Here is a 133,119-nt window from a genome sequence, read left to right as displayed (position 1 = left end):
TTTAGTTGTGCCACGTATTCGTTATATTGTTAATTCCTATTTGTATTTATAATGATCATATGTATCAATATTAAGTCTTAATTAAACCGGATAAATTGAAATAATAGTAAAAGTAAAAGTTTTTCTTTTGAAACATGTATGAACTTTCGCATTAGTAGGAAGTAGGATTGTTATAAAAATAAAAGTTATATTTGTTGGCGTAAACTATTTTATTGTAATTTTGGGAAATAAATAATGTCAAAATTGATTACCTACAATAAAACGCAGTTTTATTTTATTACCTACATTACACTATTGTTTTTTTTTTATCAAAACATGTATTTGAAGTAGCAAATATGATATTATGCTGATCCAAGCATTTTCACTCAAAACTAATATCACTAATGATTTGTAAAAGTAAATTATTTCAAAATACATTTCATAACCAACAAGTAAGAATAATTATTCATACAACAACAAATCAAAAACACTATTTACTATGGAAAAAAAACCAGGAAGGTGAAAAACATATTTACGATTTCGATGCACTCGACTTTTAGTAAAATAATAGGTAAAAATATTATTATGGTTTTGATCACAGACATATCTGTGGTTTTGATTTTAGCTACTAGTATCAGAAAGCTGCGTGTTCAATGCACGTCGGGGTCCCACAACTGTGGAGGAATGAAGGTAGAATACCTCCATCGAATAAGTGAAATTTCTCGACATACTCGATTTGCCGGCCGGCCTCAATGAAGATTGTCCGAAAGTTGTATATGTGCTCTGTAACGAAAAAATTTCGCTAGCGCGATTCAGAGTGAGGTGTCGTACAATATACCTAATGAAGTTTTTCATCTTTTTATTTTACTACAAATACAAAATAAAAATTAAACAATGGTAATGTAAATTCTAAACAAACTACTACCAAAATACAATTAGAACAAAAATCATTTGACTTGTTTATTTCACCCAGAGGCCAGAGGCGGCTCGTGACAAAATTGTATAGGTGTTCACTTGAAATAAAACAACGAAAATACAATAGCGTTCGGGATGATTTATTACAAAAAAATGAGCACCACATTTTATAAATGTCTATAACACTAAAAATTACAAAGTACAGGCTATTTCAAAACGAATTCAATGACTAGGTATCAATAATTAGTAAATCACCGAATTTGCATTCGCGAGCGTAGGTATCCATAGTGTTTGTCACTGACGGTCACTGACCTCTATAACTTATAGTTATAGAGGTCAGTGGTGTTTGTTGTGTAAACATGTATGTATTTGAGTAGTTAGTAGCATATTATATTCTGAATTTCTGATCCATGCCTATTCACTCAAAACTAATAACACTAATGATTTGTAACAGTAAATTATTTCAATAGGTAGGTATTTGAACATTTCCCAACAAGACGTAAGAATAATTATTCGTAGGTATACAAGATACAATAACAAATCTAATACACTATTTATTATTTTATTATTTACTAGCGGTCCGCCCCGGCTTCGCCCGTGGTACATGTTTACGTTTTCTCTCCATAAGAAGTAATAGCTAGAGAGCTAGCGCAAAGCTACCTGTATGTATTTGACCAGACCTGGATTTTTGTGTGTTGATTCCCCTATACCTACTATACATGAGATGAGGAGTCACTAAGCCCAGAGTGGTGGACGGGGCGCGCGCTTAGGTAAGACAGGTGGAAATTTTTGGCGAACTTTGAAACCATTTGACCACGTCTGCCATTTTGATATTTGAAAATAGATTATTATTACTATCGGAAAATAACAATGGCAGACCATTATCACGCGGATAACATTCTGGCAGACACTTATGAAAGTGCTGAAAAAAATACAATTTTGAAAGTATTTGACCAGATCTGCCATTCATATATTTTATTTATTAGGGTCTTAAAAACTTATTTTCGAAACGGCAGACATTTTCATTGCGTACAGACTTCAGCAGACAACAAAACTTTACAGACTTGACGCATGCATTTATGTTGAAATGTTCATTCATCATCACTATCGTATGGCGTTGTGTGACTCGTCTTCATAATCCATTGAATCGGATTCTGTAAAAGTAAAACGTAAATTATATAATAAAAGAAATGAGTCATTATAAACTTACCTAGTAAGGCAATGCCTTTGATGTCGCACGATGCCGCCGCGCCGCCAGTGTAGGTACTTCTGCTGCTACATGAAAATATGCTAGGGTTGCAACAAATGGGAAATAAAACAATTGTGATTATTACTATTATGATGTAATCATTTATTCATATTATGTACATTCAAAACAATTGCTATTATTAAATCTGATGTAATTATTTTTTCATAAATATATAATTATTATTAATTACATAATATATTGCACTGTGAAATATTTACGTATCACTTTATTTTTGATGTTCTTAATTGTCTTTTATAAAATTTAAGTGACGCATTCGCATTGGGATCAACAATCCGATAAGAAAAGAATGGAGACAACATATACATAGCTTTGATTTCAATTCTACAGATACAAAATATACAATCTATCTAAAATGATACAACGGATGTTTCCTGCGTTTTCTCGTCAAAATACCGAAACAACGTAATTATTGTATAGTAGTTGGGCGTGAAAGTAAAAAAACAAATGAAAAGTGTTTTCCATATGATTATTTATTAAATTTACGCGATTAAGAATAATTTCAACGATACAATTTAGTAACCGAGAATTCAGAGGATTAAAGAAAATACCTGCCTGATCATTTTATCAAACTCTAAAAGAATTATGGTTATTTCGCATCACTCGGTTTATTAGTTTGGTAATAATTATTAAAGGTAGTTACAACCCTAGCCATTGAGTCGAACGGTAGGCAACACAATATCGACTTTGTGCGGGTACATATGGTACATTTCTTCTTGCTGTGAAGCGTAATTATTATTATTAAGATTTTTTAGGCTATTTTGAATCAGCTGTTCTAATTTAATTCTAGAAATTTATTAAAACGTGATTTTTTTAAAAGTATATTATGAGTTTATAAATACCTCAACCAATAGTTATTGTGTCCTATCCTCATTTCTTTATATCTTGGTAGTTAACTAAAGTGTTAAATTTACATAACCTCAACAACAACATTTACACTGCCACTGCACTAAAACTAAACTAACTAGCTCTCTAGCTATAAGAACCATCCTCGTACTTCAAGGGATATAATAAAAAAAGAATTATCGAAATCGGTTCAGCCGTTCTCGAGTTATGCGCTTACCAACACATTTTGCGATTCATTTTTATATTAGACTAGCGCAGCGGTCCGCCCCGGCTTCGCCCGTGGTACATGTTTACGTTTTCTCTACATAAGAACCATCCTCGTACTTCAAGGAATATAATAAAAAAAGAATTATCGAAATCGGTTCAGCCGTTCTCGAGTTATGCGCTTACCAACACTGCACATTTTGCGATTCATTTATATATATATACTAGCGGTCCGCCCCGGCTTCGCCCGTGGTACATAATATTTACGTTTTCTCTACATAAAAACCATCCTCGTACTTCAAGGAATATAATAAAAAAAGAATGATCGAAATCGGTTCAGCCGTTCTCGAGTTATGCGCTTACCAACACATTTTGCGATTCATTTTTATATATAAGATAAGATTATGTGAAAATAACCAGGAAGGTGAAAAACATATTTACGAAAACATAGTAACATAATATGGCTGTCGCTACAATAATTATATTTCAATTTTATCTTTTTATACCTAGTAGAACTGGCCGACGAATAAAAAAAATCGTATTAGAATAAATACAATAAATTACGGAACAAAAAAAGGATTGTAACTGAATTAGGTATGTTTGTTTCTGGGCGCACCGTTTTCGACGACGCGACGCGCGACGTAAGCGTATAGGTATAGGTACCTACTTTGCTAAAACAAACTAATAAAATTGTGTGTCTGTCTGAAAATTCGGAAAAGCATATTTTGCAAGTTTGTAATTACTTTGATAGTTTACCGATTTATAATAATTGTAATTGTAATTGTATAATATATAATTTGCAATGTGGTGAAATTTCATAAAAATCACGGGCCAATTTTTTGTTTTGAATCCCACCGAAAATATAATTGCGTTATTAGAATAATTAATTACTATACCTACCCACGATCAATTATTACAATATAGTCTCAAATGCATACTAGAGAAATATTGCAATTTGATTCAATTAAAATGCATAGCATACAAAAATAAATTCACAACACAAGAAATTCCGCGCGCAAATCATAGCGCGTGTCAATGAAATCAAGAATGTTTTATATCAAGCCGACGCGGACGACGACGCGACGCCGAACAAAAGTACCTACGACGGACGACCACGCTTCGAGTTGCCAAACAACATGAGTAATAAATTGTTTACAAAAAAAACAAGTTTTCCATTTTTCTGTATGAGTAGACAGAACTTCAAAACGCCACCTGCTACGGTTTATATTATGAACGATTGTTATAAAAATAAAAGTTATATTTGTTGGTGTAAACTATTTTATTGATCAATAATTTTGGAATTTAAAATTGTCAACATTGATTACAATAAAACGCAGTTTTATTTTATTACACTATTGTTTTTTTTATCAAAACATGTATTTGAAGTACCATATAATATTATGCTGATCCAAGCATTTTCACTCAAAACTTATATCACTAATGATTTGTAAAAGTAAATTATTTCAATATACATTTCATAACCAACATGTAAGAATAATTATTATTATTCCTACCTACAACAACAAACCTAAAACACTATTTACTATGGGAAAATAACCAGGAAGGTGAAAAACATATTATTATTTACGATTTCGACGCACTCGACTTTTAGTAAAATATAGTAGGGAAACATAATATTATGGTTTTGATTTTTGCTACTAGTATAAGAAAACTGCGTGTTCAAACTACTTGTTTGTCTGTCTGAAAATTCGGAAGTACTTTGGTAGTTTACCGATTTATAATAATATTGTATATATCGTTGTTTAAAAAATATTCAAACACAATAAAATATGATATATGTACTGATTTATCACTGGTTTCAGTGATGAACTGATGAGTCAATTATAGCCACTATACTTTCGTCATACGTGTGTATGATTGATGTGATTTGCAACGTGGTGATATTTCAGAAAAATCACGGGTCAAATTGTCCCACCGAAAATATAACTGCGTTATAAGAATAACTATACCTACGATAAATTATACATAATACAATATAGTCTCAAATGCATACTAGTGAAATATTTTATTTGAATCAATAAAATAAAAAAATAAATAAAAAATAATAATAATACAAAAATAAATTCACAACACAAGAAAATCCGCGCGCAAATCATAGCGCGTGACAATGAAATCAAGAACTTTCGAGCCGACGCGGACGACGAAGGAGCCTAACAAAAGTACCTACAATCATAGGCGGCTCGTGACAAAATTGTATGGCCGTGTTCACTTGAAATAAAACAACGAAAATAGGTACCTACAATAGCGTTAGCAGTACAAAAAAAATGAGCACCACTTTATAAATGTCTATTTATACACTAAAAATTATAGAGTATTTCAAAACGAATTCAATTATTATTTAGCAATAATTAGAAAATCCCCGAATTTGCATTCGTGATCGTATTCATAGTGTTTGTCTACACTAATATTATAAAGACGAAAACTTTGTTTGTTTGTTTGATTGTAATGAATAGGCTCATAAACTACTGGACATTTTACCAATGTTTGCAAGTTTGTGATTACTTTGATAGTTTACCGATTTATAATAATTGTATACTTATATCATTGTTTAAAAATATTCAAACACAATATGATATAGGTACTGATTTATCACTGGTTTCAGTGATGAACTGATGAGTCAATGTTAGCCACAATACTAATCACTTTCGTCATACATGTGTATGAACTATGATTGATGTGATTTGCAATGTGGTGAAATTTCATAAAAATCACGGGCCAATTTTTTGTTTTGAATCCCACCGAAAATACATATATTACTAATTGCGTTATTAGAATAATTAATTACTATACCCACGATCAATTATTACAATTTACAATATAGTCTCAAATGCATACTAGAGAAACATTGCAATTTGAATCAATTAAAATGCATAGCATACAAAAATAAATTCACAACACAAGAAATTCCGCGCGCAAATCATAGCGCGTGTCAATGAAATCAAGAATGTAATTTTATATCAAGCCGACGAGCGACGACGCCGAACTAAAGTACCTACAGTACCATTTACCTTCAGTGTACAATACAGTTTACAGACCTACGACGGACGAACAATAATGAGTAATAAATAAAAAAAAACATAGTTTCTAAGGTCATTAGTTTTATTTTATTTTATTGTTATTTTCTTTGAACGATTGGAAATGAAATTACTCAATTTTTACACAGAACTTTGATTTATTAGAATTATGCTCATTATGCATAAGATAACGAACGCGAATGCACGACATCTAGCGCGTCAATGTCTAAACATCGCCTTTCGTTTAGACATTGACGCGCTAGATCTGTAATAAGTATATAGTCTATGCGCTAGATGTCGTGCTTTATGTCGTGTTTCGCTTGGCAAAAGTCACGCACACTACTGTAGAAGTGTCAAATTTTTCCGGTATTTTACTGTTGTTTTTCTAAGTAAATATTGTAAATTATTGATTAAAAAGGTCGAACGCGCACACATTTCATTATAGAGAAGTGATAAAATGATTAGTTTTAAAGAAATAGTGTCTGTGTTAAGTGTTTAGAGGTAATCAAAAATGTATGGAGGGACGGTCGGAACATCAACCTTAATCTTGATTTTTTACTATATTAAGTCTATCAAACCTGATATATTTGTGTGTTGGTGGCGGTTTATGTGAGGTTTGTTCTAATTTCTAATAGATAATAGATATTATTTAAGTCATGGAGGTATCACCTCCTGATCCACCTGATCCCCCTCCCCCTCCTGAGACTATGAGTGATAATGTGCCCCGTCCAAGGCCAAAACGTCATCTTGACCAGGATGTTGGTGAGGATATTAGAGGTAAAACAAAGAAATCTTCACTAATCGATTGTCCTAACTCTATTTCCATAGATACCGTATATAAGCATCCGCTTCTAGAAGGCCCTATTCGACAGTATTCTGCAACTGACTCGGGACCATTCATTGTTCACTGCAGTAAGATGGAAAATGACCCTGCATCAGGCACCTCGATCCGTGCCATCAAAATCGGTCAACTACTTGTTAGTAACGGCATCAAAAATATTTGCAGAGATGGCATTAAGAAAATCGGCCGCAATAGGGTGGCTATTGAATTCTCAAGCGGTGAAGATGCCAATGTATTTATTGGTCATCCGATATTGGCTCAGCACAACCTTAGCGCAATTATCCCCTTATACAATTATTCTCGAATGGGCATTGTGAGAGGAGTGCCCACTGACATTTCTATGCAGGAATTTGCTGCCAATTTGGAAATCCCTGCGGGCTTTGGGTATATCTTAAAAGCACGTAGGTTAAATAGGAAAAATCGTACGACAGAGAGCACTGAATGGATCCCCACAAACTCCCTAGTTCTAACATTCCAAGGGCAGAAGCTTCCTGACAGGGTCTTCCTGTACAAATCATCCTTAACAGTAGAGCTTTATAGACTGCCAACAATCCAGTGCCTGAAATGCTGTAGGTTTGGCCACATTAAAAACCAATGTAGGTCAAAGCCACGATGTTTTAAATGCTCAAAAGACCATCCCGGTGATGAATGTGAGGTGAGGGAACCAGATGCACATTGCATTAATTGCTCAGGCTCACACTTTGCATCTTACAACTCATGCCCTGAACAAATCCGGCAGAAGAATATTAAATCTGTTATGTCTGAGGAAAGTATATCCTATCAGGAAGCTTCACTCCGATTCTCGACTTCCAAAAAGTCCTATGCTGATGCTTCCCGGTCCGTTCCGTCCTTCAGAGACCAAGCCCCTGAAACATCCTTCCCAAGTATGACACCAAATACCATTTCCTATAAAAAAACTGTCTTCCGTGCTCCCCGCCCTCGCCCTCTTCTGGGTAAAACATACGACAAAGCGGCTCACTCTGAGATAACGCAGGCTCCTCAATCCGTGTTCGGCAATGGATGTGCTTTATCTGGGGCTATCCCCTCCTCCCATTCTTCTATCTCTCCTCTCCCCTCTCCCTCCTCTTATCCTTCATCTAACAACGACTCCAATGTGGTTGTATCTTGCCTTTCATTTGTTTATGACATCTTGAGAATGTACAATGATACTGAATTACCGTCCAACGTGAGATCTGTGCTATGCAAAATTTTTGAAACGGTTCAAGTAAACAATGGCTCCACTGAATTTAATACAATGGAATGCCAGGAGCTTGCGGCCGAAAAAGCATGAACTAATTCGATTAATTAATGATTATGAACCTTTAATTATTGCTATATCGGAGACCTGGTTTATTCCAGAGTCTCGTTTTCATATTTCCACCTACTCTTGTTTACGCGACGACAGAAGTGATGGATACGCTGGATCTGCACTTTTTGTCAAAAGAAATATCCCCTTCTCTAGAATCCCTATCCCATCCCATCATGAAGACATTAATGCTGTAGCAGCAAAAGTCTTAGACTTCACTGTTATATCCCTCTATATCTCAAATCCTAACTCTTCCCTAATCCCAGATTTGTATTATATCTTCTCCTCTCTTCCTGCCCCAATACTTATTTTAGGAGACTTCAACGCCCACCATTCGTGCTGGGGCTCAAACAAAACAGATGCTTTCTCCTTGTCCTTACTAGAATTAATTGATGACCTTAACCTCTGTATTCTTAATACCGGCTCTCCCACTCATCGTGTTACTCCCTCTCAAAACCCTAATAGTGCTGTAGACCTTTCCCTCTGCTCCCCCTCTATATCTTTACTTAGTTCATGGTCTGTTCTCCCTGACTCACGCGGCAGCGATCACTATCCTATTCTTCTGTCCATTAATAAACATTTTTCCAGCTCAAATCCTCCTCCCTTACTTAGGTTTAGATTATCCAAGGCCAAATGGAGCGAATTTTCTCAATCATTGGTTTTGAAAATGAGTTCCGCTCCTTTTATTAATGACATGGACAATGCTCTGAATACCTACTCCTGGTTAGTTGATTCCCTTATCTCTAGTGCCGAACAACATATCCCCTTAAAACCTTTGCATAATTACAAACCCTCAACACCTTGGTGGGATGCAGATTGTTCAGAAATAATCCGTAAAAGAGCCGATGCTGAAAAATTATATACAGCCAACATGTCAAATGAAAATTATATTAACTTTAAAAAAATTTCTGCAGAAGCAAGAAGGCTACTCAGTTCAAAAAAGAGAACAGGTTGGTCAAGGTTCTGCCAATCTCTCTCACCAAGAACTCCCTTATCTCTCATTTGGAAACAAGTCAAAATATTTAGAAATTCACTGAATCCCAACAATATATCATCATCTGATACATCCCAGTGGCTAAATTCTTTCATGAACAAACTTGCTCCCCCAATGGCTCCCAGTTTCGATTCTCTGCCCACAAATCCTTCTTTTATCCCCTCCAGTAACTGCTTTGATGCTCCTTTCTCCATGGACGAGCTATACTGCGCTTTATCTGGGCTTGTTGATTCAACTCCAGGTATTGATGGTATTCCCTACTCCTTCCTTAAGAATTCGCCCCCAGAAATCCTATCTTTATACCTTAACCTAATTAACTCCTTTTTTGCCTACGGATTAATCCCTGAACCCTGGCGAGTCCAAATAATTATACCCATCCTCAAACCTGCAAAGGATCCTTCAGATTTCAACTCTTACAGGCCTATAGCACTGTCATCCTGCTTATTGAAGGTTATGGAGATTTTAATAAAAAACCGATTAGAATGGTTCGTCGAAAATCAAAATTTACTCCCCAAAACCCAATTTGGCTTCAGAAAAGGGGTGAGCACACTAGATAGTGTTGCTATTTTAACAACAGATATCCAGATAGCTCTCCAAAAGGGACAGTTCCTTGTGGGGGCCTTTCTCGACATTCACTCAGCATACGATAACGTCTTACTTCCTGTGCTCAGGCAGAAAATGCAAAATCTGAGTATTCCAGCGAGGATAACACGCTACGTTTGCAACCTCTTTATGTCCAGGTCAATTTGCGTACGTCAAGGGGACTCTCTATCTGCTCCCAGGTATGTATGGAAAGGTCTGCCACAGGGATCTGTCCTTAGCCCTCTTCTGTTTAGTTTGTATACCCACGATTTAGAATGTTCTGTTCAAAATTTTTGTGAAATCTTGCAATACGCGGATGATATTGCTTTATATGTTAGTTGCCCAAACATCAACGAGGCTGAAGTGAGATTAAACACTGCTTTGTTCTATCTCCACCAATGGTTGGATGAACATGGCCTCTCTCTTTCAGTCACCAAAAGCTCTTCGGTCATATTTTCTCGTAAGAGGAACATTCCTCCTCTGCTCCTAAAATATAAATCAGAAACGTTTCCCACTAGTAGTTCCATTAAATTTTTAGGCATACATTTAGATTCTAAATTATCAGGCAAATCTCACTCGAAGTACGTTATGGATAAGTGTGAAAAAGGCATTAATGTAATGCGTGCTCTATCAGGGGTAAGTTGGGGTTCTCATCCTTTCTGTCAAAAAATTTTGTATAACGCCATAGTCCGGAGTCATTTTGACTACGGTTCTTTCCTGTTAGAACCATGCAATAAATCTTGCAATACGAGTTGGGATAAGGTCCAGGCTAAGTGTTTACGCATTATCATAGGTGCGATGAAGTCCACCGCGATTAATGCGCTACAGGTAGAATGTGGAGAGCCCCCGCTCAAACTAAGAAAACAATATCTTTGTGATAGATTCCTATGTAAAGTCCTGCAAATCTCTGACCATCCTCTTATCTCCAAACTCCATACACTATACAGCCTGGTTGGAAACAACAGCTCCTATCCTCTATTAAACTCACTCTGCTATTTCTTAAACCTCCCTTCTCCCTCTTATCAAATTACCTGCAATCCCCTATTCACTATCCCGTTTCAGGCAATTGTTTTTCGCCCTAATATCCATTGCTTCAGTATTAAGAAAGGACCTGGTGCTAATGAGAACTTCAACCGAATCATAGCTGAGGAGTTCCATGGTTGGACAACTGTTTTTACGGATGCCTCAAAGCTATCGAATACTGACAATGTAGGAATCGCCGTCTGGATCCCAAAATTCTCCATAATGCTATGTCGCAAATGCCCACCGCTGACATCCTCTTACACGGGAGAGGCATTGGCTATCCTGGAAGCCGTCTCATATATTCTCTCTCATGACATGGATCAATCTATCATCTGCTCCGACTCCCAAAGCTGCTTAAATTCTTTATGTTCTAACCTATTCCGAGCCAAAATTAAACATCCTATTATCCTCAAAATAAAAGAACTCCTATTTGAATGTCATGAGAGAAATATTCGTGTGACATTGACCTGGATCCCCAGTCATTGTGGTATCCTCGGCAATGAGTCAGCAGACTGGTGTGCCAAGACTGCCTCCAGGATGGCATCTGAGTCCCACAATCTAGTATATTCCCAAGATCTTTTATCGCTTGCTCAACTGCGCCTCACTGAATCATGGAAAGCCTCTTGGAAATCATCCCAATTAATGAAAGGTAAGTTTTATGCCTCAATCCAGGGTGATATTCCATCCAGACCTTGGTTCTCAAAATTCAAAAAGGTAAGTAAGCCAGTTACTTCTGTGATCTGTCGAATAAGGCTTGGTCATTCATGTACCCCTGTCCATTTGGCTAAGATTCGGGTAAGGGATAGCTCACTATGTGAATGTGGCATAGACGAGGGCACATTAGACCATATCTTCCTCAACTGTCCTAATCACTCCCCTTCCCTGTATGATTTCCTTCCTCCAGATATCCCTAGACCCACTAACATGAACACTCTTTTAGCAATGTTAAACTCACCTATAATTGAAATTCTTTCCAACTTTATCACAACTAATAAACTAAAATTATAATTTACACCTAGATTAATTTACTATAAATATATAATATATATTAACAATATTGAGTAGCCCTATTTCGTTTGTTTTTAACTAACTCTCATATCATTTATTATCTGTCTGAATTAACAGTACTAATTTTTATGTTGTGTATCTATATATTGTGTTTGTCTCTTTTTGTTTTAGGTATATCTGTGTTTTGATTGACATCGGTATAATAATGTTAGCTCAAGCGTGTATTATCTTCCCAACGTGACATTGGCAGAATTGTACTCAAACAAAATTGCCACCCTTCGAAAAAATTGAATTGATTGAACTTTTTGACAATTTGACGTCTCATTGTTAAATGTTGCCATTTCTATGGAGGTTAAACGTGAGTCAAATGATAACATATCACACCAAGTGATATAGGTCTACCAGAATCTGATGGCATATTTATATTTAAAAAATAAAAGATTTTCATGTGGCAACTTTATTTGACAACTATCAAATTGGTTGTCAAATTATTTGTATTGATGATTAATTTTTAGGATTTTGTCTTCAAAATCTTCGAAATGTCGATAAAACCGCTGCGATCACAAGCAAAAGGTGTTGTTTACAATGTGTATAGAAAAATATTCGATGAAGAAGGGTCAAACACATCACAATTTTCAATTTTAAAGCGCATGAAAGATTTTATTGCTAAATTGGACTTACCCGTTTTGATACTTTAAATTAAAAATGTTATAAATAGGTAACTATGTTTGTTGATTAAAATATAATTTTATGAAAACTTATTACAGGAGTTTCCAATTCGGATATTTGTCAAGTCCAAGGTGTACAAGTCAATAGGCATGACGACAGTATCCATAAATGATCGAATTAGTGTTTTTAAGGGAAAATGCATAATAAATAAATTAAAAATAGTGACTTAGAAATATTAAAAACATTAAGATTAATGAGATTATCAATAAAATAAAACATTGAAATTCTGCAGTCGGCCATATTGACTGAAACACGCGTGACGTCACGTCTTTGTAAACAACTTCGCGTCAGGTGTATTTTGTTGTTATGAATATGTTAAGAATACGCATTTTTATATATTTTATATTTTTTCACGTATGCTTTATCGACTCAGAACAGAAATATAATTGCGAATTCACGAATATGTGGTTCGGGTTTCTCTGCGTCAAATTTATACAATCATTATTCCTTTCATATTATTTTCTCGCTTTAAACAATTACTAACACTTTTTTTGGGTATTATTTTTATGTAGATTCACATTGCAATACTGCACACCACTTATAAACTTTGAAATTAGATTCTATAACACTTAATAATTAAATACTATTACGTATTTACGTAAGAGTGACGTCACGCCTACGCCATGACACCTGTGAGCTGTTTTGGCACAGTTAATAAATATTTATTGAAAAATGGCTTTTATCTTCGTTAAATTTAAGTATATTAGCAAAATATAGGGTTTTTCTTGTTTAATAAACGTATACACACATTATGGAAGAGGTTTTGAAAATCTTTCGTCATGCCATATAATGTGTTAATACTTACGAAAATAAACATGATTTTATTTTATTATTGTTTTATTTTTTAAAAATTATAATCAATCGTTAAAAATTGTAAAAAGTTTTGATCTGCATTATCATTACATCCATATTTTCACATGCCATAATGATATATATTCAAATATAGGTATGTGTAAATACTTAATATTATGTATTACCTTTAGAAAAGTAATATGTATATTATACATGTAATAAGTACCTACATAATATTACGTGGATATCTCATTATTAAATAGAGTATTATCCACTTGTGTAATGTGACTAATGATATTGAGGACAAAATAAAAAATACGCAGTATCAAGATCGTTCAGTCCATTTTCCCTAGGGTTGCACACTCAAAATTTTGATTTCCCTAATTGCCATCAGATTCTGGTTTACCTATAGCTTCGATACACAGCTTCGATAGCTTCATTAATTGTATTTCAATTATTTTAATTTAATTTTCATGCAAACTACAGAGCTCTACATCATCAATTAAATTCAAGTATTAACCATTTTATCAAGTAATATTACTAGTATGTATACCTTAAAAACCAATATTATACTTTGATATAAATACTGTAAATAAAAGTGATATATATTCATAAACATCTTTATTAGTATAGGAATACACATATGTGTAGGTGAATATTTAATACTATGAGAAAATTAACAATTGACCCTAAATACTTTTGACTTAACCATATTTTACCTAAACATAGTTATAGATAATTAGACGGTATAAATTACGAAAAGGATATAAACATATTGTTATATTATGTTTATGACAACAAAGACCATCATACTTTATGTATGAATATTGCACGTTCAATTATAACATATTTTATTAAATAGTTTCTAGACAAAATTCATATAATCTATTCAATATTATTTTCCTCTTCTTCCATAGGTTCAATTTTAACGCTTACAAAATCAGTTGGCTCTAACTCATATTCATTATTTTCAACCTCTTGTTTACAAACGACCTCTGTGAACTTTGGATGTATATCACTCTGAGATTCAGATTGTTCCGTTGAATTATCTTGCGTTTCATCATCAGAATGTTCATCATTATCATCCGATTCTCCAGTACTTTCATTATTTTTATCCAATTGTAGTTTATTTGCCAATGTTACAAAGTCTCCTATAAGCAAATCTGTGACTTTTTTCTTGGGCGGTCCGAAAATGTTTGTCATGGTTTGCTCGTCTAAGTTCAAATTGCATTCTCTTGGTTCTAATCGCGAATAATAGTCCTTTATGTTGATTGCTGCTCCGTTGAGATCGTGGCGTTTCCGTAGATGCTTTATTATTGTTCGCTTGACTGCGTATGATTTTGGGCAGCATTTGCACTGAAACAATAAAGAAAATATTTAAAAAAAAAGTATGAAACGTGTTATCATGACTGATGTAGTCAAATTTGCAAAATAATAAGGATTGGAAAGTAAGTTATCCTTATCTTCATATTGTCTTAAGATTTTTGTAGTATGTATGTTAGACTTTATCACAAGACACACACTTTTTACTATATTATACTGATTTATTTTTTATTATAATATTTTTTTTTTTAAATCCACTTAATACTAATTACTTAATCTGAAATTTCTTATAGGGAGAAATTTTTATTAATTAACTTAATAAATATTTTTTCTCTTCCTAAAATCTACATCTACACATTAAAAAAAATACTCACTCTAAATATATTCATAGTGCTATGCGTCATGACATGATGCCGCAACCCGGAACTGCTTGTGACCGTCTTCTGACATATTGGACACGTGAACTGTGTGTTCGTGTGCGACGTGCGCAAGTGACGCAACATGTAACGCTCGTCTTGGTACTTTTTATCTGAAAAAAAAAAATATTTTTTCGCTTTTTTTACACAATATTAAGTATATTTCCAAGTACTTAAAAAAAAAAATTTCGCTTCAAAATTTTACACAATATTGAGTATAGTCAGTAAGTATATTGATACATTTGAGAATATTACTACTTTTCAAGTTATAAAATTGCTTAAAAATGTTGGATAGATTATTTTTGAAATGAGTTTTGCTGATGGTCGTTATTAATAAAATAGGGCAAAGATAATAAATATTTTTAATTGTGGCTTTTAAACCAAATTACAAATCGATGCAGCACTTATAAGAGTTTTAGAAAACAAGATTTATTTTTGCAACATAAATAAATGAATTCTAATATTATGCTATACATTATTAAAATGTATAGCATAATATTAGAATTAATTAATTTTTTAATTAATTTATTCATGTTATTAAAATCAAAGGAACTTCATAACGTGAAAATACCTCAACAATTATTATAAAACATACATACCGCAAAGTGGACATTTAACATTCTCCGATTTGGCTATGTGCGTTTTCATATGTTCCCGCAGTGAACAGGCGCTTGTGAATAACTTACTGCATATTGTACACGTTTCCAAATCTAGGAAAAATATTTAAAAAAAATCAATTTTTTTACCCATGTATCAGATTATGGACTTTTTAATATATCTTAAATTATAATGAAATCATTTTTTTTTAAGTTTACTTTTTAATAATTTATTCAATAACAAAACAACTCACTTTCTCCTGTATGTCTTCTTATATGGTACGTAAGTTTGGATTTCTGCACGAAAGTCTGTCCACAGTAAAGGCAAGCGTACGACGTGTCCTTAGAATGCGTCCTGTAAAAAAATTATATTTTTAAGAGCAGAAAGATGTACATATTAATAAATTAATAGTCTACATTAACATTTTTTATTGCGTTAATCTCTGACGTCATCCCTTCTGTGTTACGTGTACAGCGAAGGTGCGGTTTCAATGCGGACCAAATAGAGCATGTTCTTAGCGCAGAGTGAGGCAGCAGTACCATGGATGCGGCCTTCAAATGTAGCTGAACGAAAGATACACAAAGGGGGCGGGGCTTAAAATATACACAGCTCTGACGTCACATATCACGTGACGCAGCACATTGGTTACACGAACCGCACGCGCCACAGTTATAGTTCGATTCAAACTTAATGGCGGCTCGGAAGTTAGGTGCAAATACGAGTGTGGGTGCGCACAGGTCCCTTAACGTCCCGCCAATACTTAAAATTGTTTTCTGTCCATCGGATCGTAACATTAGAAATTTAGGTTAACATAAAATTACTTATTAGTCTTGTAGGCTAGATTGTAATTTATATAAAGTGCTATTTTAAATTAGTTATAAAAAAAAATTGGTTATCTGTAAAGTCGGTTTACTGACGATAGTTGAACGTGACAACGTCCGATTGTGCTTCTTTGTCGCTCGTTCCACGCTCTCGCTTGCACTTCAAGCCTTACATGGAACGCCTCAGAGCGAGGTAACGGCGCATGAGTCATGTTTTTTCGTGCGTGCAGCCGGCTCTATCGAATTATAAGACGTCACGTCAAAAATCGGAAAGTACGTTGTTCCGAGCCGCCATTAAGTTCCGTACGTAAGAACCGTACCTAGTGTGCGACGTGCACGCGCCCTTGTCGGCGAAGGTGCGGTCGCAGTGCGGGCAGGCGTAGGGCCGCTCGCCCGTGTGGCGCCGCTCGTGCCGCAGCATGTTGGAGCGCTGCACGAACCGTACTGTACCTAGTGTGCGACGTGCACGCGCCCTTGTCGGCGAAGGTGCGGTCGCAGTGCGGGCAGGCGTAGGGCCGCTCGCCCGTGTGGCGCCGCTCGTGCCGCAGCATGTTGGAGCGCTGCACGAACCGTACTGTACCTAGTGTGCGACGTGCACGCGCCCTTGTCGGCGAAGGTGCGGTCGCAGTGCGGGCAGGCGTAGGGCCGCTCGCCCGTGTGGCGCCGCTCGTGCCGCAGCATGTTGGAGCGCTGCACGAACCGTACTGTACCTAGTGTGCGACGTGCACGCGCCCTTGTCGGCGAAGGTGCGGTCGCAGTGCGGGCAGGCGTAGGGCCGCTCGCCCGTGTGGCGCCGCTCGTGCCGCAGCATGTTGGAGCGCTGCACGAACCGTACTGTACCTAGTGTGCGACGTGCACGCGCCCTTGTCGGCGAAGGTGCGGTCGCAGTGCGGGCAGGCGTAGGGCCGCTCGCCCGTGTGGCGCCGCTCGTGCCGCAGCATGTTGGAGCGCTGCACGAACCGTACTGTACCTAGTGTGCGACGTGCACGCGCCCTTGTCGGCGAAGGTGCGGTCGCAGTGCGGGCAGGCGTAGGGCCGCTCGCCCGTGTGGCGCCGCTCGTGCCGCAGCATGTTGGAGCGCTGCACGAACCGCATGGGGCAGTACGAGCACGCGTGCCGCGGGCCCTCGTGGATCTGCACGTGCTCGCGGTACGAGTCCTTCTTCTGCAATAGAAATAATAAGCACATGAGTAACGCGTGAAGAACATTTTCACTAAGGGCCGATTTTTCAATCCTTGGTTAAAATTTATCCGTCCAATAAAATATTACACAAACATATTTTTAAAATGTCACATGTAAACTGTCATATACGGACAATTAGAATACATTTTTGAAATGGTTGTTTAATACGTTATTCGATGAATAAGTTTTAACCAAGGATAGAAAAATCAGCCCTAAGAAAAATAACGGTTTAAAATCTGGCTTGATTTCAAATTAACATTTTCGGTTATTTTATTACAAAAATATTGACAAAAGAAATCTCGGAAAATACAAAAAAAGATTGATAATCAGACACATCCAACAAATGACAATGATAAATAATAATATGGCCATATAAAAAAAATACATTTAACCAACACTTTTTATAAAAGTTAAAACATACCGCAAACACTTTCCCACAATAGTCACACGTAAAGCTCTGTCTATTCGGCAGGTGATCTTGTTTGTGCATGTAAAGTGATGATTTGTACTGGAAAGACTTTCCACACTCAGGGCATTCGAACGGATGTCTTCCTGGATGACGGAGCAGGTAGTGCAGTTTTCTGTAAAGTTTAGAGTTAAAATAATTCTGTGTATTATTAATTTTCATTATTCATAACTTAAAAAAAGAGGAGACTTATTTCATTGTCCTATGTGTGAATCCGCAAGGGTGATATTACAGTTAATCTGTTATTGTTAGAAAGTATTTTAAAAAAAATAACGTCTATGTTAATTTATGTATGTAATTTTAATTTCGTATTTAAGTAAGTTAAGTTTATTTTGTATAATAAAATTGTATCTCTGTCGCATTGGGAATTGTCCTGTAATAGCAAGTGATGTTTTTTAAATAAATAAATAAAAATAATTTTTTTGCCATTTGAAAAAAAAATGGCTAAATGCATCTTCACACGTGAGCTGCCGGGCTACAAACCGCACTCCCCTGTAGCCCACCTCTCGTCCATAGTCTGCAGCACCTCCCTGCACAGCTTGCACTTGAACTTGCCGCTGGCTCCGTGCGCCTGCGTCACGTGGCAGCTGCCGGGCTACAAACCGCACTCCCCTGTAGCCCACCTCTCGTCCATAGTCTGCAGCACCTCCCTGCACAGCTTGCACTTGAACTTGCCGCTGGCTCCGTGCGCCTGCGTCACGTGGCAGCTGCCGGGCTACAAACCGCACTCCCCTGTAGCCCACCTCTCGTCCATAGTCTGCAGCACCTCCCTGCACAGCTTGCACTTGAACTTGCCGCTGGCTCCGTGCGCCTGCGTCACGTGGCAGCTGCCGGGCTACAAACCGCACTCCCCTGTAGCCCACCTCTCGTCCATAGTCTGCAGCACCTCCCTGCACAGCTTGCACTTGAACTTGCCGCTGGCTCCGTGCGCCTGCGTCACGTGGCAGCTGCCGGGCTACAAACCGCACTCCCCTGTTATAGCCCACCTCTCGTCCATAGTCTGCAGCACCTCCCTGCACAGCTTGCACTTGAACTTGCCGCTGGCTCCGTGCGCCTGCGTCACGTGCGCGCTGCACGAGCGCGCGGTCGCAAACTCGCGCCCGCACTCGTGGCAGCTGACCGCCTTCGGTTTTGACGAACGGGCCGCGTGGACTGTCTGCAATGCACAAGAACTGTGTTATTTATTTTTGACAATTTTTCAATATCGGGGTAAAGTAATTCGTAAACATAAAGATAAATACCATAAAACTTTATTAAAACATAACCAAAGCAAAAATACTGAATGACTTTGTTATAAAAATATCACTAGCGACCCGCCCCGGCTTCGCACGGGTGCAATGCTGATACTAAATATACTACAGAAAAATTGTGAACGTTGTATAGGTATAAAAATATAGCGGCCCGCTCCGGCATCGCACGGGTATAAAATACATAGCCGGGCGGCCGCAAACGCTACGTCCCGCAATTTTTAAATCTGTAATATCTTCGAAAATATTCACTTAAATCATACGGTGTAAAGGGCCATATAGATCTATATTAAATGAACAATGTATCCATGGTATTTAATTGGTTAAGGATTGATGCTGTATTGGTTAAAATCACTTCGAAAATTAGCCATTATTTGTCGTAAAAAGTAAATGACAAAAAAAGTTATTGTGGGTTATCCATAAGAGATAGACATATACCATCGCGGACTTTTCTGTAGACCTTTTCAATGTGTATAATACTTAGTACATTACTTTGATAAAACTCGTAGGGTTCAGCCTGCGTTTGCAATGTAAGCGGAATAAATGTAATTTTTTACGACATCACATGAGAAACCTCAAAAATAACAGTACTTCTCCACTACTTAATGGATCTTATTATACATATAAACCTTCCTCTTGAATCACTCTATCTATTAAAAAAAACCGCATCAAAATCCGTTGCGTAGTTTCAAAGATTTAAGCGTACAAAGGGACATAGGGACATAGGGACAGGGAAAGCGACTTTGTTTTATACTATGTAGTGATGGTCATTATGACATTTTTTTTATTTGAAAAATCACAATTACAAGTGGTTTAAAATAATATTAACTTCACCTTAACATGCACTTTCAAGGATTTCTTCTGACTCAATGGTCTGTACACACAAGGATCTAAACAGCAATACAGCTTCCTTGCTTCCGGATGGTTCTCGTCAAAATGCGTGCGAATTTCCTCAAGAGACGGTAATAAGATGCAACAAACACAGCATTTCAACAAATATATGTTCATCCGAGTTCTTTCATTGATATGTTCCTGCATGTAGTGATGTGTGAACCAAACCTAAAAGTAAAATATTAGTTTTAGCGTTACCAGCTTCAATACTCAGGATGATGTCACAAAATGGTATTTTATTTTTTATATCAGTCAAAAAATTTACTGAATTATTTGCAATGATCATGTTATGATTCTAAAATATTAAAAATATTAAATTACATGCAAAGAGAAAATGTATAAAGGAAATGAAATGACCTTATCACCAAAAGTTTTAGAACATTCTTCACACTTATAAAACTCATCTTTATATTTTTCCAAATGTACTTTTATCTGATGTAATTCTCTGTCTGGTTCATTCCAGAATAGAGTAGGACAATATTTACACTTAAAACCTAGATGGGGACTGAAACAATTCTCATATTCTAATTCATCCCAATGTAAGGAAAGATGTTTCCTTGTAGATTCTCGATTATCAAATTCCTTATCGCAAAACTGACATATCCAGAGATCTTCAAATTGACCCAATTCTGCCGTTATATGATTTCTAAGTTCATTATAAGTTTCGAAAGTCGTAGCACACACTCTACATGAGTACAATGATACAGTTTTCATGCAATGCATTTTAGATACATGAACTGCTAACGAATTTGGATCATCTAATTTTGTTTTACATATCGTACACTCTATTTCTTTCGCCTCAAATTTAGTATTATAATCAACATCTGAGTTTTCTGGTACTGTTTTTATATCTATATCTTTTAACATTTTATCTATGTAGTTGAAATAGCACTTTTCCAAGATAACTAATTCTAGTAGAGTCATATCAAAGTCCTCTTCACCTTGATAATCTATAATTTCTTCACTTATACTGTCATTTTTACTGCCATCACCTGCTTCATCATTTTCAGTCTTCATATCTTCATCTTTGCCCTCATCATCTTTTAAATCATCATTTCTTATTTCACCATCTTTCACTTCATTTTCTTTTGTTTCCTCACTTTTACTATCATTATTACTCTTGACTTGTTCATCATCAGAATGGACTTCTTGTTTTACTTCTGGTACAACACTTATATCAATATTTGGTTCATTTTGGTTAAACATTCCATCAGTTTGGTTGGAATAATCTTGGATTGCAAACGGTTTCTGCATTCCAACATATCCACATCTCATTTGACTTCTTAATTCCTCATGAATAAACTGCGGACTGACATCAACACCTTTAACAAAAAACGGTGGATCCTTCCCAGAAACCATATTGGAGAAGCATTTTAATGTGAAATGATGGTACCCCATGTAATGACTGAAGAACGTTGATGCTGGATTATCTGTTTTAGAACATAGGAGGCATAGGAACTTGCATTGTGAGTCGAGTTGCCACAATTCTCCGAATATACATGAAATATTTGTGACATTATGCTTTTGATACAAATGGGTAGTATAATTGTCATCAGCTGGCACTCTAAAGTGACATAGACGGCAATGGACAAGGTTGTGTACAGTTTTTAAGTGATTTCTCAACAAATCTTCCACAGGGAAAGATTCCACACATTGAGAACAAGGCCAAGGTGTGTGGAATTTTTCATGTGCTTTCCATGCTTCTCTATCGGGAACAAAGTATCTGAAAATTTTTATATAAAGTGTTGTATTTTAAAAATTACAGTAACAATAACTAACAGCAATTGATTGAATCCTAGTAAGCTGATGAGGGAAATATTATCTATTCTAATATTATAAAGCTGAAGAGTTTGTTGGTTTGTTTGTTTGAACACGCTAATCTCAGGAACTACTGATTCCTCCAATTTGAAAAATTCTTTTGGTGTTAAATAGCCCATTTATTGAGGAAGGCTAAAGGCTATAAATCATCACGCTGAGACCAACAGAAGCGGAGCAATGCGGGTGTAACCGCGGAGCACAGAGCTAGTGTTTATATAAAAATCAAAACTAGTGTAGTAACCGTTTGTTTAAAATTCAGATAATATTGTGTTTTGGTATTGAAGCAGACTGTAAATACAAACGTGAATTTACCTGCATATCCCGCAAAAATCTTTTTTGTGATTTAAAACATAGTGAATTATAATTTTAGGTCTGTTTATGAACCATTCAGGACATAGTAAACAACTGTATGGGCCTGTCGTATTGAAATCCTTCAGATATAGCCAGACATCGGTCGGACGTTTGATAAGGGCTTGGGATACCAAAGCATTCGATGTAGAATTTGTACGATTCAGTTTAATTGTAACACCATATTTCTTAATCGGTATAATTTTTTTCTTCTTGGGTTTTTTTTCATGAATTTTGATATCCACCGGAAAGTCTTGGGGATTTATTTTCTTTGCTGCTGCTAATAACGATAGCGGCTCATCGTCAGATTCATCGGAACCCATGGTAAAATAATATGAAACAACCTTTTAACCTATAATTAACTAAATTAGCTGATATTTTTTTAGAAAATCCTAAAAAACATTTTTTAATCAATATCAAATTCTCGGTTGAGATTGGTTGATCAACAGACAAATTTACTGCAAAAACGTAGGTTTGACATAAATTCATTCAATTTTAGCCAATGTCTGATGATCTAAAAGTATTTTAGCCAATCCAATCGATAGAAACGTGTGAAATATTTTTTGTTTACTTTACGACACTGTGACACAAGCGTCAAAATTGTCAAGTGTCAACTAAAAACAATGTCACAAACAATGTGGAGTGTTTATAGTCTATGGAGTTCCACAAAAGAAGTCTCGTTGAACGCTGTCGCGTCGGCGACTAAAATAATGTTGCCAATATTATTCAATCACATGTCCCCAGAGCTGGGGAAATATCTTATAATAATAAGGGGAAATATATATAATATCTTGGAATATTCATATTTCATTATTGGTGCTGATTATGAATATTTAAATTGTAGAGAGAGCTGGTCTGTATCGGTTTCCTATCTGTTGTTTTTAAGCACCAGTGCTAATTTCGGTGTTTGAATTATATACCTACCCTTATTTATTTAAGTTTCTTAAAGCAATCCTGCTTAGCAAGGCCAATTTTTTTAGGAGGGGAGCACAGGAGATCCATAGTACGGGCCACGGGGTTTACTCAGTTTGAGCTCCCACTTCATTATAAACGCAATCTTGACTGGGTAAGAAATAAAAAAACAGAATTTTTAATAAGGTTCAAATCATAGTGGATTGGTGGCAACTTGTTGTACAAAATACCGATCTGTCAAAAGTAGTTCATAATGTTGTCGTGGGACTTGAAGATTTCTACCGTAAAGTTATTACAATTCTTCCTTTCAATATTTCCGTTTATTAAACTTTAATTATTATACTCATTCTATAATAATGAATATATAATTAATTAAAATTTGCTTAATTATGCATTATAATAGAGGAAATGGGATTCTACATAAAATTACAATTACTCTACAAGTTATATTTAAATAGGTAATAATATATTTTGTTATGTATGTACAAAATAATATAAATATCCAGTAAATAATATAAATGTTTTTCTTTTTTTATGAAAATGACTACGAGTGTCTTCTTCTATTTTATAAATAAACACACACCCTAAGTAAGCTTTCCTTGTCTTTTCTCATACAGAAATATTTCATTTTACAAAATGCAGATTCGTTCTAAAAATAATGTACTCTGTGATTCGTTCTTATTTACAATTAATAATACATCCTGTGAATATATCATTCTAATTGAACAATGATATAGAATTCAACTTCAACTTAATTTAACTATATATTTAATCAGTAATAAAATCGTTTTCAAATTTAATTTACACAAAAATATTTAACACAATATAAATTGTTTTGCGGTATATGGAACGTATTGCAAAAAATATCCTGTCGTGGTGGCCATTTTATAGAGATTGGCTTGTCTATGGTGAAATCCAAAGAAAGGTGAAGCTAAACAAAAGGGTAGCATGTAGATAACATTTACTGAATTAATAGTAAATTAAAATATAAAAGTAACTTATTGCATGTTATTATACGTCGCAATTAAGTGAGTTTAAGTGTTTTAACATACGCTGTTCCATACAAGTCCTTAATATGAAGTACAATGCATCGTGTAATGGTGGCCATTAAAAGAAATAATTATGAATATTGGCATACTACATATCAAATAAAAACTCAAAATTATTGTGTTCAGTGTCTATAGTGCATTTATATAAGTAACGAATGAACAATATGTAAACAAACGGATTGCTTGTGTACGAGTGTTTTGAATCGAGTGTAAATAGTGAGTTTACGATGGCCCAGAATCAAGGGGAGATTCAGGTGACACAGAATCAACCCGTTAATAAAGATAAGGATATATATGCTTGCCTTCCCGATATACGTACAAATGGTCCCTTGGGACCAGATGAACCATGCCCAGGCGGTGAAGAACTACGATGGTTGCCAGCTCAGGCTACTGACCGGGATTTGGTTATGTATTTAAGAGCTGCACGTTCAATGGCTGCATTTGCCGGTATGTGTGACGGCGGTTCCCCTGACGATGGCTGTGTAGCCGCAAGCCGTGATGATACAACAATAAATGCTCTCGACGTTTTACACGACTCTGGTTATGACCCAGGTCGTGCTTTACAAGCCCTCGTAAAATGCCCTGTCCCAAAAGGGATTGAGAAGAAGTGGTCGGAAGAAGAGACAAAACGATTTGTGAAAGGTATAAGGCAATTTGGTAAGAACTTTTTTAAAATCAAAAAAGATTTATTGCCTCATAAAGACACTGCAGAGTTAGTGGAGTTTTATTATTTATGGAAAAAGACACCAGGTGCTAGTAGTAACCGGCCTCATAGAAGAAGAAGACAAGCATTACGGCGAGTCCGTAATACAAGAAACTCTCGTGCTGGGACCCCTAAAGAACAAACGCCTGAGGCAACACCTACAACACCTGACACTAATGGTTCCAGACCATCACCGAATCCAAAAGAGGCTGGTGAAATGAGTTCAGTTACTGAAGATGAAAATTCTGAAGATGATAGTGATTCTAGGGATGCAGGAGATCTAGCTAAAGCTGATAATGGAAGAAGTGGAGACAATCCTGATGATTCACCAAGTAGAATGAGAACCAGAAATAAATCAAAAGAGCAAACAACGCCAACAATTAAAAAGGCACAAGAAGAAAGTGACAATGACACCAAGGCTAAGAAACCTACAAAACCAAATACACAAAGTACAAACACAAACAACAATAATGATAAAGTTCCCTCGTCTCCAGTTAGTAAAGATACTAAGAAGAAAGTGGCAAATGGTAAAGTTGTTGTTGTTGATGCATCAAAGGTAAAGAAACGCCTTCCTGATGATAGTAAAATAGAAGGCATAATGGATGGTGATGTACAAATGAAGAAAAAGAAAGCAGCTGAACCACCAGAAAGCCCATCAGAAAGTCTAACAAATGATAGTTTTCCAGCCATGGATGAAACTGAAACCCCAGAGCCTGAACCTGAAGCTTGCGACTATAGTATTAATAAGACTGATAAAGAAAATATAGAACAAAATAAGGAACCAGAGTTGGAACAATCTACTAAGCCCGTTGAACCCCAAATTAAAGTAGAAACCAATGTTGAACCAATAATTAAGACAGAAAAGGATCCATTGCCTCCTGTTTTCAAAGTAAATCCAGAAAAAGATAATAGAGCTGTATTGGACTTGAAAACTGATTCAACAGCAACTAAACCTCATGAAAATATTGATCCCCGATCATTTACAGTGTTTCCTAAGACTGAACTTATTATACCAAAAGTTACTCCAATGACAACAGAGGCTATGGAAAAAATAAAGATTAAAGAAGAGATAGATACTGATGATCAGACTATGAATTTACAAAAAGATGAATTCCAAAAAGATCCATTGGCTCAAAATTACCCAGCACATTCAATCAACCAAGTAAATAAACCTCTTATTATGGAACACACTAACTTCTTCGTAAAAGACAGCCATATATATAATCCTAAATTAAGCCATAGCATTAAAATAGAAGGTGTTCCTAATCCAATATTTAATCCTGTTAACATTAAGGATAATAATTCAATAATAAGGAATGCTAAAGATTATTCAAACAATGTGCCTCCATTCCCATACACATCAAATATTAATTTTTCGAATGATGCAAATAAACATAATCCATTAATAAATCCCTTGAAAACTGTGATTAAATTAGAACCGAGAGATGAGGCAAGTGAAATGAAAAATCAGAATACACCAGAGATATTTACTGCTACAATATCATCAGCTAATAAAGTTGACTCTCCAAATACTCCAAGATTGGAATCTTTACAAAGAATCAGTCCATCCCCTACAAGTGTGCGTGGATCATCTCCACCCCACATGGAACATCCATCTGCGACTAATACTGAACCTATCTCTCCTGCAAATACTCAAGAAATGAAATCGCAAGAATCAGATGCAGATGATAAGCAACCCACTGATTTGAAGACTCAACCCATGCCAAAAGCCGATAATCAAAATACTAACATTAGACCACCAATATTCCCTGCACCAGTTAGACCTGAAAATCTTGGAATTAGACCACCTGAAGTACCAAATATACCTGTATCGGGACATAGCATGCCTCCACCTCCTCTCAGCCAGCCCTCAATTTCAGGGCTGTTGCCGCCAGGACCTTTAATATCTGTAAGCGGTGGAGGATCGAACATTGGTCCTTATGGATTCATGCCATCCTCATTATATGGCCACAGCCATCCAGGTTTGGAAAAACCAAGTTCATTACCACCACTAATGCAACAGGTACCTCCTTCACATAGCATTTCTAGTGGAAATATAATGCAGTCTCAATCCAATCAAAATGATCCATCAATGCCGCAAGACTTGAAGATAAAACAAGAAGTTCCAGATAATATGCCTGCCAATCTCTCAACTCAAAGTGTTTCTGATCCTCTACAGTCATTGAAAGAAGTGAAAGTTCCAGGATATCCAATTGGAAGTTCAATAGCACAGCATTTGAGCTCTGAAAGGGACAGAGAATCAATATCAAGTGTTGAAAATAATAGTAGACCACCAAGTCAACCTACAAATGAAAATTCAAGTATGCCAAGTGCTTTCCTCGGACCTAGAATAGAAAGCATTAAGAAAGAGCCAGATTTCCTGCACCAACCTCACATAACTCCAGTATCTACAAGTCAAAGCAGTGGAATGGAGACATCGAGTACTATTCCTCCTGTTAAAAGCCCTCATACTCCAACACCTATTAAAAGTCAATCAAGTCACAATGGGACCCCAAGTCATCCACATCCTTCAGCTACCACTTCTCCGTTCTCAAGACATCTCACCAGTCCGTCACAGCCCAGACAAATTTCAGCATCTCCTGTACAACCAAATACTCCTGTTTCTCATTCAGCTCTAAACTTGATGAATCCGACTCCATTATCAATTCCTTCTACAATGGCAGGTCCTGTATTACACTCAAGTCAACAGCACGGCCCTCCACCACCACATCCTTTTGCGTCGCATCTACATCATCCACATCATCCATTGCTTCATCCATCTTCAATATTTCAACTTTCTGCAGCCGCTGCAGCACATGCTATGCATCCTTACTATTCTCACCCTCATCCTGGTTATTCAATGCCATATCCATATCCTTATGGTCCATTGCCTCAGCCACATCCGATACCTCCAATGCATCCATCGTCAAGTACACCTGGTAGACATGATCCTTCAAAACCATCTACCATAGAATCTACTACCATGCTTAGTGCTCATCATAGTACAAGTTCTTCTGTTACAACAAGATCTTTGAGAGAAATATCTGAAACTACAGAGGATCCAAGGAATCCGAATTCCACAACCGAGCGACATCAATTGCATGAAACTACTATGACGCATCATCATTCAACAAGTCACCACAGCGCTGTTCACACGAGTACGGAAAAACAGCCTAGTCATGTTGGCGGTGGGACAAATCATACCCTCTCTATATCACACTCAACATCAAGCAGTTCCTCCCAATCCATACAGCATAAGATAAATACACAACAGAAATCCAGTTCTCACTCAAGTTCTCCGCATCACCTATCAGCAAGTGTATCGCAGACAACCAGCTCTTCGTCGAGCGTTAATAATCATACGCATCACCATTCGCATCATTTGGCTCATCACCCCGAAAGACTCTCTCCCGCAGATTCTATGCTACTTCGACATCATCCAAAGATGATGCCTGGAAATCCAAATCATCTTATGATACAACCACCATCAATGGGTCATCCCATGAGTTTGGCCTTACCTCCAGGCCCGGGTCCAAGTTCTATTGAAAGTTTACGATTACACGCTCAAGCTGCAGCTGGATTACAGGCTTCTCACGGTAGATCTGGGTCGCCTCATCAACTTCCACCTGGACATCCACATTTACGTGGACCACCTCGGCCAATACCTGATGATAATCCTGAATTGAAGTTAGAGACACAATCACAACCTGAAGAGGAAGAAATTCCAAGTCCGGCACATATTCCGCATGGACCTAGTCCTGAGCCGAAAATTGAAGACACGGAATGTCATCGATCGCAATCTGCAATATTCTTAAGACATTGGAATCGTGGTGATTACAATTCATGTACTCGCACAGACCTTATATTCAAACCAGTGCCAGAATCTAAACTTGCACGTAAACGGGAGGAACGTTTGAGGAAACAAGCAGAAAGAGATCGAGAGGAAAGAGAAAAAATAGCTCAACAAGCACACAGAAAAATAGCTACACCAGAAAAGCCAGATACGAAACCGCCGTCAAGAGGTGCTATCGAAACAATAACATCACCGTACTTTCCAAGGCCGCCCGGATATCCCGATTCACCATCTTTACGACAGCTTTCCGATTACGCTAGGCCACACGCTGGCTTTAGTCCAGGAAACCTGCCTCGTCATTGTATGGATCCAATGCTTCAATACCAATTAAGCTCTATGTACGGCGCTGCTGGAGCCCGTGAGCGCCTTGAACTGGAGCATCTCGAACGAGAAAAGAGAGATAGAGAAATAAGAGAACTAAGAGAAAGAGAGTTGAATGATAGACTGAAAGAGGAACTGCTCAAAAATAATGTAGGACCGCGTGCTCTAGATCCACATTGGTTGGAAATGCATCGGAGGTATGGAATGCCACCGCCGCCACCCCAAGGTGCTATACCAGTACAATTTGGTTTATACCCACCTGGGCACGGCCCGGGCGGGCTTTCGCAGTTGGAGCGTGAACGACTAGAGAGATTAGGTATTCCTCCGGCAGGTGCAGGAGGTCCACCCCAGTCGGTGCCTGTTTCTGGTGCTCCCTCTCATCACCCACATCATCCACACCCTGGCGTTGCCGCGGCGCAATTAGAAGCGGCTGAAAGATTAGCGCTTGCCGCCGACCCTATGGTGCGTTTACAAATGGCGGGAATAAATCCTGAATACCACGCGCACACCCACGCTCACACACATGCGCACTCTCACACCCACTTACACCTACATCCTGGACAACAAGCTGCAGCGCAAGCCCAGCAGGATGCATTAAGTTTAGGACTCGGAGGTAGTGCTCCATATCGACCACTGCCTCATCCAGATTTGCTCGGGAGACCTTATGCCGAGCAGCTAGCGCAACAGGCGGCAGCTCATGAGCAGCTCCAACGACAGCTGTTGTTGGAGAGAGAAAGAGGATTTCTTCACCCGGCGCATCACGAAGACTTCCTTCGCCAGCAAAGGGAACGGGAACTGAAAGTGCGGGCGCTAGAAGAAGCCGCCAGAGCTTCGCGTCCGTAGTACGCCGCGCGCCCTAAGCCCGACAATGACGTAGTCTTGATCGAGTAAAGGACGCCCCCACAGACGCTATAGCCTTGTAAAATATATAAATTAAAGTGTTCACGCGATAGTGCTACGAGATTGAGGACCGAACTATTTTATTTTATACGTGTGACGACATCTGTAATTTATATACATAAATATTTAAGTTTTTATAATACTTTTATAGCATGGCCGTATAGTACGCTTGTAATCCATGCTCAAATTTATTTCTTAACTACTAGTCATAATTAAATTTTATTTGTAGAGGATGAAACAATGAGTCACACAGTGTGGTTTTAGTTTAAATTATTAATGTTTTATATGTTTTAGTAATAACAAACATTTTATGGGTGCTGGATAGCATTCATGTGAATGGCCACATGATTAGTGTTTATGTAAAAAGTAATAATCTCAACGCTTTTATGTTCATGACATAATAATTATCTATATTTAACTGAAGTTGTAAAATAAGTCTATTAGGGTTTCCGCTGTTTATCATTGACTAAAATAAATTGACTTTTTGTTAATACCTCCTACTTATTATATTGTTAGTTTAAAACAATAATTTATATTTACATATCAATTTGTACAATAATACGAAAATTGATTTGATTTTGAAAGAAGAAGTTTAAACAGTTTACGAAAGATACAACTTCACGATACTTGAGTATCATTGAAGTTGATATTATATTATTAAATTAATTATTTTAGTTTGCAACACGTTAAGTTCTTGGTGCAAAGTTTATAGACTGGAATGGAAAAAATATTACTATGAATTTGTAAAACTATGTCTTGCGTAAAGCTCTATACATTTTCTCAACATATAAAATTATAAGCAAGTAAATCCCAGTATCTAACGATATATTATGTGTAAATGATTATTATATTATATATTTTAAGTTGTAATAAAGTTTGGAGTTAAAGCGAAATTTTTATTGAGTACAAAAATTTGTATGATACAATTTTACATACCGATACGAACAATTAGATGCAATAATACATTAATTAGTTACATAAGCCGAATTAACATTTTAAATATCAACTACTTATGTTTAGTGTACACGGTGTAATATTTGCAATATAATATACGCTTAGTGTGTACTAAGCCTAAGAAGTTTTATAGGTACAGTAAATATTTATTAACTATTGGTTCTATTTTAAATTTAAGACTTGTAATTCTCACCCAATGTACACATTGAAATAATTCTAATGCACTACATTGTAAAATAAACCCATTTGTAACAAATTATAGAACTGTAGAGTTGATTATTGAAAATTATAGATTATCATAGATGTAATAAATTAAAAATGTCGCTTAGTAGGTATTATGTTCATAATGCCATAGTTGGGTAAAACCGCGAAAAATTGTACATGAATTATTTTTTCAATGTTCCCATTTTATTTCTCATATGGCATCAACGTTTTTTGACAACAAGTGTTTTGTTAGATATGTAATAAAAGGTATGCTTGTGTTCTTTTAGATTATTTCATAAATTTCAATCTATCTCTTGCAGAAATATTTTATTTTATATTTTTTTTACTGGCTCCACTTTTCTGTCCATATAAAAAATATTTGTCCACCTAACACCCTTGTGACAAAAACTGATAACCCCTACGAAATGGTATGACTGACTCGCATTTTTATGAAAAATTTAAGTTATTCGGTTCTTATTCAACATGTACATAAAAATCTTTTAATGCACAAGGCCTTAATCTTTTTTTTATTATTATTTAAAAAACTGTCCACTTTTTTTATACGTGTGTAACGTCACGTATGTAACGTCTCTAACTGCCATACTATAAGAATTATCAGAATCCTTCTCTTATTTTATTGAGTGGCAACACTATTTGGCATGCTGGCAAAATTTAAAAAACAAAAGCAGCCATTTTTTCTTTGAGAGAAATGGTGTTTTGTATTGATGTGAGATTTGTCGCTCGAAAAAAGGGTATTTAAAGTGTTCGATTGCGAGGTAAGTATATATATTCTGTCTTATTATTATAAATCTTTACGTAGGTTTACTATAAAACTAAAGAATCAGACTACTTCGTGGTTCTTAGCATTCACAATCGAGTAGTAATTTTAATTTAAGGTAATGTCGCCCGCATTTTTTGTCATGATTGTAACGATGTGTAACGAAATGTGCTACGTTACAGTCATGACATATTGTTAGGCTTAGAACACATAGGTCTATTAAAAAATTGCGCGAAAAAAGGACGATAATATTTTCAAATCTAAATGGCTGAACGGATTTTGATGTGCAAGATATCATTGGATTATATATATATTATTAATTATTTTTTCAAATGAGAAAATCAAATTACAGATGGCGTTGACGAATGCCGAAAGGCAAAAAAATATCGAGAGAAGTTACAAGTTCAAAATCCCGAGAAATATAAAGAACTACAAACGAAAAATGCAGAAAGGAATAAAAAGCGGAAAAAATATCAATTTTTTTCAATACAATTTTGATTTATGCATCTTTTTGTTTTTATTCATTATTTTATGATATGAATTGGTTTTACCTACCTATATCTCCATTTTTTCCTGTCGTGTGAGTGTAAGACACCGTGTCGACGTTAACTTTTTAATGCTAGGAAGAAAAGATAACTGATATATGTACTAAGCTTTATAATGGTCATGTAAGTAACATTCAGTCATGTATGTAACGTTTGTTATGATGTCATGAATGTAACGGTACAATTTTTCGCGGTTATACCCAGTTACTTTCTGATATTTAAAAGAGAAATGAGTATTATTTTTAGATACAAATTATATCTTTAATTAAGAAGTTGCGTGTCGATTTAACGTCATTTATTTAGACAATAAGGTTAAATGGATGTCTTAGTGCTTTTGTGTAAATTTTTTGAATAATATATGTGGAAAAATTCATTTTGTCGTTTCTCTTTACACCTTAGATAATATCTAGCATAGTCATGTTTTTTGGCATTATTTGATATGGTTAGGGAGCCAGGTGCAAATTTGGTTAACTATTTCCTCTCAAGAGATAATTCGTCAGACGCATGAGAGTATAGTATTATAAAGCCTCGTGAACGTCAGCTTGCGCTCGGTTGGGGGGGTGAGCGGTTGTAGCCTCCCACGCACATAGGAAAAAAAATACATTCATTCATTCATTTCCTCTCAGCTAAAAATTTGTCAAATTGTAGCTAACCCAATATCTCAACGAAAAAAAATAGTCAGCTGGTTACAACATGGTGTATTATACGTCAGCTGGTGTCTCGAACATGAAAGTTAAATTTAAAGAAAAATTTATTTTCCGTTATTTCCTCTCAAACAAAAATTTACCTGATGATAGCTTATATGTAACTGTGGATAAATATATATGTCAGCTGGCTGTATCTTGGTGGAAAAACCGTCAGCTGATACGGGAGGCTACAACCGCTCTTCCCCCCAACCGAGCTCCAGCTGACGTTCACGAGGCTTCATAATACTATACTTTGATGCATTTTACTAATTACCGCTTGAGAGGAACTTGGTCATAAAATCTGCTGCTGGCTCCCGGACCAATAGGTTTTCCATTTAAATTGATGTTTTATGTAGATTTTTTACCTGAATCAAGCTTGTGATATTAATTTTTTTTATGTGTACCTACCTATTGATTATTTTTTGTAAATGTATTTGCATTTAAATGTTTTATTTATTTATTTTTATTTATTTAAAAAACCTATACATATATGTATTTAATCAATCGTCACGTTGGTTTAATGCTCTAAGATCTTCACACTAACGTATAAACTGTGAAAAGCTTAGAGCCACATTGAAAAGATATACCTGTGGATATACCTAATGCCTTAGCCCTTATAAAAAATGGCTAGACAAATAAATTAAAATAACTTTTACCACTGTTGCATAATTTAACTTTTGTATTCAAACAGTAGGTACCCAATTTAAAATATTCTTTACACGAATGTAATGCGAGAGCAAAGCTAGAGCTTTCATGATTCTATAAAAAAGCTTTAAAAGTAGATAATGCAAAAGCCGCAAAAGGAAATTAAAATACAAAAAAAAAAGAATATTGAATGTCTATTGTCCCAATTTGATAGAAGACAGACGTATCTAGGCGATAGTTTAATCAATAATCATTGAATAATGGGTAATTATTAGTGATAAACAAGAAGATGGGGTTAACGAGTCAAACCGGATTATTAGCCAGCTCTCCGCAGAAGTCAAGTTTATTTAAAGAAAAGGTAAGTAAATATATTATAGAATATCAGTCTTTGGCTTCACTCGAGCTCTCTTCTGGTATAAAGCTGAGTTGTCCATAGACCATACACCTGCACTGTGCACGTCTGTACATTTCACCCGCTGCAAGTTGTTTTCGGGGCCAAAAGTAGTGAAGTCCTTCGATGCTTCGATAAAACGTAAAAAAGACATTTTCTTTCGTATTTATTATGCTACTAAAAATGTAAACATTAATTTGCTTGTCATCTATAAATAAATAAAAAAAGCTTTTGTCCTGCATAAACCTGTCGGGGCTATCAAAATATAGTTAGATCTCAAACTACCTAACTATTATACTTAGAATAATTATTTTAAGTGGTAGGTAACTCGTAAGTATTGTTTTAACGATAGCTATGGATTAAAATATAAACATGACTACAAAACTTCGAGATTAATTCGCGCGCTTTTTGTATTAGTGAGCCTTAGGGTGATCATATTATGTATGCTTTTAATCCTTATTCTTCGATGTTATAGAGTACAATAGAGCTAAGATGCGAAGTGACGCCAGCTCCCTTCATGCTACGGCCTTACGCAGGGCTATACAACCCATTCTCCCAAGCTTGCTCTGTGCTATGCAACCATCCAGCAGATACCACGACGAAGGAATTCGTTAAACGGGCTAAAGATGCCTGGGTAAGTTTTAAACAAAGTAGGTATCTACTTACTCGACTTCGTAAAAAGGAGTGTAATGTTTTCTATGTTAACGTATGTTTTTTATAGAAATGTTATAAATTACGGTTTTCATAATTTACAGGTATTGGAGGGAAAATCTCACTACTTTCAAGAAGACTTGTCGAAATTTCAAGATCAAATTGATAAAGAAAAGAATAGAACTCCACATGACATTGTTACCGAAGATATGTTTAGAAGGTACTGATTTTATTAGAACTAGGTTTCTATTATAAGAAAAATCATTTGTATGTTGTGTTATATGTTTCTGTACCAATTATATTGTCGCTATTTATATTATATAATCGTAAAATCAATTCCAGATACACAGAAACAGACTCCCGTCCTCTCACTCCTGCGCCTACCCTGGCCAGTGGAAAGTCGCGAGGTTCCAGACGATGTCTCACACCGGACCAGCCGCGTCAGAAAACTACAATAGTCTTGGATCTACGGAGAAGTCATAGCCAGGTCAAATGCCTATAGCTATTGATTATAATACGATTTAAATATGCGTTTTTTAATTTATTAATTGCAAAGACACTTTGTACTCTCTTTTATTGATATGATACCGAAATGAACGAATTTATTGAGCGGATTGCAATTCATTAAAATGAAAGCTAAGTTTTATATTAAAACTCAATTATTTATTAAATTACAAACAACGATATAGTTGGGAATATGGTTTATACAAAAAGTCGTTTGATTGCATAATATCATCTATTAATTTAAATTGAAATATACATTTTATATGCATAGATAACATTACCATACCTAAGCCTGCATAAAAATTAAATGTATTGGCTTTCCTTTCGAATAATTTTACTGGCTCCTATTTTCAGGAAACCCTTTACTACCACGGGTATACGACATCCGAGATGACAGTCGCACAGACAACAAGCGCGACGAACGAACGGTCGACGTTACCATCTCTCAACCTGTCAGAAGCAACCCACACTAGACTGATAAAGGGGCAATGTGAACAGCTACCACCGTTGGCATCACCACTGGTATTAGCTAAGCGGGTTGTTAAAGAGCCAGTCAGCGTTCGCACTATCAAGAAGGTACGTTTAAATAAATAGTTAAGATTTAGATAGACCTTTGGTTTAGTGGCCCAAAAGCTACATTTTTCAAGTTAGTGATATGAGCATCGCTATTGGAAACAATCTGCAAAGCTGATAGTTCCTATCTCTATTGTGTTAATTTTTAGTTTCAAATCTTTTATATTATGGATTGTAAAACAGTTGTTCCATTACTTTTACCGTTTCAATTGATTTAAAGAAAGTAGTACCTACCGATTACAGTATAAAGTTGTTAATAATCGGTTATCAGCACCTTCAAAGGTAACTAGACCGTGAACAAAATATTATTTCATACTTGATAAGTGGTAATCGATACATTGACGCACATGCTAACAAGTTAACGATTGCAACTATAAGTTTATTGTTCACACAACAGTCGATAAACATGTTCCCATTTTTAATATCTAAATCAAAATTGCTCCAAATCAAAACACCGAAAGAGCAAAAGAGTAAAGAAAAAAGTGTTGTAATTTCGTACGATAAATTAACGACGCGTAAATCGAAACGTATAAAGCGGAAATTGCTGAAGATACCGCCAATTATAGCGTCTAATTGTGATTGCTCATTAATGCATGTAACACGCATAGTTGTGAACTATGCACCGAAAAACAGGAAGCGTGACGCTTCCAACATAGTCCTATCTATGACATGGGGTACTGACCAAAAGAAACGAATAAGACTTCCCAGTGTCAAGACTAAAGAACAGACAACAAAAACAAAAAATGTTAAGAGAAAAGAATGCTATAATAGCGAAGAATTCTTCTTGAAACTAGAGGTGAATAATATTCTGTCGAGAGCAGAATTCATAAATTTTTACTTTTATAGGACAGAAAAATAATATGCAACATTGTAGTGTCATTATTTTAATGTGCAAATGATACGTAATTTGTTGGCGTTACTGATCTTATCGTCTTGGCCTCTGAGTGACACCTTTTTTAGTCAATTGTTATGAACGTTTCACCTATTTAATCGTTGCGTAATAAATTGTCTATTTTTTTGTTTCAGAACCAGCTCAAGGCATTGAATTTGGGAAAAACACCGAGAAATAAAAAGAACGATGGTCCAGCGTCTCAACGCTCGAAGAGTGACAAGGATCTGGAGAATACTCCAGACGAATTGGTCCCCATGGATGATAGTGGTAACATTTAACTTTTGTTATATTTGAAATTGATATTTTTGGTTTTATGGCTAGACTGGGGTAGAAGCCTTTGAAAATAATGAAAAGATAAAAAAAATCGCAGTCGGATGAAACCCATTAGAAAAGGAGGGGAATATGATAAAAATGTAAGGAAAAATAAATTACGGTCAATCCGAGTTCGGGAAGCGGGAGGGGGGAGCTTTTAAGAGAAAAAAATGGTTTCTCTCGATTTCCGACAAAACTACAAGTCCTATAGAAAAAAGTTCAATGGCAAAGTTGTAGGTAATTAAAAGTTCTACAACTTTTGTATTCACAATTTTTTCACATAACCTAAAAATTTAGGTGAAAAATTCAAAAAACCAAGTTTTTGGTCTTTTATTTCTATCTACTTCAAAATTTTTTTTTTTCTACGAAATTTGGTGGAAACTTACTTTATTATGTCCCAAATACACTGTAATTTATTTGATTGAAAATATTTATTTTTTCGCCTTATTTTGAATTAATACCAAAAAAACAACCTAATTTTCAATCGAAAAGTCACCCGTCAAAATATCAGCTTTTTTCAAAAACTTGGGGTGCTTTTTATTCATTGAAATCTCTACTTTCATATGGTGTAAAAAAAATAAACACCACCATAATAAATGTTCTCAGGAAATGCATACAAACAGTGTGATAATGAGCTTTTACTAAATCAGGCACACTTCTTGAACTCTATATCTTCTCTTGTATCGGCTTTTCGGTAATATTTCAAAAGAAAAATAATTATCTGTTCTAAGTTTAATATTTTACAGCATATTCAAAAGCAAAATGATGTCGATAAAAACATTTCAGGTAGTTCGAGAAGTGTGCCTGATTTAGTAAAAGCTAATTTTCAGACTGTTTGTATGCATTTCCTGAGAACATTTACTATGGTGGTGTTTATTTTTTTTACACCATATGAAAGTAGAGATTTCAATGAATAAAAGGCACCCCAAGTTTTTGAAAAAAGCTGATATTTTGACGGGTGACTTTTCGATTGAAAATTAGGTTGTTTTTTTGGTATTCATTCAAAATAAGGCGAAAAAATAAATATTTTCAATCAAATAAATTACAGTGTATTTGGAACATAATTAAGTAAGTTTCCACCAAATTTTGTGGAAAAAAAAATAAATTTTGAAGTAGACAGAAATAAAAGACCAAAAACTTGGTTTTTTGAATTTTTCACCTAAATTTTTAGGTTATGTGAAAAAATTGTGAATACAAAAGTTGTAGAACTTTTAATTACCTACAACTTTGCCATTGAACTTTTTTCTATAGGACTTGTAGTTTTGTCGGAAATCGAGAGAAACCATTTTTTTCTCTTAAAAGCTCCCCCCTCCCGCTTCCCGAACTCGGATTGACCGTAATTTATTTTTCCTTACATTTTTATCATATTCCCCTCCTTTTCTAATGGGTTTCATCCGACTGCGATTTTTTTTTGTTTCAAAAATTATCTACTCTAGTCTAGGCATTCAAATGCTTTATAAATATAATATAACGGGTGGCTGAGTTGGTCAGGCATCCGCCCCGGAATGGCGCGAAAGCCGAAAGGATGCGGGTTTGAGTCCCGCCTCGTCATTGAATTTTTTCTATTCTTTATAAATTTATTTTTAATTATATTTTCTAAAAATACGAGGCCTAAAAAATCCTTGTTTCTCTGATCGAATTAGAATCTAATTTGAATTTTAATATTAATTTTGATTTATTACAGTGCTAATCTAAGTAATAAATTAATATTTTTCAAAATCGAGATCGGACCGATAACGAACTAACATCATCACTGTAATGTGGATCAAATCTTACATTATGGACTTATTGATAAATGTACCAGAGTGCATATTGAGAATCAGGCAATTCATAAATAAAACAAACATTTTCGAAATATATTTTATTAAAATAAAAAACAAAAACTCCTGAACTATTCGAACAAATATTTCCAAAGATAATGTTCCTTTAAGGTACAATGGAAATGCGTAGACGTGGTAAGCGACGTCGTAAAGGTCGCGGCGGTAGCGATCGTCTCACCTCCGCGGGACTGGCTGCACAAGCTCAACAGGACCCTGAAACACAGGTTAGTATTTATTAGCTATAAATTATAGTCTATAATATACAGGAGAAAGATGTAGGTACTTACGTAAAAAAAATTCCCATTGAAAAGATCGTAGTTATTTGTGAAACTTTTTCTATAACATAAGTTACGGGCATTAGGAAATATTTTTAAATACGGGCATAGAAAAGATTTTCTTGTTAATTTTAAAAATATTTAATGAAATAAATAACATCGTTCAAGCAAAAAAAATACGATGCAAGTGATGATTTGCTAGCATAATAACTAAAAGCTCATTTATCTCAAAGATTGCAGGCATTGGAACGGATTCCCAAAACCCCAGTTCGCGTGCCTCCATTGCTCCAACGAATGATGATGATATAATTATTCCTCCTATCGTCAAAACTAGCGTCGCTAAGAAAACTGACTCTTTCCTAGATGATGATATTTTGAAGTATTTACACAGGGAAGTTGATGAAGAAGCTATAGAGACTGAATTTGATACAAAGGTTTATATTTGTTATTTATAAAATTTTATGAATATAAAAATTTTAATATATTTTATTTTTGATGTGTGATTGAATGTGGCGCAATAATTTGCCAGTGGGTTTAAAGTTTATATGTTTTTCGCCTTTTCCAATAAGATTCAGATTATAAATATTCTATATAAATTGAAATATCGAACCTATCCAATCAAATCTGTATTACTATGCCTTATGTAGCTGGTTTATTATTCATAATGCCCGAACATTATGAAAAATATCACTATAAAAATTCGAGCTTGCCATAAATAAAATACGTTTATTTTCCCAGCGTCGATATGTCCTACAAGAAGCACTTCGAACTAGACCAGACCGTCCACACGGTCTGGAGATGCAGACCCTCCTCAAGGAGATGCGGATACCAGCTGTCAGTTTGGGAGATTGGTTGCACATACCCAGGGTGTTTTCCAAGAAGAACGCAATATTCGGTCTGCCGATCGACTCGAATGATTTGGAATGTATGGTTTATGTATAATTTATTTGATTCATAATTTAAGATTTTTAAGAGTTCGTGTATGAGTAAAATATTCTTATCTTCTTTGAACGTCTTTTAGCGGTGTTATAATTTGTCAAACGGAATTTATCCATTGCTCAACAATCAAAAAGAAATACAATTGAACTTGTTTAAAAAAAAAATAACAAAACATTAAGAGTTTATTTTTTTATGTCTGTTATGGTTATTTTTATGTTTCTTTTCTTATTATTTTAGCGCTTACACCGATGATTTATGCAGCGAGGTTTGTGACGATAAAAAAATCGAAGCAGCTGCTATATCTTACAGTGTTAAGGAAATTTAGACCGAATGGTTACAGGATGCCAATTAAGGTGAGAAATCAATTGAAACTTCTAGCCTCCCTGCTCAACTGCTTGAAGCAGTCCGTTTACGGAAACCCTTTAAGTCTTGCAGCGCCACTGTTCCTTTCTTTTAAGACATATTAACTGTTAACTATAAATCTTATTCATTATTTTGAAAATACTAAGAAGACTTAACAGGGATATTGAAAATGTGTAATCTTTTTCTTTGTAGGATATACAAGAAGGGCTCACATTAATGATGGGTGGTGTACTCACAAGTGAACAAGCAAATCAATTTCAAACTATTATGGAATGGGATTGTTACAAAGAGGAGGAAAATAACTCTGATGATATTAAACTAACGTTGTTAGATACTGGATATAGGAAAAAGAGCGGCGGTGGAGACGCGGGGGAGGTATGAAGTTCAAACGAATGTCGAATTATTTTTTTTTATTTGGAAATTGCATGTAACACGATATAGTAAGGATTTATAGAGTTCGTCATGAAGCGGATGTAATTATTTTTAAGTATATATTTTACTTGAATATATTGTTCCATCACCGACGCGACGGTCACTTTTGAAAATACGCAGATAGTTTTTTTTTTTTTTACAGTACAATAGGGGAGCGCTTGGCCACGATCTCGCCACGTTCTCCTTACATCTTAAATTTCACATAATTTTAGCATCCGTGATCCGATTTCAATTTAAATTAACATCCGAAATCAGTAATCACATGCATTAATATTTATTGAAGTGAAACTTCTTTATCGGGGTTGGAAAAAAAATTAGTGTAACATTTTTTCGTTACGCGTGACATTTTTCCGTTACGCGCCTTCTTTGTCTTATCCCTACCACGCGTGATTGACGTATTTATGTAAAGTTGCTTAAAGTAAATTATTTTTTGAAAAATAAGGTCATAAAGAAGTTTCACTTCTTACGTGTGTACACTAGTACACGCACATATTTTTTTTTATTTTATACGTTTTATTACTTTTATAAATTTTATTTTAATTTATAAATTTTCTTCATAGGTCGACTTGGACAGTATTAAATTCAAAACTTGGTGTGGTCTATGCGCTATTTGCGAAAGGATGTATGGACGATTTCCGCCAAGAGAAAAGGACTCTCCCGATGGGGTAATTTATTTTATATTTTTTATATATTATGCGCTAGGCAACAGCTGATTTGATTACGGGAGAAGAAAAGCTTTTTAGCAAAATGTATTTCATTAATTTTATTAAATATTTTTAGGTAGTAATTTTGTTCGTTCGAGATGCACAAATTACACAATCTTTGTATTGCCATCCTTTTGAATTTCATTCATTTGTAGAATATTTTTTTTAAATACATATCTTTTACAGATTGAACTTAGTGACTTCTCAATGGTTGAAACAAAAATCGTCACCCTGAAAGTTCACAGTGGGCTTGCAGAGATTCTCAACACGATACGGACACGATAATATTATATAGTTTTATTTTAGTTCCTTCGTCTTTAAATAGAGATATTTAGCATTTTATACTGTTAACTATACATAAGTTTTGTAAAGAGAAATAAATTGTTTTTATAATTATTTACCTTTTGTGTTTGATTTTATTTCCTGACAATAATAACCTCGATACTTCCTACAAATGTGAAAATTTGTGAGGACATACATAGTAACATATATTATGTTACTCTTTCGATGAAATTTGATAGGTATCTTGGTAGATTGGCTGATTTTTCAATCCTTGGTTAAAACATATTCTTCGAATAATGTATAAAACTACCATTTTAAAAACGTATTCTAATTGCCCGTATTTGACAGTTTACGTGACATTTTAATATTATCGTGTAATACTTTATTGGACGGATAAGTTTTAACCAAGCATTGAAAAATCGGCCCTAAATCCTCGAGTAATGTGGTAACATTTATAGGCTACCTTTTATACAAATTTTGACGCGGGAAATATCTATTATTTTATGCAGTGGTACTTTTAAATGACTTATTCTTATAATCCTAATCTTGGCGTTACTATGAGATTATCAGCACAAAAAGTAGCATATTAAGTTGGTCCATATTTGTATATCAGCTACGTGCCAGTAAAAGTCACGTCAAAGTCGGTCCAGCCATTCCAGAGATTAAACGGAACAGACACATATATTGAATGAATGAATTGAATACGAATTTAAATAATCTATGCCGCTCTGTTATAAATAATATTATATTGTTAATCGTTCTTTGGTCCCGCAGGACAGGCTTCGCCTAGTGCGGGAACCAATGAAGCTCATAATTATATTAATATCAAATTATTAAATTAAATAATATTGTGAAATACACCATATTGTAATAATCCTGTCTTGTTAAATAAAGGAATTTTCTTTTATTTTCTTTACATAAAAAGCTATTTTCTTATATTATGTCATGTATACATTTAATAAAAAGCGGTTATATTTTTATTGTACAAACGACACTAAAATTTTCATTTTTATATTGGTATAGAATCTTAGATTGTACTAATATTATAAAGCTGAAGTTTGTTTGTTTGTTTGAACGCGCAAATCTCGGGAACTACTGGTCCGATTTGAAAAATTATTTCGGTGTTAGATAGCCCATTTATCGAGTAAGGCTATAGGCTATATATCATCACGCTAAGACCAACAGGAGCGGAGCACTGCGGGTAAAACCGCGAAGCTAGTAAATTAAATAGATACTATTACCAACAACATTTATCTTAGATCTACTGTGACTGTAATCTATGATTTTTTAAACATTTCGCTACAGCTATTAAAAAGTTAATTGTATTTCAAAATCAAACACATACTTTGAAGCGAATTGTTTAGCCCTAGACTTTTATGTCCCGCCTTGAAATAAAAGCAGAAATAATAATTCGGTAGGTAGCACAAGGTAGAGTGATGGTAGAGTGTGATTACTATATTACTTGCTCTGTGGTGATTACCATCACTCTAGTCAAAAGCCAACGCGGCGAACCAATAAAATGATATGGAGAGCGTCATTTGAAATCGATTTTATATTTAGGAATTAAAGACTTTTTAACGGATTTTAAACGCGATTTATTCATTCTATTATTTTCCCCTAATCTATCCGTTAAAAAGTCTTTAATTCCTAAATGTATAACACTGGTCAACAGTGATTTTGTTGCCCTGGATGTGAAAGTGGTTTCGAATAATTTAATGCATATTATATATATAAAACTATTAATGGTTTTGGTAGATTGGCTCTAGTTTTTTTTTAATTCTTATTTTCTTATTAGACTCTAAAACGCAGCATGAAATAGAAGGTATATTTGTTTAACATCATTTATTTATTACAAAGTTTTACTTATTGTTTTGTTTTAGTATTTAATTAATTCAAATGGATATAAAAATAGAGAAAAATCATTAAAACTTATGAAAAAGTACAAGGAAATAGATTTTATAAGGTTCTCTTCTTAGTTAATTTTGGGACAATAGTTTTGTTATGGACCATCGGTAATCTGCCATCATGTGACGATCCCATATACCCTGATACCTTTATTCCATAATTTTTACTTCTTTTTCGATGCGTTCTTCCTGTTTCTCACAGAAATTTCGCAGATTTACTGGATATCTATCCAGGAGACTGTGGGGAAAGTGTAGCTTTATGTTCGTAATTGCTCGTAAAATAATGAAGTTTTTTAACAACTGTTGTGCAATTTCTTTATAATTTGGTGTTTTAAATTTACCTTAAATTTACCAATACCATATCTCTCCATAATTTACATTCAGCATCAGTTATAAAATTTTGTTAAATTTCCATCATTTATCAATTTTCGACACGCCCGTCCTGTAGGGCCGTCGGGTATTCTTCTTATACTTCTAGATTCCCTCAAAGGCCTAAATTCTCATATTTATTAATTATTCCAAAATAATTTGCTTTGTCTAATTCTATTAATACAAACATCAAGGGAATTTCGTATACCTATCCACTTTGCTGACTAAGTGCTACTGGGTTTCTTTAACTAAATACAAACCGAACATTGTTGTCCATAAAAAAGATTTTTTTACAGAAATCATTTATTATTCTGATATTCTACTGTCAGTTTTATAGAACAGGGTTATGTCTGAGCGAATAAATGTGCAGAAAACGTAATTCACCAAAAAAATAAACACTTGTTATTAACTAGTATTCTGAAGGGCCGTAAGAAAATTTAATATATGAAAATCCAAATTTAAAAAAAACTAGAGCCAATTAAATAATTTTAATGATTACATTCACAAACTGGGTACTTGAATTATATAAATCTGTAGAAATATCCAGGGCAACAAAAAAAAATTGTTTTTTTGTTGAGCTGTGTAATACTCGCGTAAAATCAAACATCAGAAAATACTATCGAGTTTATAATTAGAATTGACAATAACTGAGTCCCTGTAAATTTTTTGTGTAGACTTTTCTGTGTACAACTTGTACAATGAGTACAAAGAGTTTTATACACTACAGACTTATAAAAATGCAAATTGTAATATTGCAACACTGTCTGCAACATGAGAAATCTGCCCAAGTGACAGACGACAGTCCAACTTCCTGGTATCCAGCCATCAATCATCAAGAAAGAAAAATAAACAAACGTTAGCGGCCGTTTTATTTTTCATTGAACTATTTTTGTTCACTGCCGTAACGAATTTAATGATTCTAATGATAAACAAACCACTGTGACTATTCCAGCATACAATTCTCGTAAACAAGTGCTTTGTTGAATTAAGTTTTATATACTGACAAAAATGAACATTGAGGGAGATGGAAACTCGGACGGTATGTTTAATATTTATTAATAAATCAACGCGTTGGTTTCCTGGTTAACCCATTTAAAGTTGTATTTTGGTTTTAGAGTACATTGTTACAGCTATCCAGATATTTGAATACTGTGGGGCAGACAGTTCAAGTACTTTACGGGTCGATGCCTTGATGGATAAATTCGCGCCTTTCATAAAAACTAACAGGTAATTATGGAAATATAAAACATAACTCGATTAATTTGCTTTTTTATATGAACAAGCAACAAGCAGCTAGGAAACCCGTAAAGATATGGTCATTAATTCTGTATAATGTTATGTACTTAAACATTATATTTTATATTATGTAGCCTCATGGTATTTTTATTTTTGCATATGTTTAGTTATATTTATTCTTTCAGAGCTGAATACAGCTACCTCAAGTCTTTACTAGACCCGGATGAGAATAATCCGGAAATAACAGTCAGCAAACTGGCTGACTCTTTAAATAAATATAGTGAGAGTCAAAAAGTCAAAGTGGATCTTGAAGAGAGGTAAGATATATAAAAATAATGATTTATGCTATTTTCTATGTTGTTTCCATTAGAAAATCACAAAAATAAAACATTTTATATACCTATGTCTGTGCTTACATTAGTTAAATGATAAGAAACTCAGAAATACAAGAGAAACAACTTTGAAGTGTTTTTAACCATCTCATATTGCTCACATAATTTGAAATGATGGTTAATTTTGTATGATAATAGTAATTTAAAAGAGTCATAATAATCAAGGCAAGTGTGATTAACATATTAATTTCATTTTCATTAAAAACATAAAATTTAATGGCTTTTGTTGAAAAGTGAAGTTGAGTTGAAAAGTTGAGTTTGAATGTCTGTAGTGTTATTTCTATTAATAATTTGATGAAGATAACACAGATACTGAAACATAATATGTATATAACTTTAATTGATAATTCTAATTTTGATAACCTCTATTAACCTTACAATAAATTACGATGAGCCTAGTTTTAAAGATAAAATTTAAAAAATCTAACAGTTTTCTCTATATTGCAGTTTTAATTTGAAAAGTGGACAGGTTCCACATGACTCGGACTCGGGGATCTCTACAGATGGTAATTATTTTATTTTGGCTATTTATTTTTATTTTACGTGGCCCTGCTCCTGATGGTCTTAGCTTGCTGATATATAGCCTATAGCCTTCCTCGATGAATGGGCTATCTAACACCGAAAGAATTTCTCCGATCGGACAAGTAGTTCCTGAGATTAGCATGTACAAACAAACAAACTCTTTAGCTTTATAATATTAGTAATAATACTGGAAACAAAACCCATTTATTTACATTAATATCCATAAAATGTTTAGTTGATTCTGCATGTAGCGAGTTGATATGACATAAAAACTAATGGAACAGCCTTTTATTAAGCAATTTACAAAAAAAGCAATAATCTTTTATTCTTTACCTACCTTATTTTTAGTTGATAACAAAACTACTCTTTAAACCTTATAAATATGAGATTTATTAGTTAGCTTTATACCAAAACACAAAACCTAGTATTGAATCTCTCTTTTTGAATTACCGTCAAATGTGGCTACTTGACCTTTACTTGGCAACTTGACCACACCTTCCGTTTAACAACAAAATATCAAATTTTGTAGAATTGAAAGCAAATTGACCTAACGTATCGATGTTGGTAGGTTTTTAAAATATTAATTGGCAACATATTTTAATTTTAAAGCGGTAACGCTGTTGGTTCTCGCAATATAACGTATCGAAGTGTGACTGTGACTAAGGATCTTTTGCCGGTGTCAGTATTATTATGTTTGTAGAGCTTAAACTGCACATCTCAGGTGAGTACAGTTTTGATATGTTGTGTAATAAACCCTAGAGATTGATTTTACAGTGGGAACTATCCAATTTTAGGCTCATCTGTCGAAATATTTTGGGCATTGATGCCTCAGGTTAGGTCAAGTTGCCATTGACCGCTGCGTGGCAACTTGACCGACGCCTAGGGTTGACACAAAAAAATAACGTGACTGCATTTTTTCCTTCTTTTATCTGTTTCGAGTTTTGCATAGCAAAATCAATAAATTTGCTGCAAATTTCGGACAATCCAGATACTTATACTCTCTTTGATGACAATGATTTAGCATATTTCTAATGAAAAATAAATGTTTCCTTACCTATTAATAAATACCTATAAGTATTAAGTAATATACATATACATATGTATTAAATTTGGTTTAATAAATAAATAGTTCATTAAAATTTGTGTTTTGTTTGTGACAACCCTATCCGACATGTAATGATTTGTATGAAATCATTACAAATCCCGTGGCAACTTGACCAGGTAGCCAGAGCCTAACAGTTTATTGTAAAACTTCGGGCTGCAATATTTAAAAAGTCGAAGACTTAAAAAATAATAGCAACTTAGCCTAAAACAAGAATGTTAAGCATCTACCTATGAAAACTGATGTGCAAGGTCAAGATACCACATCAGTGTCAACTTGACCTGTATTACGTTTATTTGTAAATAATGTTAGATTCAATATATTTTAAAGAAATACCTAGTAAAAGTGAATGATGAAATCATTCATGACATGAACAAATCATAAAATGTTAATAAAAGTTTAACATAAATAAGTTAGCTAAGAAAAAGTAAAAAAATGTGGTCAAGTAGCCACATTTGACCGGTATCATACTATTTTCTGACATCTATAACACAGTTATTCTACACTTTATTAACATAAATAAATATTAACACAACACACTGCATTTGTGCAAATTTGGAGCATTGATATTTGTACAACTGTACAGTTATTATCATAAAACAAACAATTTTCATGTCACATGAGATAAAGAACCATTAGTGCAAGATATTTAACACTAATTGCACATGTTATAAGTGATTTTTGTTTGTTTTTTAATCTTTCAAAATGGACCCAGTTTCAAGCATTTTAGTTTTTAATTTTGTGTTGTGGAATAGTGTTTGTAGTTATATGAATTTAAATGATTTGTTGTTGTATTATGGTATGTATTGTTTGTGAAAATAAATGATAACCAATCGCAAAGTAGAATAAAGATAGCGGAAGTAACAAACTTAGGAAAAGATTATGTTTGAGTTTTTAGTAAAATCATAAGCAGTTTAACATCATCAATAACATCATCATAGAGTTTTATTCACAGATTAAATCTGTTAACATTGCACACCTAATTTTCTGTAATTTCTATACAACATATTAAACATATATATCCATACCAACAAAATGAAACAATGAATACTAATTTTAATAACATTTCTTTTTTAAACAATAAACTTGGATGAACATTCAGAGGATTCTTCTAACAATATTCTCGAAACAGTAACAATGTAGTAGTCCGCTGTAGTAATATTGTTTTTCACACAATCTGTTGGTTGCCTGGAAGAGATTACTTGTTAGTACCGTCCCGACGTGGGCGTTAAAGGTGAGGCCGCTGTCTATTGTCCAGGCCCAGTATTTTTATTCGAGAAAAATATTTAATTTCCACATTCCCCATAGCGAGCCGTGGCACGTCAAATTTTAACCTCCTCGTTGAAAGGAGGGCACAAGTTTTATTAGGTGCAAACATTAATTTATTTTCCTTTCCCCATTCATAGTAGTAAGGCCGCCTTCTGTGTTGTTTGTACTAGTTTAAGTTTTATTATACCTACTCTTGTTATGTTGGCAGCACAATTAAGTGTTTAAAATTAAAATAAAATAAATGCCATATTCCAGGATTCCAACTTCTGGAGGAACTGCAATGTGAACTCCGAGAGAAGTCCCATATCGCACACCAGCTGCGCAGCCAGCTGGAGTTCACGGATCGGCAGCACGAGGAGGCCATGGCAGCTCTCACTGCGGAGAGGGACTCGCTACGGTCACATCTTAATATGTAAGTGAATACTAATTAATGATTAACTCAGGCCCCAGAATCACAGACACAATAGAAAATCTATTGTGTCGTGGGCCAATCGGGCCGTTCGGGGCTCAATGGGTTAATATATATTTTTGTGTGAGATAAATGATGTTTTATGTGATTGTATATAAATTTTCTTATTGTGGCTTTTGTAGGTTGTTCGATTTTTTAGATCAACTGTATTTATCTGAATTTTATTAGGAATTTTTTCCTCTTTATTTTATGTTTGATATCTTTCTGTACAGGGATAATCTATACTTATAATAAATCTGTAGAGAGGCCAATTCTGTACATGAAATATATTTAAAAAAAAACTATGAAGGGGTGATAAGGGATCGCTACTGATGCCAAAAATGCAATCAGTAAAATTTTTGTCTGTCTGTCTGTCTGTCTGTCTGTCTGTATATTCGTTATAGAAACAAAAACTACCCGACGGATTTTAACTAAATTTGGCACAATTATTCTTCATACTCCTGGGCAGGTTATAGTAAAAGAATCATGTAAATCGGTGTAGAAACACCAAAGTTATACATGAAATACGTTATAAGTCATCGCGCGTGAATACAGAATCATGCCATAAGGCGCGGGTCAAACACAAGCGGCGCGGGCGCGGGCGTGCCATAAGCGCACCTCTTGAATCTGTTTTGCACCACGTCCTTCTTATACATTTTGTATGAAAAAATTTTGGAAAGGCGACGAGGCGGCACGCCACGGTTGCGCCGCGGGCGTACCGCAGGCGTACCGCAGGCGCGCTTCCATCCAAATAGAGGTCAATTCACGGTCATACACAATCAAAAACAAATCGGGTGGTAGGAGACGGTAGCCTGTCAGTCAAAAATGTGTTCTCTCTGTGTGGAATTATATAGAGCTGCTATTACATACCCTTCTTCGTTTTGTTTTTAAAGGTGAATTGAATTAATCGATGAAATGATTTACACAGGTGATGGCAGTAGGGAAAGTGAAAATGAAGAAGAGCATAATGAAAGTTCCCATGTATTTACAATGTCAGAAATAAAGATAATCCTGATTTTGATTGTGTTTTTTATTTATTTGTAATTGTAATAATATTGTGGAATGATCAGTACTGTAAATACTTTTGAACTGAGATTTTAATGATAAGATTTATATGGTTTAAATGTAAACCTGTGTTTGAAAACCATATTTTATCTATACTAATATTATAAAGAGGAAAGGTTTGTATGTATGTATGTATGTATGTATGTATGTATGTATGTATGGTTTTCACGCATAAACTAGGTACTGGACCGATTTTGATGAAATTTGGCACAGATAATCTTTAGACCCTGAGAAAGAACATAGGCTACCTTTTATTGCGAAATATGTACCACGGGCGAAGCCGGGGCGGACCGCTAGTAATGCTAATAATAATGTTATATATGTTCAAACTTTAAATAAAAAACACAGATGTTAGTGACATCATTATATTAGCATGAAATTACTAATTATATCATAGTACATTCTTCAGCCAAGGTCATATTGCACGCCTCATAAGCGAAGCGTTGAGGTGGGTACTACTGTCACTTCGCGCAAAACATCTGATTTTTCAAACTTAAAATGTCTTTATGTATCATACATTGCACTTGTAAGATAATACATACACACACATATTAAGAAAAAACACTATTTTTAACGTTCATGATATTTTTGATGTCATTTTTGTTATTTAAACTAGTTAAAAAACAGTTTAAAAAAGTTCTGTCTTGGACGTCCGTGTGTCTGTATGTGCGGATCCTTTTTCTTGTTAACACGATAGCGACCGAAATACTTTACTAATCGAGTCTTTTTTTTTCTCTTACGCTTGAGTATGCTCAGGAATAGAACCCTTTCATTTTTCAGGGTCTGATTCGATGTGGTTTAATTGTTATTAAATAAACAAAAATAATAATTAATAAATATTTATTAAAAAAAAATTATGAGGCGTGCACTTTTGGATTTTCCAAATTATATTTGTTATAATATGATCTCGAGCTGTTTATAATTTTCGTCTTTGGTCTTTATATGTTTGTTACAAAGCGTCGTGGGTATTGTCTTAAGACGAATTTCGCCATGTGAATCTTCTACTATGACCACAACGCGTTGTGGGCTATTTTTTCGCTCGTTAAACGTTTTCTGTCTTTTAGGCGTAATACATACGCACAAAAAAAATTGGTTGTCTGTAAAGTCGGTTTACTGACGATAGTTGAACGTGACAACGTCCGATTGTGCATCTTTGTCGCTCGTTCCGCGCTCTCGCTAGCACTTCAAGCCTTACATGGAACGCCTTAGAGCGAGGTAACGCCGCATGAGTCATGTTTTTTCGTGCGTGCAGCCGGCTCTATCGAATTATAAGACGATGTCACGTCAAAAACATTTTTCTTATATTTTGTCAATCTTAAGGCTCCGTGAAGAGAACGCAACGCTAACGCACGTGCGTCATGACTACGAGGACGTGTGCGAGCGGCTGTGCGCCAGCGAGCGGGCGCTGGACGATTCACGGCGCGAGCTCGACGGTAGCAAGCGGCGCGCCAGACTGCTCGCCGAGCAAGTTGGCGCACTTGAGAGCGAGGTATGTGGTGCTTGAGGGTAGAAATAAAAAAAATGTTAATGATTAATGTTAGTGAAGTTTTTTTTATGACTAGTGCTCCGACTCGGCTGCAATTCTGCATCTTATAGATATGAATCTTCCACTTTTCAATAAAATTCATTGAATTCGTATCATTATGTAGTTTTGGAGGTAGAGACAGACAGCTGGAAGAGGCTTTGTTTTGGGCTATTAAGTCCACAATATCAATGTAAACTGACCCTTTTTTGCTTCATCTATTTCCAGAAAACAACCCTCAGCGAGTTGCTAACCAAGTCGAAAGAGGAGTGCCACCGCATAAACGAGCTGTACGCGGGGCGGCAGGTGGCGCTGCTGGAGCACAACGAGCGGCTGCGCGCCGCGCACGCGGACCTCAGCGCGCGCCTGCGCGACCAGCACGACGCGCTGCAGACCGTGCTCAGTGAGAAGGTGATACTGGGAACACATAAACGAGCTGTACGCGGGGCGGCAGGTGGCGCTGCTGGAGCACAACGAGCGGCTGCGCGCCGCGCACGCGGACCTCAGCGCGCGCCTGCGCGACCAGCACGACGCGCTGCAGACCGTGCTCAGTGAGAAGGTGATACTGGGAACACATAAACGAGCTGTACGCGGGGCGGCAGGTGGCGCTGCTGGAGCACAACGAGTGGCTGCGAAAGTGCACTTTACACACTGCTATGTGCACTTTACAACTACGAAAGTGCACTTTACACACTGCAAAATGCAATTACCGCACTGTGACGTGCACTTAACATACTGCGAGAGTGCACTTTACATACTGCTAAGTGCACTTTACACACTGCAAAATGCAATTTCCGCACTGTGATGTGCATTTTACACACTGCGAAGTGCACTTTACACACTGCGAAAGTGCACTTTACACACTGCTATGTGCACTTTACACACTGCGAAAGTGCACTTTACACACTGCAAAATGCAATTACCGCACTGTGACGTGCAATTTCCGCACTGCGATGTGCACTTTACATACTGCGAAGTGCATTATACACATTGCGAAGTGCACTTTCCACACTGCGAAGTGCACTTCACACATTGCATAATGCACTGCACTGCAAATTATCCTAGAAAACTGCACACTTCTCTTTCTCCACACGTGCTGCACGTTTCATCGCTTTTTTTAAGCAAAGCTTCCCAAAACTTTCCGTTTTTATTCATCCTGATTTCAATTAATTAATTGATCTTTTTAATCATTTACAGCTTTTTTAAGCTTTTATAGGTGCCATCGTTCATAAAGTTTTTTGTATCTGTGTTTTTATTGTTCCAAATAAAGAATTTTGAATTTGAATTTGAATTTGAATCCAAAGCAATATGAGAGCAGATCATTCCAGATTGCCACAATTATTATTATATAAATTAAAGTATATTATTACTTACAGGTGTTACTAGAAATGGAGCTAAAAGACATGTTGAACAAAACGAACCAGACTCACTTAAAGTTGGACCGTTCCATCGACGTCAGCTACACTGAGGACCAAATGCTGACCGCTTTGGACAGTCTTAATGCTGAGAGTCGCTTCTCTTCTGGTAAAGTATATGTGTATTTACTTAATAATGTGATTAATTTTTCATTTTCGTGTAATAAACTTCATTTACCATAAAATGTGATTAATTCCTTGTGTCTTGATAAAGAATGTAAGATTTTGGGTGTTATGTTAAGTGCAATGCAGGAATATAATAATGTTAAACATTTAAGCCTCAAAAAGGCTTATAAGAATCTGCTTCTTAGTCTGGTAAATATGCATAATGAAAACGAAAACGAATGTTTCTTAAAACCTTTATTTTTTCGCTATTACAGTCTTACATTCTTTATTAAAATCTCTTGCTTCTATCATAAATTAACAAATACCAATGCTTTTAACAAACCACTTACTAAGCAATAAGTCATTTATCTAGACAATCAAATACTCGACGAAGAATCGTTCGTCAACAAGTTAAAGGAGGAACAAGGGCGCGCAACTAACATGTCGCTTTTCGACGAAATACGACTCAGCTTCTGTAACATGTCTCGAACTAATATCACTGAAATTAGCTCGCACGATAAACTTTTTGATACATCCTTCATAAATGCGGCCACACAAACAGATGAAACGGAAAAAACTTGCATGGACGCTGAAATTCAAACCATACAATCTATAATGAAATTGGAAACAAAGTCAACTCAAACTATTGGTGTGAACAGAAATGCTTTGGCACGAAAAATACCAAAATTAACCCGGCCAATTAAAAGAGACGCACCGAAAAATTTAGTACATACAAGCATTCAAACAGAAACTAACACTTTGAATAATAATACCACTGATGTTTGTAAAGAATGCACTAATTGTAAACAGTTAGAACAATTCAATGATTATACGACCAAATTGGAAAGCGACTTCAGAAACTCGCACGCAACCGTTGCAAAGATGAGACGAGAAATAGACAGCTATGAGAACAATTTAAATGTTTTAAAGAAATTCGTCGACGAAGGCAACGAAAGGAACAACTATATGAGAACAGTAGTAGATAGTTTAAAAGCGAAGTTAGTTGTGTTAGAAGAGAAATGCATGGACCAAGGGGAACGGATAAAGAGTTTGTGCTGTGAAACATGTGCAGCGGAGGCCCAGACTGAGTGTGGTAAACGATTGTATGAGCGTAGGTGTGTGTAGTTAGATTTGTGACGTTTTGTGGTGGCTGGTTTATTTGTATGTTTCATTATTTATGTCTACTTTATTCATTTAGTATGTTGAGTAATGAGTATAATATGTTCATTTGCTACACTTAATTCAAGTTATAACTGAAGTGGTTTAAACTATTGTATAGAGTAGATTACCAATGATTATTTTTAGTTTTTTATTGACGAGGTTTTTATTAGATGTATTACAGAGATTTTGAACTTTTGATTTATACTAAAAGTTAATCTTTCGTCTCATAAACTTTAATATGAATCTATTCAGTATCTATATAAAGTTCTTTTTACGTGTTTATTTATAATTGTAGTAGTTAATGTCTAGTATCTTGACATATTTTTATTTGTCATTCGTGGTTTTAGTCTGGTCTTTATAGTAATAAGGACATCTTAAGTGTTTTTATTTATTTTAGTTATGTAGATTGTGTTGTCCTGTAGTTAGAACAAATAGTTTATGCTTAGATATGAGTGTATTTTTTATAGTATCCAGCATGATTAAATAATTTTTTGTTGTTTCAAGAACGTTAATTGAAATGTTCCAATGTTTTAAACCCAAGTCTTTATTTGTAGGAAGACGTATTTTAAGTAAGTTTAGTTTTTTTATTTTTATTTTAAGAAGTTTAATTTATTTATAAATTCTAGTTTAAACATTCAAAAAACAGTTCGTATTAAAAACTAAATCGTTTTCAGATCAAGTGTCGGTGTGCTCACAAACTGACTTGCCGTGTTCGTCGTGCGTGAAACGGAACACGCCGCACCGTCTTAGAAGGTATTTGTGGTAAGTATCACAACAAAACCTACCTTAGCAAAAAAAAAAAAAAAATTTGAAAAAATAATATCATGAGGCGGGTTTGAACCATGGTGAATTGTCTACTTTTGTTATTGCATTAGAGTTTGTTATTTCATGTAAATCCTGTAAACAAATGGAAAATTTCCAATGACTTACACAGTTTGTACATTACTTATTTAATGAAGTATTAACTGTTCTATTCTATTATTACCACTTTTCTACTATTGTCTAATTCCATATTTATTTTGATTTTAATATTTTAAAGTGAAACTTTTATTACATCGTCTCAAACTTTTTGGTCTAGGTCGCGTGACGGTCGGTTGCCGAGTAAAGCAGTGTTCGGAAAGTTTCACTTTTACCGTGGTTTCATAAAACCACACAACATTATTTTTTTTAGGATATTAAAATTTATTATTATATACCATATAATATGTTATAGTGTGTTTAAATATTTAATACTATTCCAATATATCCTACTTGTAGGTAGGCACAAACTCAATCGCACGCCTCACTCTAGCCTATTTTCAGGGAGCCGCTAAGGTGTTTGTTCCAAGTGTTCGCTGTTATTTGTTTCCTCTGCGCTATATCCGTGCTATATAACGTGACACAAAGATGGCACACACGTTGTTCACCGATCACCACGTGGAGTTGGTTGCAGCCTCACGATCTGATGGATCTATTGTTTCGTATAGAATATGTAGCCGATGTGCCTATGTAGGTTGTTGAATGGGTAAATTGGCCAATTTTGCCTATAAATGAGTGGGTAAATTTTTGTTGTATGTAAGCGTATGGGCAAATTTTGAGTCTGCGTGTGGGCAAATTTTGCCTGGATGTGTAGGTGTAGGCATATTTTGTCTGGAAGTATGCGTATGGGCAATATTTGCTTGAATGTAATCGTACTGGCAAATTTTTTGCTACTTTGTAAGCGTATGGGCAAATTTTGTGTATAATAATGACATTAGCAAACATTACATGTTCCGATGTGAAATGAAACCCTCTCAACTCATATTTGTGTGAATAAAAACTTGCCACTTTGTAAATGTATGGGCAAATTTGCCCATACGACAATTCAAAGGCAAATACGACCTTCTTGTTTATAGTAAAGTCACTGTATAATAAATATGTAATTTTATTACTTTAAAATACACCAATTTAATTAATTGAACAAAGTGCTATTATGTAAAAATAAAATTCAATTGCCTACAAGTATTAATTATTATTATTCTATGCAACTAGACTATAGAAATACATGGAGTAGTCTAAAAAATTGCGCACAATTCCAAAGAATTTATGTTATATTTTTATGTAAGACAATATGTAAAGTTGTGTTGTGAATTGCATGTGAATTTAAATTTTATCGAATTATTGCATTTAGAATTAATTTTTATAGAATATTGATAATAATGCACAAATGAGGTTATGATTATTATAAGATTTTATAAATCCTCTATAATTAATAATTTTTTAAACTTATTACCAACAGATTTTGTAAAAAATTTCATTGCCCTTTTGACAATAATTGTAACATTTTATAAAAATACTTATTTCATTATCTCACGCGAAAATTTCAAGTGTAATTTTTCGAAAATTTTAAGTGTAATTTTTTAATACAGTAATTACTATATTCATTGAATAAACAAGTTTTAAATAATGGGCGTAACTATTGCTTTCGTTAATAATATTCAGAATATAATTCTGTGATATACCAGTGCCAGTTTTAGAATTTAAGATAATTTTAAGATTTCCTTGTATTTTAAAAAGATAACAGATAAAATTGAACTTAAATGTCTGGGAACTACAGCATTAATTAGAATTCCGTATTTTATTTTCTTTTCAATAAATTTTCATAACTTTTTTATCAAATGGTAATAAAAAAGTTCTTTGTAACATAAATATTATTTGTTTTTAATTGTAACATAGATTCAAGTATTTTAAAATAAATTTGAATCTCTTTTGCATTTTATTTTATGTTTAGTTTTAATGACTTTTAATTAGTTTTTATGTTAATAATTTTAATGAACATTAGTATTGTGTTTTAATCGTTTTTACGTTTAGATTTTGTTTTGTTAGTTTTTTTCTTTGGGTCTATTCTATAATATGATAGTCATTTACGTTTCGGTTTCATAATATCCAGATAATTAAAGAAAATAAACATTTCAACGTACGTTAATACAATTTTCAATTATTATGGAAAAAACTAAAATAAACGGTTATTGATATGCAAAAAGGATGTAAAGCTATTTTTTTGTTTGTTGATAACAGTTTACAAAAATTATCTTAATATTCTTAGTTGATTCGCATGTAAAAGGGAGCACAAAAATTGGAGATATGTTGAAGACAAAGTAGATATGGTATGAAAAATTGGTGCTCAGACGAATTTAAATTTACATAATTAAAATTGCAATTTTGTAATTTAGCTAAATTGCTCACATGAGCAAATAAATTATAGATTTATGAATAAGGCAACATTATTTGTTTAGCATTAACGTTTCGCTGTTTTAAGTAAGCTGTGTTTAAAAGTTTCGTCATATTTTTTTTTTAATTTAAGTACAATCTTTTCTTTATGTCTACATATACAAAAAAGTGCTTGCTCAATAAGAAAAATGCAATAAAATTTCTTCATAACACGTCACTATAACATACATACTTATAATTTTACAACCAACGATTTTATTTAAATTAGCTTATCTACTGGTTTGTTTTCCCACTATCCATAAATTTTAAGTTATTTTCTTTTGTATCATTTATATTTCATTACGTATTGAATGAAAGGTACAAAATCTTGCGAAACATTACGTTCCATTTACATCAAACGAACATATGTAATGTAAACGAAAATTCGTATTCAGTACTAGCGGTCCGCCCCGGCTTCGCCCGTGGTACATGTTTACGTTTTCTCTACATAAGAACCATCCTCGTACTTCAAGGAATATAATAAAAAAAGAATTATCGAAATCGGTTCAGCCGTTCTCGAGTTATGCGCTTACCAACACATTTTGCGATTCATTTTTATATATAAGAAGAAGATTAGAACATTGCATATAATTCGAACGCACTAAGAACAACGTAAGAATGCTCTACGCCTGTTTACATTACATATAAGAATTCGACGCTCGTTTGATGTAAATGCACCGTTACATAAAGCATGCACCGGATAAGGTAACAAAAAATAAGGTTTCGTACGCTTCAATATTCAATTGTTTTTTTTTAATATATTATTAATTAAGATTATTATAACTCTATGACATGTTGTTTATTATACGTAGTCACGCATTTATTTTAGCATTTAAAATAAATTGGTTTTAAATTATATTCTTGTGTTTTATTTCAATCCAAACAAACAAAACCTCATTTGTTTATTTTACGTTGACCTCATTTGCATGTAAATCTTTCACACTTATAACAGCTAGACTGAAATCTAATTTAATAATGAAATAGCTCTATCAATCATAAAAAGTATATTTAGGTAGGTTTTTATCAAAACTTCCCCCCGTAATTAAAATTTTACTACGCTCGTAGACTAGACGATTATATAACGAAGTTTATATAGTCTGCTGAAGTTTCTCATTTCTGTAAATAGTTTTACATTATTATTTTTTAACATTATTACGCAAGCGGTCTAGTGGTCAAATAGGACTACACAAAACAAAAATTTACAGAATTACATACTTATCTTAAAATTCTTATTTAGACTTACAGAATAAATTGGATTATTTGTAATGGTACTTATCGATTATTAAAAACACTTTCAGCAGTTACACTATTAGCTTAGTCATTTAAAATTTTATGGAGTGGCTAGTTTTTAAAATAAAGCTAAAAATGAGATTACAGAATCCGCATTATTTGCTAATAAATGTATTTTTTTAAAGTTATATAGCGATTCCAAATCTGATACTTCAGAATTATTACAATCATTTTTAAATAAAAGCGTAATCCTATTTTCTCGGAAAGAGTATCAAATTCACAGTATCAAACAAGATCATTAACCCACTCCTAACTCGTAAAAAACAATCCAAGTATACATTTACAAGGCGTTCAATTTCCCATTATGAGGGGCGCACAAAAGCTGCAGTCAAGGTGTTAACACAAAAGAGCCGAGTCGGACCTAACTGAGAAATGATTCGGCGAACCTTTCCCACAAAATTGCAGATTTTTTTCTAAGACACGGATTTGTGGTCCAGCTCAAACAAGATTAAGGTATTGATGTGACTTTTGAATGATTGGTAGTGTACATCACTGGCCTTTTTATACGTCAACACAATGTTACGTAAAATAAATATGTATAGAATAATTGATTAAAGCCACATTCTAAATCTGAAGGATTCTCTATTCCTCACACCGCAGACGAATAATTTTTACTAAATATTCCAACTCATTATTTTATTCGTAATTTAACATTATAGTTTCATATTATTACTATCTGCGCCCCGCTATTTCACACGCGTCCAGATGTCGTATACAGTACTAAATTATTCAGCCAATTTACTCACGATGTTGCTTTCCAAGTCAAACAACAATTATTCATAAAGTAAGAATAGCATTGCATTCAGTTTCTACAGTGAGTGTATGATTTTAAATAAGTTCTACAGTTCATGCAGAACTTTAAAAATTTTAAAATAACGTTTTTTTTAATCCTATAATATGTTAATCAAATAATTAAAATGAATCAATAATCAAGCCATAACCCATAAAAAATTAAAGTTTCAGAAATTTCATGCTACTGAAAAAAAAAATCACACGCTCACCAATACATTATTATAAACCTCATACGCGAAAAGAGGTCATTCCTTCACGCAATAATATAATTTAGGGGTATTTTGCAAGCTCTTATCACAATGCAATAAAGTTGATTTTGTTATTTTAACTTTTGGCGTGTCTCGACTCTCGACACACCTGTCGCTCGAGCGTGAGAATGTAGGGCTCTGGAGGAAGGAGCCGTTTGATTTAATAAAATGTGTGACGTAGCCCGTAGGACTTAACGGGAACATTATCAATGGAATTTGCATAGATGCCGCTGTTAGGATTGTTTAAAAATTGACCGTTGTGTAATTCTTGTACTAGGTAACTAGAAACCCAATTTTCATGATTTTTAAATAAGAATTAAATCATCAAGATATTAAGTTCATGTCTCATTTTTAAATTTACTGAGTAAAAATTATACAAAACAACTTCTTGACTTTATATTATTTTGGAAATCATTACAAGCTCTAACTTTTTATTAGTAGTCGATAAAATCAAAGTAGGATGCTGTTTTTGTATCAAAATTGATTGCTTTTCTAAGGACGATTTTTTTTGTTCATCTTCATATTATAGTTCCCATGGAAACAGGTGGTTATAAAAACTAGCACCCTTGCCTATCAACTCGTTTTTATTAAAAAAAAAAAAAACATTTCCGGACCAGCGTCCGGGGTTGGATTTCCGGGTCTCGTCGAGTACAATGCTTTGTGATTCATAGACAAATAGGTAAATATTTGTAAATACTTATGAGTGGTCGAGTAAGTAGATAAGTAGTTACTGAATACAAGATTTAATAGATGTTTATATAATGATAATACGAGTGGCACAGTTCTGAAATTTTTTTTAAATAGATCACCTTTTAAATTTTTATGAAATACAATAAACGCCAGCTTATATATACTAATAAATAGGTATTTAATAAGAATGAAATGCGTTTATTTATGTACCTTTGGTTGCTTAATTATGTTAAAGACACCATGCTTTTCGCTTCCACAAATTTGCAGCATCTGCCTAAAAAGGAACTATCTTAAATTTTAATGTGTATCTCAATAAATCCCCTCGTAATTTAAATAGCAATCGTGATGACCTTCCTGAGAAAGAACTTCAACATATCCGAGGGATTCAGTTTAAAGCTGCGCAGTAGAGACCACATACTTAAAGTTAATGCGGGACTTGTAAAATAGTAAATAACTTAGAAGATGCTCACATGTACTGGTTTATGTGGCCAATAAATAAGTACATTATTTATATAATTCTTCTTAAAAAACACTAAAGGCTACCTTTATACTTACGTAACTTTCATTCTAAATTTTTGATACGACATCTTAACCAGAAAACATGTATCTAATACCTACTTAAACTTAAAGCACAGAATAATAACTAGTAGCTAGATAGCAAATTGCTATTTCGCTGTTTTCAGAGTCAATTAATCTTTAATAGTTCTTGTTGATTGCCGAAGCACACTTCAATATGATATTATATCATTAGACTTTGAGATTACAGCATTTTATTTATTTAACACATTTTAAATATCCACAAAATGTACAAAAACGTGGCTAACATACAGAGTCCGGAAGAAATAGGGCGGGCTTAGTTCTGTCCGGTTCACACGACCCAGCTAAGATATATGTGAGAAATTGTTTTTATAACTTGCATTTTCGTTCTACTTTTTTATTATTGTTTTTATTCCGATGCGATCAGAAATCACGGGGATTTGGGTAAGGATTTTTATGTTTGTGAGGGAATGTGCATTGTTGGGCTTTGTTTTATGGGAATCTTTTTGCTCTTAAAATAGAAATACAGTTGGTTTTAAAAGGAATTTATTTTATTTTTAGTATTGAAAGTTCAGAGAAATCTTGACATAAAGTTTTTTTGCACGGTCGCATAAAAATCGAGAGTTAATCCCCTGTAGCGCCGCGCGCTCTTTTCTCTTTGAGATGTGAAAAAGGATATTTTAAGGATTAAGTATTTCATAAATATAGTTTTACACTGATAGTAAATTATCTGCTCTTATCGCTTTGAATATGAACAGTTCTGTATCAAGTCCAAGAGCGAATTTTAAATTGAAATAAGTTATAACTAACTATTAGAATATATTTTTAAACAATTCCATGCAAAACTGTAATCATACACCACAGGACACATAATTTGTCCAATTTCATCATCTGTTAACGTCCTAATTAAATTTCCAAAAAGTTCCCACTGATCCCTGTGAACGTCAACGACACATGACAGAGCATTCACCTATATTGCACAGTGCACACCAAGGTGCACACTCATCACGCGATCGCATGTACCGTCGCTTCACCTCAATGAACGAATGATCTGTACCGGTTTTTTACATTAATTACGACCTTATTAAAATGCAACACAGCTCCATTTATTTCGGTAATTTTTACAGAAAACAGATAAAAAAGTGACGCAATTTCATATACTATGTGCTGTCATTAATAGAGTTTAAATTGAATTTTATCGAAGGATCCATGGCCAATGCGCCAAAATAAATTTGCGAACTCTAAAATTTTGGTAGTTTTTATTAACGAGTGGTAAAGTTGAAAATCGAATGTGTGGGTTTTTTGAAAGAAATGATAAGTTTGTTGAATTAGGGGAGACCGTGGGAGAATTGTATAAATTGAATACATATTAATATTTTATAGTACGTCGGTATGTGGGGAACAAATACGACACAAAGGTCACACCTGGGACGGTCAGGGAACTTTATAATGGTAATTAGTTAGCCCGTTTATAGCCGTTATTGATAATGTTACCTACCGTATTTTGTGATGTTATTTGTTTACTTTTAATTGAAAAGTTTTTTTATAGTGTTATTTTAGGGAGTTACGTTTTCCTTTTTTCAATATGATTTCCAATATATTAATAAAAATGCTTTACAATTTTAGAAGAAAAGTTCAAAACATATTTAATATCAATTATTTATAGTTATATATTTTTTTAAGGGGAATTATAAAACGAGCGAACAAAAAAAAACTTTGCGACTGATGATGACATACTGTTTTAATAACTTGAGCGGTATGAATTTGACTAAGCGAAAAATTAACTAAACTGACGACGAATATTGATTTATAATAAAATCCAGAACGAGCTTACAAAAAGTGGATTGTGATAAATCCATTTCAGATATTAAAATTTTATCCGAACGACTTCATTACTAAGTGAGCGACTGGAAATACAGAGAGGGCAACTTCAATGTTAAGATAGATTCGATTTTTCTAAGTGAGGTTATACTTAGCGAACTACTAAAAAGTTCACTTTGAGCACAGTTTTGTAAGCTGCTTTTAATGATTATTGGTTACTGATATTCTATTTGAGGGCTTATGTTTTTTTATTTTGATACGCTTTTTTAATAAAAACTACAGATTTTTAAATTCGAGCGAATTCGAATGGGGGCGGGGCGACGAATCGTTGCAGTCAGATGAGTTGGGAGTTGGTTTTTTTAGGTTAAAAACTATAAAACTTTTATTCTTAATATTCAAACAGGTAGCGAGGAGCGAAGCGACGAGCGTGTTAGGTTAACCCTTGAACTGCCGCACGAGCCGAGCGAGCGAAGCGAGCGTGCCGCGGCAGCGGCCGGCGAGTGCCAGAAGCGACTTTAGGGCGATTCTCAAAATAATTTTCATTCTCGATTTTCACAAAAACTACGCATTTTCGTAGAAAAAGAAAAGCAGTTTATTTTGAAAAGTCACTACCCGCTATCGATTAGACACCTCAAAATAAATGAAATTCGGGGATCACGAGTCGTAGTGTTAGGTTGCCTTATATTTCAATAATAAAATTTCTCAACTAATAGAATAGTGTTTCTTCAAATACTTAGTTATTTCATATTATTTTTATTTTTTAAATGTGAGCTCATTATACTCTGCTCATTAGTGTATTTTTCAAAGTGGTTTTTGTATTCGAAACACTTCATTTAAGATAAAATGCCGCTCAGTATAAAAAATACATTTGCCAAATATTGAAAAAAATGCAGGACGTAACGTTGACACTCAAACAAATATTAGGTCGCTCAAATATTATGAAGCTGCTCATTTTGTATTTTAAGTAACTCAAATTAATGTTTGTAAGTTGCTGTTCTGTTGATTTCTCGTCACTCGCAGTCAGTCGCTCACTTAGTAATTTTATAACCCAAATTAATTAATTTTGACACTTAGAACTGTAATTTACAGTCACTCGTTTTATTGCTACCCTTTTTTTAATAAGAATTTTCGTTAGTAGTATAAAATTAATTTATGCCCGTTTCTTCGATCGAATTGTAAATCTAAACTTTTTTCGAATCCAACTGAAGACAAACTAAATTCTTACACTATTTCACTAAAATCGGTCCAACCATTTAGGAGTTCATTGACAAACACACTCAAAAAAAGAAATATATTTATTTATACAAATAAAGATACATGTACTAATTCCTCATAAGTATTTATAATTTAATAAAACAGTTATATGTACTATTAAAATATCCTCACAAAAAACACAAAAATTAAAACGAGTACCATCTAGCAGTACAAAATCAAGTCCAATAACTGTATAGTGTATACTGTATAGGCATGCAATGATCATAGTATCGAGTGAACAAACAATTACCGAAGCAACCCTTACACCTTGTCGAATTCCCACACAGCGTGAGAAAGCCACCCCATAACGTAATACTGCATAAAAAACATTACCTTACACGCTACGTTGCACACATCAAGTATCGTATTAAACTTTACTCGGTACAATCACCGTGGAACACATTTTTATGGTACTTCATGGAAAGGAGACAAAATGCAAAGTACCGAGTTTTTTATTGGCTTTTATTCGCCGCGTAATAAGGTTCTTTATGGTTGCGCGCGATCACGCATTCCCATACATGGGGGAAACAAAATGTAGCTTCACTTTGAGATTTTTTAATTTTAATTGGGTTTAGTATAATTTTATGGTATAAAATTTTCATATACTTGTTAATCACCTTTTTAATTATTAAAATTATAATTAATACTTGTACAATTATAAGTAATACATTTTTGATCTTTAATTTAAATCATATATTTAATAAACTCTATGTTCATTCAACCTTTTCCAGTATATTAAATTAAAAAAATGTTTTTTTTTGCACTGGTCTGGAATCGAACTCTACAAAATAACACCCACTAATCACCGCGCCGACGGTTTCATTCAAAACAGGTTCCCTTGTTAGAGCGAGACGGGACGAAAACAAAACATTCCGACACATTTCCCATCGCTTCAAGCCCCAAGGTGGAAAGAGACAACACGAGTTCTGTGGAACAACTTCGAAACAGGATGAACAAGGATAAGGGGTCAATTTAAACTCTGCTCCTGAATCGTGTACTATTTTATTTCATAACGTGTTCGAACGTCGTCGGGAGCAGACGTGTGTTTTGTGTTTGTGAATATATACTTACGTAAATAAAATGCCGTACAGTGAAGACGATGATTCTCAAAATGGTTTTTCGGAATCAACACAAGGAATGTCTAAAGCGGAATTAAGAAAGGTGTGTTTATAAATTTGTGATTTAAAATTATTTAAAGTGATTTGATTAAGTGTTCCTGGAAAAAATAATTTTTGGTTTCGATAATATAAAATAACAATTTTCGATGTTTATTGAGTGGATATTAGTGTTATATCAGTGATAGTTATTAAAATAAAAAAAAACTACTTAAATTTATTTATTTATTTATTAAAGTAATGGAAAAAGATTTTCTAACATTAAATAAATTAATTTGAACACAACAATATATTATTATAGTTTTTATAAAGTTTTGTAACATATAATTAAAAAAAAAAACAATTTACTGAAGTAAAACTCTCTCTCTCTTTTCTCAGACAAACAAACCCATAATGGAAAAGAAACGGCGCGCGCGCATCAACAATTGCCTGAACGAATTAAAAGATCTTCTAATGGATTCCATGGATAAGGACGTAAGCATTTTTTCATTGTTTCTCTTAAATTAAATTTCTTCAAGTTTTAAAAAGTTCTAGTTAACTTAAATTATCTTGACAGAAACAGCAGTATTATGTAATTGTTTACTTATAATTTTTTATGTAATGTTATCCTTATCTTCGCAATGTTTTTACCTAAGTATTTATGTAACTTACAATTTATTTTTTAACTTACAGCCAGCGCGTCATTCTAAGCTAGAAAAGGCCGACATACTCGAGATGACTGTCAAGCACCTGCAAACACTGCAGAGGCAACAACTAGCCGCTGCAATTGCTGCCGATCCAGCTGTTCTGCACCGCTTCAAGGCCGGCTTCGGCGACTGTGCTGTGGAAGTTCGCAGATACCTCTCAAGACTAGCTAGCGTACCAACAGGAATTCGCTATCGACTCGGAAACCACCTCAACTCTTGCATCTCCGGCATCGAAAGACTAAATCCCTCAGAATACGCTCCCTTAGTACCAGATCCATTACGTCTAGATGACGAAAGACCCAGTGCTTTTCACTTCGTCAAATCAACTAAACCAACGAGCCCACCACTTAGCCCTCTTTCTTGTGATTCAGCTTGCGATTCCTCCACAGAATTAGAAACGCCTCCACGCCCTGTTCAGAAGTATCCTTTCCCAACACCTCCGAGCCACTCTGCGTCAGATCAAGATTCAAGCCCTGAACAGAAAGCGACAGTTTCCTCCACAACAATATCGCCAGAAACATTAAAACAGGAAGCGTTAAGAAATAAGAAAATAATGGAACCCCTGTCCATTGTAATTGATGTGGAAAATTACAAAATCGGTATTGACGCGTCGCCGAAACGCGCGGTGGATTATTCGATGCGACATAAATATAAACGACATGCTGAATCTGTAGGACCACCTTCGAAATTCATACGTTTGGATGCAGAGAAAACAGTGACTATACCAGAAAGACATACAATTATACCGAGACGTGATCTTATGGAAGACGTAGCTAATAAGAAAGTTGAGGACTTGCATTCAGCGTTCAAAAGGATTCCAGATAGAATACCGTCTTACCCAGAGAGAAAGTTAACGATTCCTCCCAGCATACCAGCTCCTATTGAAATTCCCTTCGAAAGGAGACCGATTTTGCCTAGAACTGTGATAAGCCACACTGCAGAATCTTTAGCACAATCTAGTTCAACGAGTACTGAAAGTGCTAAAGAAAAGGTTGAAGCAGATACTAGTTCAAAATCTCCAGTTCAGGGCACCTCTAGTACAGAAATGTGGCGTCCTTGGTGATTCAACTGTGATATAGACTAAGAAATACAGTTTACCAGAATCCAATAAGATTCTTATTGGAACAATAATATAAAGGCGACATGCATTTGCAGTGAGTTAAAATAGAATTATTAGATGCAACAGAATATATATGCGTCTATTTTGATAATTATAAGAAATACTGCTTCTTAAAGCAGGGAATACAAATCTTCGTATCATATTTTAGTTTATTTTTATACTTGTTACATTATGGTGCTATACAAAGCAGTTGTAACACACTATTATAGAATAGATATAAGTTGTCTTAAGTTATAGAATATAATTCAAAGAGACGTGGCTTTAAGAATTTACCTGTGTGGTATTCTCGTTTATTATTAAAATGTTATTTTTATTATTTCTGTGTTTGTTTTATTAATTATTACCCTTTTCATATTTCCTATAAGTATCTACAATAGTTGTATTTGTTTTATTGATTACAACTTAATTTTCACTTTACGATAGTCAAATAAAAAAATTAAATCAAGATAAAAAATATAGTTTATTCTTTTATCATAATCGACACAGCACACAAATAAATAAAAACTTAAATTATAATTCATACACAAATGAACACTATCTCATAATAAACAATCACAACCCTGAATACATGGACGGATAATTTTCATAATAATTATAAAAGAAACTAAAATATAATAATAAAAAATGTAGTAGCATTTTACAACAATAGCAGCTTCATACATTCTTTGATACTTACATAAAATTTTATTGCGATTTAGATAAAGGATTTTAGAAACGATACGTCATATTTTTTTGGCTTTTATGGTCTATTTCAAATGCAATAAATAAATACTTAAACCAAGTAAACAATTGTATTATATACCTATTTAAATAATGAGATCAAAATGTGAATTAACATTTTTAATTAACTGGTTTGAGCTTTCGTATAAAAATATTAACAACGAAAGCTCAAACCAGTTGCTTTAGGTAACCTAGCAAACATTTAAAACAATTATAATCAGCCATGTTGTTATTTTCATACAAACCGTAAAAAAATTATTTATTCTATTGTAGATGGAACTTTGATTTATGTTAAGAAATGACTAGCTGAAATTTATTAATGACCACGTGAGTAAATCTCAGTCGATTACATTGAGTCTAATTCACCCCAACCTCCCCTTATATTTATAACTATTAAGGGCCGATTTTTCAATCCTTGGTTAAAATTTATCCGTCCAATAAAGTATTACACGAACATTTTAAAATGTCACCTGTAAACTGTCAAATACGGACAATTAGAATACATTTTTGAAATGGTAGTTTAATACGTTATTCGATGAATAAGTTTTAACCAAGGATTGAAAAATCAGCCCTTAATCAAATAATAAAAGTTATTTAATACATCAGTTTCCAAACTTACTATAGGTATATTAAGAAGAGCTGGAACGTCAACACATTTACACATTGCACATGTTAGGCCGGGAGATACTGACACAAAATTTCGGGTCTTTTGTAACAGGATGGCGGTCTAGAGGGGTCTGAAAAGTAATCGTGGTAATCGTCTGAAAAGTATGGCATGGCGATTTTAGTAAATGGCTGCACGACGATGGTTACCTGTGCAAATTTAGCCCGGTACAAATGGTTGAATTGTTTTTTTTAAATCAACGCATTCACGTCGGTATGGCGGACTGTAAGTCACATCGTCAAAGTATGGCATGACACTACCGCCTACATCTTTTTTATGGGCTATCGGTAAATTCTAAAATTTTTGTGTTACAAATCGTTGGACTTTCGCTATTTATCCGACGAGTGTGACTAACGCCCACGCGACTAGTCCGCCGGTACCAGCGTTCTGACCATCATTTTTCTTTTTGTCATTGCGTAATAAGACCTCTGTAGAACCGCCATTCTGTTACAAATGACCCGAAATTTTGTGTCAGTATCTCCCGGCCTATGTATGTGTCATATTTTGCAATTGTTTATAAATACAGGGTGATGTAATTGGTGTAGTACGAATATCTAAAAATCTATGAAGAATTTTGTGATACAGTAAATGGAAGAATTATAGACTATTTTACAGTATTTAATAAAATCATTTAATTTTTTGTTCATTTTCATTAGAAATGTCAATTTTTCTCACCAAGGTGGAAATTTGGATGATAAGGATCTTGTTAGAAAAATATAAATTTTGACTAAAATCGGCGTTTTTTTTTTTCAAAAATCAAATTACTAATTAATAATCAGAGTTATCACATTATTAAAAAAATAAGCCAAACTATCCACCATTTTTACCTACTTGATGCAATCCTCAAAGATCATGGACATAGTGTATTGCGCCTTCCACCATACCATCCAGAACTCAACCCAATAGAGTTACTATGGGGCATAATTAAAGGGAAAGTAGCATCACAAAATGTGAACTTTAACTTGAAAACTGTGGAAGAATTATTTAGAAAGGAAGCAAATGCTATTAGTCTGGATATGTTTAGTGACGTTTGGAGAAAGACGCGAGAACATGAGGAAAAATATACCTATTCAATTAGAACCAAAAGTAGATAATTACACTGACTCATTTATAATAACATTAAGAGATTCCGACAACGAAACTGCTTTCTGAATTGGTGGTAAATGTTAAAACTTAACAGTTATGACGATTCAAAAGTGCTTCTAGAAGAAGTCTAATTGTATAAATGTTTGAGTTTGAGTTTAAAACCAATAGTGTGAAAATTATACAATAAACATGTAACACATATTTGTTAGCGCGTATTGGTAGGTATTACGTACTTACTACAAATACATATAATATTTCTTAGATATCTTTACTCGACCAAAGTCAGGAATTTAATTATTATTTGATAATTGAATGATTATTAATACTTTTATCCAATTGATTATTATTAGAATAAATAATTAACTTCATCAATTGATTTACTTTTAAATTATAATTTTACAGGTAAATTATGAGAGCTTTCATAAGTAATTATATTTGCATATATATATATATCTACAACGCACCATTTTACAATTCAAGTCTAAAATGAAACTAGAGTCGCATTTATTTTTGAACATACTGTAAGTGAAATTGCATAAGTGTGAGTACTGTGAACATGCCAGCTTTCCCTAATTGACCGATACATATTATTCCAAACAAATATCAATCTTTTCTTTCGCATAAAAATACAAAATATTACATCTACTTGGACTTCAAAAAGTCCTTCCTCTGTTGTTGCAGTTTTTGCTCCAAAAGAGTAACTTTTTCTTGATACTTCCCGTTCTCTCGAGTCAGCGCTTGGATAGCTGAGTCCTTGCGCGCTACTGCTACTTTGACTCTGAAAAACGAATGAAAAAAAAATTGGTTGTCTGTAAAGTCGGTTTACTGACGATAGTTGAACGTGACAACGTCCGATTGTGCTTCTTTGTCACTCGTTCCGCGCTCTCGCTTGCACTTCAAGTCTTACATGGAACGCCTCAGAGCGAAGTAACGCCGCATGAGTCATGTTTTTTCGTGCGTGCGTCCGGCTCTATCGAATTATAAGACGTTGTCACGTCAAAAAAGACGTGTGGCACATGTGTGGCACTCGGGGACTGCCGCGGTAAAGCTATTGCATGCTATGCCTTCAAGCCACACCCCCGAGCCCGTCGGAGTGGGGAGCGTGAGGTTTTTTCGTTACGGAATTTCTGGATTCGGTCTCTGCGCTCAAGACGATAGAAGCTGTGCAATAGCTTAATAACTATAATTAACAATGATATTACAAGTAAAAAGGTATAAGTACATAGATTATTAACGAAATGTGGATAATTAGCCACATTTTAATTTTGTTGTCTCTTATTCGCTGTCGATGGTTGAATCATGTCATCTTAATTTGACGCCTCACGCCAAAGCGTGTGTGCCGTTTTTGAAGACCTAATGTTGTGTTGATTACCTATCTACACCTTTTTACTTATAATAAATATCATTGCTAATTAAAGTATAGAAAAACACATCAAAATTATTTGAAACAAAAAAATCCTTCAACTTAGACAAGAAAGTCTAGTTTCGTTGGAAAAACGCGTGCGTATGGTCGGTCTAGCTATGAACGGTTTTATGAATTTCCATACATATGACAAGCGCGACTGACGTACGCACTGATGGTCGGTGAAGCTCTGCAACCGGCCTTAAAGCTATCAAAGTTTTCAGTCGAATGAAAAACCTAGTTTTTGAATTTGTTTTTCTACACAGGTTAATTTTAATTTTAGACTTGGGGATACCGGATGAAATATTTTTTATTAAAATTTAGAAATTCATGTATCGTTTAGTTATTTATAGAATAAAAATAAATACTATAAGAATAATTCAATAATATAAAGTTCCACAACAAGAAAAACTACCCTAACAGAAGACCCTTGCAATCTCCCATTAGATATTTCAAATTTAAAAACCATTCAAACTACTCATTATTTTTAAGACTAAAAAATTTAAAAAAAGCCACTCACTTCGCATACAACTGGTGCATCTGCTCTTCATGGATCTTCTTCGACTCTTCTATCTCTTTCTGCAAGTTCTCTACCTTCGCCCGCCATGTTTCTTCGCAGCTTGATTTTATTTCTTCCGCACGACCCTCGAGTTGGATATTTTTCTGTGAATAATATTTTTTTTTTAATATAGTCTAAAAATAAATATTGATATACTTATATTAGTAATACAGCTTTTTCTAAGAAACTATCATGATAATTTTTTGACTTAGGTACCAACTTATACTGTTTATTTTTAATTATAAATAAACCTATTGGATATTTTAAAATAATTATCGGATGATAACTGGCAAAAGAAGCCTTGCATTTTAAGTACTTTTTTTTTTAAGTAGACCATTCTCGTAAAGGAAATGAAGTGTTAAAAATACTTAAAAAAAATCGAATGACTATCAATAATTACCTCTGTCAGAATCCTATTCCTTGTTTCCAGTTGACTTATAGCCACTTCCAACTCCGCACCTGCGATATTGAGAGTAAATTTAAAAACAATAATTATAATCAATTCTTTTAATATTTTTTATCAACGTTGTATAAATGTCGCAGGCAAATTGTATTATTTCGCCGTTTACAAAAGCTTAAAAAAAATATATCGAGAATTCGTAATCAGAAAATTTTCGTTTGGATAAGGGGGTGGGTTAGGTTAGGTTCGTGTTTTTAAAACTACACAGAAATAGGAGCCCCACGAAGCGACCGTCTTGTTGTAGAATTTTGGAAAAAGTAAACCCTCAGCATTTTACAAAATGCCGAGCATTTGTAAACGGCGAGATTATACAATTTGCCTGCGACATAAACATTACATTACATACATACATAGACCGCCTCCTTGGTACACGCGTGGTTCACGCGTGAGCGTAGAACCGAGGGGTCCTGGGTTCGATTCCCGGTGGAGACGAAGAAAAAAAAAATGTCTCGGTCTGGCAGGACACAGAAGGCTGATCACCTACTTGTCCCTAAAGAAAATCGATCAGTGAAACAGATGTATAATGCATCTGCCCCTTACCCCACTAGGGGACATGGGACTTCGCTTTTAAACATTACATTTATCATCCTGTAGCCGTATCCTGGCCTGTGCGTCTTGGTATCTTTTTAGTGTAGCTTGTTCAGTTTCTGCCAATTCCTTTAGTTCAGTCTCGTAGTGTTCCTTGTTTCTCCTGTAATCAAGCAGGAATTATTTCAGTAAGCTTGTTACCTTTTGCCCAGGTTGCCTGGAAGAGATCACTTCTAAGTGATAAGGCCGCCTAATAAACTATACTTTTTTTGTTTTGTTTTGTATAAATTAGCAATAAGTTTCCCATGTATAGTTTTATTAAAGAATAATAAATAAAATAAATAAAAAATAAGCATAAATGTATGATAGTTATTCGTTACAAATATATTGTTTGGTGCATGTAAATCGCACTTTTCGATCGTATACCTAGGGAAAATCTAGTAATTTTCGTGGCACCTACTATTATAATATTAAAAAAAATTTTCATACAATAAAATAATCATAAATAAAATAAAATTAAGATATAAATTTACATAATACTCTGTGTTTTATACATCTTATAAATTGTTGAAAATTTTGAACATTTAAGTATTGTTTTAAAATATTTTTCTCTATTCTATGGACAACCTATGAAGTCATTGATATTTTTCACCGATAGGTTATCATTTTATTTACATTACATAAATCCTACTAGTCCTATCCTATCCTACTAATATTATAAATGCGAAAGTTTGTGATGTATTTGTTACTCTTTCATGCAAATACTACTGAAACGATTACAATTAAATTTAGCACACATATAGATAACTTGGATTAATTCTGGTTTTTCTTTGAAACGCGGGCGAAGCCGCGGGCAAAAGCTAGTATTTAATAAATACCTCAAAGCATCCTGCAACTCCCTCCTCCCCGCCTGCGCCTCCGCCTCCATGCTCTCTATCGCCCGCTCGATCTCCCTGTCCCGCTCGCACTTGTGCTGCGCCGCTATCTCCGTCACTCTCTTCTTGAACGCTAACTGCTGTTCCGCTTCGTGCTGTTTCTTGTATGACGCGAATTCTTCTTCCAGTTCAATGCGTTTTTGGTTCATTTGTTCCTGAAGGGAATATTTTGGGTATGTTATTGAGTATAAATCTAAAGAGTTATCAGTTCGTTTTTATAACATGCACGTCTAACGAAATGACATAGCTACGCTATGTCTGTGTATCGCTATGTATCACTCGGCACATGTTTTAAGCTATTGCATAGCTTCTATCGCGGGCCTTGAGCGCGGGGACCGAATCCAGAAATTCCGTAACGAAAAAACCTCACGCTCCCCACTCCGACGGACACGGAGTCCCCGAGTGCCACACGTCATTTTTAATTAAATTAACATGAAATATTTCTTACGGTTTTTGTTTGTTTGTTAAAAAATAAGTTATTATTACCTACGTGTATTTACAAAATATAACTTTCGTTTGTTTAGATACCTATTTTTTATAATTTACTCCAACTCAAACACAAACATTTATTGATTGCATATATAAGTCCTTTTGAATCGTCTTATTTTTAACATTAACCACCGTTTCGGAAAGCATTATCTATGGAGAAGAACCGGAAAGAAACTTCATGGTTGCTCTTTAACCCATTGAGCCCCGAACGGCCCGATCGGTCCACGACACAATAGATTTTCTATTGTGTCTGTGATTCCGGGGCCTGAGTTATTAATAAAACTAACATACCTGCAACTTTTCCTTTTCTTTCATTATCTCTGCTTCGACATTTTCTTTCTTCATCTCCAACAAATGTTCTTGTTCCGTCCGCCATTTTTCTATAGATCAAATCAAAATATACTTACTCATAGTAGTTAATTTCAAGAATTTATGAAATGTATTGGAAACTAGCGGTCCGCCCCGGCTTCGCCCGTGGTGCATGTTTACGTTTTCTCTACATAAAAACCATCCTCGTACTTCAAGGAATATAATAAGAAAAGAATTATCGAAATCGGTTCAGCCGTTCTCGAGTTATACGCTTACCAACACATTTTGCGATTCATTTTTATATATAAGATATGTATTGGAAATAGACATTGAATTGTAAGGATTGCGTTTTTATAGCTCATTCCGAATTATAGATTCTAATATTATAAAGCTGAAGAGTTTGTTTGTTTGAACGCGCTAATCTCGTGCACTACTGGTCCGATTTGAAAAATTATTTCAGTATTAGATAGCCCATTTATCGAGGAAGGCTATAGGCTACATATTATCACGATAAGACCAACAGGAGCGGAGCCACGCGGGTGAAACCGCGAAGCACAGCTAGTTCAACGCCGATAAAGAAGTTTCACTTCAACAACTCTCTTACCAAACTCCTCTCTCTGCGTTCTCTCTCTCTCGCTCAACTCTTGCGCAACTCTCTCGTTCTCCGCTCTCATCTCCGCTATGAGTCGCGTGCGTTGTTCTTGGTACGACACTTCTAGTTCTAGTATTTGTTTTTCTAGCCTAGAAAATATTTATATCAGTAACTGCTGTTATTTTAATTATAAATTTATCAAATTTTGTAATGTTTTAGATATTATGCAGAAAAATAGAAATGGGATGAAATATCACTAGTTACATAGTATAAAACAAAGTCGCTTTCTCTGTCCCTATGTCCCTTTGTACGCTTAAATCTTTGAAACTACGCAACGGATTTTGATGCGGTTTTTATTAATAGATAGAGTGATTCAAGAGGAAGGTTTAAATGTATAATAACATCCATTAAATAGTGGAGAAGTTATTTTTGAGGTTTCTAATGTGATGTCGTAAATAGTTACATTTTTTCCGCTTACATTGCAAACGCATGCTGAACCCTACGAGTTTTATCAAAATATTGTACTAAGTATTATACACATTGAAAAGTTCTACAGAAAAGCCCGCGATGGTATATGTCTATCTCTTATGGATAACCCACAATAACTTTTTGAAGTGAAAACTTCTTTAGCGGCGTTGGGTATAAAATCTTAAACTCGCGTCAGGACACGTGGCCTGATTGGAAAAGCGTAAGACGGATTTTTTTTTAGCCCTTATATTCCATGCGTAAGGATACCATTCCAAAATATCAAACATGCTGAACGTTAATAATCAAGTTTTCACTTCTGCCGGCATGCCCGGAGTGCAACCCGTCTTTTTTTTAGAAGGGGGTGTATGTAGTGTGTTATTATTCGCAGTAATCGAATATCGTAAATTCAGCGGTTTGTGGCGCGGCGAATGGCGACACTCCTGCGAGAGCCAGTCGCCTGCCACTCGCCTACCTAAGTGTAATAAAGTATAAATTTATAAATGTAATAAAGTAGTTCAGCATATCCGGTATTTAATTTGAAGACCCCAGCCTCTGTACACTAAATATCGATCGATCAATCGATCGATCGATCGATCGATCAATCAATCAATCAATCGATCTATCAATCGATCAATCATTCGATCAATCTATCAATCAATAATCGATCAATCGATATATCGATCGATCAATCAATCGATCAATCTATCAATCGATCGATCGATCAATCTATCAATCGATCAATCAATAATCGATCAATCGATCAATCAATAATCGATCGATCGATCAATCAATAAATCGATCAATCGATATATCGATCGATCAATCAAATCAATCAATCAATAATCGATCAATCATTAAATCGATCGATCGATCAATCTATCAATCGATCAATCAATAATCGATCAATCAATAATCGATCGATCGATCAATCAATCAATCAATAATCGATCAATCAATTATTGATCAATCGATATATCGATCGATCATTTAATCAATCAATCGATCAATCAATCGATCAATCATTCGATCAATCAATAATCGATCAATCAATAATCGATCAATCAATAATCGATCAATCGATAATCGATCAATCAATAATCGATCAATCGATCGATCAATTGATCAATCGATCGATTGATCAATAATCGATCAATCAATAATCGATCAATCGATATATCGATCAATCAATAATCGGTCAATCAATAATCGATCAATCAAAAATTGGTCAATCAATAATCGATCAATCAATAATCGGTCAATCGATGTATCGATCGATCGATTGATCGATCGATATATCGATTGATCGATTATTGATTGTTCGATTATTGATTGATCGATATATCGATTGATCGATTATTGATTGATCGATTATTGATTGATCGATTATTGATTGATCTATTATTGATTGATCGATTATTGATCAATTATTGATTGATCGATCGATTGATCGATCGATATATCGATTGATCGATTATTGATTGATCGATTATTGATTGATCGATTATTGATTGATCGATTATTGATTGATCGATTATTGATTGATCGATTATTGATTGATCGATAATTGATTGATCGATTATTGATTGATCGATTATTGATTGATCGATTATTGATTGATCGATTATTGATTGATCGATTATTGATCAATTGATCGATTGATCAATTGACCGATCGATATATCGATTGATCAATTATTGATTGATCGATCGATTGATCGATCGATATATCGATTGATCGATTATTGATTGATCGATTATTGATTGATCGATTATTGATTGATCGATTAATGATTGATCGATAATTGATTGATCGATTATTGATTGATCGATTATTGATTGATCGATTATTGATAGATCGATTGATTGATCGATTGATTGATCGATTGATTGATTCAATGATCGATTGAAATGATCGATCGATATAACGATTAATCAATTATTGATTGATCGATTATTGATTGAATGATTGATTGATCGATCAATTATTGATTGATCGATTGATCGATTATTGATTGATCGATTATTGATTGACCGATTATTGATTGATCGATTATTGATTGATTGATCGATCGATCGATTGATCAATTGATCGAGCGATATATCGATTGACCGATTATTGATTGATCGATTAATGATTGATCGATTAATGATTGATCGATTATTGATTGACCAATTTTTGATTGATCGATTATTGATTGATTGATCGATCGATCGATTGATCAATTGATCGATCGATATATCGATTGATCGATTATTGATTGATCGATTATTGATTGATCGAATTATTGATCGATTGATCGATTGATTGATTAAATGATCGATCGATATATCGATCTATATATTGATTGATCGATTATTGATTGATCGATTATAGATTGATCGATTATTGATTGATCGATTATCGATTGATCGATTGATTGATTAAATGATCGATTGAAATGATCGATCGATATATCGATTAATCAATTATTGATTGATCGATTATTGATTGATCGATTGATCGATTATTGATTGATCGATTGATCGATTATTGATTGATCGATTATTGATTGACCGATTATTGATTGATCGATTATTGATTGATTGATCGATCGATCGATTGATCAATTGATCGATCGATATATCGATTGACCGATTATTGATTGATCGATTATTGATTGACCAATTATTGATTGATCGATTATTGATTGATTGATCGATTATTGATTGATTGATCGATCAATCAATAATCGATCAATCAATAATTGATCAATCGATCAATCGATATATCGATCGATCAATCGATTTATCAATCGATCAATTTATCAATCCATCATTCAATCAATCGATCAACCAATCGATCAATCAATCGATTAATCGATATATCGATCATTTCTTTGTTTATATTCAAGCTACATTCACAATACTTTAGTTAGGGGAAATATTTATAAACAACAATGTTTGATATTTTTGCGATTAATTGTTTTAAATATATTTATTGAATAATAACTACTAGATAAGTAGGTAAATAGCCTGGAAAACTCTTTTCAATCAGGACATTCTTTATAATAGTTTACAACCTATTCTATGACCTACGGAATATACCCTTTAAAATTTAAAAAAGAAATCGATCCTTATCCGATTATTTCATTATATTATAGAACTTTATAATATTAAAGTAAATATATTGTTTACAATATTAAATAATTTGGAAAATCCAAAAGTGCACGCCTCATAATTTTTTTTTAATAAATATTTATTAATTATTATTTTTGTTTATTTAATAACAATTAAACCACATCGAATCAGACCCTGAAAAATGAAAGGGTTCTATTCCTGAGCATACTCAAGCGTAAGAGAAAAAAAAAGACTCGATTAGTAAAGTATTTCGGTCGCTATCGTGTTAACAAGAAAAAGGATCCGCACATACAGACACACGGACGTCCAAGACAGAACTTTTTTAAACTGTTTTTTAACTAGTTTAAATAACAAAAATGACATCAAAAATATCATGAACGTTAAAAATAGTGTTTTTTCTTAATATGTGTGTGTATGTATTATCTTAGAGCGTATGCGCACTATGCGGGTAGCCGCATTGCGGGTAGCCGTCCGGCTGACCGCAATCACAATTATGTACGTAATATTCATTTCTATGCGCACTGTGCGGTCTGCGGTAGCCGCATCGCAGTGCGCATAGAAATGAATATTACGTACATAATTGTGCTTGCGGTCAGCCGGACGGCTACCCGCAATGCGGCTACCCGCATAGTGCGCATACGCTCTTACAAGTGCAATGTATGATACATATTACATAAAGACATTTTAAGTTTGAAAAATCAGATGTTTTGCGCGAAGTGACAGTAGTACCCACCTCAACGCTTCGCTTATGAGGCGTGCAATAGTGAATGGATATGAATGTGATTTTTGTGTCAATTTCACGCAAAATCTACACAGTCGTTTTGAATAAAATTTGCTATGCAGATTGATTGGAATGAAATAACCATTCGCCGTAAATAGATAACACGTTCCGTTCTAAATTTCTGATACAATGTTTATTTTATAATTATGTAATATTATGCTCATCTATCTATACTTTCTATAATAATATTATAAAGCTGAAGAGTGTGTTTGAACAACTGGTCCGATTTGAAAAAAATAGCCCATTTATCGAGGCTGCTATAGGCTATAGGCAGTAGGCTATATATACACATATTATAGCCTAAAGCGCGATGATATTATCATCGCGCTATAAGACCAACAGGAGCGGAACCACGCGGGTGAAACCGCGGGGCGCAGCTAGTTTATTTATAAAACTATGTTTAAGAGGGTAACCTGGGTACTTTTCATTTTAATAAAAATATAGTACCGTCTTTTATACGACAATTTTCCATGTTCATACAAATTAATAATTATTTTATTAATAATTATAATTATAGTTTATTTTAATCATTAGATATCACACATTATAGTATGAACAGACGTTCGAACTTGGTACGACCGGACCACCGCACTCGTGCGGTGCGATCGACTCGCCACACGACCAATAGGTCCATGGGTTGCCAGTATTTGATTTAAGGGTTAACAGCATCAAAAATACGAGTTTTAGTTATTTTTTACGGGAGACAATTAAAACAGCAATGTTAAATAGAGAAAATTTATTTTTGGCATTTATATTTGCTGTTGGAAGAAACAGCTTTTAATAGCTCTTCATTTTGTAAAGCGAATGTATAAAAATCTTTGCACGATAATTTAAAATTACATTTAATTAATTTGCAGCTCCGCCTTTACAGTTTCAATATTCAATCGGTTTCGACTATCCAGGCATTGCCGCACAAAGAAAATATTCTTTGTTTAAAAATTACGATTAAATTTACGATTTTTAAAAAACATTTAAAATATTGGAATTTTCGCGGCCGACTGAGCTAAATAAATTCGTTTAAAAAAAAAAAGATACACTAGATAATTTATTATGTTGCTAATGTATGAAGTGATTAAAGGCGCAAATTATCCCTTTTTGAAATTTTCGATATTGTCAATAGAAGCGAAAGTTTTGTAATTTTTACTGATTTTCGTTTTTATTTTTTTATATTATATGCAGGCGTTAGTAGAAGCTCTGTTTAGTACCAAAAGAAACCTTGAACTGAGTTCTACATGTGACAAAAATACCACATTCTAGCCACGAAGTTAATACGAGATATAGATTTTCAAAGAATTCAATGTCCCTAGTAAAGAAAATTATATTTATCATCTATCTATTACCAAGTTTTTTTTTTATGTTTTAGTCGTTAGTTATAGTCGATATTTTAATATTATTCAATATATTATTATAGGTAGGTACTTAATCCTTATACTTACATATGTAATAAATTAACTGAACAAAAAAATATCTTAGATTTTTAAGACAATTCAATAATATCAAATTAATACAAATTAATCTCCTTTTTTAGTGAATATTTCGAGCATTGATCATAGTAATCTCATTAAAAGTCAAACCGAATTCTTTGAAAATCTATTTCTCGTAATAAATTCGTGGTTAGAATGTTGTATTTTTTTTTACATGTAGACCTCAGTTCAAGGCTTCTTTTGGTACAAGTACAAGTACAACCATTGAAAAGAAGAAAACGAAGCGATCGCCCGTCCACACGCGCGAATTTGGTACGGTCCGCACCAAGTTCGGAAGAAAAAACCATCGAACCGACCGTACCGTCAATAATAATAATTATGTCCGGCGGACCACTGTACACATGATCGAATATGGTCCAGAGCGCACCAAGGTCACGGTGCGGTCCGTACCAAATTCGAACGTCTGTTACGACTTTTATATACAGTATTTCCTTACCTCGATCTAGCCAATTGCCTCTCTTTAACCAAAGCCTCTTCTCTCTCTGTCTCGAGCGTGCGTCTCAGATCTTCCATCTCGCTCGCACGTTTTGCGTTCAATTTTCCGATTTGTTCCGCGTGAAACATCTTCAAGTCGGATATCTCCTTTTGTTGTCGTTCCGCCATTTCTCGAAGCTCCCCCTCTAGTCCTTTTACTGTTAATTCCTGGAAAAAGAAAAATGTACAACATAAAATTTTACTAGTGGTCCGCCCCGGCTTCGCCCGTGGTACCTACATGTTTAAACTATCCTATCTCTCAAATTGGATCGAACTGCACATGGTGTGCGAATTTTATTATAATCGGTTAAGTGGTTTAGGAGTCCATTGAGGACAAACATTGTGACACGAGATTTATATATATTAAGATTAACTATATCTATACTAATATTATAAAGCTGAATAGTTTGTTTGTTTGTTTGAATGCGCTAATCTCAGGATCTAGTGTATTATAATTTACTAGCTGTGCTTCACGGTTTCACCCGCATTGCTTCGCTCCTGTTGGTCTTAGCGTGATGATATATTATAGCCTATAGCCTTCCTCGATGAATGGGCTAACTAACTGCACAGAAATAATTTTTCAAATCGGACCAGTAGTTCCTGAGATTAGCGCGTTCAAACAAACAAACCAACTCTTCAGCTTTATAATATTAGTATAGGTAGTATAGATTATATTTAACACGGAACATGTTAATTAATTATAATTATTCATAAAGTAAAAATATTCCGGTTTTACCTTAATCTTCTCAGCCTTCTGTCGGACCCAACGCTGTCTAGCTACCTGCAATTAATTGATCATAATTTTATTATTACAATAATGTGATTGTCATATTTTGATTAGTAGGCGGAATTAAATTAATGTAAACAAATATTTAATCGTCATTAAAACCTTAATTTTTCAATTAACCTTTGAAAAAGAGCGTGTGTTCCGAGCACACGTGTCAGAAGTGAAAGCCTTACTCCATGACGTGACGGTATTGCCATGACGCGACCTTGAAATTTTACTCTCAACGCGCCTAAAGAAGTTTCACTTCAAAATAAAGTTTTAAAGCAACTGTCACCTGTTGAGCGGCGGCCATCTTGTCGTGTTGATTCCGAAGCTCCAACTTGTATCTCTCTTCCAAAGCTTGAGCAGATCGCTTCCATCTCTCTTCTAGTGACCTTCTTTCGTCTACCAACTCTTCTATACGATGGTTTAGCGTTTTCTTATCATTTATCAGCTGGAAAGATATGATTTGTTATACATTAATTTATGTTATAAGCACTGTTATTAAGCTATTGCATAGCTTCTATCGCGGGCCTTGAGTGCGGGGCCGAATCCAGAAATTGTGTAACGAAAAACCTCACGCTCTTCACTCCGACGGGCGCGGAGGTGTGGCTTGAAGGCATAGCATGCATTAGCTTTACCGCGGCATTCCCCGAGTGCCACACGTCTTTTTTTCATTAGAATATGTTAATGAATTGGAAATGGGGGAAGGACTATATTTTACTATACAGCGTAGCATAGATCATCACTATATAAAATAAAAAATAAAAAATGTGTTGGTAAGCGCATAACTCGAGAACGGCTGAACCGATTTCGATAATTCTTTTTTTATTATATTCCTTGAAGTACGAGGATGGTTCTTATGTAGAGAAAACGTAAACATGTACCATGGGCGAAGCCGGGGCGGACCGCTAGTCACTATATAAATATTATAAAACAAAATCGCAAACCGCGTCTCGCTGTCTGTTCGCAATAAACTTAAAACCGGTGCAATAGGCACCGGTTTACTTTCTCTCTTCACCAATGGATAGCGTATTTTGGAGGGAGATATCATTATTATAATATGTATATGAAGCTATATGATTTCAAAATTGTTATGTTTTAGGCACCGCAGGAGCTTAGTTAGATATAAAGTAAGAAAAAAAATGTGTGCGTGTACTAGTGTACACACGTAAGATGTGAAACTTCTTTATGGCGTTTTTTTTCAAAAAATAATTTACTATATGCTTCTTTACAGAAATACGTCAATCACGCGTGTAAGGGATAAAAACAAGATGGCGCGTAACGGGAAAATGTCACGCGTAACGAAAAAATGTTACACTCAATTTTTATCCAACTCCGATAAAGAAGTTTCACTTCAAAAATTGCTCTCTTTCCGCACTTACTAGTTACTACACATGAACGAGTAGAGACAGAGAGCTTAATTTGAATTAATGTTTTTTTTTTAAACTATTAACTTTATTTATTGAAATTATCTTGTGTTACCTGATCGATAAAATTCTGATGCCTCTTGATAGTTTCTTCGCACTCCTGTTTCACTTTAGCGATGTTACGGTGCGACTGCTTCTCTAGGTTACTGACTTTGCTTATCATCTGAAATCGAATAACATATTGTGTTGAAGCATAGAAAATAGAATATAAATGCTTAAATAAGACTTTCTTTATGTCCATGTCGACGTAACGATAGTAAATAGATTCTTTGAAATTTTAATAAATTTTAGAGATGAGATTTTTAATAAATATTATATACAGCTACGAAAATAGATACTCGTTAAAATAGGAAAAATCTAGGAAACGCAACTTAAAAACTAAAGAGTGAAGACGTACTAAATACCAACTTCATAAAATGCATTTTTACTATTTATTAGTAATCATTATCAAGACTCAAAAGCAGAAGATAGACTAAAAAAGAGAAAGAGACTAAAAGAATCGAACCTGCTCCTTATGATTAGCAAGACTCTCTTGCAACAGAGCGATGCAACACGACCTTTCTTCCAGTTGCAATGAAGCTGTGACTAGACGCTGTGCTAGCTCAGTTTGAGGGAGTTTTAGGAGCAATTCGAGCCTAAAATGTTAATACTAATTATGTTACAATATTAAGGAAATATTTTAAAACAAGCGGAACTTACTTTTTCATTGGTTCTTGGGAGATACTGCCTTCTATCCCGTGTAATTCTTTTCTAATATTAGCCTTATTTATGAGAAGAAAAAACTAAATGAATGTTTGGTTATATAATTTATTGGAACATTAAGAGATGGTAAAAAATCTGATTAAGTATGAAGGAAAAGGCATTAATTGTGCGGGCATAAAAGTGATTTTTAAGGCAAGGCCATATTTATAAGTTATAACATAACTAGCGGTCCGCCCCGGCTTCGCCCGTGGTACATCTTTACGTTTTCTCTACATAAGAACCATCCTCGTACTTCAAGGAATATAATAAAAAAAGAATTATCGAAATCGGTTCAGCCGTTCTCGAGTTATGCGCTTACCAACACATTTTGCGATTCATTTTTATATATAAGATTAATTAAAATATTGAAGAGAAGAAATTATTAATATATCACTCACGTATACAACACTTACTTTGGAACGCTTTGAGGCACTGTACTGGTAACGACTGAAAGAGCTTCACTAGCGCTCTGCTCAACTTTTTCCAGGAATTCGAATATCTCCCTAAAAACAAACACACTATAAATAAATACGTCATTATAATAAAACAAAAATATGAAAACATAAGCAATTCTAATACATAATATGCACATTTTAAAGGAGTTACTACGAAGGCTCTTTTCTGTAGAAATTCAGAAGTCCATTTGAATAAATAAAATGTTTGAGTTACAGTAAGACCATTAATGACTTACATAAAGTTATCTTTCGGCGTGTGAGATCTTTCTTCCTCTTTTACTTGTGTTTGTTGCACTTGAGATTCTGCAACTGACGTGACAGGATTGTCTCCGTAACTCTCAATCTCTTTTAACATTGAATAAATGTCCATTACAGTAGAATTTGAGCTCAGATCCTTTGGTTTTGGAACATCTGTATTATTATTTGTCTGAACTTGACTCATTGGAGTAATTTCACTCTTTACAGGACTTTTGGCTCTAGGAAGTTGTTCTGCAGTTACTTCGGTATCTATTTCGAGTATTCGGGGCGAAGGAGCCGACATTGACATCCAAGATTCTATATCTTTGTCTGTTTGAATGTTATCAGTCCTTGCACTTAGCGGAGTTTTCATCGTGAATACATTTCTTTGACCAGCATTTTTTACGATAGAATAATTTTTGTCAGTATTTTTATTTGCGTTTTTGTTATTCCAGAATCTTTTGTAACCAGAACTTTCTTCATTTTTCGACAGCATGTTGTTTAATTTCTTATCAAACTTTTTGATATTCTTTGGCATGTTTTCCGGCTTGTAATCTCCTTTGACTTTGAAATAATTTTGAATCAGTTCTTTTGTTGTAACTTTTGATATATCTTTTTGTTTATGATCAAATGAGTTTTTGTCTTTTGATTGTGAATCGTCGTAAGTATTAGAACTGGAACTACCACCTTCATCTCGCCTATTATCTGACAAGTTAGTGGAGTATTGTTCAAACATTTCGTTTATGTTAAGTGGAGTAGGAGATACGGCATCTGTCTTAATATCTTTTAGAGTTAGTTCATGCAAAGTATTAATAGCCGCTATTTCTTTTTTGTAATCTTCAATGACTTTTGAAGTATATGCTTTTGTTGAACTATTCAAAAGGTATGATGGATACTCCAAATTCGTGTTTTCCTCATCAATCTTGGAGCTTGTTGGTTCGCTCGATTCAGGTGTGTCATCATCATTCTTTGGTGTATTTTGCGGTGGTAGAGCTACATGACCTTCTTTTTTTAGAAAAAAGTCCTTATATAGCAATCTGCTGTGATTTAAAGGCTCTATTTTATTCTTGTCATTTGAAAAGTTTTTATAGTTTGACTCTTTAGAAGATGTACTTTCTAAACTCTTTGGTTGTTCATGTACATTTGCATTAGAGTTACCATTAAATGATGTGGATGGTAGGGAATAAGTCTGTGTATTGTATGTTTTGTCATCTTTTGCTCCACTATCTTGATAACCAGAATCTTTTGAGGATGCATCTGTTGGGATCATTGTGCTTGACATTTTGGCTTTGTCAATAATATTTGTATGAAATTCATTAAAAAATGTCCTGTATGTGTGAGATCCATTCATATAATCACGAGTTTCTTCATTTTTATGAGTACTAGAATGTTCTAAGTAGTTAGAAGTGAAGTTTCTGTCAACATCATTTTCCTTAGACTTATTAGTCTCCTGTCTTACATCATCTGGAGGCAAGCTAAGCATATGTTGAGAAATATTACTATCCAAATCTTGTGTTGATTCTTCTTCAACTAACGATAGTTGCTGCCTTGTTTGCAAGAGTCGGCGAGAAAAAGTATCAACATCATTTACAGAACAACTTTTAAAAGCAGGATCAACATCCAAGTTGCCCTCAGCAGGTCTCTTGTCCAGTGGCAGAAAGTAAGATTCATATGGTTTATTTTTAAAGGTAGGTGACATAGATCTTAGTTCAAACATATCTTTATATCTTGTGGGTGACGTTGATCTTGGTCTCTCTGTTATAGTGACTTCCATGCCATAGTGATCCCTTGGAGAATCCTTAGGATTTGCACTCATATCTACTGGTTTACTATTTTTATTTGTATTGTTCCTATACTTTAGAGCATTTTTAGAATTAATATTCCTATTCTTTGGTCCCACTTGCGCTTTGGCTTTTATCTTAGTTCCTAAGCTTATAAAAGTGTCTTCAGAACCGTAATCTGAAGCGTTGCTGCAGATATCTTTGTCTTTTTTGGTAATTTGCTTTTCAAAGTTCTTTGAACTGCCGAGTAACTCTTCTGTTGGTGGTAGAACTTTTACTGTTAATGGAGAATCTGAAATGTAAATAGGAAAAAACATAAGATCATTTTTATATATAATATATAACATTTACATAGTAGTTAATTAAGAGCATAAGAGATGGCAATAAAAGAGAATAGAGATTTAGAAACCGTAGAGAAACCATTAAGTACATTATTTTTAACAAATAAATCTTCTATAGTCTCTCTATACTAATATTATAAAGCTACGCTAATCTCGGGAGCTACTGGTCCGATTTAAAAATTTCCTCGGTGCTAGATAGCCCCTTTATCAAGGAAAACTATAGGCTATATAATATATTATCATCATGCTAAGACCAACAGGAGCGGACCACTGTGGGTAAAACCGCGGGACACAGCTAGTATTTATATATATATATGTCTTTCGACTTACTGTTATATGATTGCAAAAGTTCAGCACTAAATACTTTGAAAAACGATCTCGTAGAGGGTGCTCTGTCCTTAGTGTCAGCGGAAAATGGTCTTTTATATCTCTCTTGATTGTCCTGCAGGAAAAAATTATGGAATTAATAAAATAGTCACAAAATTTTCTATGGAACTAGTTCTCTTGTATATTTATGAAACAAAGTATAAACTATCTATTTGCTTACACATATGTGTGTTAAGCAACTATAAAATAAATTAAAACACAGACAAAGTCCCTGCACAATTATAGCTAGGGTAACTAATAACAATAAAGTGTACTGTACGTAAACACATGGAAACAGAAAATTGGATATATCAAATTGTATATATTTTTATTAATACTATGAACATAAACAATCAGTCTAGCCAGCTTGATGATTTTTGCTAAAAAAACTAGATTTTTATCAAAAACATAATTATTTCCGAGGATTATTTCAATGTAGTCCATGAACATTAATTTTCAATTTATAAAAAGAAACAATATTTTAAAAATGGAATATTACCGGAACAGAAGAATTTTGCAACGCTGATCGCGGTCGACTTCTGTTGTTTCTTTTGTCTTCTCTCTTCTTGCTTCTATAAGAAAGATTAACAGGCGAACCTAACAATCGTAAGTTATTATTTTCTTTCGACATCACTATGATTATTCCAAGATATCTTCGATTTCTCGGCTGTGCATGGGTAGCAATATCGATTTATCCATTTTTTGAATTTTGCTTGTTTATAAAACATGTTGCTAGGCAACGGTTGTCATTTTAAAAGTCATTGTCATTTTAGTGTGTGTGCTACGAACTCAGAGGGCTACGAACGAGTAGGAGTACGAAAAAAAACCGCGCGGCGCTTTTGGCGCCTAAAAATAATGCTGCCAGTGCCTAATCCCACAGAATTGGGGAAATGGGGAAAATAGATATAAAGTATAATAGAAAATACATTCATGGTTTGTGTTCAGAGTATGTATATTTTATTTATTTTACTTTTAACAATAGTATCGAAAAACTAGAGAACAATTAAAACATTAACGTACCACGGAACAGATTTTTATCAGTTATTTTACACCCAAACTCAAGATAGTTGTAAAAGTTAGGTATGAATTGTCTAAACATATTTTATTTTGGTATTTCAATGCAATCCTTCGTTTCATCAGACCCCAAACTTGTTCAAGTCAATGTTCAAGGGAGGCATCTCTCAGAGAGGCATCTCGTAAATTTTTGTACAATGGCAGACCTGTCAAATTTAGTTCGTAACTTCGCCGTGGGTCTTCTTTTGTGGCAATTGTCAAACTAGGCGTACAATGTGTCAATGTCAAACGTGCGAAAAAAACTCAAAAAAAAAACTCGTGTTGCCATCTAAGTAAGTATTTTAAAATGCGTGAACTCACCATTGTTAAATAACAACAATATTCATTAAAGATAAATAAAAATATAATTCAATTGCTTTTTCATTTCTATATACTTCCATCCGTTTGAAATAGTTTTAATTATAATTTAAAAGAAGATATTACGAATTGTCAATTTAACCATTGAACGCTTGCTTATTATGCAATGACGTCAGAGATAAAATTAACTAACTGGAATTGATCATCTTGGTACAAGTTGTATGTGTTCGATTCGCCTCTCTTGTGTCATTCAGTTAGTAAACGAATACCTACGACTCGGATTCTTTGCTTATTACTACTTTCTTGAAGGTTACGCGTCGATTTTATTTCGGTAAATCGGTTGAACTGCGTACAAGCGCACTTAAATATTGAGTTCAGTGAATGTTATCGATTAATAGTGTTGTGATTTTTTAACAGTTTTAAGTCTCAACAAATTTGAAAAAATGTTTAGCGGAATCGCAGGTGAGTTTAATAATTTATTAGAGAAATACCTACCTATTATATTTGTGCATGTTTTTACACATTTTTTATATTATAAAAATAATTATTGCAGGTAGTTTCTTATATTAATTTATAGTTAGCTAGCGATTCATGTAGGCATGCTAGTTTTTAATTAATGTAGGTATAGGTAGTTAGAAATAATTGTTTTTGAAAAATTTATTTTCAAGCATGAAATTACTGTAAATATTAACATATAAAAATAGTAATAAAATCATTTATAAGAAAATATTAGTGTGATGTACAGTTTTATTGGTGTAAAATGAATGAGGCATATTTTTTATTTATATTTTTAAGACCACATCTATGCGTAATGCGTGACCTCCCATTCACATAGTAGTATCAGTAGGTCTAGTCTCTACTCGATGATTTACCAAGCTATGATAGGAAAAGTACCTAATATTTTATGACTATGTAACATTATGCTTTGTAATGAGAATAAAATAGCCGGGTCGACGGATGTTATTTTAATTTTGCGTCAGCGGTATGTACCAACCTGTTGAGACCCAGAAAATAATAACATAAATAGGTACGTTTAGGACATTCCATTATTCAACAATGTGCATTGTGCATAGACAATAATATTTCAAATACCTAACCTCTCTCTGAAAAAACGGGCGCTTTACCAGTTACCTACCGTATTATGACTGTAAAGTGTAAAACTAAAAAATAAGTAGGTATCTCATAACTCTCATTGAGCTTATTAATTAACTACGGAGATAACATTTGTTTTGGAGTGTCTGTATTTCTGTAAATAAATGATCAGCTTCGATCATGATCATGAGTCATTGCAGTGATGTATTATATCTACCTAGATACCTACCTATAATAGTATCGGTAATAATAAAAAAATAATATGAAATAGGAATCCATAATAAGTTTAATTGTAACATGAAAAATAAATTAGGCATACCGTATCCCTACGGCCTACCTAGCCCATCCATGTCCATACTATAGTTGTTTATAAATTTCTTATTTGTATAAAGCTAGGTACCACACTAGGTACCTATCACATATTACACACGATGTTGCTTTTATCTTTATATTTATAGAACACAAGCGGAAAATTATTTGTATTTCAGATTAGGTAGGTACTTACCTACTTATTTGTATTTATAAACATATGAATAATACGGCTAAGTAGGTAACTACCTACCTAGTCCTTTGCAATCCAAACTTTAACGCCTTTTAAATGAAACGCAAAATGTTTGGGAAATATTCAGAGAAACTGCGCAGCAAAGTTGCGTTGGTATATTTTAGTTTGTGTACAAATACCTAGTTCGACAATGTCAATCACAAATATTTTCTTACACCTAAAAAAAAATCCACAAATGGTGTGTTAAAATCATGAGATTTTTCCGAAAACTAAGAATAATTAATTGATTGGATATTAATAGGTACTCGTGTAAAATAGGCCGATCATAGGCTAAAATATGTTTACGGCCTTTTGATTCTAGATCATGTAGGTACTGTCCCTAAATAGTATTTTGGTTATCTATCATCGATGTAGGTATGTAACGAGAACATTGCTAAGTGCTAACCTTCGATATAATACTCATAATCAGAAATCGAATTTGTCAAGGTCTCGGGAAGCCATGATTCACATCAAATTAATAGGTAGGCATCGAGATAGAATGTACTACGTACTAGAGAGGCGATCGCTACTACACTCTCTTTAACACGAGCTAGAGGTAAGAATCACAAGTCTCTTTAGTCTGTGTCGGACTGTGCCCCCCGCTTGCCGCGTCAACACGTGTTATTGCTCTGTTCAAAATGCCTTCGTGTTTGCTTAGATATTGTTTTAACAGTTCCCATAATACAAACAAAGCCCGAGGAGTGACTTTTCACCAGTAAGTTTCCTTATTATGAGTAAGTCATGCATTTTACTAATATTGTTATCATTTTGCGAAAAATCACCACGCGTTCTGCGTTTCGCGCCATTTTTCATAGACTAACAGCACAGACGTGACACTATCGATGAGTCTGTTAAAAAATGTAACTGGATTTTTTTAACTATGTATATACAATATCTACTAGGAAAGATTACCGTGGTGTAGTACCTAAATATTTATACTTTTACCCGACTACGCAAAGTAAAACGGTAGGTTATATTAAGTAATATTTATTTATTTACCTATTTTTATTTATTAAAAAAAGGTTAATCAACAGTTGTTCCAATAGGATTTATAAATTATTATGCACAACAATTACAAATAAACACAACATTCACAGAAACTAATACAGTAAAAGTTCCTTAATCGCGCTTCCTTTATTCGTGTTTTCACTATTCGCGGATTAAAAAAATGCGACCCAATTTCTGTATTCACGACTAAAAATTTTTTTTATTCGCGGATTTAATAAGTACATACATAATAATAAAATTATTCCAATAGGTATCTTACCCAATATCCTTGTCAAATGGACTAATAAGAAAGTAAAATAGAACTTATTACAAGTTTGCCTAAATAAATAAATAAAATAAATAAAATAAAATTGTTTTATTTCAGGAAATGTCCCTTCCCATATGCAAGTTACAAATTACAATCAAAATAAAATACAAAAAAATTAAAGACAATTAGAGCATCATTTATAGTTTTTTCCCGGCTTTATAGGTTTATCCCTAGCATAATATGATGAATGAACTTTGCACCAGTACAGAAGTAAAGGATTGTCATAAAAGTTAGAGACAGCCACCAGAATACTATTACTGGAGCGTCAGTACATAATATTATGTTCTTAAATGATATCGCCAAGGCCTTTGACACAAGCCGCCTTTGTCGCAAGCCACCTCTGCGGCGATTGATGTTTTTGAGAATGTAAATAAACAGAATGGAAGCAACCTTATAACTCAATAAATAAAGTATATTTTTAAATATAGTTCCGTTTATAGTAAAGTTACAAAAATTGTGATCGAGTAAGGGGGCGTCCATAAATTACGTGAGGTGTTTTTTAAAATTTTCTGCACCTCCCTCCCCCCCTGGTGAGATGTCGTGAGAATTTATTCAACCCCTCCCCCATCCTCGAATCTCACGTGAGATTTTTCAAAATGTGAGTTTCTTATACGTAAACGCCATTAACATTGAATCATCGTATCCATTTAATTAGGGCTATTATAAACCAATACTCCAAAATTCGATTACATCATGAAGCAAAAACTGATAAAACTATTGATTACTAAACAAAACGACAAAAGCTTACTAAATTGATATTATTTAAAGGAAATTAAAATACATAGTTTAATATAAAATCCTCGTTTTATTAATTCCCTAGTATCAGTACCACCAGATAGTACCTAGTAAACAGATTGCACAATGTGTCGCATCTGCACGCATTGCTTAATCTTTGAACTTGAAGCCACGCCTCACTTGTTCCACACGTACCCCACCACATCGGCCGCGCGCAATGTTTTTGTTTGGAATAACCCCTCTAGTAGTATATCTCGATGTAGGTAGGTACCTACATCTACATAACACATCAAATACCGTAAGGTTTTATTATGGTTATTATCTGTATGCGAAACTGTGATGATAATATAAATAGTTTAGATTCATGTGGACGAGGAATGACCGAATGAGCAATCGAATTTTGTAAACAAAACAATTTCGTATTATCGTAACTACGCCGCGCTTGTAAAAATAAGTAAAATGTATTAGTCAGTTCAATAAAGAAACGAATCTTCAATGGCGGCCAAAGCTGACTTTGACAGATGGTAGGATCATCAAAAAAGAAAATAAAAATAACGTAAATTGATAATTATTTTATTAATTATTTCAAATTGTTTGTTGACAAACTTTTTTGTTATTGTATTTGTGTATTTATATGAATTATCATATTTACGTATACAGAATGTAATAAAATCCCCATAATACTTGTAATAAGCCCATAAAACTGAACAACTTTTCCCAAAGAACATATTTTGTCAAATTCCAATAAAACATTATTTACTTTCGCAAATGCATAATTGTCATTGTAAATTTATGATAAAAACTATTATAGGGAAAATCAAATACATTTTAGTGATTTTATTTTTCCATTTTTTTTCCTCCTTTAAAGAACTGACTAATAGTCAGTTCTTTAAAGAAACGAATCTTCAATGGCGGCGCTTATCATTCCCTCTCGCTCACACACGGCCGTACAGTATGCAAAAAAAAATAGGGTAAAGTAAAATGTATATAATTTTCCCTGTTATAATTTTTGGAAGAAGTGTACAAATACAACCCTCGAATTTAAGGTTTTTGTGGGGGGGGGAGGGGAGGGGGGAGTGGTGGGAATCCCTCCTCCAAAGGGGGGGTGAGGAGTCACTTAGTTTCTGAGATATTGGAGTTTAAAGTTTTGAGAATTGCCTTGAAATTGCAAAAAAAAAATATGGACAAGAAATAGGAATATGAACTTTTCTTCCTTCCATTCCCACTTGTATAGTCCCAGCAGTGGGTACTTATATGGGCTGATGATGATGATGAATCTCAAACAAAGAAATAAAGAAATATTTAAAGAAATGTATTGCTCAAAATTATAATTTTCAAATTTGACTACCTGTCGACCCCTATGCGAAACCCGATCATAAATTTAGAATGACAATTATGTATTTGCTATAGTAAATAATATTTTCTTTAATAATATATTCTTTGGGGAAAGTTGTTCAGTTTATGGGCTAATTACGAGACTACGAGTATTAATGGGGATTTTGTTGCGTTCTGTATATGTCATTTGATAGTTCATATAAATACACAAATATCATAACAAAACAGTTTGTCAACAAACAAATTAAAATAATTAACAAAATAATAAATAAAATAATTATCAATTTACGTTATTTTTATTTTCTTTTTTGCTGATCCTACCATCTGTCAAAGTCAGCTTTGGCAGCCATTGAAGATTCGTTTCTTTATTGAACTAGCTAATAATACCCTAATGGCTAATGTACCTAAATGTATTTGTTTACATCGAACCACAATGTCTTTATGTGTACCTATATTGCAATAATGTGCTACTGCTCACTACAAATTGAATATTAAATTTAAAATGTACCTAACTACCTAGCATTTATTTTTTCTCATGTTAAAAATATAAAAGTAAATATTATGTAACTAGATACCTACCTATGTTTCCTATAAATTTAAAATGTGTAGGCGTAGGCACATGCATTATTATTTTCAAAACATAGGTAGGTAATAATTAAAAACTCGTAACTAAGTCAATGTATCAAGTAGGTATACCTATTTTTAATAATAATTAGGTATTATATGTTCTTAGTCAATCTTTTCTGCATCATCCTCCCCTTAGCACTCGCAACGCCCAATAACGGCGCCTTTTTTTTATTTTTATTTTTTACCATATCTATATTGTTATAGAGTGTAAATGTGAAATAAATAATTAAATAAATCTCACTTTCATATTCTTTTTACTTGTTGCAATCTTCTCGATTGTTTACTGCAAACAAAATATCACATAGATAATTGAAGTTACAATGTTACAATCGGAGCGTTCCCGCGACGTTGTGACATCACCAAGGTCAACCGGTGGGAGCTGAACGCAAATTTTCCCTCTTTTTCTTTTGCATGCATCATGCGCATAAAAAAGTGAGAGGGGAAATAGAGACATGGTATAGAATATAAATTATAATATTATAATAATATGTACTTTGTATACGGTAATATGTACTTTGTATACGGTAATTACAAACGTGTGTGTTGAGTTGAGGTATGCTGGGGTTTCAGACTATTTATAACAAGAATGTTGTTTTCCTTAAAGTGGATGAAGGACGGTTATACTATAAATGAACGAATAGAAAAAACTCGTAACCGATTCGCTTAAAATAACATAATTATTGTGTTACTGATACACTGTATATAATATGATAATGTTGTATTAAAATAATTAAAGTCTATTCCATTGTTATCATCAAACACAGGTGGGTATAATTTTTTTACGTTTCCAAAGTAAAGGCTGGTTTACACTTTGATTAGTGTGAGTGCAGGTGATTAGTGCGAGTACAGGTGTGTAGTGCGAGTAGTGTCCAATTCACTGCGAGTGCAGGTGATTAGTGCGAGTGCAGGTGAGTAGTGCGAGTAGTGTCCAATTCACTGCGAGTGCAGGTGAGTAATGCGAGTAGTGTCCAATTCACTGCGACTACTGCGAGTGTAGGTGATTAGTGCGAGTGCAGGTGTGTATTGCGAGTAGTGTCCAATTCACTGCGAGTGCAGGTGAGTAGTGCGAGTAGTGTCCAATTCGCGACGCTACACACTACGCTAAACACTAAACACTAAACACTCCTGTCCAGACGTGTTTAGGCAGGCACACTGCGAGTGAGGGGGAAGGGACGGAGCGCGGGACGTGGCTACTCGCAAAAAAATAGAACACGCTTCTATTCACTTTACTACACAGTCTACTAATCACTTGCACTAAACAGTCGCTGTCCACACCTAGTCACTAATCACCTGCACTAATCACCTGCACTCGCACTAATCAAAGTGTAAACCGGCCTTTACATCGAGTTATTCAATAGAATCATTGTTTTGTTGATATTATCGTGGACTTGTGACCTCAGGCGGTAGCTAATGCACTATGTATTGCTTTAATGGCTAACACGCAATGTATACGTGCTGGTTATTTTTATACGTAGGTGTTTAAAATTGATGTATTCTAACTTCCTAGCAACTAATTGCTTTTAATGTTTTTTTTTTATCTTTCGGTTCTGGGTTGGATATGGGAAATAATTAAAATTATTCCTTTCTGCATGTTCCTAACACAGATTTTTTTTTATTTTAAATTTGTTATCCCCTCAATTTTATGCAACCTCATAAAAATCGTCGAAGTTTTAGAATTGTAACCTACCAAAATTTTTAGTTACTGATTGCAAAGGTTTTCTTTAAGCCTTTGTTTACAGTTCATCATATCAATCTATTGGTATGCAGTGTAAGTATATACCATTAAACTAGTAGGTAATTCCTATTGAAATAATCCGTATGACACTACCATCTTCAATAGTGCTGATAAATCAGCACTAAATACTAATGTCTATGCAAATGTGCTGTTTTGCATCAGTTTGTATGACAAAGAGCCTATGATATTGAAGCAATACATTTTAATGTTATGAGAAAAATAACCGATTGATAATAATGCATTATGCAACCGTGTTGTGATAAACCCATTTAATTACACAGCAATGTAAACAACAAAATATGTACATAAGATTACTCTTACAATAACAAGGTTTTTATAGAATAACAATTATTAATTCTTTCATATCAACATACTTCTGGAATTCCTCTGTCCACAATAATTAAATACCATGGATACATTGTTTATTTATGTACCAAAATGTCCTTTTAGTCCAACTTCGTATTATCTAAAGTCTAAACAACGCATTACAAAGGACAATCACTGTTTTTCCTTTGTTGGTCGTGGTACGCAGTTACGGAGGCGAAATTCCGCAGTTAATTGGATGATGACGTCTTAGGTGACGTCACCGTTTAAATCTAGCACCGTGATTTGAGGGCCGCATACGGAACTCCATTTTAATCGCAACTAATTTAGTTGTAGGAAGAAGAAAAAAACGATGACTGTATGGTCTCTAGTGATCATTAACTTTTTGTTGTAGACAAATTATAGCATAATTTTTAGTTGTGTACAAAAATAGTAAAGGGAAAATAGAATCTTGGGTTACAAATTCAATGAAGCATGAATTATGAATTTATGCGCAGTCGTTCCGAATTTATCTATCCAATCTTCAGTATCTAGGTGTGAAGTTCCTATACTTACATAATTTTACTTGTTTACCTACACCTTCTGACTCTATATATACCAGTTTACAAATCAATATACCTAATAGGCATAAATAATAATATGTACATAGTTTGATTATATAGTTGAGCAGTTTTGGTAGGTAAGGCAAATTGTGAGACTCAATACGCAACTAAAACCAAAGCTTACAAAACGCCACAATGTTAGCACTCAGGGTCATAAAAGTGTGACCCGATCAATATTGAATCTAGACTATATAAAACCTAGACAGGCGGGCGGCGGTAAATGGTTATTAGACCAGTGTGCTCGTAAAGTTATTGTGTTCCATTATGGTCTTTTGTTTTGTCGTGCTAAAATTCTTTGAGCTATACGTGGCTTAATTGCCAGTGGCAGTTAAAGGAAGCTATGCATTTTACAGGTTAGAAACAGAAGTTTTAATCATGACATAATATAATAAGTACTATATATTACTTGGGGGCTTACCGTGAAGTCTTAAACCAGTATTAATTCCAGAAAGGAAAAGCTATGGTGCCAGACGACCTATATTCTATATAGCTACATAATTATAATATATCTTCAATCCAAATTATACCTAAGCCTTAAAGTTAAAGGCATCATGGTAAAGTAAGTGTGTAAGTAAGTGGTATATGACATCGTTAGGTATCAAAGTAATATGTCCCCCACATAAACTATCGCTCCTGCTCCTGCACCCTGATCTTTCTTCATTTGTATCCGGTTTTCTATTTGACTAAGTGTTTGCTCATACACTTGTTCATTGTAAAATTTCCTGTGTAGATTGCTGGTATCCGTCGTGATTGGTCACGGTGTACGAATGCGGTCAGGATTATCTTATTTATACCTTGAAGTAACATAAACTTATCTGGGATACTCCATTATTTTTCCATTGCATTTCTTATCGGCTGTTATCTTTGTAAAATTATTTCTGAAGAACTGGTTGTTACTTAGTAGATAAGGGAAGGGCAAGGTAAAGGGCTGCCTAAACAACTTCTGAATTTGTTTGAATTCAATTATTTTGAAAAAAATAGTGTAAAAAACTTCATAGATGCGTCATGCGATTAGATGACATATCCGGGTTTTCTACGGCAACAGTGCCAAATTTTACGGTAGCGATGAGCGTTATCTGAATTGATAACTTTTTAATTCGAAGATAGATATATAGACGTATAGTGTCGGGAATAATAATTGTTTGGACTTTCGGAGATTATTTCGTGTTTAGAGCCACTACATTGTAACATAGTTACCTACCTTATCGAACATTTGTAATGATACTTTTTTTGTCTTAATTTTATATTCTATTTCTTTCTGCTGCTGAACTTTTCCATCACCTTGTAGACATAGCTTCAAAGAAAAGTTCAGCAGTACATTTAGTTATGGTCTATTTTCGTACAATCTAGATCATTGTACTAACGTGACACCGGTCGCCGCCTACGACAATCTTGTAGTTACAGTGAGAGAGGAAATGCGGCATAGATTGTATTATACTTGTTCTATTTATTAGAAATTGCACAAGTTGGCTAGACTTTAAAATATTTGACGGCTAGGAAAGTTTATAAGACTGTTATGGATAGGAAGTCAAAACAAAATTATTTTTAATTAAATGACCATGAGATAACACCGTCTCTCGTTTAATCTTACATCAGAGATCGCTGAGAATGTAGGCAATATGATGAACGAACAAGATATAGATTCCGTAATAAATCACACTCGTGTAAAATATATGATATAGAAACCTGATGATGGTGAAGGTTGATCGGAGAAGGTCGGAAATCAGTTATGATGTAAAATGTAAAATACTGAAATTTAAAAAGTAAAGTTTACGATTCATAAGTCATAACACTTGTAATATTTTTTGTTTATTGTACTGTTGAAAAGAAGTAGTATAGTAAGTTAGTATCCTTGTAGGTAAACATAGCTAGGTATGCTCGAGCAGTGATGGCATAATTTAAAAGGTGATAGGTCACATTTTGGTGACATATATTATGTAGTTCAAAAAATAACAATGTAACAAACACTGTAAATAATAAATTTAATTGTATTGCCAGTTTGCATGTTTCATGATCATGACTCACAATAGTTAGAAATGTATTTAAATAATTATTTTTATCGATTGCACGTTAGCGAGGTAATTATTTAGTCTTGTTTCTCTAGCTGAGATAAAACAGGTTTGAAACTATAGTATGTTTTGGTCTGTTTATTATAGGGAATCAAATATAGCGGATTGAGAGCTTAATTTTGAGTCAATTTACGTAGCATTCGTTTTATTTGAATGTACATACATTTTTATGAATGATGATTGAGTTTGTATGAACCTGAGTAAATAGTGGATAAAGTAAGTACAATCATTTTGCAAACATTACTCATACCTTTAGTAATTAATGGCCATTCATAGAATTCTAGAACATTTAATAGTTACCTGCTGTAATAGCACACTGTAGTAATCATGGTATTCCATAATATTATGCTATTTTATTTGATGAACTAAGTATGTAAGTAAAGCTAGAGGCATGAGGTAATTCACTAGTCTTTTAGCATGGAACCTTTCAATATCTATCATAAAAGTTAATCATAAAATGTCTAATGTTTACTATGTTTCCATGCTGTCCGATAGACAAAAACCTTGGTGAGTTACATATTAGCATTATATAATATGTTTGTTTGTCTTTTAATTTACTATGGTTTAATGGAAACCTTGAAGGGTAATTTGTTACTAAATAGGTTTGCAATGTTATACATATACTTAGCACATTTTATACATAAAGAGCTGGTATATTATAAAATAAATAGAAATTATTGATAGAATTAAATGCAATTTAATTAAAGTTTGTAAATATGAGTAAATTCATTAAAATTTAATATAGGCTTACCATATAATAAACCTTATTTGAAACGTTTTTTTTACTATAAATATTGGTAACTAATAACTATAACGGGCAGCCTGGAAGAGTCGCTGATAAGCGATAAGGTTGCCTTATGTGCAATGTTTCCTTTTCTTTTAAGATTATGATATGATATATGATATGATTGTAAAATTTGTAATGGTACCTAAAACTGTTACATAAAAAACAATAACTGTTTAAATATAACTCTGGTAATAACAATGGAAAAATTTTATGCAAAAACTGAATGCAAAATAATACAACCTGTGTTGGCACTGATTCGCAAAATTTTATACATTATACTAGCTGTTGCCCGCGACTTCGTCCGCGATTACGTCGTTTTTCGTCATTCGTCGTTTAAGGAAAATACGTGACACTTTATTTTTGAATGTTCTTAATTGTCTCTTATAAAATTTAACTACATTAAAATTGAATAGGTACTCTGATAAGAAAATCTTAAAATCGGAGGACATCGAAAATCTGAGGAAAACATGAATGAATGTGATTTAAATTCTACTTTACTTAGTAATTCAAATAATAATCTAAATGAAATGTAGATTAACAGTTTGAGCGCACCATTATAGAATATGTACCTAAGTTTTAAATTACGTTAGTTTACATAGTAACTTTACTAAAAACACGATGACTTTCTTTCGCGCTCGGTACCACAAATTAAGCATGTTTGTGGTATGTGGCCCGCGTCTCTTGACCCCCACGAGTTCCTCTCCGTTGCTATGCGAAAATACATTCGTCGCCCTACTGTAGGAAAAATTGTAATATTGTGGCCTGGGCGTTATAACACGCCCAGGGAATTCCTGAGTGCCGATAGACGTCCGTCTATCGGAATTTTTATACCAATTTTATATTAATATCACCATCTTGAGGAAAAGCTTCTAATATCGATTTAAAACGCATACATATGAATTGACCTGATGAAACATGTTCTAAAATTGTGAAATGAGTTCAGTTTTAAATTCGAGAAATATTGATTTCTTGTATTCGACTATTCGTTGTAGTCGAATACAAAATATATTTAAAGAAACTTAGGTTGGCCTTCAGGCAAAAGGGATCCTATCAAATGATAAACTTGACCTTGTATCTTAAAAGTAATCATGAACCGCCAGATGAACCTGAAATCAGGACCCGCTGATAATTGAACCAAAGGATCATTTAAAACGCACTACTATAGGAGCGAATATTGTCTCAGAAAGCCGACTCCATACTCCACTTTAAAGCATTACAAAAAGAACGTACTACGTTAATATCGCCTATACAGAAGATGATCTGTAATCAATTGTGAGGTTATAAACCAAACCCACTTTTATATTAATTGTCGGACCACACCACCGAATTCGTAGATTGATCTTCTATGTTTACCTCTAAGTCATTAAGACTATGTCGAAATCTGTCTGCAGTAAGACGGGCCTCTCGCTATTCGACCGTTTCAAGAGACCAAAATATAGTTTCAATTCTTAATATTTCATTAAACAAACTTATTAATCGTTCTTGTCTCAAATAATGGTAATATTCGCGTCCCTACTCTAGTCATTGCTTATGCTCATGTTCATCTTCGAGAGATCGAATAATATTATGGTGCACCCTATTATTTGTCAAACGGTCTTCATATTGAGTAAAAGTTTCAGATTCTCGAGATAAAATATGACGGTCGTGATCAGCTGTGAGATGTAATTCCTTCTCAGTGAGGGTTTCGGTCTCACGGGATAGTACAATATACCATTTGCGATCAGCTGTGAGACGTTATACCCTCTCAGTGAAGGTTTCAGTCTCACGGGATAGTACATGCCGTTCGTGGTCAGCTGTGAGCCGCAATTCTCGTTGTCAAGCGGTTTCAGGTTCGGCAAACACATGTTGTTTTCGGTCAATAGTAAGCCTCTTATCTCTAACGGTCCTTGAGAACTCTTATTTCTCATTTTCTTAGCTTGGCTCGAATTTCGATATAAAGATTTTTTAGGTGGCACTGATGCGGGTGAATAAAAATTAAGTTAAAACGGACTAAGAGTGTTATAATCATCAATCATCAATCAATATCAATACATATGATAAAATTGTGGAAAAGTGATGTCTGTACAATCAAAATATGTAGAAAAAAAATTAGCAGGTGTTATTATTAAATCGATCTTGAACCCAAAACTGTAGTTTGTCTGTTTGTCTGTATGTTTGTGCACGCTAATATCAGAAACGGCTTATCTGATTTAGATGCGGTTTTCACTAATGTATTGTGGTAATCTTCATTTAACATTTAATGTTTATTTTATGTCAATCGGTTCATAAATAAAAAAGTTATGACAATTTATAATTATAAGGCATTCTTATTGTACACTGTACAGTGTACGATAAAACGTAATTTATCTGTTATACGCTACAGTTATTCCTTTACATGTCCAGATGATCATATCAAAATTCCTCAAGGGTTTGGGGGTAAGTAGTAGTAGGGGGGGGGGGGGGCTGGTCAAATTAACATTATGGTTACTTCTAGGTAAATTTTCCACATAAAATGTCCTTTAAATTATGTCGTATTATATTTTTAACCCCCGACGCAAAAAGACGGGTGTTATGTGTTTGACCGCTATGTATTTCTGTGTGTGTGTGTGTGTCTCTATGGCACCGTAGCTGGCTAACAGGTAAACCGAATTAGATGCGGTTTTTTCTTGTTAGGCAGCATATTTTCCGACGCTGGTTCTTAGTTAAAGTGTATCAAAATCGGTTCATCCACTTATTATACCTACATAGGGGTAAAAGTGGGAATTAAAAAAAATGAAAGTTATAATTTATTTTCAAGATCGTCGGGAAGTTTATGAAATTATTTATTCCTTTTTCTATACACTTTTCTTCGTCTAAACGGTTTAGTTACGTGCTCTCTCTCTCTTCAGCCTTTATAGTTACGTGTGTGAGACAGGAAAGATCTAATTTGGATTTGTTGCTGGATTTGATAAAAACTGAGTATCGATTAAGCTGATCAGTGGCTACATAGACTGGGGTAGAAGCCTTTAAAAATAATGAAAAGATAAAAAAAATCGCAGTCGGATGAAACCCATTAGAAAAGGAGGGGAATATGATGAAAATAAAAGGAAAAATAAATTACGGTCAATCCGAGTTCGGGAAGTGGGAGGGGGGAGCTTTTAAGAGAAAAAAATGGTTTCTCTCGATTTCCGACAAAACTACAAGTCCTACAGAAAAAAGTTCAATGGCAAAGTTGTAGGTAATTAAAAGTTCTACAACTTTTGTATTCACAATTTTTTCACATATTATCCTCAAAATTTAGGTGAAAAATTCAAAAAACCAAGTTTTTGGTCTTCAAAATACCAAAAAAACAACCTAATTTTCAATCGAAAAGTCACCCGTCAAAATATCAGCTTTTTTCAAAAACTGGGGGTGCCTTTTATTCATTGAAATCTCTACTTTCATATGGTGTAAAAAAAAAATACCACCATAGTAAATGTTCTCAGGAAATGCATACAAACAGTGTGATAATGAGCTTTTACTAAATCAGGCACACTTCTCGAACTCTATATCTTCTCTTGTATCGGCTTTTCGGTAATATTTCAAAAGAAAAATAATTATCTGTTCTAAGTTTAATATTTTACAGCATATTCAAAAGCAAAATGATGTCGATAAAAACATTTCAGGTAGTTCGAGAAGTGTGCCTGATTTAGTAATATGAAAGTAGAGATTTCAATGAATAAAAGGCACCCCAAGTTTTTGAAAAAAGCTGATATTTTGACGGGTGACTTTTCGATTGAAAATTAGGTTGTTTTTTTAGTATTAATTCAAAATAAGGCGAAAAAATAAATATTTTCAATCAAATAAATTACAGTGTGTTTGGGACATAATCAAGTAAGTTTTCACCAAATTTCGTAGAAAAACAATAAATTTTGAAGTAGATAAAAATAAAAAACCAAAAACATGGTTTTTTGAATTTTTCACCTAAATTTTGAGGTTATGTGAAAAAATTGTCAATAAAAAAGTTGTAGATCCTTTTATTACCTACAATTTTGCCATTGAACTTTTTTCCGTAGGACTTGTTGTTTTGTCGGAAATAGAGAGAGACCATTTTTTTCTCTTAAAAGCTCCCCCCTCCCACTTCCCGAACTCATATTGACCGTAATTTATTTTTCCTTACATTTTTATCATATTCCCCTCCTTTTCTAATGGGTTTCATCCGACTGCGATTTTTTTTTGTTTCAAAAATTATCTTCTCTAGTCTAACAACATACATTAATAAAAACATCCATTTAAGAAAGAAGGAAGGAAATAGAATTTGCTCCTCTATAGACTATAAGGTAGTAAGTTTTTTAGCTCAGTTTAGTAAGAAGTTTTAATAACAATAAGATTTTTAATTATTTATGGTAGTACGTATTTCCTCAATAATTGTATGTTAAGTAGTAATTCAGCATGGGCGTAACCAGGCCACGGTGGGGCTGGGTGGAGCACTTACCCTGGCTTTGATCTGGTAGGTACTAATTGTGAAGGGGAGTAGGCGTGGGCGTGGGATTGGGATTGGGAGTGAGCGTGGCATATGGATTGGGAGTGGGCGTGGGAGTGGGAGCATGAAAATAAAAATGAACATGAAAATGATTTTTTTCTGTTGCCCCACCTGAGCCCATGGTCATAGGTCCCATAGTCACTATTCCACGCGGACGAAGTCGCGGGCACAGCTAGTAGACAAATACAATCAGAAAGCTTTGAACTCCTAAGCTCAACCATAAAAGATAGATATTTATGATGTCGGGAGATATTTTTTATATAATATGGAGAACATTTCTTTCATACTTGATTTCTGTGTAGCTTTAATAGACTGGGGTAGAAGCCTTTAAAAATAATGAAAAGATAAAAAAAATCGCAGTCGGATGAATCCCATTAGAAAAGGAGGGGAACATGATGAAAATAAAAGGAAAAATAAATTACGGTCAATCCGAGTTCGGGAAGTGGGAGGGGGGAGCTTTTAAGAGAAAAAAATGGTTTCTCTCGATTTCCGACAAAACTACAAGTCCTACAGAAAAAAGTTCAATGGCAAAGTTGTAGGTAATTAAAAGTTCTACAACTATTGTATTCACAATTTTTTCACATAACCTCAAAATTTAGGTGAAAAATTAAAAAAACCAAGTTTTTAGTCTTTTATTTTTATCTACTTCAATATTTATTGTTTTGCTACGAAATTTGGTGGAAACTTACTTTATTATGTCCCAAATACACTGTAATTTATTTGATTGAAAATATTTATTTTTTCGCCTTATTTTGAATTAATACCAAAAAAACAACCTAATTTTCAATCGAAAGGTCACCCGTCAAAATATCAGCTTTTTTCAAAAACTGGGGGTGCCTTTTATTCATTGAAATCTCTACTTTCATATGGTGTAAAAAAAATAAACACCACCATAGTAAATGTTCTCAGGAAATGCATACAAACAGTGTGATAATGAGCTTTTACTAAATCAGGCACACTTCTCGAACTCCATATCTTCTCTTGTATCGGCTTTTCGGTAATATTTCAAAAGAAAAATTATCTGTTCTAAGTTTAATATTTTACAGCATATTCAAAAGCAAAATGATGTCGATAAAAACATTTCAGGTAGTTCGAGAAGTATGCCTGATTTAGTAAAAGCTAATTTTCACACTGTTTGTATGCATTTCCTGAGAACATTTACTATGGTGGTGTTTATTTTTCTTTACACCATATGAAAGAAGAGATTTCAATGAATAAAAGGCACCCCAAGTTTTTGAAAAAAGCTGATAGTTTGACGGGTGACTTTTCGATTGAAACTTAGGTTGTTTTTTTGGTATTAATTCAAAATAAGGCGAAAAAATAAATATTTTCAATCAAATAAATTACAGTGTATTTGAGACATAATAAAGTAAGTTTTCACCAAATTTCGTAGAAAAACAATAAATTTTGAAGTAGATAAAAATAAGAAACCAAAAACTTGGTTTTTTGAATTTTTCACCTAAATTTTGAGGTTATGTGAAAAAATTGTTAATACAAAAGTTGTAGATCCTTTTATTACCTACAACTTTGCCATTGAACTTTTTTCCGTAGGACTTGTAGTTTTGTCGGAAATTGAGAGAGACCATTTTTTTCTCTTTAAAGCTCCCCCCTCCCACTTCCCGAACTCGGATTGACCGTAATTTATTTTTCCTTACATTTTTATCATATTCCCCTCCTTTTCTAATGGGTTTCATCCGACTGCGATTTTTTTTTGTTTCAAAAATTATCTACTCTAGTCTATAACCATTAAGGTTGCACACGCGACGAAAGCTTAAAAATGGAGTTACTGCTCTGCTCACGAATATGAAAAATAATTGTACCAAGTTTCGTTTAAATCCGTCGAGTAGTTTTTGTTTCTATAACGGTTATACAAACAGACAGACGGACAAAAATTTTTGGCGTCAGTGTCGATCCCTAATCACCTCGTGATAGTTATTTAGGAAATATATTTCATGTACAGAATTGACTTCTACAGATATAATATAAGTATACATATATTTAGATTCCAATTTCCATGTAAGGTTAAATTCGACTATACAATAAATAACAGACAACGCAGGTTACTCTCGTTTCCGTAAGTTGAGGCGGCTACATATTCGGTCCTCATAACATCACTTTTTGTGAACGAAACGACAGCGCGGTTTAATTCGATGCCAACATCAGAAAAAAGGAAATATTTTTAATTGTGAAAAAATATTATGATTTACACTATTAATACTATTTTAACATTAACACAAAATATAAGACTGTGAGTGTGTAAATATAAATCCAGCTAGTTTCACATCACACTTATGTTTCTAATTAGGTATACGACATGAAAATATATTAATTACCAAGCAATAATCATACAGATAAATACTGAACAAAAGTATTAACAGTCAAAGTATATTTTTACTAACAACATGTAAATGATGAAGGAATAATAATTATCAACGAACTAACATTTTTGTATTAGAGTCCCGCCTCGTGATCGAATTTTTAAAACACGAAGATTTTAAAAAATGTAACTAATGAACACAATCAATATTAGATTAACTGTAATGGTGTCTAGTTTGACTTAAAATAATAAACATCTACCCTCACTTTTAAAAATGTAGTACCTATATTCACACGAATTATAAGCGCACCTTATAGGGAAGGGAAGATATGGGTTAAAGAGTTAAATAAATAAATAATATAATTATATTTAAATTATTAATTTTTAACATTGTGTTCAGTAGTGTTAACATGTAAATTGATTTGATTTTTACGAAATCTCATAGATGGCGCTGTTTCAAATTTGTCTTTATACTGCTAAGATTCATTTAACAGTTTCTCTGTCCAAATTACGTAAATGACATAGTTTTTATTTTGTAAAGCTAGATAATAGCATGGCTTACTCGAAACCAACATTTAAACATGAGTCTTTAGATTGTACGCTGTCGTAGTACACGGAATACGTAAGAAAAGTAAAGGTTCACAGCTCCTCCCCCGGAGGTGATAGCATGATAATATGTTTAAAAAAGCCTCACCCGACCTGTTAGTAATATTCATGCAAAATTTGAAGTCAATCTATGCAGTACTTTTCGAGATTAGCTCGGACAAACATACAGACAAACAGACAAACAGACAAACAGACAAAAATTCTAAAAACTATATTTTTGGCTTCTATATCGATTATAGATCATGGATTATGTATTCTTTTAAAAAAATATTCAATGTACAGTTTTGACTTTCCTACGATTTTATTATATGTATAGATTGGCAACGGCAACTTTCTTGTTTTTTTCCGCCCCTATAATAGAAGCTGCTTTTTGAGACTCAAATTATTCTACCTGCGTATAATTATAGGATTCTAACAATTCAAAAGTGTTTCTAAATTAAGTTTTCTTAATGACTAAAATACATATATTAAAGTTCGAATCTTAAATCGTTCAAGTGTTTCAAGATGTTTCAAGTATGCGGTATTCAATACATATCATTCAGTATAGGCTGCTGTTAATTTATATTACAATAAAGCTTAATAAAGCATCATTTGAAAAATAACGGTTATGACGCTGTTCCACTTTTAAACTCGCTATAATTCTATGACACGATTGGCTCCTGTCCAAACGATGTAAATAATGTTCATTTCTCTGAACTGCATTACCATTTTGCAGTATGGAAGCATTTACTTTGTCATCTAGACCACATGTCGCCAGTGATTTGGTAATGAACCTCAGAGGAGTGTTTACTATGTTATTTACTATTTTAAGACATTATTCTTACCCTGGACTGTCTCTGTCTGTAAACGATTGCAATTAAGATGTCGTGGGCTTATTGCACGTCGGAGACTAGAAACAAATGTCTCGTTATGGATACAGAAGGCTAGCCAGTGGTAACATGCACTTAAAGAAAAAGTTTCAAGACAATCGATCAAATAAGTGTTGTAAAACATGATATAATTTTAAATGAATTATAGTTTAGTAGGTAGCAGATGTTTTAACGAGATTTAAAGAAATTGGACATTTAATTTTCTTTACCTCACAAAATGTCCAGCCAAAAGAATACTAAAGGTTCAGCACTGACATTCCAACGGTCAGGTCACCTTGACACGAAGTGGTCGATACCCAGACCTGCAGGCTGCCTTATATAAGCACTGCCTTTCGCAGTGCGCCTGATGTGACCCAGAAAGAGAAGGTATTGCGCATCTCTGGGAGATCAATATGCTTGCGGTATACGGACTTCTGGAAGACTGCAATCATAATTCATATATTTTATTTCATGAATATGGGTACAATTCAGGTCAGGACATTTTAAGTCCAGCCATATCCTACCTATCAAGGCATATGGAATTACGAAGCATATTACCTACTACTGTTAGCAATTAATAATTTTCTCCTAAAACTATGTAATTGCATTTGCACTTCCTGTTACGTGTCTTTTCGCGGGATCTTAATCTTTATTTCATATATTTAATGATGGTGTTTTGGAAAAAGGCCAGAACTCCTAAAACTTTTAACTCTCCATGAAGAATTTTATTGATTTCGCTTCAGCGGTTTAGTCTTGAAAATGTTAAACAGTCAAACATACACTTTTGAAATATGGAATTGAAATCATATTTTTTTGAGATGAAAACATATTCTGTAACAAGAGAGTGAGTTCCTAAATACGAAAATAATATTAGTAAAAAATAATTAAATACTTTAGTGAAGTGAAAGGTTAACTTTTTTTTTCCATTGTCGAGCTTTACACAGAACATTAATTTTTATTACTATTTAAATATGTAAGTTAATTAAACTTTATTTAATTTAAAAACACAGTCGGCTTTTATTAATAAGACAATTTACCGACATACATTTAAGAAAATTATCACTTATTTGTATTAATCGTAAAGTCATTATTGCACGCCTCATAAGCGAAGCGTTGAGGTGGGTACTACTGTCACTTCGCGCAAAACATCTGATTTTTCAAACTTAAAATGTCTTTATGTATCATACATTGCACTTGTAAGATAATACATACACACACATATTAAGAAAAAACACTATTTTTAACGTTCATGATATTTTTGATGTCATTTTTGTTATTTAAGGTTGATGTTCCGACCGTCCCTCCATACATTTTTGATTACCTCTAAACACTTAACACAGACACTATTTCTTTAAAACTAATCATTTTATCACTTCTCTATAATGAAATGTGTGCGCGTTCGACCTTTTTAATCAATAATTTACAATATTTACTTAGAAAAACAACAGTAAAATACCGGAAAAATTTGACACTTCTACAGTAGTGTGCGTGACTTTTGCCAAGCGAAACACGACATAAAGCACGACATCTAGCGCATAGACTATATACTTATTACAGATCTAGCGCGTCAATGTCTAAACGAAAGGCGATGTTTAGACATTGACGCGCTAGATGTCGTGCATTCGCGTTCGTTATCTTATGCATAATGAGCATAATTCTAATAAATCAAAGTTCTGTGTAAAAATTGAGTAATTTCATTTCCAATCGTTCAAAGAAAATAACAATAAAATAAAATAAAACTAATGACCTTAGAAACTATGTTTTTTTTTATTTATTACTCATTATTGTTCGTCCGTCGTAGGTCTGTAAACTGTATTGTACACTGAAGGTAAATGGTACTGTAGGTACTTTAGTTCGGCGTCGTCGCTCGTCGGCTTGATATAAAATTACATTCTTGATTTCATTGACACGCGCTATGATTTGCGCGCGGAATTTCTTGTGTTGTGAATTTATTTTTGTATGTTATGCATTTTAATTGATTCAAATTGCAATGTTTCTCTAGTATGCATTTGAGACTATATTGTAAATTGTAATAATTGATCGTGGGTATAGTAATTAATTATTCTAATAACGCAATTAGTAATATATGTATTTTCGGTGGGATTCAAAACAAAAAATTGGCCCGTGATTTTTATGAAATTTCACCACATTGCAAATCACATCAATCATAGTTCATACACATGTATGACGAAAGTGATTAGTATTGTGGCTAACATTGACTCATCAGTTCATCACTGAAACCAGTGATAAATCAGTACCTATATCATATTGTGTTTGAATATTTTTAAACAATGATATAAGTATACAATTATTATAAATCGGTAAACTATCAAAGTAATCACAAACTTGCAAACATTGGTAAAATGTCCAGTAGTTTATGAGCCTATTCATTACAATCAAACAAACAAACAAAGTTTTCCTCTTTATAATATTAGTGTAGACAAACACTATGAATACGATCACGAATGCAAATTCGGGGATTTTCTAATTATTGCTAAATAATATTTGAATTCGTTTTGAAATACTCTATAATTTTTAGTGTATAAATAGACATTTATAATGTGGCGCTCATTTTTTTTGTACTGCTAACGCTATTGTAGGTACCTATTTTCGTTGTTTTATTTCAAGTGAACACGGCCATACAATTTTGTCACGAGCCGCCTATGATTGTAGGTACTTTTGTTAGGCTCCTTCGTCGTCCGCGTCGGCTCGAAAGTTCTTGATTTCATTGTCACGCGCTATGATTTGCGCGCGGATTTTCTTGTGTTGTGAATTTATTTTTGTATTATTATTATTTTTTATTTTTTTTTTTTATTTTATTGATTCAAATAAAATATTTCACTAGTATGCATTTGAGACTATATTGTATTATGTATAATTTATCGTAGGTATAGTTATTCTTATAACGCAGTTATATTTTCGGTGGGACAATTTGACCCGTGATTTTTCTGAAATATCACCACGTTGCAAATCACATCAATCATACACACGTATGACGAAAGTATAGTGGCTATAATTGACTCATCAGTTCATCACTGAAACCAGTGATAAATCAGTATATCATATTTTATTGTGTTTGAATATTTTTTAAACAACGATATATACTAGGTTGATCCAAAAGTAATGATAATTGGGTATTTCCTGTGCACATAAAAATATAAAATAAATATTTTTTGCTTGCTCATGTACTCACTAAGTTATCACAAAAAAATCATATCAACAGGACACGTTTCCAAGTATTTACATTAATTTGAATGTGAACCGTGGGTGCCAGAATGTTTCCCGACGAAAAGAAGAAACAACGATTCGACATTTAGAGGGTGAATTTCCAAATTTTTTATGAGATCAGGATAATTTTTTGGCACGATTTGTGATCATAGACGTTACCCGGGTTCACCATGTTTATGCTGAAACCAAGAAACAATCTGCGATGGGAGCTTCCAAAGTGACGATGAAGAAATTCAAAGTGAAAATGAGTGGGGTAGATTAAAGCGGTAGTTTTTTGGGACGCTGAAGGAATAATTATGGTGGGATATTTTAAGAAGGTAGCCACTATATTGGGCTCTTACTACACATACCAAATTAAAAGATTGCGGTAGGTTAGTGAGGAAAAGAGACATGGCAAAATGCGGGCTTGAATGCTGTTTCACCCAGACAACGCACCAGATCACAAAGCGTCAGTTGCAATGGCTGCCATTCAAAAATCGGCATTCCAAATGCTTGAACACCCACCCTGTTTGTTAGATCTAGCTCCTAGTTATTTCTATCTCTCTCCTCGGCACAAGAAACACCTTCGAGGCAAGAAATTTTAAGACGACAGCGAAGTGATGGCCGCAGTAGAGGGGTTTTTGTGGATGAAGTCAAAATTTTTTTTTTTTAAGTTTTAGAAAAAAATATCGATGTATATTATCTAGTTAGAAGACTATCTAGAGGAATACATAATAATTTTAACTGTAATGACCTTGTTTAATATTGATTATCATTACTTTTGGATCAACCCATGTACAATATTATTATAAATCGGTAAACTACCAAAGTACTTCCGAATTTTCAGACAGACAAACAAGTAGTTTGAACACGCAGTTTTCTTATACTAGTAGCAAAAATCAAAACCATAATATTATGTTTACCTACTATATTTTACTAAAAGTCGAGTGCGTCGAAATCGTAAATAATAATATGTTTTTCACCTTCCTGGTTATTTTCCCATAGTAAATAGTGTTTTAGGTTTGTTGTTGTAGGTAGGAATAATAATAATTATTCTTACATGTTGGTTATGAAATGTATATTGAAATAATTTACTTTTACAAATCATTAGTGATATAAGTTTTGAGTGAAAATGCTTGGATCAGCATAATATTATATGGTACTTCAAATACATGTTTTGATAAAAAAAACAATAGTGTAATAAAATAAAACTGCGTTTTATTGTAATCAATGTTGACAATTTTAAATTCCAAAATTATTGATCAATAAAATAGTTTACACCAACAAATATAACTTTTATTTTTATAACAATCGTTCATAATATAAACCGTAGCAGGTGGCGTTTTGAAGTTCTGTCTACTCATACAGAAAAATGGAAAACTTGTTTTTTTTGTAAACAATTTATTACTCATGTTGTTTGGCAACTCGAAGCGTGGTCGTCCGTCGTAGGTACTTTTGTTCGGCGTCGCGTCGTCGTCCGCGTCGGCTTGATATAAAACATTCTTGATTTCATTGACACGCGCTATGATTTGCGCGCGGAATTTCTTGTGTTGTGAATTTATTTTTGTATGCTATGCATTTTAATTGAATCAAATTGCAATATTTCTCTAGTATGCATTTGAGACTATATTGTAATAATTGATCGTGGGTAGGTATAGTAATTAATTATTCTAATAACGCAATTATATTTTCGGTGGGATTCAAAACAAAAAATTGGCCCGTGATTTTTATGAAATTTCACCACATTGCAAATTATATATTATACAATTACAAATTTTACAATTACATATTATAAATCGGTAAACTATCAAAGTAATTACAAACTTGCAAAATATGCTTTTCCGAATTTTCAGACAGACACACAATTTTATTAGTTTGTTTTAGCAAAGTAGGTACCTATACCTATACGCTTACGTCGCGCGTCGCGTCGTCGAAAACGGTGCGCCCAGAAACAAACATACCTAATTCAGTTACAATCCTTTTTTTGTTCCGTAATTTATTGTATTTATTCTAATACGATTTTTTTTATTCATCGGCCAGTTCTACTAGGTATAAAAAGATAAAATTGAAATATAATTATTGTAGCGACAGCCATATTATGTTACTATGTTTTCGTAAATATGTTTTTCACCTTCCTGGTTATTTTCACATAATCTTATCTTATATATAAAAATGAATTGCAAAATGTGTTGGTAAGCGCATAACTCGAGAACGGCTGAACCGATTTCGATCATTCTTTTTTTATTATATTCCTTGAAGTACGAGGATGGTTTTTATGTAGAGAAAACGTAAATATTATGTACCACGGGCGAAGCCGGGGCGGACCGCTAGTCTTATATATAAAAATGAATCGCAAAATGTGTTGGTAAGCGCATAACTCGAGAACGGCTGAACCGATTTCGATAATTCTTTTTTATTATATTCCTTGAAGTACGAGGATGGTTCTTATGTAGAGAAAACGTAAACATGTACCACGGGCGAAGCCGGGGCGGACCGCTAGTCAAATGAATCGCAAAATGTGTTGGTAAGCGCATAACTCGAGAACGGCTGAACCGATTTCGATAATTCTTTTTTTATTATATCCCTTGAAGTACGAGGATGGTTCTTATAGCTAGAGAGCTAGTTAGTTTAGTTTTAGTGCAGTGGCAGTGTAAATGTTGTTGTTGAGGTTATGTAAATTTAACACTTTAGTTAACTACCAAGATATAAAGAAATGAGGATAGGACACAATAACTATTGGTTGAGGTATTTATAAACTCATAATATACTTTTAAAAAAATCACGTTTTAATAAATTTCTAGAATTAAATTAGAACAGCTGATTCAAAATAGCCTAAAAAATCTTAATAATAATAATTACGCTTCACAGCAAGAAGAAATGTACCATATGTACCCGCACAAAGTCGATATTGTGTTGCCTACCGTTCGACTCAATGGCTAGGGTTGTAACTACCTTTAATAATTATTACCAAACTAATAAACCGAGTGATGCGAAATAACCATAATTCTTTTAGAGTTTGATAAAATGATCAGGCAGGTATTTTCTTTAATCCTCTGAATTCTCGGTTACTAAATTGTATCGTTGAAATTATTCTTAATCGCGTAAATTTAATAAATAATCATATGGAAAACACTTTTCATTTGTTTTTTTACTTTCACGCCCAACTACTATACAATAATTACGTTGTTTCGGTATTTTGACGAGAAAACGCAGGAAACATCCGTTGTATCATTTTAGATAGATTGTATATTTTGTATCTGTAGAATTGAAATCAAAGCTATGTATATGTTGTCTCCATTCTTTTCTTATCGGATTGTTGATCCCAATGCGAATGCGTCACTTAAATTTTATAAAAGACAATTAAGAACATCAAAAATAAAGTGATACGTAAATATTTCACAGTGCAATATATTATGTAATTAATAATAATTATATATTTATGAAAAAATAATTACATCAGATTTAATAATAGCAATTGTTTTGAATGTACATAATATGAATAAATGATTACATCATAATAGTAATAATCACAATTGTTTTATTTCCCATTTGTTGCAACCCTAGCATATTTTCATGTAGCAGCAGAAGTACCTACACTGGCGGCGCGGCGGCATCGTGCGACATCAAAGGCATTGCCTTACTAGGTAAGTTTATAATGACTCATTTCTTTTATTATATAATTTACGTTTTACTTTTACAGAATCCGATTCAATGGATTATGAAGACGAGTCACACAACGCCATACGATAGTGATGATGAATGAACATTTCAATAAATGCATGCGTGTTTTTTTATGTTGTTTTGTAATTGTTAATTGTTTCTTAAATAAAGAAATAAACTAAATATTTAAATGATGATTTGTTATTTGCAACACAACTTTATATTTGAGATTCTTTACAAATGTATATTTAGTTTTGTATCATCAAATTTATAAATTTTATTCCATAGTTTTCAAAATTAAATGTAAATGACCATAAAAACATTAATAAAGTAAATCATTGATGTAAGGTCAGGGAACGTAATACATATAACATCTGACCATGTAGAAGCTAAGTCTTGTTGACTGCTGAAGTCTGTAAAGTTTTGTTGTCTGCTGAAGTCTGTACGCAATGAAAATGTCTGCCGTTTCGAAAATAAGTTTTTAAGACCCTAATAAATAAAATATATGAATGGCAGATCTGGTCAAATACTTTCAAAATTGTATTTTTTTCAGCACTTTCATAAGTGTCTGCCAGAATGTTATCCGCGTGATAATGGTCTGCCATTGTTATTTTCCGATAGTAATAATAATCTATTTTCAAATATCAAAATGGCAGACGTGGTCAAATGGTTTCAAAGTTCGCCAAAAATTTCCACCTGTCTTACCTAAGCGCGCGCCCCGTCCACCACTCTGGGCTTAGTGACTCCTCATCTCATGTATAGTAGGTATAGGGGAATCAACACACAAAAATCCAGGTCTGGTCAAATACATACAGGTAGCTTTGCGCTAGCTCTCTAACTGTTACTTCTTATGGAGAGAAAACGTAAACATGTACCACGGGCGAAGCCGGGGCGGACCGCTAGTAAATAATAAAATAATAAATAGTGTATTAGATTTGTTATTGTATCTTGTATACCTACGAATAATTATTCTTACGTCTTGTTGGGAAATGTTCAAATACCTACCTATTGAAATAATTTACTGTTACAAATCATTAGTGTTATTAGTTTTGAGTGAATAGGCATGGATCAGAAATTCAGAATATAATATGCTACTAACTACTCAAATACATACATGTTTACACAACAAACACCACTGACCTCTATAACTATAAGTTATAGAGGTCAGTGACCGTCAGTGACAAACACTATGGATACCTACGCTCGCGAATGCAAATTCGGTGATTTACTAATTATTGATACCTAGTCATTGAATTCGTTTTGAAATAGCCTGTACTTTGTAATTTTTAGTGTTATAGACATTTATAAAATGTGGTGCTCATTTTTTTGTAATAAATCATCCCGAACGCTATTGTATTTTCGTTGTTTTATTTCAAGTGAACACCTATACAATTTTGTCACGAGCCGCCTCTGGCCTCTGGGTGAAATAAACAAGTCAAATGATTTTTGTTCTAATTGTATTTTGGTAGTAGTTTGTTTAGAATTTACATTACCATTGTTTAATTTTTACCTACTATATTTTACTAAAAGTCGAGTGCGTCGAAATCGTAAATATCTTTTTCACCTTCCTGGTTTTTTTCCATAGTAAATAGTGTTTTAGATTTGTTGTTGTATGAATAATTATTCTTAGCATAATATTATATCATAGGTATATGCTACTTCAAATACATGTTTTGATAAAAAAAAACAATAGTGTAATGTAATAAAATAAAACTGCGTTTTATTGTAATCAATTTTGACATTATTTATTTCCCAAAATTACAACAAAATAGTTTACGCCAACAAATATAACTTTTATTTTTATAACAATCCTACTTGTTTTACATTCACGCCATCTAGACTTAAATCTTTATCATTTTTGTATACGTCTGTGTGTGTAAACGACCCTGTATGCAATGACAGATGTTATAATGCATTTTTTTACCGAATTGGGTGGATTTTAAGGCAATGATATGACATATTTCAATAAAATATAATATTCAGTAACCGCCATGACTATTCCTACGACCTTAATCTTTTCCAATTACGCAAAAACTCAAATAAACTAGAAATGTAGAATTCAGCGCCATCTAGCGGGACATTGGCTGGGAACAGATCGTAGGAATCACCTTAAACTAGTTAAAAAACAGTTTAAAAAAGTTCTGTCTTGGACGTCCGTGTGTCTGTATGTGCGGATCCTTTTTCTTGTTAACACGATAGCGACCGAAATACTTTACTAATCGAGTCTTTTTTTTTCTCTTACGCTTGAGTATGCTCAGGAATAGAACCCTTTCATTTTTCAGGGTCTGATTCGATGTGGTTTAATTGTTATTAAATAAACAAAAATAATAATTAATAAATATTTATTAAAAAAAAATTATGAGGCGTGCACTTTTGGATTTTCCAAATTATTTTAATACCTAGTCCTATTCACTCCTACACCGGAAAAAAAATGTTTAACTTTTATAAAGTAGTATTATGTACTTTATTATGCTAATATTATTTTATGAGTTTTGCACAGAGTTTCTCACGGCTTGAGAGTTGACTCTGGCGAATAAAATATAAATACAATACGTATGTGTATTTACTTAGCATCAGGGGAATATTTAAGATTTGTCGGCACTTATCAATTTTATCTTACCGGCTGTAGAGGAAAAAAACGTAATATAGCTTAATATGTGACTCAGAAAAAATGTAGTGCTAAGGTGAAGTAATTTAAAACCGTTCCAGTATTTTATTTTGTGTTTTTTTACAAACAGACATCTGAAAAAACAAATCTCTATAGTCTATATGATATGAGATTAGATTAGTATACCGTTTACCGAAATTAAGTTACCTACCTACATTATTCAGAAATATACGCATTTACCTACTTTCTAAACATTCAAGATAAAAATTAGTCAAGATAACAATAAAATGAAATTAGATTGTTTGATGTTAATATAACAAATAAGAAAGTTTTTAAAATATTCCTATGTATATTAAATACCTACTAAGTTTAACGCTTTAAATAATCCTTATCTGAACTGATTGTTGTCTTCTTCCATAAACCTTAGATAGTTCAATAATCTATGAGCTGTTAATTGTTATACTTTTAAAACAGGATGTAGTTCAGAATAAATAAAATACCTACATTAGTTACAAGTAAGAGAAAGCTCAAAGCATCTATTTCGACTAATTAATAGACTCATTAAAAAAAAGAAAAAAAAAACGTCACTCCAATTTCAACTCCTAAACATACAACAAAATTGACCACATCCAATTTCTAGGAGCGTTCCGGAGCATGGGCGAGAAGGCGTCATCTCTCTTCGACAGAAAGAAGAAGGACGCTGAGCAGATCGCCCAGGAGAAGGCGGCAGAAGCAGCACATGTGGTTGAAGATCAAGTCAAGAAGGCTGCTGAACTCGTCGCGGGAGCTGAGAAGACCGCTAATGAGGCGGCTGGATCTGGTAAGTGTACATGTATAGAATATACATAGATATTAGATACTAGCTGTTCCCTGCGGTTTCACCCGCATTGCTCCGCTTCCGTTGGTCTTAGCGTGATGATATATTATAGCCTTCCTCGATAAATGGGCTATAGCGCGCTAGCCGCTAACACCGAAAGAATTTTTCAAATCGGACCAGTTGTCCTGAGATTAGCGCGTTCAAACAAACAAACTCTTCAGTTTTATATTATTAGTATAGATATATGTAATACCTACGTATGTCATGCTGCTCTGAAAGTTTTCATAAACTTCATCAAGCAAAAGCTATAAGTAATAGTAAGGAAAACAAACTAAAATCAGAATTCAACTGAATAAAATACGGCTTCGTAAAATTACGCCTAAACCAACATTCCATAGACTCAAATTTTATAATGACCTATCTTTTAAAACAGTTTAAATAAATACGAGCATTCTACGCCCTCTTGGCGGTCAAAGTCCAGAAATAATGGAAAAAAACAGTGACACCGTTGTGTCATCGCACTTTAGTTCCTTTTACTAATGTGATTAACGAAGTAGGGCAATGATCTATTGATAGCGACTGATAATGTCATTGTAATTATTATGTAATGGTTTAATACGTTAAGGCATCGTCTAATGCAAATGCACATAATTGATAAAAGCGAGTAGAAAAAAAAATGTTTTTATTTTTTGTATGGGTAGTTTTAGGTCACAGTTAAAGGGAATGTCATGTACCTGGCGTTGTATGATCGATGTTTATTTGTTTGTATTATCATATATCAAGGAACTATAACAAATACAAAAATAAAAACACAGATAGCGGTTTGGTACAACAATTGATCTTCGATATTTGCCGCCATGCACATACCATAACCGCACATAGACATTTAGGCCCTTCACGCTATCGGCCAACACTGCCTATTGGGAAGAGGGCCCATAAAAAAACAGCTCCATAATATTATCAAAATATAATAAATATTCCTTTCCGACAGCCGCAGACGCTAAACACTCTGCCATCGATGCTCTAGACAAGGAATTGTCTAAAGTGTCCCTCGCTGCTGGTGAAGCCCAAGATGCTGCTGCTAAAGCCATCGCTGATGGCAAGAAAGTCGTCGATACAACTAAAGGTAAGTCTATAGATAAGAAAGATCAGGCATGAAAACAGTAAAGAAGGAATATCAGTCAGTAATCAGTATAGAAACTTCTGATCCTAGATAACCACGAAGAATGTTTAGGAAGGTTTAAATGATGATGTAGCAAAAAGGTATGATGATTATTTAAGTCGAACTATTGTTTAAGAAGGGGGAAAAATGACGGATGTGGATATTACAGTGAGGTATTGTTCTTAATGCATTATGTAGTTAGTTAAATTGATATTGCACTTGTATTTTTTTCACATGAGTTGATAGTGTGTAGCCAATTTTAGTACAGCTTACCTACACAGTTATTTAGCAGTTATTTTCTTATATTTTGTAGCCTTTATTTATTTTGTTTTTGTTCGATTTTCTTAGATACAATTGCGACAACAGTAGACAATACGAAGAAAGCAGCTGGGACAGCGATCAACACAGCGAAAGGTAGGTGTCATGTGAGATTTGTTAATTACTATAATTATGTTCGGTTTTGATAAACTTAATAGAATGTGTTCTTACGATTGGTTGGATATTCAAACTCAAATGTAATTTTGTTGATTTGCGTAGTTACAATTTAGCACATAAAATTCCATTACAACATGAAATAATATTAGCTTATCGTGTGCAAAGAAAGTCGTCTTTCTCAGAAATAACTCAAAATTCAAGCAATTGTAAGCAAACATTCTAAACATCAAAGCCGATCACAAATCTCCAAACATTACAATTAATGCATGTGTTGTAGATACGATCAGTAGCACAGTAGACAGTACCAAGAGTACAGCGCAAAGTGCTATGGAGACGGGGAAAAACTATGCTACCGGGGCTAAAGGTATTGATATTAATGACGAGGTTTATCAAAATGGTAAGAGTGGAAAACTTATAGATAGTGATGAATCAGTGGGCTTGAATAATAAAAACACAAATATTGATTCGATCGGAATAAATGATAAACATTTTGATAAACTTCGATAACGTTTTCTATTTCTGCACAATCTTTTCTTTCTGTTTTCTGTTGTAGTTTGATAGTTTGCTTGTCAAACCTAACCTATTGTACTTATTAATCTTCCCTATTAATAACATTATAACTTTATTCGGTTGAGGCCAAAAAGACAAAAATTCATAGCTATTTCTATTCTACATATCGATTGAATACAAAATATTTTAGATACTCTGTCAAGTTCTGTGGACGCTGCACAAAAATCAGCTCAATCGGCTGTCGAGACTGGTAAAAGTTACGTAGACAGTGCCAAAGGTAACTAAAAGAATAATACAAATTTAAATTATAAATATAATATTGGGATTACTCAAATGTATGATTCTTTTAAAGATACTGTTATCAACAAAGTGGAAGAAAATAAGAAATTAGCTAGCTCAGGACTTGATACAACCAAAAGTTATGTAGATAGTGCGAAAGGTACTTTGAGCGTAGTGTTTTGTTTTTGTTTGAGTGTTGTGATTTTTGTTTAGTCTAATTCTGTAGGTATTTGTTTTGTTTTGCAATGAGTTACTAATTTTGTTTTGGTTTCTGCTAACTTAGATTCAACCGAAAACACTTTACAAAGTGCGGTGGATAATTCAAAATCCTATGCATATTCCGCATATGAATTCGGCAGATCGTATTTAGACTCTGCTAAAGGTAGTTGAGCTTTATGTTTTTGTTTCGCTTCTTTATTATTTGCTATCTATATAATTATTTAAAGAATCTAGCTCGGATAATATTACTATTTAAATATTATATTTATAAATATTTATAGATTCAGTTGCGAGCACTGTAGATAGTACAATGAAAGCAGCATATTCAACAGTTGAAACGGGCAAGTCATACGTAGATTCTGCTAAAGGTAATTAAGATACAATAAGCTTTAAAACCACATAAATAGAGAAACATTCAGCTTATAATGAATTATTATTTGCACTTGTAGATACCGTACAAAGCACGATTCAAAGCACTATAGATACGACAAAAAGTACAGCAGGATCAGTTGTTGAAACAGGAAAGGGCTATATTGACACAGCGAAAGGTAAACTAGATTAACATGTCATACATCATTTTATAAATTACTAGCGGTCCGCCCCGGCTTCGCCCGTGGTACATATGAAAAATAGATGTTGGCCGATTCTCAGACTTACCCGATATGCACAGAAAATTTCATGAGAATCGGTCCACCCGTTTCGGAGGAGTATGCAGACTAACATTGTGACACGAGAATTTTATATATAAGATTATTAGTTATTAAAATTACGAATTCCTTTAGAAACCGTTGCCAGTACAGTAGATTCTACAAAGAAAGCAGCCACGTCTGCTGTCGAGACTAGCGGGTCTTATGTCAGTTCAGCTAAAGGTATAAATAAAATGAAAATAAATATGAAACCACAATTTTGCCACCTATTACAGTTAGACCACGTTAGACCATTGAGACTTGAGTTGTTTCATTTGTGCTCATATTTTTTGTTACATATTTTTTAAATAGAATCGTGTACTCATTAATTTTAGATACTGTGACTAACACCGTTCATAGCACTGTAGAAGCGACCAAAAATGTAGCTAACGCTGCTGTAGACAAAGGCACTGCACTTGTAGGTACTGCTAAAGGTATAAAAACCACCCCAATTTACGTATCAATATTGATTTATATTTTATGTGGACATCAAATCATTAAGTCCCCATTGATGTTTATGTGTTTTCTGTTGCTTATATATTTTAATACCTTGTTTGCTTTCTGAATTATGATTTTAAGATAATTTCAATAAAATAATTTGATTCTTACGGTTGTCATGATCGAACAATTTCTAGATACCGTCACTAATACCGTCCACGGCACTGTAGAAGCGACCAAAAATGTAGCTAACGCAGCATTAGACAAAGGCACATCCATTGTAGGCACTGCTAAAGGTTAGCTTATCGTCTTACACGTTAATTTTATTAAGATTTTCTTTTTAATCTCATTTAAAATATCCACGTTACAATTATTTTAGATACCGTCACAAATACTGTTCAAGGCACTGTAGAAGCTACCAAAAATGTAGCTAACGCTGCTGTAGACAAAGGCTCATCCATTGTAGGCACTGCTAAAGGTATAAATCTACGTAGCATTTATATTTGCTTGTTTTCGTTGCTCTTTAAGTTCTTTTTCGTTTTTATAGTTTATTGTAGTGAAATTTCTTTAGGCGCGCGAGTAAAATTTGAAGATCGCGTCATGGTAATGCCGTCACGTCATGGAGTAAGGCGACGGTTTTGGTCATCTTTGTACCACGCCAAAGAAGTTTCACTTCTGACACGTAGTGCTCGACGCACATGCTCTCTTTTATATAAATTATGTTATCATGCTATTATTATTTGTAGACTCTGTAGCAAGCACAATAGATGCAACAAAGAATGTTGCATCATCTGCAACAGACAAAGGGCTTAATTTTATGACTTCTGCAAAAGGTACATAACACGTCCCCTATTTATTTATACGAGTCCTAGATTTAATGCGTATTTAACACACTTACCGTTTGATTTTTAGATACAGTAGCAAATACTGTTTATTCAACAGTAGATACTACAAAAACGGTTGCTGCATCTGCTTACGATAAAGGCGCATCACTTGTAGATAGTGCTAAAGGTATTATTTGATTAGATGTCTTTTACAAGTTGCTATGATATTTAATTAATTTATGCATTAATAAAATGTATTTCTTTAGAAACGGTTGCGAGTTCAGTAGATTCTACTAAGAAAGCAGCGTCATCTGCTGTTGATACTGGCGCTTCTTATGTTGGCGCGGCTAAAGGTATACATAAAATAACAGCTGATAAATAGACGAAGTAAATATTAATTAAATAACGCTCAGTTATTTCGTTAGTCCTGCAGACTAAACATCTTTTTTTTATTATATAATCAAATGTTATGTTACCGAAGTCACGTTAAATACATTATACATGATTGGTTAAAATTGAAATCGTTTCATGATTCCATAATTTTAGATACTGTGGCTAACACCGTTTACGGCACTGTAGAAGCGACCAAAAATGTAGCTAATGCAGCTTTAGATAAAGGTACATCTATTGCAGGCACTGCTAAAGGTTAGCTCGTCACTTCACATATTAATTTTTATTCATTATTCATTGTAGTTTTAGTAATTCATCTTTTAATTTGACGTTTCCATATTTTAGATACAGTAGCAAATACAGTTCAAAGCACTGTAGATGCGACCAAAAGTGTAGCTAACGCAGCTGTAGACAAAGGCACATCCATTGTAGGCACTGCTAAAGGTATAACGCACATCATTTTATGTTTTTATTCTGTTGTGATATTTTGAGACAATTTTAACATGTTGTTGTCATGATTTCATTTTTATAGATACCGTCACTAATACCGTTCAAGGCACTGTAGATATGACCAAAAATGTAGCTAACGCAGCATTAGATAAAGGCACATCCTTTGTAGGCTCTGCAAAAGGTATAAAAATACCACAATTTTCTTATTAAGAATGATTTATTTATAGTGACATCAAGTCACTGTTTATTCGTTTTCTGTTGCTTTATTAAGTACCTTGTTTACTTTCTGAATTATGATTTTCAGATCATTTTAAATTAAAATTTGTTTGATATTGTTGTCATGATTCCACCATTTCTAGATACTGTCACTAATACCGTTCAAGGCACTGTAGAAGCGACCAAAAATGTAGCCAATGCAGCATTAGACAAAGGCACATCCATTGTAGGCACTGCTAAAGGTTCGCTTATTATTTCAAATATTGATTTATTTGTATTGTTCACTATTGTTTTTTTTATCTAAATCACTATTTTCACGTTTCCATATTTTAGATACAGTAGCAAATACAGTTCAAAGCACTGTAGATGCGACCAAAAGTGTAGCTAACGCGGCTGTAGACAAAGGTTCATCATTTGTAGGCACTGCTAAAGGTATAGAATATAATATTTTATTTATCCTTGTTTATTTATTTTTATTGGTTGTTGTTATTCCTATGAAGTTTTAATTTTTTAGTTATTTCTTAAACATATTTTTATTTCATTATCATTTGTAGACTCTGTAGCAAGCACAATAGATGCAACAAAGAATGTTGCCTCATCTGCAACAGACAAAGGGCTTAATTTCATGACTTCTGCTAAAGGTATAGGTACAATGTCGTTAATTCAAATGAGTTACTATCAATGATATTGCGTCTATTAAACCCCTCATATTTCATTTTGTAGATACAGTAGCAAATACTGTTTATTCAACAGTAGATACTACAAAAACGGCTGTTTCCTCAGCTTATGATAAAGGCGCATCACTAGTAGATACGGCTAAAGGTATATTTAGTATGGATTCAGATGATATCTTCATGTTCATTATGCGTAAAGTTCTATCATTCATTGTTCATTTCTTTAATCGATTGGTGTGGGTCATTGTGCATTCATTAACTAGCGATACAGGTAGCAATGTAAATACTGCTGCCTCTCCTTCGTCTGTTCGTAAAGGAGTCTCATTAATTCGCGGTGTTAAAGGTAGATCTGTTTCACTCATTATATTATCATTGCTTTTTGACGATAATATTATTGTAGGTACTACAATTTCATTATGTTTGTAGATACTTTAACTAACACTGTTCACAGTACGGTTGTTACAAGCAAAGGCTTAGTATCATCTGTTTTGGAGAAGGGCAAGTCATTGGTAATAATCGCAAAAGGTAGAACCCATATTATTCGCTTGGCATCATTTTGTATCACGACATATTCATGCGTTCATTAAGGTTCATTCGCTTATCGTTTCAGGAACATGCATTTTTCACACAGCATATTTTAATATTAGGTATTGTTTATACGTGATATACAATAAAATTTATTGTTATTTTAGATAATGTAGAAAACACTGTAGACAGCACTAAATCTGTTACTGAATCTGCTTTTGGTAAAGGAGCATCTTTCATAGGTAGTGCTAAAGGTATGTCTAATTATATTATAGTGCTAGAATTAAATATAAAGATTTATAGGAAAATAAATTTATCGATAGACCTCACGCCTATACAATTTATTATTTTAGATACAGTAACAGGCACAGTTCAAAGCACAGTAGATACAACTAAAAATGTAGCTGGCTCTATTTATGATAAAAGTGCCTCTTTGGTTACGGGAGCTAAAGGTATTGTATTAGTACTCCGTACTCTTCTTAATTTTACTCTTCCTTTTTCACTAAAATCTTATTTCATTTGTTCTTTTTTTTGCACGTTTGCTTGTACTTATGTTTTCTTGCTAAATTGTAGATATGGTATCAAGTTTGGTGTCGGGTGATAATGAATCTTCGGGAAAAAGTCTAATTGACAGCGGTAAAGGTACTAAAGTTTTCAGTTCTTTTTCCTAGTGTGTATCTAACAATTAATTGTATCGAAGGTAAGTTCTATGTGTTACGATGTGGTAATTGTTGATGTTATGTTGTTATTACTGTTTTTTACAAGGTCGATGAAATTCCACTGTACTGTTAAGTCGACTCGGAATTAAAAAATAAATTAGTTGTAAGATCTTTGACGGCTTTTTAATTGCGTAACGCGAAAATTATGATATTAAACATTGTGATACTTACTTAACCGCAATTTGAAAATTGTTTTTTATTAACTATTTTATATCTATAGTTATATTGCTTAGCCTTTTGACGATAACAAAACAGAATAATAATTGTTTTATTCTTTAATAAATTTTGACGTGTTTTTAATATTACTATACTTAACTTAAAATTCATTCAAGATAATTGTGTTATTGTTTATAAAAATATCGTTACAGATAGTATCAACGCGACAGTAGATCACACGAAGAAAGCAGCTGAAGATGCCAAGGAGAAGGCTCGATTGGCTGCTGAGGCCGCGAAGGAGGAGGCCAGGAAGGCGGCTGGAGCTGCTGCTGAAGAAGCGAAGCGTGCTGCCAGTAAGTTATCGTAACTATTATTATAAGACAGACTTTTAATTTTATCATAGTTGTTAATTTTAGTACTAAGGATAATAAATAAATATTATTATTATAAATAAATAATAAATAAATAAATAAATATTATAGGACATTTTTACACAAATCGACCTAGTCCCACAGTAAGCTCAATTAAGGCTTGTGTTGTGGGTACTAGGCGACGATAAATATAATATTTAATAAATACATATATAGATAATAACACCCAGACCCAAGAACAAATAATTGAGTTCATCACACAAATATTTGTCCTGACCGGGGATCGAACCCGGGACCGTCGGCTCAGTAGGCAGTTACTTTACCACTGCGCCAACCGCGTCGTCAATAATGTAAAGTAGAGATACCATGGGATAAGTTATAGAAACTTCAACAGCATCTTTGACATTTTTTAAATATTCTTTGAATATAGAGAGGATAGAGGTAGGTAATAGGTTGTCGTAGTCGGCGGAAGATTTACAATCCATCATCGGAGAGCGGGTGGCGTGAGCTCGTGTATAGCTTGCGCCGGCTTTGAGGTGGGCAATTGGGCATTGGGGGAAGGGCCTGGAAACGGGCAACTGCTGGGGTTTTAGTCGGTAGGAATCCGACATAACCCACGGCTCCATTCCCGGGAGCCGGGTTATCTTAGGGAAAATTTCCATCACTCATCAGTTTTAGTTTCGTGTTATAATTTTGAATAGGTAATGATGCCAAATTAAAAACTTGGCCGTCAGTTTGAGGCCATGCGCAGACGACAGACTATCCGTGACGCACTTTTTAGTCTGTGAAAATAGAACCTATGAAATTATATGCAGTAACGCACACGACGCGCAAAAAGTCCGGCGCACAAAAAATCCGTGTAATTCGGGCAGACCGTACCGCGCCGCTCCGCACAAAAGTGTGTGAAAAGAATTGAACGTTTGCTTCAACGCGCGCTAACGCAGACGGCGCACACTTTACACGATTTCCATAGCGTCTACGTCCCTACATAGACCGGGAGATACTGACACAAAATTTCGAGTCATTTGTAACAGGATGGCGGTTCTACAGGGTTCTTAGTACGCAATGACAAAAAGAAAAACGATGGTGTGAACGCTGGTACCGGCGGCTTAGTCACGTGGGCGTTAGTCGAACTCGTCGGAAAATAGCGAAAGTCAAACGATTTGTAACAGTATGGCACTTATTTTTCCTGTAAGTTTGAGGATCAACGAATATAAATACAAAATTTCAAAGATCTAGGTGTTGGAAATCTTCACTTATATGAATTAATACTAAATTAATTTTTCAAGTATGTCAGCACTTTTTCCCCCTACTAGAAGTATGGCAAATATAATATTGGTCACATTTTATCAAATACTCTCCAAAAATCCAAATGCAATACTGGTACAAAAAGTTTGGCGAAATAAAAATTTTTTGCAGATTTTCGGCGGTATGGCGACCATTTGGAATCGTCCGAAAAGTATGGCATGGCGATTTTCGTAAATGGCTGCACGACGATGGTTACCTGTGCAAAAGTTAGCCTGATACAAATGGTTGAATAATTGTTTTATTTAAATCAACACATTCGCGTCGGTATGGCGGGCTGTAAGTCACACCGGAAAAGTATGGCATGACACTACCGCCTACTTCTTTTTTATGGGCTATCGGTAAATTCTAAAATTTTTGTGTTACAAATCGTTTGACTTTCGCTATTTTTCCGACGAGTTCGACTAACGCCCACACGACTAAGCCGCCGGTACCAGCGTTCACACCATCGTTTTTCTTTTTGTCATTGCGTACTAAGAACCCTGTAGAACCGCCATCCTGTTACAAATGACTCGAAATTTTGTGTCAGTATCTCCCGGTCTAACAGCTCTGCCGACAAAATGATCGAAGATGTGCGTCGTGTGCGTTGAGTCTGTGAAAAATCCGCGACCGACTTTTTGCGCGCCATGCAGACTTTTTGTGCGCCGCAGACTCGATCGCACAAAAAGTGTGCCGTCTGCGCAGGGCCTGAAGCTTACTATATTGAGAAGGGCCTAGCTATTTTGCCTAGATTTTCCCTCTCTTTCCGTTGCACGTTGTATGTATGCTCTCTCTGCCTGAAAATTCTCGCGCACGATAATGTTCAGGCGCTATTTGTAGTTCATTGGTGTCTAGTTTTCCCTGCAGTAAGGTTGTCTACAGCCTTGATGCTATTAAGAATCAGTATTGCATATAGCAAGTGCTAAGTGTGAAAAAGTGTATCCCGATTCCCGTCGTATAGTACAGTGAGTTACTTTTACATCTATTTTAATGATATTTAACTTAAAAATATGAGTAAAAATCTGTTAAATCAACGGTAGGTATAACTGTTGGATTTTATTTAAAATGCTGATGTTGCTAATGAATCCTTAGCATTATAGTTTATTAACACGCTTGTATTAGCTTCACCTGTATGTTTGTAACCGACTCCTTTCGACTCGATTTTGACCTACTTTACACCGACGGATTTCGACTTTGAACCAACGGATTTCGACTTTGCATCGTCGGATTTCGACTTTGAACCGACGGATTTCGACCGAAAGTTACGTTTCCTTTGTACCAATGATGCAATTTTTTGGTTAAGGCGAGAAGGTCAAGGTGCAAGGTCAAATACGCGTAGGTACAAAAATTTTACAATATTTTCACTTTTAAAAATTTCTGAAAATCCACTATACGTTAATTAATAATTACCATTAATCCGGTCAATCTAAACATTCCGTGATACATTAATTCCCAACAAGCTGAAAATCAGTAAAGTTGTTCAAAATACAATCTTAAATTAGAAATTATCAATCATTGTGCAAAGCATGGTGCAAAGTATGGAAATTTTTCAAGGTCAAAGGTCAAAGTCAGAAGCTGTTGGTCGTATGAAGAAATTATCACTACGATTTTGCAGATAATTTTATGATCTACTTACTTACAATTTTTTTCTAAATTCTTTTTACGATAAAACTTACAGTTTCCCTGAAAATCGCGAAAAAACTATTTTTTTGGCCTTTGACCTTGAATAAAATTTGTTCTATGCATTGCAATGATTGGTAATCTCAAAATATGATTGTATTTTAAGCAACTTTACTGATTTTCAGTTTTTTTGGGAATTTTTGTTTTGCTTCTCTTATAATTTGATTTAATTTGCCCGGATTACATCGTCAAATCAATTCAGCTGTCGTTTCGTTGTAAAATAAGTTAAAGGACCTTATTAATTGCTATATTATTTAAATGCTTACTAACTGCTAAGTTTATATTAGCACCTTAAATCGTGCTCGAAGCAGAATACATATAGGGCGCTACTCTCGCAGGGGTTAGCCAGGCTAAACCCACCCTCGCAGGGTGTCTCTTAAGCATGTTTTGGCAGGACCTACTTATTTTTAATTACTACCATCCCTCGCGCGGAAATGGTACAAATTTATATCAACCCTCGTCGATTTTTGATTACAACCATCCCTCGCGAGGAAATGGTGCAAATATATAATCAGCCCTCGCGGGGATTTGCCTCGCCTTGCTTTTGTCAACGAGGACTCACAAAAGAAGTTTTAGAAGTGGCAGCAAGGTATCTCACTCTTCCGACGTAGCTGTAGGTAGAAAAGTATTGAAATCTCCTTCATAGTGGGCCATCTATACAGGGTGTCCCAAGAAGTATGGATATATTGAAGCCAGGAGGTAAAGGACCTAGAGGGCTATCCGAATCACCCCCGTTTATGTTATGCGATTTTTCGTATTTTAAGCGTAAGCTGAAGTTGAAATTCACATTGGCTTCCATATTATGGGTCACAATCACGTCTCAATATAGTAAGCTTCAAATTACGGTCAAGTTTTCAATAGCCTTATTTTTTAATAATAGCCTTATTTAATTTTACCTGAAAATAAAACATTGATGAAGATTAAATACTCACCTTTATGTGTAAGCTCAATAAATATATATTCTTTTCCATTACCAGACGTAGCAATGGAAGAATCCAAGAAAGCAGCCCAAAAAGCAGCAGCCGACGCGTCTAACGCCGTGGACAATACTTTCAAGAGAGTTGAAAATGCAGCAGACCAGGGTCTTAAGAATGCTGGGGAAGTTGTCGATGCTAAGATCAAAGATGCTGATAAATACCTCAATGAGAATAGGGATGCGGTGAGTATGGAAATGTACCACATTTGGGTTGGATTTGGTAATTTGTAAAGAAGTAGGTAGAATAGGTGATCGGTCATTTTCGAAAAAAGTTTATGAAAAAAACTAGCCCAACTACATAAACGGGCGTTTATGCCCGATTTCACCACTAACCCCTAAACAGTCTCCTAAGTAAGAGTTCCTTATTTTAAGGGACCCCTCAAATCACTACCTAACCTAAATTCTGTTAAACTGTCATAAGGGTCACTTAATTAAGAGACCCCTAGTTAGGTTAGGTGACGTTTAGTGTGGGGATGCTACGCAATGTTAGTCGAAAAGTGTATCGACTATAAGATTCTATTGATATTTAGTTGAACAATCACTTAATTTCACTCAGTATATGCGTAAGTAAATATTGAGTTTGTTACTTTAAAAATAGCTTCATTTTTATTTAAATACATATATTAATTATGAAAATTGTATTCTTTTTTACAGGTTGTCAAAAACATCACAACAGCAGCCCACGATGGTGCCGAGGGTGCTGCCGGTCTCCTAAGCAAGGGCCTCTCTGCTTTCAAATAAAAATCTCATAAAAATCATCTCGCTTCTTTTTTCTGCGATATCTATACGGGAAACTGACAGACTGCATTGTAAATAAAATATATTATTTTAATACTGTATAACTAATATTGTGATGAAAAAAAAGGTATAAGTTTGCAAATTAATGTTTTTCCTTTTTAACAGAGTATATAATATTGAATTTCTAATATATATGCTTTTATATTTACACAAGAATTGTAACTACTGTTATCGAATAGTAGAGTTTAATATGTAATTTAGCATATGATAATAGAAAATAAGACTAAATACTATATGTACACCATTGTCGCCATTTATAAAAAAGCACAATAATATTTGCAAGCTGTTAGATTTCCCAAATTAATTCTTTCTCACAAATTAATTTATGATTGTATGTTAAGAGTTTAATCTCCTAGTTATCTTTTGTATTAATGGGCGATAAGCTAGTGTTTAAGATTTATTTTGGGCCTAAAATCGTACAAAATATATTTATGTTTCGCTTGGAAATTATAGTCATTATAATTGGATATATTTTAGTTATAAGCTTTGAAGTAAGAACTTTTGTTTTGTAGCATTTTAATGCATTTTATGTAAAATCATGCTTGGCTTACGTAATACCGTCCAATGATGCCTTTGCGATTTTACAAGCGTACCAACATCATTAAAATTTGTTTACCATATATTGTCCAATTCGCACGTTTAAAAAATTTTAAAATGAACATATAATATTACCTACTTGTTACCTACGCTTATAGATGTCACGGCAAATAAATTATTCAACACTATCGTATCTCGTTTTTTCAGTTCTTATGTTTATGAATAAAATATTTTTCTATCAATTATTATTATGTTTTATGAAAGTAAAAATTAAACGTTACTATATTTCATTTAATATGTGAATGAATATGTTATCCATTCTTAAATTTTAATCATGTTTAATATGTTTTATTTGTAATTACTCAAAGTCAAATTAAGTCAACATGTGTATTTGTTGTTAAATAAATGCATCTCCATCATTAAATGATTTTTATTTTATTCAACTATTTTTACCTTCGACCACGAAAACATCTTATTCAGGCAACCTATAATATTGACAGAATGTCAATATGTATAGTGAGCAGCATAGCTAAAATATACAAAATAACACAAGGGAAATGGAAAATTAACTGTGTTATTGAAATAATATATCTGTACTAATATTATAAAGCTGAAGAGTTTATTTGTATGTTTGAACGCGCTAATCTCGGGAACTACGGGTCCGATTTGAAGAATTTTTCCTTGCCTTTTTTTGCTCTATAGCCTATAGGTATGCTATATAATCATCTCGCTAAGACCAACAGGAGCAGAGCACTGCTAGTAAAACCGCCGTCCGCCGAGCACAGCTAGTATTTTATAAAATATGTACTAGCGACTCGCCCTAGCGTTGTTTAAAAACCTTCCTCGAGAGTCGAGAATCACTTTATCTTAAAAAAACCGCATTAATATCCGTTGCTTAGTTTTAAAGATTATACATACGGG

General features: G+C 33.9%; 8 protein-coding genes and 1 long non-coding RNA gene across 24 annotated transcripts; 7 read left to right on the top strand and 2 right to left on the bottom strand.

Moving 5' to 3' along the window:
• The first annotated feature begins 6,798 nt into the window (after positions 1–6,798).
• Positions 6,799–12,227, top strand: LOC149903604 (uncharacterized). The gene has a single exon (XM_090108609.1). The coding sequence runs from the start codon at positions 6,903–6,905 to the stop codon at positions 8,376–8,378; it is 1,476 nt and encodes a 491-aa protein (XP_089964735.1). The 5' UTR covers positions 6,799–6,902; the 3' UTR covers positions 8,379–12,227.
• Positions 12,228–14,172: 1,945 nt separating this feature from the next.
• Positions 14,173–23,059, bottom strand: LOC149903603 (uncharacterized). The gene is made up of 10 exons (XM_090108721.1): positions 22,595–23,059; positions 20,822–22,187; positions 20,408–20,632; positions 19,313–19,482; positions 18,282–18,441; positions 17,649–17,842; positions 16,111–16,211; positions 15,860–15,970; positions 15,219–15,373; positions 14,173–14,877 (listed from the first exon to the last, which is right to left on the bottom strand). Exons 1-10 carry the CDS (start codon positions 22,951–22,953, stop codon positions 14,407–14,409), a joined length of 3,312 nt encoding a protein of 1,103 aa, XP_089964847.1. The 5' UTR covers positions 22,954–23,059; the 3' UTR covers positions 14,173–14,406.
• Positions 23,060–24,456: 1,397 nt separating this feature from the next.
• On the top strand, positions 24,457–31,673 carry Gug (arginine-glutamic acid dipeptide repeats grunge). Its single transcript, XM_090109096.1, has one exon. It carries the CDS (start codon positions 24,819–24,821, stop codon positions 30,309–30,311), a length of 5,493 nt encoding a protein of 1,830 aa, XP_089965222.1. The 5' UTR covers positions 24,457–24,818; the 3' UTR covers positions 30,312–31,673.
• A 518-nt stretch (positions 31,674–32,191) lies between these two features.
• On the top strand, positions 32,192–32,810 carry LOC149903601 (uncharacterized). The gene is made up of 2 exons (XR_016457426.1): positions 32,192–32,302; positions 32,657–32,810. It is a non-coding gene; the product is annotated as an uncharacterized LOC149903601 (long non-coding RNA).
• A 1,562-nt stretch (positions 32,811–34,372) lies between these two features.
• On the top strand, positions 34,373–42,405 carry LOC149903600 (uncharacterized). The gene is made up of 13 exons (XM_090108785.1): positions 34,373–34,538; positions 35,047–35,205; positions 35,327–35,442; positions 35,565–35,709; positions 36,081–36,302; positions 37,326–37,458; positions 39,435–39,547; positions 39,832–40,032; positions 40,337–40,523; positions 40,775–40,890; positions 41,093–41,275; positions 41,893–41,997; positions 42,223–42,405. The coding sequence occupies exons 1-13, from the start codon at positions 34,470–34,472 to the stop codon at positions 42,319–42,321; spliced, it is 1,848 nt and encodes a 615-aa protein (XP_089964911.1). The 5' UTR covers positions 34,373–34,469; the 3' UTR covers positions 42,322–42,405.
• A 3,034-nt stretch (positions 42,406–45,439) lies between these two features.
• On the top strand, positions 45,440–57,072 carry LOC149903599 (uncharacterized). Its single transcript, XM_090108690.1, has 11 exons — positions 45,440–45,630; positions 45,707–45,818; positions 46,013–46,144; positions 46,667–46,725; positions 49,368–49,524; positions 51,946–52,114; positions 52,376–52,558; positions 53,524–53,671; positions 54,041–54,760; positions 55,503–55,590; positions 56,131–57,072. Exons 1-11 carry the CDS (start codon positions 45,600–45,602, stop codon positions 56,318–56,320), a joined length of 1,989 nt encoding a protein of 662 aa, XP_089964816.1. The 5' UTR covers positions 45,440–45,599; the 3' UTR covers positions 56,321–57,072.
• Positions 57,073–65,693: 8,621 nt separating this feature from the next.
• Positions 65,694–67,621, top strand: LOC149903598 (uncharacterized). The gene is made up of 3 exons (XM_090109026.1): positions 65,694–65,849; positions 66,182–66,277; positions 66,476–67,621. The coding sequence occupies exons 1-3, from the start codon at positions 65,769–65,771 to the stop codon at positions 67,550–67,552; spliced, it is 1,254 nt and encodes a 417-aa protein (XP_089965152.1). The 5' UTR covers positions 65,694–65,768; the 3' UTR covers positions 67,553–67,621.
• Positions 67,622–70,666: 3,045 nt separating this feature from the next.
• dila (centrosomal protein dilatory) lies at positions 70,667–88,759 on the bottom strand. The gene is made up of 16 exons (XM_090108993.1): positions 88,293–88,759; positions 87,758–87,869; positions 85,305–87,378; positions 85,027–85,116; positions 84,378–84,507; positions 83,928–84,035; positions 82,738–82,896; positions 82,413–82,457; positions 81,639–81,844; positions 75,366–75,502; positions 74,744–74,832; positions 73,907–74,118; positions 73,079–73,191; positions 72,441–72,499; positions 72,002–72,144; positions 70,667–70,857 (listed from the first exon to the last, which is right to left on the bottom strand). Exons 1-16 carry the CDS (start codon positions 88,422–88,424, stop codon positions 70,722–70,724), a joined length of 3,945 nt encoding a protein of 1,314 aa, XP_089965119.1. The 5' UTR covers positions 88,425–88,759; the 3' UTR covers positions 70,667–70,721.
• A 594-nt stretch (positions 88,760–89,353) lies between these two features.
• LOC149903596 (uncharacterized) lies at positions 89,354–132,320 on the top strand. Of its 16 annotated transcripts, XM_090109079.1 has the most exons (31): positions 89,354–89,496; positions 89,581–89,626; positions 118,693–118,872; positions 119,861–119,995; positions 120,380–120,445; positions 120,744–120,830; positions 121,167–121,253; positions 121,329–121,415; positions 121,539–121,637; positions 121,756–121,842; positions 121,924–122,022; positions 122,257–122,343; positions 122,496–122,594; positions 122,796–122,894; positions 122,978–123,076; positions 123,345–123,431; positions 123,511–123,609; positions 123,689–123,775; positions 123,969–124,067; positions 124,158–124,256; positions 124,345–124,443; positions 124,622–124,720; positions 124,812–124,910; positions 125,033–125,119; positions 125,202–125,300; positions 125,845–125,931; positions 126,031–126,129; positions 126,251–126,319; positions 126,765–126,905; positions 130,865–131,046; positions 131,518–132,320. In XM_090109079.1, the coding sequence occupies exons 1-31, from the start codon at positions 89,386–89,388 to the stop codon at positions 131,602–131,604; spliced, it is 3,087 nt and encodes a 1,028-aa protein (XP_089965205.1). In that variant the 5' UTR covers positions 89,354–89,385; the 3' UTR covers positions 131,605–132,320. The 16 variants fall into 16 exon arrangements, with proteins under 16 accessions (XP_089965205.1, XP_089965208.1, XP_089965210.1 ...); XM_090109082.1 differs by lacking the exon at positions 121,329–121,415; XM_090109084.1 differs by lacking the exon at positions 121,539–121,637.
• Positions 132,321–133,119: the final 799 nt, after the last annotated feature.

The sequence above is a fragment of the Colias eurytheme genome, chromosome 13 (genome assembly GCF_061535395.1).
Source record: "Colias eurytheme isolate Ceu_HAF_F1 chromosome 13, ilColEury1 Martin Lab GWU primary, whole genome shotgun sequence".
NCBI lineage: Eukaryota > Metazoa > Arthropoda > Insecta > Lepidoptera > Pieridae > Colias > Colias eurytheme.
Note: the sequence above shows the minus strand (reverse complement) of the source record. Positions and strands in the feature narration are given on the sequence as shown.

Coding starts and splice junctions, on each gene's coding strand:
- LOC149903604 (XM_090108609.1), top strand. CDS start 6,903: ATGGAGGTATCACCTCCTGATCCACCTGATCCCCCTCCCCCTCCTGAG.
- LOC149903603 (XM_090108721.1), bottom strand. CDS start 22,953: ATGGGTTCCGATGAATCTGACGATGAGCCGCTATCGTTATTAGCAGCA. Junction 20,633..20,821: donor CTAAAACTTTTGGTGATAAG/GTCATTTCATTT, acceptor TTTTACTTTTAG/GTTTGGTTCACACATCACTA. Junction 15,374..15,859: donor TGTTAAATGTCCACTTTGCG/GTATGTATGTTT, acceptor TTTTTTTTTCAG/ATAAAAAGTACCAAGACGAG.
- Gug (XM_090109096.1), top strand. CDS start 24,819: ATGGCCCAGAATCAAGGGGAGATTCAGGTGACACAGAATCAACCCGTT.
- LOC149903600 (XM_090108785.1), top strand. CDS start 34,470: ATGGGGTTAACGAGTCAAACCGGATTATTAGCCAGCTCTCCGCAGAAG. Junction 35,206..35,326: donor AACGGGCTAAAGATGCCTGG/GTAAGTTTTAAA, acceptor CATAATTTACAG/GTATTGGAGGGAAAATCTCA. Junction 35,443..35,564: donor ACCGAAGATATGTTTAGAAG/GTACTGATTTTA, acceptor AATCAATTCCAG/ATACACAGAAACAGACTCCC.
- LOC149903599 (XM_090108690.1), top strand. CDS start 45,600: ATGAACATTGAGGGAGATGGAAACTCGGACG. Junction 52,115..52,375: donor TTGGCGCACTTGAGAGCGAG/GTATGTGGTGCT, acceptor ATCTATTTCCAG/AAAACAACCCTCAGCGAGTT. Junction 55,591..56,130: donor CGTCTTAGAAGGTATTTGTG/GTAAGTATCACA, acceptor GCCTATTTTCAG/GGAGCCGCTAAGGTGTTTGT.
- LOC149903598 (XM_090109026.1), top strand. CDS start 65,769: ATGCCGTACAGTGAAGACGATGATTCTCAAAATGGTTTTTCGGAATCA. Junction 65,850..66,181: donor CTAAAGCGGAATTAAGAAAG/GTGTGTTTATAA, acceptor CTCTTTTCTCAG/ACAAACAAACCCATAATGGA. Junction 66,278..66,475: donor TGGATTCCATGGATAAGGAC/GTAAGCATTTTT, acceptor TTTAACTTACAG/CCAGCGCGTCATTCTAAGCT.
- dila (XM_090108993.1), bottom strand. CDS start 88,424: ATGTCGAAAGAAAATAATAACTTACGATTGTTAGGTTCGCCTGTTAAT. Junction 87,870..88,292: donor TGCAAAATTCTTCTGTTCCG/GTAATATTCCAT, acceptor TTTTTCCTGCAG/GACAATCAAGAGAGATATAA. Junction 73,192..73,906: donor GAGTTGCAGGATGCTTTGAG/GTATTTATTAAA, acceptor GCTTGATTACAG/GAGAAACAAGGAACACTACG.
- LOC149903596 (XM_090109079.1), top strand. CDS start 89,386: ATGTGTTCGATTCGCCTCTCTTGTGTCATTCAGTTAGTAAACGAATAC. Junction 89,627..118,692: donor AATGTTTAGCGGAATCGCAG/GTGAGTTTAATA, acceptor TCCAATTTCTAG/GAGCGTTCCGGAGCATGGGC. Junction 121,416..121,538: donor TTATGTAGATAGTGCGAAAG/GTACTTTGAGCG, acceptor CTGCTAACTTAG/ATTCAACCGAAAACACTTTA.